Raw genomic sequence first — 144,179 nt, 5'->3', positions numbered from 1 at the left:
ATAAATTCTAATAATATTTCTGCATTTGTGATCAAATAATTACAGCCTTGGTCAGCATAAGAGACTTATTAAAAATAAAATATTACAGACCTCAAACATTTGAACTGTAGTGTATATATTTATATATAAAGTGCCTCTAAACTCTGAATATCTTCCACATGCCACTTACCTGACAAACAAGTAAATGCCATGCAAAGAGCATAACTTTGTTTAAAGAACATTTTCAGGTAGACTGAAAATGGCTTTTACAAATTGCTTAAAGCCACCCAGTCAGTTTGGAACTGACTATTTTTATCCAGTTTTCACCATATTTGTATACAATATACATGAGACGGTCAGTGAACAGATAGTGGGTGGTCTGAAGAATGAGACTAGTTGACTCCACGCATTATGGAGAGAAAGTATTAGTTAACAAGTTATAAGAGAGATTATGAAAGCAAAACTACTCAGCATTTTAATATCATATTTTGGTCACTTACTAATTTTACTGATTTTGATATCTGTAAATATGACAAATTAAATAAATTTGACAATATTACTCTCATAGACATTAGCTAATTTATATAATTACTATACTGAAAGTGAAATCGCCGAATCAGATTTCTGGGTGTGGTTGAATTCAAAGTTTTATAATGTTCATTCCTTGCTTGACTGGGTTCATATTAATTGCGCACAAAATGCATTTCTTATGTGTTTTATAGTTTTAGTTCCTTCACTGGTCATGAAACTATTACTCAGTTGTCCAATATATTCAGCTGATTTCAAATCTGCGCTCTAAAGTCCATCCGCTCTGCAGAGATGTTTATTTTATGTATGGTTCCTCTGTGCACTAATGGTATCATTTGTAAAGCGGGTTCCTGGAGCTGCTGATGTTCATTTTTTGTGAAGAAACTGAAGTGCTTCCATAAGTCACAACGGGGCTCATGCATCTCTTCACTCTCGCAGCTGTCTGGGCAATTATGTCCTGCACACCCTCACAGACATACACAGAGCGGAGATGAGATGGCAAATTTTAGCAATCAGTGACAAGTCTCCAGTATGTAATTTAGTGCTAATGTCTATTTCAGAACTGAGTCAATCGGCTGGAAGGCAAGGTCACGTCATCCAGAGATGAGAAACAGCAGATGATCACTGCAATTTGAATTATCTGATTATCATAATATGCAAAGACAACTTAAAATTAAGATCTTTCTTTTCTATGTTAACCTTTTATTTTACTTCTTTTTAGTTTTATTTATTTTTTATTTTAATTGAAAAATGGCAGTTGTGCAATTGTATCTCTATTTTAGAGAATTCAATTGCAGATATTGTTTTGCTAGCATAATTTTATACTGTAAGTAATATTCATGTTATATGTGCTTTGGCAGCTGTTTGTTCTTTGTTTAATATTTAATCTAAACTCTGTTTAGTTGTATTATGCATTGTTTATTTACCCTTATTTACTTTTTCTTGCAATAAACTGTTTTTATTTTTTATTGCCTTTCTTCAAGACCAAAATATCTTCTTGCTAGGGGATCATAATTAACACAAATCTTGTTCTTAAGTAATTTTTTATTCTTAAGTTTCTTTTTAAAATAAAATTCATACTTTTATTCAACAATATTTTTAAGTATATATATATTTAACCCTCTATGGTACACATTATGTTCTAACCATGAAATATTTTTTTAAATAAGTTTTTATTACATGAAATAGCTTCAATTATACAAATCCAAAAAAAAAATGTAAAAAATTTTTTTGGGGGGGTATTTAGGAAAACTTTGCCATATGGCAACAGTGTACCACAATGGAAAATGACCAAAAAAGTAGTTTTTCTATTAATACTGATTATCTTTTCTATTTAAATTGACATTTCTTTTAGGTATTGATAGATTTTTATACTTTGAACTCATGCAAACCAAAAGTAAGTAGGTTCTTATCATTTAACCTTCAAAATAGTACTTAAAAGTATTATTATAATGCTTGCAAACGGACAAAAAAATTCGCTTTTGTACCATATATGCATATCAAATTCATCAACTTTTTATTGTTTTACATCCACAAAGATTCCATAAACAAGTCTTTTTGAAAGTATTTTATACAAGTTAAGTAAATGTATGGTAGCATGGAACATGCACTAATACCATGTAGAACATGAAAACATAAAATTCAGGTATGACGATAGGGGGCTCCCTGAAGTAAAGTGAAAAGTGAAAGTCGTGACATTTGCCAAGTATGGTAACCCATACTCGGAATTGGTGCTCTGCATTTAACCGATCCAAGTGCACACACACAGCAGTGAGGAGTGAACACACCGTGAACACACACCCGGAGCAGTGGGCAGCTATATATCCAGCGCCCGGGGAGCAAATGGGGGTTCAGTGCCTTGCTCAAGGGCACTTCAGCCATGGGTATTGAGTGTGGAAGAGAGCACTGTTCATTCACTCTCCACCCACCGACAACTCCTACCAGCACCGAGACTCAAACCGGTGACCTTTTTGGGTAACTAGTCCAACACTCTGACTTTTAGGCCACAGCTGCCCCTCGGTGTGGGTTTTCCCAGTCCATCACTGTGCACATGTCTCAGTCCAACTCAAGTCACAATTCATGACATACCATGAAACTGCAAAAAGCAGTTCCTTTCAGCTGTGATGCAAAGGTGCAAGTCACATTTGCTGCACTTCATGCGGACGATCCCTCTGCAGCCAGGGTATTTGCACTTCCCTTTATTCTCCATGACAGGCCAACTCTGCACTCTTCCTATTGCCCTTTCCATAAAATATAGCTGTATTCATTTTCTGAAATGAAGACATAATTTTGTTATTTATACATAAATACAACTATACTACAATAAACACTTAAAATCATTAAATAACTGTGATAATTTTATTGATGCTACTATCTATAAAAAATCCCAATGGGGAAATACATTACTGCAATTCCACTGTGGTACAGTGTTGCCATATGGCAACACCACCTATTTTTCCATAGTGGTACAGAGTTGCCATATGGCAACCTTGATATTTTCTTAATTTACAGTAAAACTATGTTAGACAAAATTTATTTATGATTGAAAATATCTAATTTACTTACCAAAGATGTTGCAAAAAAATCCCCCTTGAGAAAAGATGTTTAGAAATTAGGTTAATAGAGCAATTTCTGGAGCACTTCAACAGGTGTCTTCTGTGTGTGAGGGTGACAGTGGGAAAAAGGAGTTTTGGGAGGACATTCAGTTGTCATGTGACTTAAAAACAGCACGTCATTGGCTACCTTAAGGCCTAACCTTTTAATTCCCATAATGTGATATATCGTAGTTTTTTCAGAATAACAAGGAAATGAGTATAAATTAATTGTTGCCATATGGCAACTCCGTACCATAGAGGGTTAAATGAAATTAACACTTATTTAGCAAGGAAGAATTCAACTGGTCAAAAGAGACAGTAAAGATATGTCTTTAAGAGGTCTGTTTTAATGATATTCTTGTAAAATTTTATTCCTCAAACGTTAAAAGAATTTATCACCATTTCTGCATACAATATTAACAGCACAACTATATAATAACATATTAGAATGAGTTCTAAAGGATCATGTGAAGACTGAATGATGCTGAAAATTCCGCTTTGCATCACAGGAATAAATTACATTTTAAATATATATTCAAATAGAAAACAGTTATTTTATATTATAATAATATTTCACAATATTGCTGTTTTTACTGTATTTTTAAACAAATAAATGTAGCCTTGGTGAGCTTTAGAGACTTCTTTCCTTTTGAACAGTAGTGTACATACTGTATATAATTGGCAAATTATATTAAATAATTCTTGAAAGCACAAAAAGTGGCATGCAATGATAGATAGCCATTAGATTTTCCACAGAAATGACCCTACAGATGAACCTCCTGTGCATGTGATCATTTGAAACCATGACCAGGAAGCAATTAGTTAGGGCTGGAAGTCTGGACTGCAGGTCACCCCGACAGATATTTCCACTAAAGCCGCGTCTCAGGAGTGAAGAGCTGTGGGTTTCGTGCAATAAGGTTTCCGTAGGGGGGCGAAAAACAAAAGATGCTATAAATATCCACAGAAACGGCCACACTGCCATAGATAAGCAGTGAAGGAAATCACTTAAAGCGCGATGTGTCACTGCTACTATGTAATGCCACGTTCAGCTCTGCTTCTGCGGTCCTGAATGGGCCATACATTTTTTTACACAGAAGCCTATAAATCTGTTTTGTCTTGGTAGATTTAAGACACGGAAAGCATTAAATATATTTCAGTAAGCAGAGGTCATAATGTTAAAGATGTAAACATTAAGCTGAATCTTGGGGAAAAAAATTCAGTCCGTAATTAAACGACAGAAGCAAAAACATTGTATTTTACAGGACTGAATATAACTGTCAGCATGGTGATAAAATGTGAAACATTTCCCTTCTGTTCTTCTGTCCTCACAGGACTTCACTCAGCACTGATCCAGAGGTGGTCAGACAGTTGTGAACCAGGATATGGGAAACAACAACGAGGCAGCCAGATCCAGGCCATTTAATGCTTCATCAAATAAGGTTTACTGAGCCTTATTGGGTAAACACTGCACGGAAGGGCAGTAATAATGACACAGCTCTCTACTGTGTTTTTAATTTCTTTCTAAAAATATTAACCGGTCCTCATAATGGTTCACAGGATGTGTAATGAAAGTCTAATGTGTTGAGAAAGTGCCAACTAAAATATTTTAGAGGATACCAAACATACATGGTCACCAACTGACAGACACCACTGAGAGCTGGAGTGTCTAAACATTTGGTCACATACCCTAAATCTCCAAAATTTAGGGAGCAAAATATTTTAGTGGGAATCAGATTGTTGAAAAATGTTCAACCCAGGCTGGAAAATATGTGACAGCCTTTTATATATATATATAAAAATATAGAAATATATAAAAATATTTTTTGATTACAGGTGCCTATGATCAATTTATAGACTTATTTTAGTGTGCAATACTATGTTATGTCCTTTTATCATAGTGCTTGATTTGAAAACTAAAGCATTTGGACTTTTTCACCACGTAACCAGCCCCATATTGCTTTTCTCAAATAGTAAATTTGCTCAGTAGCTCACCTGGTACAGCATTGCACTTCCGATGTGAAGTGCTTGGGTATGAGTTATGAGTTAAAACATGAGTCAAGACTGTCAATAAAATAACTCGAAGCCTCATAGAAGGAAGCTTAAATGGCATAATGCATTTTTATCTAATGTTTGCTTTTGCTCACACTGTCGGTTAGGTTTAGTGTGACATGACAGAGAATTAACCTTTTAGCGCCACTCGCTAGGCATTTTGTTTCTGAACTGCCATGATATGTGCATTCACCAGCATAATAAAATTTTGCCATGTGTGCTGTGATGTATACAGAATATTCTGGCAAATGTGATTATCAAGGCATTTCATGCATAAAGAACATTTTCATATTGTGCACAGTATACATACTGCAATATCAATAGTATACTAGTATTATACACTACATAGCCAAATGACTGAAATTGATCATACCTTTAAACTGTCTTAAAACCAGAGAGAAAACCTAGCTTAGAGTAGTGAAACAGTTATATGGTGTGTGTGTGTGTGTGTGTGTGTGTTGGATAATAAAAATGATGGGGGTTTATGGAGCTGATGTACTTATCTAAATGACCTTATAATGTCTACAATGGGTGATAAACGGGCCTTCACCCTAATTTTATCCTCTCTACAATACCATCTTATCCTCTTTTATGTTCTTTATTAACCGTGAAAGACATCATGAGAGTCTTGATTCATTGGTGTTGTGTCAGATGTTTGTGTTTGTTTGGCACTTTGTTATCGGTTCCCACTGGATACAGATCATTTCCACTTGAAGCGTTTGAATGTAGTTCAGTCTGTACAACATCCATCTAGTTAAGATAACACAAACATCCCTTTAGATATTAAGAGGATATAAGAGTGTGTTTGGCCTTTTCAAGAGTGTGTTCATCAATCTGTTCACATCTAGCCCCCTCTTCACCGATACTTAATGAAAATGATTCATAATAAGTGGAGAGCAGAGAAAACTGTAATGCAGAATAAGTGTCATAGTAATAGCTTAATGCATAATACATTGACCATATCAGGTTTCCTAGCCTCAAACTCTTCCTGACAAAAAAAGAAAAAAAGTTTGAATTCTCTTATGTTTCTTATTGAGCAAATAGAATGTAGAATTTTTCTGAATTAATAAGATGTCATGCTCTAATGAAACAGTTTGCCATTTTATGTCTCTGTAATAGACCTGTATTAATGTAGATCACCCATCATTAGTTTTTCACCTCTGCTTCGTTTCTGATGCTAACCATGCATGTGTGTTCAACTGAATGCGATGCACTGATTATAGACTGGTATCTGCTGCCTGAGGCTGAGGCCAGATGGTACAGTCTGCATTGAAAATATGTCTGTGTTCTGGCTTTGATGTCCTACCCTACCAGCTCAATACGCCAATGATTTCTCAGGAGGGCAGGAAAAGTTGGACTCTACAAATGAGAGAATCACTAAAGCAAGAACCCAGGCATGGGCAGTCATTAAAGACTACATAAGAGCTAATGTTTCCACCATATGCTTTGGATTGTAGCCCTCGGATAAATGGAAAATAATTAAAATTTCAATCTTTAATCCATATGAAATGTATCTTATTGCTTAAAAGCTTTAATGACAGATTTAAGGCCAGCCGAACCATTATAAAACCAGCTACTTCAGACAAGATGCTCAGAATTAATAGTACTTACACCATATCTACAGTAAATGGAGCTTTCATTGGGCCACAATGTCAGGAACATACGCAAGCGTCCTTTTGATATGGTGGCGTCTGCAGTCAGTCTTTGGGAAGATTTATCATCAGATGAAAAGGTTACTGCATTTTTTTTTTTTAACCAAGCTACTATGCCTCAATTCACTCAAACTGGGACAAAGAACTGCACACTTCAGTCATGCTAACAACTAACAATTGGACCGGTGATGAGCAGAATGGATAATACATCTGTTACTTTGTCAAAGTCACCTAAACTAGTCCCAGAGACCCTGAGAAGCCCATCAGAGATTTCAGAAGTTAAAGTTACAGTCTGGAAACCAGGCGAAAACATCAAAGAAGGCAATTAGTTGATGCACTGGCGAGCAATACGAGCGGACAGTAAAACCAGCTGCGGTGGATCTGCAGGGAATCTTAGTGCTTCCTAAAAAGACGAATGCGCTGTAATCTGGGAAGAACGACTCTGTGTCATACCCGATATGTTTGTTTTAAAATCATCTTTTTGTGTGTAAAAGGAAATGAGAGTTTTAGGGCGTATAACAGTACAATATGATATCAGATTAATGTATGAATGTCAAGGTTCTTCTGACAGTTTGATACTATTAATGATGCGTTTATTTTTTCCTTCAAAGAAAGTGGTATTTCTATCAGCAGGATATCCCTCGTATCAACACGAGTGCCACGGAAACTCCATTGTTTGTTCATTGCTTGTGCATAACTGGAGATTATATTGTTTTAACCTGCGTCATGTCCAGTCTCTCATATGCTTTTTTGACCTATTGTCCTTGAACGCTGGCTCTCAGCAGTCACTAGCAATTATATAACACTTCATATAGTGTTCATAAAGGGGTGGTGAATATTCTTTTTTTAGCCTGGACATTATTTGTATAGGCACTTCATGATCACTCCCTCACAGAAGTTCTCTATTCATCGTGAAGTGGTGTGGATTAGGAAGTACCCCTTGTTTCACCCCGGTCCACCCTCTGTGCCAGATAATGTTTGTCTCCATGAAATTACAGTCAATGCATGACAGTTTTATACATGTTAATCTGCAGTTATCACAAACATTATATCTTGAAAAGTCTATACCCTATTCTTATTTAGCAAGAACACATTCATTGATCATAAGTGACTGTAAAGACATTTATATTGTAGAATACATTAAAATGGAAAACAGTTATTTTTAATTGTATTAATATATCACAATATTTTTGCATTTATTGTATTTTGTAAAAAAAAAAAAAATAATCTTATCACAACCCCAAATATTTGAATGGTTGTGTAGGTATGATGTCTTATAATACTATTATTTAACAGTTTTTTTTAAATAAATGATTAAACAATAAATTAAATATTTTTTTTGAGTTGAATAAACTATAAATTTATATTTTACATTGATGTGCAAACAAATTTACTTTAAGATGTTGCAAACAGTATTTTTGACATTGAATTAATTTTTTTTTAAAATAATAATACATTATAAAATACAATAAGTTCTAAACAAAGCATCATAGCAGTAATTTTAAATCAACAACTGTGACTTATTTTTGAACTTAGAAAAATATCTGATTAATTTTGAACTTGATTTTGAATTTGAAAGTTTACTTTTTTTTTGTTTATATATATATATGTATACTGTATATAAATCCAATCAGATTCATTTTCCACCTAAATCATTTTGCATGTTTATGGTTTTTTGACTGACATATGTTAGGAGGGTGGGGTTTGGTTAGACGGTGTATGCAAGTTGGCAAAACTGATATGTTTCTCTGTAATATTAAATAATTTATAGCCTGCTTTGATGTTTTATGAGGTATTGTCAGAAAATCACTGCTGGTTGTGTCATTTACTTTTTCATCAGTGGAATGCCATTAAGAGCTCTCCACTTACATGCAAGATTACATGCATTTTACAAAACACAATGAGACTGATCACGCTAAACTCGCTTGGAAATGAACCATAGGTTATTTTCCCTGAAGCATATGTGAAAGAAATGATTATAGCCCTACTGAAAACATTTAACATCTCTGAAAATGCCACTCAGGTCCTGGTTGGGGGAAGAAACTATGAACAACAAAGCAAACAAGAGCCTCAGACTCTGCTTTTTAAGTTTACCTGTATGATAAAGAACAAATTGCTGAAGCTAGGGTAACATTTCAGTCATCACTCTAAGAGAGATACTTGCCGTCTGTCAGGTCGAGTAAGATTAAGATGAAAAGAATGACTTTGAACAAAATTACCACCCACCAACTGCTGCAGTGGTCATTAATGATAACTCCAGCACCTGTGTCAACAGCCTCTGTGCCTGGCGTAATGAGCGTCTTTAGTTCAGGCGGTCCTGTCAAGTCAAGTGCAACATGACTGCAATTACCCGCCATTGACGTTCATCTAATGGAACAGCCACCTCCCCTATTTACGTTTTTCTCCAGGAGAGGCCAGTTCAGTTTAATGAAACCCAAAAAAAAAAAAAAAAAAAAACAGATTTGGTCTCTTTCAGTCAGACAATGAGACTGCATAAGTGCCCAAGGACTGCTGAACCATCAGCATCTGTATGGCAGCTGAGCTCTGGACTATAGGTTCTGCAAAATTATATCATCCTGTGCATTAGGAGCAGATAGCCATTAGTCTAGTTTAAGTGTGAGTAAATAAGTAGATGTAAGGAAAATCTATTTCTGGAGTATGACAGAAGTGCAGTTACAGGAACAGAACAGCTGAAATTTATGCTGAGCATTGTAATCATGTTCTTGTCTATTATTAAAAGACCAACTTCAGCTAGATTCATTGGAGCACATTCAAGACCAGCAAATGGCAGAGCCATTTCTAACCATTTTGACTCCCTAGGCGAAATCCAAATTGGCACCCCTCCCAACCCCAATAAACTGTATTGCATTTGGATTTGGATACGTTTAGATATTATTAGTGACTACTTTTTGTCTTTATCCATTTTTTTGTTCTATTGTTTTGTTGTTGTTTGAAATATTGATTTAAAGTGTCAGTTTTTTTTATTATTATTTCAGTCAAATCTATAAAACCTTTTGTTACCCCAAACTACATAAAAAAGCTTGATCAGTCACATAAAAGTAATCAGAATCCAGCTACTTTTTCCTTTGTTACTCACAGACGCATGAACTTCCCCTTTAAATGACGTGATGCTCTGCTCTGCTCTCTATGTATATGATGCTGCTTTCATTAGGCACTGTTAGTAGTGAATTAATTCATTCCGTAAGGATGCGCTAAATTCAACAAAGTGGTTTAATATAGGATGTATTGATCTTGTGATTTAGCAAATTTTACTATACCAGTATTTTTTTAATTGGTCGTTAAATTTTTATATGTGAATATTACACACACCACACTGATCCTTTAACAGTGCATTGGCACAAAAAAGCACACCTTTTGGATAAATTTTGCAGCGTGATTTCTCTACTGCCTTAACAAAATACTCATTTTGTGCACTTTTTTTTACTGTATCAATATTTTAAACTGGTCTTTGAACTTAACTTTATTGCAAAGCAAAAAAAAAAAAAAAAAAAAAACATGTTACTTTGCCAAAGCACTGACAGAACCCATTGATCTAATAGTGTTGTTGAGCGCAACAAATGGGTGGCTGTTGTGAAACTTTGAGTGTGCAATTGAGTGCGATCTATTCCAGTGGCATACAGGCATCGTCAGATTGACAGTAATCTAGCCCAATGATGTTGGGGTATCCAGTGGGGGGTGCAATCATATTTCTTGTTGGCTGTGCCACTCTTTATCCAAACTCTGCCAAAATGTAATGCCAGTACCAAGCGGCAACCTTCCTTGTTGGTCTCTCTCGTGAAAGCAACATGGAAATGACTAAAACTGCAATTCATCAACTGGCTGCTAGAGGCTGGCTCCAAAAGGGAGACAGTTCCATAGACTCCTCATGTTAAAATGCCCAACTTTACAACAGAAAACAATATATGTTTACAGCCTGATACAAAAAGTGGTTTTGTTCTATATAGCTAATTTTGCCCTTCATGACAACTGTGAGGGGGTCGAATTTTTTTGATAACTCATCCATTTAAATTATATTAAGTATTAAAGTTCTGCAAAATTAAGGGCATGGCTTCAGCATCCAGCTCCTGCCTCTTTGCCCATTATCTGGGAGTGACGCGCGGTGACTCGCTGCCAAGATGGCGACGGCCGGCTTCACCCACTTTAGGCTTCAAAAACGCTCATCAGAAACCTACGGGTGATGTCACGGGCACTTTGTTCATGTTTTTATACAGTCTATGGCCAGTACGTGTGCTCATTGGCGCCCCCTCCTTCTGGTGCTGCCCTAGGCGACCGCCTAGTTTGCCTATGCCTAGAAACAGTACTGTCAGCAGGTATATCCTGAACTGAACTTGTGAACTTCTGCTGCACACAAACTGCTTTGTGTCCAAGTTTTGACACTTCTCCCTCTGCCCTGATGGTGTACCTATGATACAGCCCTTGCATTTCCTCCCTGTGTTGATTCGGGCCCCTCTCTCTTTCCTGTGCCCTCTGGGGTCCAATAAGTCACTGATTTTGAGGTAGATTCCTAATATTTTCTTACCACCCATTTCGTCTCTGCCCTAAGCTCTGTTTGGCTCTGTTGTATTCTTGCTTGGTAAAGTCGGCTCTCTTTGTGGTTAAACTGAATTAAAGATGAGGTAACCAGAGCTGCACAGTAGCACTGTTGCTGCTTAACTTTGGGAAAATTAAGTCTTTGTGTTCCATTAAAATCTCATTATGTCTTGCCCCTAAACCCCAAACGCATCCCACCCAGTTTGCCAAATGGGCCCCGTTGTGCACCACTCTGAAGGCACTGATGGAATGTGTAAATTCTTTGTTTATTGCCTTGAAAACACTTAACCCTCTTTTTGACCCAGGTTGGGTACCACATCCATCCCTGAGGACATGCTGATATTTAATGAGCCAAATACAGCAGCTTCAAGTAGAGCATCAGAGCAATTCAGAGCTGCACTGACTGCACTGTTCACCCCAATAGCGGCTTGAAATAAATAAAATTTACTTTCTCTTCACCACTGTAACAAATTGGTCAAAAATAATACACTGCGCTAACAGTGAAGTGACAGTCATTTTGTTTACTTATAAGACTCAGCTTTTCATTTTGCAATGCTGTGATGTGCAAGACAGTCGTCAGTCATCAGTTTGTCCACACCCTTAAATAAAAGGAGTGCAAAAGCCATCTGGGATGGGGAAAGTCCCTTCATATTGCCTGGTTAATCTGTTCCCTGTGTTTGGTGAAGGAATGTGATGATCCTCTTTGGTGTATGAGGATGTGAAAAAAATTGCAAGATGGGTCAGTTCAACAGTCATCTGAGAGAGTAAACAAGAGAATAACAGCTGTGCAATGTTAAAGAGACAAAAATAATGTATTTGTTACTTATTTATGCATTTATTTATTACATTATATTTTACTACAATAATTGAATATCAGTTTGTGGAAAATTGTTGGAGTACAGACAATTTATATGTGTAGAATGACCTACTTCTTAAAGGGATACTCCATCACAAAATGAAAATTTTGTCATTAATCACTTACCCCCACGTTGTTCCAAACCCATAAAAGCTCCATTCGTCTTTGGAACACAATTTAAGATATTTTGGATGAAAACCGGGAGGCCTGTGACTGTCCCATAGACTGCCAAGTAAATAACAGTGTCAAGGTTCATTAAAGGTATGAAAGTCGTCTTCAGAATACTCCATCTGCCATCAGACGTGCAATCTGGGTTATATGAAGCGACGGGAACACTTTTTGTATGCGGAAAAAAACAAAAATAACGACTTTATTCAATAATTTCCTTGTCAACAGTCTCCTCTTTGTCTCTCCATATCACCGTATGCTCTTCTGTATCATCCGTGCCACAATAATGTGCTTTTTTCTTTCAAATCAAAGCTAAATACACGTAGAAACAGCACTTCCTTGTGGTGCGGATGACACAGAAGAGCATACACAGCTTATGGTGATATGGAGATTTTCATATCTTTTATGGACCTTGACACTGTTATTTACTTGCCAGTCTATGGGACAGTCACAGGCCTCCCGGTTTTCATCCAAAATATCTTAAATTGTGTTCTAAAGATGAACAGATCTTTTATGGGTTTGGAACGACATGGGGGTAAGTGATTAATGACAAAATTTTTATTTTTCCATTTTGGGGTGGAGTATCCCTTTAAGCTATTATAATCTTTAGGCAAGATAATATTTAACAAACTGGTAACACTTTAGTTTAGAGACCAATTCTCACTATTAACTAGTTTATTATTACCATGCATATTACTAGCATATTGGCTTAATTACTAACTAAGCAGTAATCAGGATTTTATTGAGGCAAAATTTGAAGTTAATAGTTAGTTAATAGTAATGTATATATGTTTTTAGAGCTTGATTTTGTGAAATAAATGGCAATGACAGTTCATATCTCTTTAGCCTTGAATCATACAATGGATACAATTGTGAGTCCTCAGTATGTTATCAAATAGGATGCAAAGGAAGAAACATCTTAGTAAAGATACTGAAATGAACAGATTACTCAAATAAGCCTGGTCTGTTTCCCACGTTCTGGCCAATTATTTAAGTGCAAATGAAAAAAATGAATCTTTATAATACCAGAAGGGACAGAGGTAAGAGTTATAATGCACTGTAAAAAAATATTTTTTGAAGTTAAAATTATTTCATCAAAATGTGGCATTGAATTACTTACACTTGATGTGTCTTTGTAGTTTGTAATTTTGTAATTTTACTAGCAATTTGTGAATAAAAATGGTTTCAAAGTAAATCATATACATTTTTTTTTCAATGTGTCAGTCTGTGACTCTAAAATATGGAAAGATGGCTTGGCAGGAGGGTGTTTTGAGTAATTACTGGACCAGACTTTACAGCAACATCAGTATGTTGAGGAGGAACTTTATACTGAGAAACACCTCAAGAGCAGTAAAGCTCACAGCACCTGGGCTTTAATAGTGAAGCGCTGTTTGTGCTGTGAACAACACAGCAGGTTGGATTTCTCTAGGCTACAAATTTATGACATTGCCCTTGTTTTGCCTTAACACTAAATATAAACAGTGACAGCTGAGGTGGGATAGAGAGAGTGCTTCGAGGAGTTTGTGTGGAATCTGATTTATGCCACGTGAAGACTAACAAAGCCTTTAATTGGGTGTTCTGAGGGCAAAGGAAATTTATAGAGCAGCTGCCTGTTACACAACAGAATAGTGGTTTCTTTTCTGAAAGTCATGATGGCATAAAGATCAAAACAAACAATCTACACATCTGCTTCTCATTAAGCAAAATATGGATTGCAACAGAAGTGTCAGGGTATATAGCAGTGTTAGACATATAAGACTCTTTTCCACGTCAAGCCTGGTCATTGTGCGTGTTCTGTGCCAGTCGAGCCCATTTGGTACAGTTGCAGTTTATTTTTCTATTGCATTATGAAATACAGTACATACATTACCAAGCTGACGCAAGAGTTGGTGACAGTGTGATTTTTAAGGTAAACATTGGTGCAACGGAGGATAATCACATCATATAATGAGGTAAAAATTTCTACTACAAAGATACAAAGGACATTTATTGACATATTATTATGCGTACAATATTGACATATTATATGAGTTTTAATGAGATAGCTATTATAATTTAGCTTGGTGATGAAAGAGGCATGTAGAAAAATGCTATATAAAAACAATCGTTTCACTCCAGGCTAACCATGCTGAAAATTACAAGCTGTGTCATAAGCCTGATAAATAATAGTAGTCAAAAAAATCTCTCTCTCTCTCTCTCTCTCTCTCTCTTTATAGTTTATTGAGACTTTACACAAAATATTAAAAATAAAAATCTAAAAGAGCATCATATTTGATACATATGATGCTCGAGGAGGAAAAACACCCCAATTTAATTCAGAGGACCATATTGAGCAAAAAACATGCAATTTGCAGAAGTTACTGATCTTTATATAGCCAAAATGTAAGGTAAGAGGAAATTCTGATAGCTTGTGAAGTAAATCATTGAGACCTATATACCAGTACAACAGACTACTTTCATAAAATACAAATAAATATCAGTCATCATCTACAGTAAATCTCCCAATAATATGTCTTAGTAAGATGATATTTAAGTGCTGTTTATGATCAAAGTTATGTAGCTTAACCAATTAAACCTAAGTTGCTTCAGTTCTGTAAGTGTTCCTCATGAAATATTTGCATTACTAAAAGTTTCCTGTATATAAATCAACAAAGGTTTCACATTAAAAAAAAAAAAAAAAAAACCTTAAATGTGGATGTTTTTAGAATTATACTAAAAGGCCTTTTACTTCTTAAACTACCAATTAAACAACAGATGACATGTAGTTTCAAATATGAAAATTCTGTCATTATTTACTCACCCTCATTACGTTCTGAACTCATGCTGTTTTTTATGGAACACAGCGACCATTCATAGCTTCTATAAAGCTTTAAAAAGCACAAAAACACTATGAAGTATCTTAAATGTGGCTTATGCCTTATGTGCTACATTACAAGTCATAAGATAACTTTACGCAAAGAAGTTGTTATTCGTTTTACTAAAGGAACCTTTCAAAAACTTTCTTTTTGTGTTCAATAGAAGTCATACAGGTTTGGGACAACATGAGGGTGAGTAAATATTGCTTCAAATTGAATTATACCTGACGTGAAAGATGAGTTACTTTTACCCAAACATATTCATAATAGTAAGGAAAAGCCCAGTGTACTCTATAACAAATAGTTAGAACAACTCAAAGTGCTGCAGAGGATGAATGTCGTCAGGGTGAATGGCTATATGCTGGTATTTCACTGATCCTGCCAATCTAATTTGTTTCTCGGGGCATCTGATTAGCACTTGAATTGCTGTGATTACGAGAAAAGCTCTCATGTTTTCTCAGCTGACAGTCAGTCGTATCTAGCTGCAGGCTAGCAATCATCCATCCTCTGCCCTCTAATAGTAAAAACATGGCCCAGCATTCGAGGACTGCATTTAACACAAATTATCTCTCTGTAAAAGGGCATGTTTACTTTGCATTGCCAAGTAACCTTACATTATAGAGTACACTGAGTTAAACAGTGGAAAAAAATAAATAAAAAAATTCTCTAATATATTCACTTTTCACTCTCAGTGTTAAACTTTACCCTATTCTAATATATTTTTTTACTTGTATTATTTTTGCAAACATCTTTTTCATGTTAAACTTTCCTTTGTGACAACTAGCCTAGTCCTCCTCCTTCCCCAAAGTGACGAGCAAAAGCTTAGAACAGGCCATGATCTCAAAACCAGCTGGGAACAAATGTCTCCTTTGTCTTTGCTGCTACAAAAGATGGGTGAAAGTGGCCAGGACGTTTGTTTATTTTAACTGCAATAAAAATCCCCTTTCTCCTCTGGAACACAAACATTGTTGTTCAGTGCCCGTTAAGGGATGAGGTGGGTTTGCTATTTGGTTTTGAGAGAATTTAATTTATATTGCCAAAACTGAAGTGTGCACCTACATGTGTCAGTATATTGATTTGTGGACCTTTACATTTCCCTTATATATCCTCATCTGACTACAGGGTGACCTCACATTACCAAATGCAATTTGTATAACTTTGCATAAGGAAATATATTCTTCTGTGAAGATTTGTGGTGCTTTTTCATATAAATCCTTTGTGAGATCCCATTACCAGGATTAGACAGATTCTTTTTACTTTCTTTGTGCTGCTTTTGGATGAAAATCTGAGAAAAGTATTTGAACCAAATGGTACAGACTACAATCTTATTGACTGCTGAAAGAGTAACTAAAATAGCCAAAATATTAATTAACAAACTAACAAAATACCTAAATACATACATAACATGCAAGTGGTGGGGATGTGCCCTTAGCAAAGTGCACTTAGGTTTACTTTTTACAGAAACACTTTTACAGAGGTAATATACTTTAAAAAAATATAAAGTACAAACTGAAGGTGCATGCTATTTACAGTTAAATTAAATGTATTATAATTTCAATTTATATTAAATGCAATTAGAAATTATTTGACCCACTTAGCTAGGACTTAAGTACATTTTATATGTATATTTCATGTTGTCTTTAAAAAAGTGGTTATGTATATTGTCAAATGTACCGACAAGCAACAATGATTAACTAATATATACTTTAATGTAATTTCAACTTGTATGTCATGTATTTAAATATATTTGTGAACATAAGGCTGCAATTTAGTACATTTGAAATACAGTACATTTATTGTAAACCTAAAAATCAAATAACACTACAATTAAAATTACAATCAAATATTTTACATGTGCTTTTATATTAGTAAACACATCAAAATAAGCGTCATTCTAAAATATTATTAAAACATTTAGAATGCACTTTAAAATAAAACTTTTAATTTGACATTATTTCAAAGAGCACTTTTTAAAAGTCAACTTATAAGCGTGCTGTGAAAGTGAACTCTCTTTAAATACACTTATCATTAATATATTAATTTTCCATTAAATTTTTTTTAAACTATACTATTAAGATCTTAAGTGCACTACAAGTGCATTCAAAACATTTAAGCACACAAGTTTATGTGCAGATTACATGTAGCCCTTCATAATTTAACCAGCAAAACCAGTTTAGCCTATCTTTCTAGCTTCATTGTCATTTTGAAAACAGAACTATTTTTTTTTTCATAATATCAAAGAAATGCAAGGCTGAGCTGAGTGAGACAGTAAAGCATTGTTGTTTACAGTGCCATAGAGATCAAGGATCATAAATGCAAGCCGCTGAGGAAACATTCACTTGTAATAAATTGCATCGTCCTCAGAAGTACTTTTGCAGCTCTCACAGAAAATTTCCTCAAGACGGTGAGGAAAACAAAAGGGTTGTCGTCTGTGTATGAATAGATAGATAAATAGAGTTGCAGAGTTACAAAGCTTTCAGTGCCCATTCCAGCTGAACTTTGTTCAACTCACAGCTGTCAAGCACAGAGATGCAGAAAAGTCTTCACTTCAGCTTTGAAATCTATTATCACTCAAACATGTGTCAGCTCTTGTGAAAGACACGGCAGGCCCATAGTGAGCCAGCACTCCTACGCTGGAACCATCTTCTTCCTTTAATGGGGTATACGATCGGTCAGGGTCTGAGGAATGACAGGCTGTCTGCTTCAAGTATCATGGAGTTTAATGTTGGAAGTGCCGGAAGCATCCATTTCTCTGTCCTCCCCCTCTCCACACCTGTTCAGACTGCTTCCTTTCTACAGTGCCGATGATTTGAGCAGCAGCAGGTTGATGGAAAGCAGCACACATGGTCAGACACACACACACATGCACGCACAACTATGTTAGCTGGAGGTCAGCTAATACATTGCATACGGAAAGTGTACAGTGCACAGGAGAGCTTCGCAGTGTCTTCTCCCTTTTCTTGTAATCCATTCACTGATTTAAAACCAATGCATTTCACACCTGGTCATTAACATGGGTGGTGAAAAATGTGCTTGGCACACGGCTGAAGATTTTACTACAGTATGGAAGAGACAATCCAATGTTTCCATTGAAAAAATGTGTATTACAAAGTCAACTGCTGTGGGAAAGAAGCACAGAAAAGAAGAGAAGAAATGTGATGATGACTTTTCCCAGCAATGCTCAACAGTTAGACTGTCATAAAAATGTTTGGCCACAACTTTGGTCAGTTAAAATGTTTGAATGTCATTGCATTAGATATAAAATACCAGACCAGTGGCCTACGTACATCCATCTCTTCTCCGAATAAATTTTTCTGAGGTCTTCACTCTTAAAAATCAAGGTGCTTAAAAGGTTCCTCACAGCGATGCCATAGGAGAACCATTTTTGGTTCCTCAAAGAACGATTCAGTCAAAGGTTTTTGTTACCTTTGTTACCTTCTTATAATCTGAAGAACCTTCTTTTTTTGTGAAACAGAAATGTTCTTCAGATGTTAAAGGTTCTTTATGTAACCATTTAGACAAAAAAGGTTCTTCTGTGGCATCATGAAGAACCTTTATTTTTGAGAGTGTTGGATGAATGAAGCCAATTCTTCTCAACTTCACACAGGAGTCACTCACAATGTCACACACAAATGTGCTTGAGCCATTTTTCTTATTAAAAAATAAAAAAAACTAATTACAATACGGTTTAATATCCATACATTTCTAAATGTTTCATATGTTTTGGGGGGCAATTGTACTTTAAGAAATACATCTATACAAAGATTTTATCTTATTCTAGTCATCAGTTTCCTAAAATGTAATATTTTACTGCAGATCCAAAATAAGACTGTTAAAGAACCTAACCCTCATTTTAATGCATTCCTGTGTTTTTAGAGGGGTTGGATGCTATAAGCATACAAAAACAGCACAGGGATCAGGCCAAAAACTGAAGCTGATGCAGCTCTTTTCAGAGAAGTGATGACCTCACTCGCCACAGCGTTTGGCCTAAATGAAAGTAATCTGGTTTATATATGAACACTCAAATTTAAAGCTGAACTGAGTCCATCTTAATTTTCTGAAATAAACACTAGAGGCAGTAAAACAACTTTCAATCCTTTTCCCACAAATTATGATTACAGGGAAAGATTATTGACTATTAAAGTCTTATTTTCATGTGGTTCCTAGCACAATACTATTATGTTATGCAACAAAACTCTTACCATAGATCATGATTTGTAAACTAATACATTTTGACATTTACATCACATAATCCCCTCCACATGTATGGCTTTTCTGACATAGTAAACTTGCTTAGTACCTCACCTGGTAAAGCTTTGCATTTGCAACATGCCTACATTTGCTTTTGCTCATGTTCATTTCAAAAGTGATGTCCATCTAGTGGACATTTAACTTCCGAACTGTCGCATTATGTACCACAACCAACATAATAAAACATTGCCACAGTCATGGTTAACTGTTGAAAACTGAAAACATTTAACTGTGAAACATTTAACTTTTAAACTGCTTAAACTGCTAATAAAAACAGACATGTTCTTATGTCATTACACTGGTCCTGCATCTGCAGTCGAGAACAAAAAAGATATCACTTATCGCACCAATTGTGGGCATGTCATTGGAAAAGTGTGGTAATTTTTTTTTTTTTTTTTTTTACTTTTATTGTAAGAAAAATGAAGCCAGTCACATATTTCCAAAGAGCTTGGGCTGGACAGAGGAGCAAATATAATTTTACTATTGTCACACACATGCAGAAGCTATTGTTTAAGTCACTGTATAAGCGATCCACATGGTCCATATACTTCGTGGCTTTTAAAAACTCATTTAGACTTAATTTAAAGCTTTGTCAAGCCAACATTGTGTAATGGGACATATGCCAGGCACAGGTTTGGGCAAAGTCTTTAAGAGTGCCATTAAGATTGTCAGTTTTGCCAGAGCAGATGTGATGACAACTTACACTTCCTGTTCTAGAACCCAAATTACCTGAAACATAATCAATCATCAACTTCAGTTCATAACGCCTACAGTATGTGTTTAGCATTGAGTAAACTGGCAATTTAGGTCCACAATAACATCAAGAAATGGACATGGACTTATGGTGAGAACCTATGGGGTGAGAGATCGGAGGAAAAAGAATACAGCTGTGAAAATAATCCATACTGTAGATCACATGTTACCAAATAAATAAACGGAGGGATTCAAAGGATGCACTTTGACTTAATATTGAGGATACACAGTGTGAGGGATTTCAGCAGCATTGATTGTGTTCAAATGATTTGCACTCCACTGTTTATTGTTCTTTCTTCATTAAAGTAACTCCACATCTGCATGCAGGTCCTGTTTCTAATTTGTTCTTCCACACACTTTATTAAAGACAACTAGACCTAAATAGACGCAACAGCACAGGTACAAGAGGAATGGTGAGAAAACAGAACGACAATAGCTAAAAACGCTGATTTGAGGCACAAGCAAAAATTAAGAAAGATGAAAAGTTTCATTTAAATGGTCTTTAAAGTAGCACACTACAATAATATGATCTGACTGAATATGCATATGGTCATTAAAGTGCTTCAGATGAAAAGGAAGCAGTGAATGATGTGATTTTCCCCCTTCACAGTCTTTTTCTTACAGTCATTTCAACATGATAGATGTGTCAATGAGCGTTTTATCAAAACCTCCAGATGAGTTTTGAGTCCACCTATTAGTTATACTGTCAACCCTCTTTTCTATTTTGCACAAAAGATGTTGGCAAATGTTCAGAGTGCACTCATTTGTACAGTAGATTAAGAGCAGATTGTATAAGGGATCATTATTCTTGGTCAGCTTGTGCCACAGGCAGACAGGTGCATACATATAGTCAGTAAAGGGCTGAAGAAAATGAACAAAATTCTCTCTCCAGCTTCCCTTCAAAAAAAAAAAAAAAATTACCTGACCATAAGTGCTCTAAGGCCTGTAATTTATTTGATGTGGATGTCAGCAATACTTTAATATCCAAAAAGAAAAGAAGTTTGAGGGTGGAGCCGGGGCCTAATTATAGAAGTGTGAGAGAACCATACAGACCAGAAAGGTCCTGAGGCTTGAGCTAACCACTGTAACCCAGGAACAGCCATCCTTTGCACCTCTTGTCATTTAAAAAAGAGGGCAGCTCTGCGTTTTGGCCACTCTTCACTGCGGAGAGGCAGGGGGAAATGAAACGAAAGAGCTTGTGCTCATTAACATCTGCACAGGGATTAGGACACTCTTTTAACACGTGCAACCCATAACAGACCCAACATGTAATAATACAGAGCTGGAAGCCGAGGTAGTAATTTTGATATTTAAGAGCCGCAGCTGTTTGATAGGCTGGTAAGAGGCTGGTTAGCAGTCACATGAAAAAAGCAGAGCCTGGAAGATCAAGATGTTTTGCATGATGGTTACTCAGCGTCATGAGACGTTCAAAGGGGTCATAAAGAATTGAATGTTTGATGTACTATGACAATATACTGTACACATACAAAAAATAAATTAAGCTTCTAAAATGACAAAAGAAAGTACCACCAAAGTACCACAATGTGATTCAGTGTGTGAGGACAGTCGAAGAAAGCACTCAGCACTGCAGCTCATTGCTCACACAAAGGGAACATTTCTATTAATGTGCAGTTAGAGTAGCAAAATTTTACAGGAAAAAATAAAACCTATTAAACCTGTTTCTGCCATGGAATACAGGAATGAAAAAGGTAATTGTGACTTCATCTCACAGGTAAATTTTTTTTGTGCAATTCAGAAAAACTGTCAGCATTGAGAGATAAAACGATGCATTTACCTTTTTCAGCAGCTAAGTACAGTACTCACAGAAGTCACTTTCAAACCAAGCAACTTTCTGTTGATCAACTTGGGGAATCTCTAGGACCCATCACAAAATCTGTGTGGGGAAAACTTTTGCCCTCACATGAAATTGCATGGATTCCTGGACCTCAAGGGAAATTCTTTACAATTATTTAGATGAATCATAAATTAACCCTTTTATTTTTATTTGCATATTTAAGTCACATCAGTATCATCATACAGAATTAAAAATAAAAAATAATTGACAATGAAACAGATTATATAAAAAGGAAATAATAAAAAACATGCTGAGTAAAAATGTTTGATTTGAGTTGACCTAAAGAACTAATTTTTAAGGTCAACCATCTGGGCCATTAATTGTGTTTACAAAAAGCTATTCTTAACAGTGTAATAAGCGATTTCATTTTAATAAGATATCATCAAATGCATATGTGGTTACTGAGTCACTGGCCTGAATTTGAAGGCATAAAAATCTTTGAGAATCACTTCCCATAATATTTATCCTTCAGCACCACATATCTCCAAACCACACGATAAATGCACCAGTTCTGATTTCTCAATCATCACAAGGAGTGCCCTTGAAACAGACTGTTTAGCATTAAATATTAGTTTAGCATTCAAACATATCTTTAGAGAACTAGAAAACATGTCTCCCTTTAGATCTACGTCTCCCTAAGCTGCTTTTCTTGTATACGGTAATAAGGTATAGACATAATAAAATATTCAGTGCTGGAAAATTTGCTTAAATGCTGTCACTCTTAAAACATACAATACTGTATATGATAAGAAATATAAAGTTCTTTTTTTTTCATTTTTGCTAAACAAAACCTGGACTAGAACATTACAGCAGTTTGGAGCTTTGGCAGCTTTGAAGACTGGAGGTTCTAAGTCTTGTGTAGTTAAGCTTGGACTGTATGATGAGAAATTTAAAGCGATGTAGGCCTTTCTCTTTGCTATATAAGGTTCAGAGCAACTGCTAGTCAGTTGCTAGCTACGGTGTTGAAGGAGGTTGCTCCAGTGTTTCATTTTCACTGTTTCCATTCATTTCATAATATTAAAGAAATGCTGCAGAAATGAGCTGAATGCAAAACACTAAAATAATTTTCTTTAAGTGCCCGAGAAATTCTATATCATAAAGGAATACAGCTGAGAAAAGATTCACTTGTAATACATTTCATCATCCTCAGAAGTACTTTTACACCTCTCACAGACAATAAACCACATTAAGATAGTGAAGAAAACAAAAGGGTTGCTGCTTCCTTGCACAAATATCCAAACATATAAGACAGACAGACAGACAGACAGACAGACAGACAGATAGACAGATAGACAGATAGATAGATAGATAGATAGATAGATAGATAGATAGATAGATAGATAGATAGATAGATAACCTTTGTATAAAGTTGGAGTGAAGTGACCAAACTTCTGAGAATCCACTAAATTTAGAACGAGAACACACGGCATCTTTAAAGATCATTCGCTGTCAGTGACCATACAAGGACACTGAACTCACTGCATGATTAGTAAGTAGTTGACTAGAAAATTGTCCCAGATGCCCTTTTGCGTTATGGTGAACCAGATGGAATGGCTCTACTTTGAGAATGTGCTGGGATGTTCTCGAGTGAAAACAAAGAACTGGGGTTGTTTCCTCATGCGCTGATACTCTCTGAATGCTGGGAATTTGATCTGCTCCGTTAAAAGACATTTTCTAAGTTTCCACAATCTGTCACAGATGTAGCTGACAGTTTGTGTTCACATTTAGTCAGTATTTCTTCAGAACTGATGTCTTTCTTGTATATAGTCAGCAGGGTATGTATAATTGTGCAATACATTGCACAACAATATTAGATCATTCTGAAAAGGAAGTCCATCACACTCGTTTCCAGATTAATTTTTCATTTCTAAAATCAACTGGCAATTACACCGAGTTCATTCAGTTCCTTGGACGCTCTCCAGTTCGCGTGTAATGAACCTCTGTGGGGCCATCAGAGCTTCAGATGTGGTTGATAGTGGAAGGACATCTCTTAGTTTGACTAAATTCACAGCTGCACAACGTGGGCCAGGAAATTCTCTATTAGCTTTTTAAAGCTTTCTGTGGGCCTGTGGAAGACATACTATAATCTAATCCACCCGTGTGGTTTTGTAAATGTAATTAGAGCAGCCGCTGCTTGAGGTCGGACGAGCTTGATTCTGGAGGTCCAAAGCTCATCTGCTCAGCTAACCGCAGGTCTAGTTGCTACAGACAGCAAAACAGCAAACAAAGGAAGTAGTAATTATGACTGGCATGACCTTTCATTTACAGATTAATGAAAATCTATTAAAAGAGGTATTTTGAAACCAATGTAAAAGCCCTCTCACATAAATATATGGCTGGCAAAAAAAAAAAAAAAAAAAATACAAACACGCTCTGAGCTGCCAGTTTGACCGAATGACAACACTCACATCCCTGCGCTCAGGCGGTCTTTGCGTCAGGAGCAGAATTAGATATCGTTCAGTCCACTCTATCAGCCCTTTCCAATAGCCACGCTGAGCCAAATACTCCCCTGACAGCCAACTCACATGTGTTTTGTGGACAGGGGACAATTGTCCTTTTGTCCTCGTGCATGGGCTGCCTGGTTCTGGCTCCTGTTTTTTTTTAGAAACAACTATTTTGTGTTCTCTTTCTGGTTTGGCCTAGAAACTTTCTTCTTTAGAGATATTTGGTGATAAAATGCAAGTTTGCTTTGTCCTGTAGCTGCATACTTTGATTAGGCAGGACAATTTGTTGTTTGTTTTTCCAAATGAAGAGCCCCTCCTATTCACTCCAACTCACTCAACAAAGATTGCGATGAAAGGAGGGAATAATCAAAGCGTTAGTGGCGGAGGTGGTAAAGATTGACGAGGGGGAGGCTAGTTTGTTTTACCTCATGCTGATAAAATTTTCTTGAAATAGATCAGCCTGATTCATGGGAATTTATAACTGCATGAAATTGCAAGAGGAATGTTTTGAAAGCAGATGTAGTCTTACACTGTCATAAACACTAATTCATAAATTAATTTCTGATTCTATGACACCATATGTTATGTGAAGCTTATCATTTAACATATGTGCTGGCAATAAACTGACACTTTAGTTACAGTGTGTAATGTATGTGGTGTTGTGATGAGTAAAGGGGGCTGGGCAGGTTACCAAAAGTTTGTAGGTTTGAGACCCATAAGCTCAATGACCTATCACTGCTGTGTAACCCCAGGTTGTTCCAGAAGGATTGTCCCTGTAATAAGTGTACGGTAAGTCATTTCGGATAAACGGATGTCTGCTAAAATGACTACTTACTTGTATTCAAGCCATTCATTAAAAGGAGGGATGGGAAATAAGACATAACCGAAATCAGTGTGAACTTACATTGTGCTCTGGCTACAAAAGAGACCTTTAGTTCAAAACAAATAAACAAGTGTAGATTGTTGATTGACTGATTCTGTAAGAAAGAAAATGGGATCTAATATCTCATTTGCTCTCTAAGGGCGGTCCATAATCATTTTAAAGCTAAACTTTTACTATATGTGAACTGACAAAGGTTATATTAGTTTAGAGAATTGCAAGATACATAACTGACTGACTGACTGAATGAATGAATGAATGAATGAATGAATGAATGATGTTTTCAACAAACCACTTTACGATTATATATATATATATATATATATATATATTATGGCAAGCCGTTCAGGAAATAATTATATTTATAATATGAAGTCTGAATATATATGGAATGAAAGTCTGAATATATATATATAGAATGAAAGTCTGAATATATATATAGAATAAAAGTCTGAATATATAAAACGAAAGTCTGAATATATATAGAATGAAAGTCTGAATATATATAGAATGAAAGTCTGAATATATATAGAATGAAAGTCTGAATATTATATATAGAATAAAAGTCCGAATATATAAAACGGAAGTCTGAATATATATAGAATGAAAGTCTGAATATATAGAATGAAAGTCTGAATATATATAGAATAAAAGTCTGAATATATAAAACGAAAGTCTGAATATATATAGAATGAAAGTCTGAATATATATAGAATGAAAGTCCGAATATATAAAACGAAAGTCTGAATATATATAGAATGAAAGTCTGAATATATAGAATGAAAGTCTGAATATATATAGAATGAAAGTCTGAATATATATAGAATGAAAGTCCGAATATATAAAACGAAAGTCTGAATATATATAGAATGAAAGTCTGAATATATAAAACGAAAAGTCTGAATATATATAGAATGAAAGTCTGAATATATATAGAATGAAAGTCTGAATATATATAGAATGAAAGTCTGAATTATATAAAACGAAAGTCTGAATATATATAGAATGAAAGTCTGAATATATAGAATGAAAGTCTGAATATATATAGAATAAAAGTCCGAATATATAAAACGAAAGTCTGAATATATATAGAATGAAAGTCTGAATATATATAGAATGAAAGTCTGAATATATATAGAATGAAAGTCTGAATATATAAAACGAAAGTCTGAATATATATAGAATGAAAGTCTGAATATATAAAACGAAAGTCTGAATAGATATAGAATGAAAGTCTGAATAGATATAGAATGAAAGTCTGGATATATATAGAATGAAAGTCTGAATATATAAAACGAAAATCTGAATATATATAGAATGAAAGTCTGAATAAATAGAATGAAAGTCTGAATATATATAGAATAAAAGTCCGAATATATAAAACGAAAGTCTGAATATATAGAATGAAAGTCTGAATATATATAGAATGAAAGTCTGAATATATATAGAATGAAAGTCCGAATATATAAAACGAAAAAAAGTCTGAATATATATAGAATGAAAGTCTGAATATATAAAACGAAAGTCTGAATATATATAGAATGAAAGTCTGAATATATATAGAATGAAAGTCTGAATATATATAGAATGAAAGTCTGAATATATAAAACGAAAGTCTGAATATATATAGAATGAAAGTCTGAATATATAGAATGAAAGTCTGAATATATATAGAATAAAAGTCCGAATATATAAAACAAAAGTCTGAATATATATAGAATGAAAGTCTGAATATATATAGAATGAAAGTCCGAATATATAAAACGAAAGTCTGAATATATATAGAATGAAAGTCTGAATATATATAGAATGAAAGTCTGAATATATATAGAATAAAAGTCTGAATATATAAAACGAAAGTCTGAATATATAAAACGAAAGTCTGAATATATGGAATGAAAATCTGATGTTATCAGCCCCATCTTGTGGTCTACATTTTTTTTTGAGCATTTTGAGCAATGACGAGTCCGCACAAAATTTAGTAGCAGCAATTTTAAGTAACGATCATCTAATTAACACCCTGGCGAATGCGTGTACGGGCCAAAATATTGGCAACCGTACACAACATCATTCTACTGATGAAGAAATATATTCGTTATTTCATCGCGGAAGAGCGAATGCGGTGAACTTCACAGCACAGGAAGTTCCTGCTTATCAAGCAAACATTACAGACTTTCATTTTATATATATTCAGATTTCATTCTATATATTCAGACTTCCATTCTATATATATTCACACTTTCATTGTATATATTCAGACTTTCATTCCATATATATTCAGACTTTCATTCTATATATATTCAGACTTTCATTCTATATATATTCAGACTTTCATTCTATATATATTGAGACTTTCGTTCTAAATATATTTAGACTTTCGTTCTATATATATTCACACTTTCATTCTATATATTCAGATTTTCATTCTATATATATTCAGACTTTCGTTCTATATATATTCACACTTTCATTCTATATATTCAGATTTTCATTCTATATATATTCAGACTTTCGTTCTATATATATTCACACTTTCATTCTATATATATTCAGATTTTCATTCTATATATATTCAGACTTTCATTCTATATATATTCAGACTTTCATTCTATATATATTTAGACTTTCGTTCTATATATATTCACACTTTCATTACATATATTCAGATTTGCATTCTATATATATTCAGACTTTCGTTCTATATATATTCAGACTTTCATTCTATATATATTCAGACTTTCATTCTATATATATTCAGACTTTCATTCCATATATATTCAGACTTTCATTCTATATATATTCAGACATTCATTTTATATATATTCAGACTTTCGTTCTATATATATTCAGACTTTCATTCTATATATATTCAGACTTTCATTCTATATATTCAGACTTTCATTCCATATATATTCAGACTTTCATTCTATATATTCAGACATTTGTTTTATATATTAAGACTTTCATTCTATATATATTCAGACTTTCATTCTATATATTCAGACTTCATATTATAAATATATTTTTTTCCTGAACGGCTTGTGTTATTATATATATATATATATATATATATATATATATATATATATATATATATATATATATATATATATATATATATATTTAATCTTTACATATAAAGTTCTGTCTGTAAGCCATTCATTCCTCCTTGCAAGTAACTGCCAGATGTTCTGGTAGGGGACAAGTATCAAGACAAAATCAAGATGAACTTTGAATATATGCGCGGTACAGTCTTGTTTAAAGGTTAAAATAGTTTGAAGTTTGAAGGTTTTACAGAAAGCCATAGGGCCTACAGTTAAATGACGTTACAAACCAGTGGGATAACCACTTAATTTTCCATCTTGCCATTGCCCATTGCATTTCTTTCATTTTTAATTCATGAATTCCTCTTCATTCAAATTCAGTGGAGTGTGGCCAATTCAATATTTAGCACGCTGGGTTTTGACTAATTTGTAGTCTTATGTTTTGGTAACTGAAACGTTTAAAAACACCCCCTTAATTTGCACCTATGTGTGCATGACTAAACAGTTTCTCTTTACTTGTGATTGTGCACTTTACGCATTGATTCAGCGAGGCGCCTAAAAATATCGTTCTCCAGAGCCGGATCAAAGCCGGGGTCAGCTCCTCCGTGAATCCCGCCCTACCGTTTAGCCTAAATAAACCGAAAGGAGGGGCTTGTCCGCGACAGAGAGTAGCGAAGGGTCCCGTGGTGAGCGCTGCAGAGCCGTGTAGTGTGTGTCAGGACTCAGGTTTCATTCTGAGAGAGACTCAAGCGCGCAGCAGTGAGACAAACCCGTCAAATGGCACGACCGAGGCGCACAGACTCCCACTAGAGCCGGAGCCCACTCAACCATTATCTCCATGCACTTGAATGAGCAGCATGCCTCAGTTGAGGTCGTTTTGAAGATTAATATTTTCACGTGAAAAGCGGTTTAAATTGCCTGAAAGGAGAACTTTAATTGGTTTATTTGAGCACGAGCCCGTTCACTCGTAGATAAACATCATATAGCCTACACAAGTCTCACAGACATGGAGGACATGAAAATGCGAGTGTCACCTCAGTCCAGTCTGGAGAGGACCTGCGTTCAGCATCCCTGCCAAAAGCGCCTTTTGACGAACTGGAAGGACGCGTGTGCAATCTGTGTGTGTTTGATCTCGTTTGGAGTTTGTGTGTTGCTCTACCTGAGGACATCAGATCTGCAGTCCAGGGTGCTCAGTCTGGAAAAGGACAGAGACCCCCGTGTCTCCAGTTGGATCTCTGTGGAACAGGTGGAGCCTGTCCTGTGGAGTCGACTGGATCAGATATTAGAGGAGGTGAGCGGTGACTTTTATTCTCCAGACGTTTGTCTGTGGTTGTAATAATATCATACATATACAAACTATTTGCTTGAGTCATGAGTGCGTGGACAGAGTGAAAGAGAAGATGTCCATGTTGTCCCAATTTGTTGAAGTCTCAACGAGAGGTTAGAAGTGCGCTGTTCAGAAAGTTCAAAGAGCAGAGAGACTTTAGAGGTAGAAGATCATGTTTATAATAATAATAATAATATATAATGTTTTTCAAAACCTGTGTTAAAATATGAATTTGAAGGCGGATAAATTGACGACCAAAATATTTTAGTTTGTTTATTGGCCCTAGGGCGTTTGTTTACGCACTTCCACTGCGCACAGTTTGAGCTCTGTGGACTCTGCACATGGATAAGAACTTTTGATTTCTGTGACCAGTTTTCTTGGGCTTTTAGTTCTGTTTCTTAATTATTATTTGGTGTTATTTTATTTTATTCCTTTGCTCTGTTGTCTGTTAGTACTGCGTGTATTGTTCCTTTTTCTCGTTTTTATCTGTTTCTCCTTTTTAAGGATAAAACGCAAAAAATTAATTACTACTTTCTTTTTTAGTTTAACTGACAGAGTATACAAAAATAACTTTAATACTGACTTTAAATAAACTTAGGCTACTCGTTAATAATAACATTTTACCCAATAAATGTCATTCACAGTCAAACATAGGCTAAGCGATAAATAATGAAATCATGATTAACGAATTAAGTTTAGTATGTATTATAGCTCTTCAAATTCCAGATCAGACTCTTTTACATGGCTCAAATTTTTCACATCCTCTTTAGCATTGTTTGAGAATGAGTGTCTATAAATAACACAATCATATTGCCAAAATTTCCTGCTGCCATTTGACACATCCATTAGTGTAGTTGTCTTAATAAAAGTGCACATAATTGATGTGATCCAGTAGATGCCCCCCTATTATCCATATTGGACTGACCGAATTTAAAGCGAAGTCTGTTCGGCTACTGAAAGCTGTGACTGTTGTTGTTTAGCAAAACTATTATTTGCAGTATGCAAGACCTGTTGAACATATTGTGTCACCATACGACCACCTGTTTTACATCAACAATCAAGCAGTTAGGGCTCTCGCCAACTTTAGTGCTGGCCGAGCACTGTGTCTGTATAGAATAGGATTGAGATTGAAGTGGTGAGGTGGAGAAAAGCGAGATATATATACACAGTACGTTGCCTGCGGCCATGGTCCCTTCATACTGGCCTCTGGTGGTTTATCACCTAGCTGCATGTAAAATATTTGAGGTGTTAAAAGTATCTTGGGTAGAATTTTACTTAGGGAAAGGCTTCCATCTCACTATCTGCAGTTTATAAAGTAATAGAGTCTGCAGAGGATGATGGAGGTGAATATTTAGTGTGTTAATGAGAGTACGCCAACTGGAGTACAGAGGCAGCCAAGTGTGAGTCAATCTGAGGCTGAGTGTGATTAGAGTATCTGAATAATGTTTTGAGTCATTTACAGGTGGATCTCACTGAAATCTGGCAAGAGCAAATCCAGGCCATAAAAATATGAATTTGATTTGCTTATTAGAAAATAGGCATGCAAAAACCAGATAAAGAATTACAGCCTTATTGTAATGAGAATGTAATGAGAATCGTCCTTCAGAATAATGGCAATTACTAATAGTAAAATGTCCACATGCATTACAGTAATGAGAGTTTTGGGGGAAATGTGCTTAATTGTAGTGAAAACATGCTAAAATAGGTTTCAGGTTTGTTTAATACTGATGGGCATTTGAAAAGCATCTGAAATGTTTATCTCAGGGGTATTCTGTTATCAAGGGCAGATATTTCTCATAGACATATTGACAACCAACGTTTCAGCATCACCATAAAATTGCATGTATATGTCTCCATTAAAGCTGAGTAACGTATACATTAGAAGGGCCTGTTGAAGGTTAGAATGGTGCTGATTTCACAATTTATAACAGAACGTGCCTTTAGGGGTGTAATCAAGATCTGTTAAGGAGGAAAGTAGCTAAATGCGAGCGAACGAGTAAGAAAGATAGAGAGAGAGAGAGAGAGAGAGAGTGAGAGAGAATGAAAGAAAGAATTGGAAAGAGCGATAGAGTTTGGCCTGCAGGCACAAAGTCTGGGGGTCTTAGTAATAACCGGACATTGGAATTGTAAAACATTTTGTCATCCTTTCAAAATAGATTTTTAAAACCAGATCAAATACTGGGCATCGAGTTACCATTAAAGCTGGGAGGCAGAGAATGTCACCTCCCTCCCAACCTATCTCTGCAAACCCTGGGGCATCAGCTGTCTCATACCATTACCGCAACCTTACCATTTACATCATGTCATCTTAAAATCAGCATGAAACATGTTTGCAAACCATTGCAAAGCCATAGAAGAACCACTTTTGGTTCCCCAAAGAACCTTTCAGCAAACAATTCTTAAGTAAACCATTTTTCTTTTGTAGTGTAAAGAACATTTCAATGATTTAAAGACCCTTTTTCCACTATAAAGAACCTTTGGTCCAATGGAATGGTTGCATGGATGTTATAGAAGCAAATATTCCACTAAAGAAGCTTTGTTTTATCATGTATTTTATGAGAAAAAAGATTGAGGACAGGACGTGATGTAGAATTGACTGGATTGTAAAAAGTGGCTGTTGCATTCCAAAATAAAGCCAGATGGTTGAAAAAAAAAAATTCTTCGTCACATCAGCCGAAAAAGAGAGTCGTTTCAGAGGCGTCCAAGTTATTACTTTTTGATGAAGGATTACAAAAACAAAGGTTTTTTTTTTCTCTTTGGAAAAAAACGTGCACAGATGAATCGTGCACAATAAGACCAGAGGTGCATATTAAGAAAGCAAATAGGGTCATTGTTGATTTCATGTTGACTTTAAGAACACCTTTATTCGAGCATAAAGGAACACACCCTACCAGAATTAAATGCTTCAGTAACTTAATATGCTTCAAAATGAAAGCTAAGTCTTTGTTGCTTTAGATCTTGTTCAAGGTGCTTTCCATCAATGTAACCCTTCATGCTTACTTTTCATCACTGGTTATTGTTTGCTCAATGTGACACTGCATTATTGTGCCAGCTCTTAGATTTAAGTGAAATGGGGTTTTGGATGCACTTTTTCATGGTTTGATGTAAAAAAAAAAACTGAAAATGCTTAGAATATATTCAAAAGAAACATTTTATTTGGGAATGCGACACTGGAAAATCATGAGTTAAAGCTCTGGCAAACCCTGTAGCATGTGGATTATCCCTGGACATTGCTCCTGTGGAAAAGCAGTTTACGCACAGCACAGGTTCCCTCCAAATTGTAATGCATTTTCCACGGCTTCCGTGCTCGCGGAACAACCGTCTGTGGGTTAAACCTGCTGTCACACATACAGTATATTTTCATATTAGCATTTTTTAGGTTTTCCTTTCTTCTTAACCTCCATTAGCTCTTTCTGTTTTACAATATCTGTAGAGCTGCCCAGTTCAGTAGTGTGGAAAAACTTCTACAATAGCTTGTAATGTCTGAGAGCGGTTTGAGTGAAGACCTCTCCAGCTGGGAAGAGGGTTTGCCAGTAAAAAAACCAAATAAAGCCCTGGAACGATCCATGGTTAATATAAACTGGGGTAAGAAAAATCTCAGAATTATTTAGCCTCAGTGTTTCAATATTAGAGGATAGGCATGACCTGTAGTAAGACAATGCAGACGCCTGACAAACTTTACAATTCAGTCATAAATGTAGCCAGTCAATGATGGTTCTACCAGTGAAATGGCACTGCATATAGTGGGTATGTCTGTTATAGCTGCGGTTTTGTAAGCTTGGGCTAAAAATATGGTAGTAGCTCTGTTTAACGTCTCTTTTATGGAAATTTCATTTTTTTAAAGAGCACAAACTGTTCTTTAAATCCTGTTCATCTAATAGTGTTCACTTTGATGCCTTCACTACCCTGGAGTTTCTAAGATGTAACCAATTCGGTTTGTTTTGAAAAGTGACCTATACATTGTTAATCAAATAACTAACATGTCACCTGGCAGTGCCCTCACTGCAAATAGAGCGAACGGCTCCAAAGCTATGCAAAAACAATAGAAGTTGTGCCCTGGTGAAGGTCAGAGTGCCAAATATAATTAAGCTTCTTAGGTCAATTTAAAAATAACTTTACAGTGAGATTTAAAAAAAAAAAAAACTGTTTCAAATATATATATATATATATATATATATATATATATATATATATATATATATATATATATATATATATATATATATATATATATGGGGTATATTTGTAGCAATAGCCAAAAAACCTGAAAATTTACTGAAATAATACTTTTATTCAGCAAGGATACATGATTGATCAGATGTAACAGTGAAGACATTTATATTGTTACACAAGATTTTTATTTCAAATAAATGCTGCTCTTTTGAACTTTCTGTAAATAAAAATAAATAAATAAATAAATTAAGTTTTCCACAAAAACATTTAGCAGCTTTCCAGCATTAATAATAATAAGAAATGTTTCCTGAGCAGAAAATCAGCATTTTATAATGATTTCTGAAGGATCACATTGAAGATTGGAGTAATGATGCTGAAAATTCAGCTTTACCATCAAAGAAATAAATTGCATTTAAAAACATATAAAAACATTATTATTAATATTTTATTAAATATTTATAATCATGTTTTCATATGTTTTTACATTTTATTAATATTTTACAATATTATTGTTTTACTTGTGATAAATAAATGCAGCCTTGGTGAGCATAAGAAACTTCTTTCAAATGTTAGGAACCCAAACTTTTGTATATTCTTGGTTAAAACTTCAGTGAATGTGTGGGAAATGTTTGCATTAATAACAAATAAAGACTAACAAACTAACACCAACTACAGTAGATTTTTTATTATACCATACATACAATGTGGTTGATTTCTGCACGGCTGACTTCAAATGTCCTGTTTGTTTATTTTCAGAAATTAGCAGCACGTCTGCCGAAGATCCGGGCGGCTCGGGATGCACCTAACAGCTGCATCTGTCCACCAGGTACGTCTGTTAACCCCATCCATCCACAGCACACCCCTCCTCGATCTTTACACACCTGTGATACATTACATCTGAAATCGCATACTTATGTACTTTATAGTAGACGAAAAACAGTATGTGAGGTGAGTAGTATGTCCGAATTAATAGTATTCGAAAAACAGTAGATGAAAAGTCCTACTTCCTACTTCTTCCAACCACATTCGATGAACACTTTACTATATACTATAGATACGATAGTGTGCTCCGCCTCTCACGTCTGATATGCAGTTAAATGTATGTTGCGGTTAAGCCTTTTGAGCTTTCCTTCCATGAAACTGTCTTTTGTCTGCAGGTATGTGAAAATATGCTATTGTTGCCAGGATAGAGATGTGATCGACTAGATCTCATTTCCCATGTAATGTAAATGAGTGAAAAGAGCCTCCTCTCCCCGACCCATTCACTGGTGCCCTCGGACTGGCATTGCTGTGGTGACAGGTGCAGTCGTATTTTCGGGCGCTGTTGGCAGTCATAGTTTTCACTCTGTGTTGAGCGGGTCGTGATGCAAGCCAGAGTGTTGGGATGGCGTCATCTGGCCGTTCCTGAGCGCAGGGAACAGTCAACAAGGTTCACGGAGTACGACTAACAAGTCACATCCGTATGTCTGACAGGGCTTGTTAACTCTTTGGGGGTTCAATTTTTTAAAAATTATAAATTAAATATATTAAGAATTTATAGTAAGTATATAATAAAAGTAATTATACAGTTGAACAATAATATAGAATATTAATTATTAAATATTTAAACATATTTTTGAAATGTACAAATTAGATTGTGTTTGTGTGTATATATTATATTAAATAAAAGTGGTATTAATATTAAATAATGATAAATTATATAAAATAATTTATACAATGAATAATATTTTAGAATATTAAATATCTAAAAATTAGATTGTGTGTGTGTGTATGTATATATTAGTGGTGTCAAACGATTAATCGCATCCAAAATAAAAGTTTTTGTGTACATAATATATGAGTGTGTACTGTGTATATTTATTATGTATAAATGAATACAAACACATGCATGTATATATTTAAGAAAATATGTTATGTTTATATATTAAATATATTTTTATATAACATGAAATATAATAAAATAAATATATAAATATATACATGTAAATATTTTCTAAATACTTCAAAGTATTTATAAATACATAATAAATATACAAAGTACACACTCATATATTATGTACATAAAAACTTTTATTTTGGATGCGATTAATCGTGATTAAATAATTTGACAGCACTAATATATATATATATAAATATTAATATAAATTAATAATACATTATATAAAATTATTCATACAATTTAATAGTATTATAGAGTATTAAATATCTAAAAAATTTTAAATGTATAAAAATGATATATATATATGTGTGTGTGTATATATATATATATATATATATATATATATATATATATATATATATATATATATATATATATAATGCATAAAAATTGTTTAAATATTAAATAATAATAAATCACACACACACACACACACACACACATATATATATATTCAATTGGCTTCAATTCTAATGGTCTTTCACTTTTTCTACTAATAGCGAAGCTTAGCAGCTACATTTTAACTTGCTTCCCTAACATAAACTCCAGATGTCAGTCATTAGACTACCTCTTGTGTTATAGCCTGTGTGTGTGTGTGTGTGTGTGTGTGTGTGTGTGTGTGTGTGTACTGGTATATATGGTTTATGAGGACATAAATGTGTATAATGACATGGGTACTACAATGTAAACATAGTTTATGAAGACACTTCCTGTGTCCCCGTAAAACAAAAGGCTTTAAAAATATACAGAACGGTGTTTTTGAAATTCAAAAATTGCCAGTAGTTTTCTGTAAGGGGTAGGTTTAGGTTTAGGGCAATAGAAAATACAGCTTGTACAGTATAAAAACCATTGCGCCTATTGAGAGTCCCGTAAACCACAAATGCAAGTGTGTGTGTGTGTGTGTGTGTGTGTTTGTGTTTGTGTGTTTACACATCTCTGAGAACCATGCCAGATGGTACAGACATCTCCTTGTTAATTAGGCTAGTCAGTACTAGTCATTGTTGTGTTAACTGAGTGGGAAGTGACTTCAGACAGCATAGTGAAACCAGTTTAAGATGGACATGTCTTGGATAGGCACTTTTGAACCAGGTGTGGGGACCATTTAACAGCAGGCATCCCAGATAATGGCCGCGTTGGTTGTTTATTGCTGTGCCGTGGGAGAGTGTCTGATCTCGCAATACAGTCTGTTTTCAACCATCTGATGTAAACCAGGCAAAATATCAGCATAAAACATGTCCATTGACACTAGATACAGTACAGTTTGTATACATTGTGCAGGTTTTTTATTATGTTTGCATATAAATACTATGTGTATGTAAGGAAGTGTCCGCATATATGTTGTTCACCATGTCGCCAGCTGCCGCTTGTCAATCATTCCAGCACGCAGTGTTCAGATGGCTTTCATTCCATTGTTTATTTTGAGTGCTCAGCGGTGGGTAATAGTCTGTGACTCCTTCATCAAACGCACAGACTCGCTTGTATACGTATAGCATTGATTTAATGTTTGAGCTACAGTTGAAGCGTAATAACTTTTCAATCCACAAAGGTGTAGTTGTATGAACACATCAACAAAATAGTGCTTTAGCGTATTCTTCCTCTTCATAAAGAATGCTATGTGAATGTCACGTGCAGTTCAGCCCAAGGACAGTATATTATTATTCTTGGCTTGGCGTGTTTAAGTGAAGATGATGTGTGACTGTCTATGAGAGAACCTGGTGGTTTTATACACAATTTCTTTTTTAATTCTGTGTTTAGTCCAAGCCTGTTCCTCTTGCAGTGCTACTATGCTCTCAAAACAGCTGGCATATGGGCTTGGGGAATGTTTCAACACATCCAAATGAGTTTATTTTTTCTGATTTTGCAAATCCCAAGGGGCTACAGAGGTTAAGTTCACTCAACTCATGTTTAAAAACCCATTTGGCTCATTCTCATTCACTCGGAAATCCTCTAAGATTTGTTTTTATTAACAAAGTCAGCGTCGGTTCATACACGCAACTGTTTACCCTCCAGCTCTGCACATTTCAGCACTAAAGCAGTAACAGTGCCACATATTCTTACTGTGAAGAAAGCTATTCACCATCTCAGAGTCATCTTTACACTGCAGGTATGCATAAACCTGTGTGGATTATAGGGCTGCACGATATTGGAAACAACCGAAATTGTGATGTTTTGTTTTTCTGCAATATGTTGCCATAAAAAACTACAGGAATTTTTATCAGGTGATTTAAATAGCTGTTTTTTTGGGGGACAAATCAATCTAGAATAATTGGGGTGTGCAATGAGTTGGAAAATAAATAAATAAATTAAATAAAAAATCTCATTCCAACTGTTTTGACTCATTCAATATGAAAATAAATATTAAAATATGAAACAAAGTAAGAAATACATTGTAATAATACTATTGCACTGTAATATAAAAAATCAAGTATTTCATTAATTATTTTAATTTATTGTATAACTATATAGTTACATATATTAATAAAGTACATTAATATTTGTGTCTAAATTTCAAACATCAAATCATCTGGCTTTTATTTAAGCAGTTTGCTGGAAAGTAAACAAAGGTTTTCGAGTGAAATGCAGCTCTGTGTTCATTTACAAGCTTACAGCTCATGATACAGTGTTTAGTGACTGGTCATATGATCAATTATATTTTAATATATCATGCAACCTTAGCTATTAAAATATTTGTCACATTCCGATTTTTAATATCTTATACTGATAATCTTATAAAATGTTTACGCAAATTCGACTCACTTGAAATGCTGCTATAGAATAAATGCTCTAATGGTGTATGTTTTCATTAATAATTTAAACCTTGATTTTTTTCACTTGCAGCAAGGTTTAAAATGATTTATGCGACCACAGCATGTTTTGTGTGGTGATTTATTATCTGCCAAGAGCATGAAACCATTGAAAAGACATTTAGAAACCAAACACTAAAACAAACCAGCTGAAATGACCTTAATACTTTAATAAATATTTAAGTAAATTTCAAACTTTGATTTAGTTTACTTCTGTACGATAAACAGTTTTTTGGTTGTTGAGTCGCCGCTTGGTAAAACCAGTTAAGCACCACTAGTTTATAAGTGTTTTAGGTTAATTTTCAACGTGCGTGTTGTTTAGCTGTGACCTTCTGAACAGATGTGTATATATAAACATCATTATTAAAAAAAATGTCATCCGTGGCTTATCGTACTGTAGATGGTTGGATGTGTGACAGTTCTGTTAACAGCAACTGAGGCAATGTCGCTATTTAGTCATCAGAGAAAACAAGAACGTAGAGTGTATACATAACGACAATGATTTATAGCTCCAAAAAATGTTTTTGGAACGGCGTGTTTATCTGCCCAGCCTCTTCGCTGGTATCGCAGGGTCACAGTGACGTGAAAACCAAATGCATGCATTTCGATGCGTGAATGAACTGTGTAGACAATTGTGGCATACTGATGGATATGATGCTCTTTGTTCTAGTAGAGATTTGTAAAAATGATCCCGGAGGCGCTTACTGCCAACAGCTTTGTCAGTGTACAGAAAAACTCCCATGACAGTTAGATTGAATCCAGGCTCAAGCACCCAGAACGCTCTTGAATCCACACATTGTTTCCCGAGAAGCTGAATGGCACTTTCTTGGACCTAGTAGTAGGAAACAGAAAGAAAGAAAGAGACGGCCGCCCTCTCAGCTTCTATGTACTGCACACCCCCATTGCTCTTATTTCTGAAAAACCAAAGAGCTGATTGCCTGAAGGATTTAGCATCTTTGTGACTGGATTCCGACCGCAGACCAGCATGGCTGGCTTTAGTTGTGTCACCAGGGGTCGTAAGGGATTGAGTAAGAGTGCTATCTTTAAACGTGTGCATCACAGACACCTCTCTGTTGGTCTTCTGTTGGATTGTTTTGGGTGCCATAAAGAGCGGGACGATGGATTTCATTGCATGGGATTAATCACGAGTACAACAGGAAGGGTGAGAGGCCTCTAAAGCCCCAAGCTTCACTGCAGGAAGTGACATTTGGCAGTTTACCTGGATGCGGTCCGAAGAGAAGCCATATCTAGTGTGTGTAATCTGAGCTTGACTTTGGGAACTTAGTGTATGACGTATTTGCCATATTTAACATCCCCATCATCCCAAAATGCTCGACACAGCCAAGAGGAAAAATGTGTGTTGCTCAGAGGGTAATTGAGTTCTCAGTTACACTTCAATTAATTATCAACTCAAATATTTTCCTAATATGACTTAGTAGAAACAAAAATAGACACAAATGAGGCTATTGTTGACAAACAGCAGGAGTATTATAAAATGCAGATGTCCATTATAGCCAGAATTTGGTGAGAAATATTTGGGATCTTTTGATTGCGCACCTTAGTATCTCGGCAAGTCTGAGCACAGTTTGAGACCTTGTTCTGATATCTTCTGAAATTCTCAAGACCCTAGTGAGATGACTAGACTAATTTCTCTTTAGGGTCAGCCAAAAGTCTCTACATTTTAATCTCATTGAAATTAAGGAGATATTAAAGCAATAGAATTTGTGGGAAAGACGGTTCACAACTCACTGAGGGATGTACTGTACATAACCCAAAACAAACCTTAAATAGACTGGTTAAGTACGTATTTCCATGTTTAATTGCTAATTTTTCTTATCTTCTCCACTGCTAATATTATAATTAGCTCTGATTCCATTACTCTTCAAATTGCACAAATTGAAAATACGGCCAATGGAAACGTCAAAAGTTTTTATGCTCGCATGAGGTGGTTTTTCAGGCCATTTAAAAAAGGAATATATCGCAAAACTGCAATGAAAACAGTCTTTTCCCCCACAATTACAGTTCACCTGGTGTATATAAAAGTCACATGATCAGTCTTTAACATACTATAACCTCCAAGAAACACCTTATATTGTATGTGGCCACTCTCAAGTACAAGGGGCTTCCTTGCCATTAATGCTTGGATAACACTTATTTACACTGCACACATCTGTGGTGCATTACTACTCCGACGCGGATCTGATCGCAGCCACTCTAGTCAATGCTTGGCACTTTTCAGAAGTAGCTCTTTGCACTGCTTCGCTAAGGATAAGAGATATAGGCGTGTAGCCTTCAATTAAAAATAATGTTTATTGCTGTGGCTGCGATATACGTAAACCTGTGAACATCCGTCACAAGACTTATCACGAGAAGAAAAAATTAAGTTTTAGTCACATACCATTGGTTAATGGAAACCAATTTTGCAATAGTTTCTTTTTGTCAACACTTATAAAATATCACAAAATATAGTGAAAATCTGTAATGGAAACAAGGCTATTGCCAGTCATTGACATTTAGGATTTACGTTTAGATACAGTTGTCGCTTCCAAAAATTTGCTTATGTACTTACTTATGTACCAGCATGGAAAATGTAAACTTTTATTCTTATTTTGAATGGGTCACATACAGATATATCAAGCAATAAGTGCCTCCTTTGTCATTACATAAGTTGTCAGTCACTTAAGTTAAGCATAAACTCACTCTTACAAAAACTCCTATTATAATAAATGAAGCTGTCCGCACTGCACAACAAAACTCTTGTTTACATAGTGTTTATGTTTTAATGGAAAGGGTTTGCAAGTGTTAACTTGTGCTAAACAAAAACTTTTTGAGCGTTATTGAGTTGAGTCTTAAGGGGAGACACTGCAGGCAAAAACACTGTTTTTCATGCACCTGTCAAGTTTGAGATTTTGGGCTTTTTGGTTTTTCATAAAGTGTTTTTTTCAGACTAGTGGAAAGAAAACATCCAAAAGACACTGTTATGTGTTTCTTTTATGGCACTTTATCTATTTGTGTCAACAGATTTCAATTCATACACAATACATATTTTAAAGGCAGTTTTCTCAAAATGAGTTTTTTCATCTACACTGAGCCATAAATCTCCACTTCAGTTGCACTTACACACAGCAAACATTACATTTTTATTCCTGTCTATATCCTGAAGGTTTTTACAGAGGGATTTGTTCATATATAATGATTATATACAACATTTTAATCCCCCCAAAATGAGAACATGTAGTGTTTTTTGTCCGTTCTAAGCATTTTCTGAATTATGGAGTGACAAAAACGAGATACCCAAAATTCCCTCTTTTGACTCTAATACATCAAAAAAAAAAAAAAAAAAAAAGTGTTTTTAGATTTTTGTACTAGAAATTTATGCAAATTAGTGCATATTTCATTAAAACAATAACTAATTTGCATATCTAAACCAAACATTTTAGAAAACCTGTAATACTAAAACTAAATGTTTGCAATTATCAATTTAATCAATCAGCTGGGTAAGGCGATAACCAATAGTGTTTTTTTTTTTTTTTTTTTTTTTTTATATTAGCTATTTTTTTTTCTCTGTTTAAATCCCCTCTGATTGGCCATTACATTCACATGTTCAACAGACATGTCTGTGATTGGCCAAAATGCTTAATGCTGCAAAAACAAGATGTGAGGCTACTTAAAGCATCTTTGATGCTCTTCAAAGAAATCTCACACAAATACACATGGGAGTGTTTGAAAGCAGCTGCCCATCAGCGGGTACTGCTGGTATTTTTAAATTTTTTACATTTCTGTATTGACTGGTCATAACACTAGCTAGTCTAAAGACAGAATTGTTTGTCTTGGCTGAAAGCAAAAATTGTGGACGAAGCTACCCTCACAAATAGAGAGCATAGAAAATGTTTTGCAGCTCATTGGTTTTTGTGGTTCAGAAACATTGGGATTAAATGGCTTTTTATCAGCTGTTGCTTGATTGTGTCACACTTGTTAGAATACAGTGTAATGCTCTTGCATTATGGCTGTTGCATTGCATATGGCACACAGTGTCAGAGTTGTCAGAGCGTCTCCAGAGCTCCCACAGGGATATGGTGCACACAGCACATGGCATTCTGGGCACTCAGAGAACGCCCAATGCATTGCCTGATGACAGACCAATGCAGACCCTCAGGACTGGATCAAAGAGCTCTGCGGTGTGTTGGTAAGAGAGAGAGAAATACACAGAAAGATTAGAAGCAACCTCACAGTGCTCAAATTAGCTAGTACACCATAAAACCAGTTGATACAATCTCTCGAACAGCACAAGAGAAGAAGGAAAGGAAAAAACGCTCTAGCAGTTGCAGTTAAAAATGCCTTAATGCTCTTGTAAACAAGAGGCTTCCTCTGATCCTCACAGTAGGGGTCCGGTGAAAGGGTCGTGCTGCTGGTTATTTAAGGAGTTCCAAGTTCACCTTGATGTGTCTGCTGACAGGAAGAGGGGCTTTGGATCTTGTTTCCTCGTCCGTGATTACTTTACACCACAGCTGCCAGAGAGCAGCCTTTTCTTGGGAGAGGTGTACTCTGTGAGTCATGCCCGACACAGACAGAGAGAGGATGAGACTTTGAGAGAAACAGCGTTGGGAAAACTCAGACTTGGCTTCCTTCATGAGTGTGAATCTATCTATATTGTTGATGCATATGTTAACTTGAAATGAGTTTATCTGTTTATGAGTTACATTTGAAATGATTCACAACCGGTCACAACCTGATAATTGGTTTTGTACGTGAGAGAGAGAGAGAGGGAATAATGTGCCTGTTTTTTACATAACACATGTTGTGCTGTATATTTATTCCTGAAGTCCTCACAGAAGAAATCCACATTGTATATTTGATTCTAAACAGTTTGAATCTTGTAGAAATATTTGTGGCTAGAGTCAATGATGGCATGAGGAATCTTCACTCGAAACAAAGGAAAATGCATTATGAAAATTCAGTGGTTAAATATGTTATTCTGGGAATGTTGCTGGAATAAGTAGTTTGAGGAAATGCACAGTCATTCCACTGTGGCTGGCCAAAAATGAGCAGATTCTAGAGATGCATGATAGTGAATCTGTGAAGGTGAAATTAGGTGTAATCAAAACCCAACTCCATTTAGCCATAAAAATAAAAATGTCATAAAAATACAGCTGGAATGTCTGTAATGAAAAAATGTACATTGTCTGGAAATTTTGCTATATTATTTGAGCTGTAACAATGCTATAGCCCTCAATTTAAAAATCCAGAGAGGTATGAAAATTGTTTCCTAGAGCTGGCTTTACATAATGGCTGAATAATGATGCGTAGAATTATGCACATAACTCAATGAAAAAATAAACCAAACGTGCAAATAATTTAGCAAATTGTCATATTGTCAACAGTCCCTCTCTGCTTGTATATTCTGATTCACTAAGACTCCTAAAGTAGACACTTCAGGACAAACAAACAGCAACATACAGAATGATTTTGGTTTACAAACAATTGTGTCACTGTTGGTTTGCTAGAATACACTTTAAAGTGAGCACAACATGTTGAAATCTGTGCAGACGTCATCAGTCTGCTCTTTCACATGTAATCAAATAATATTATTAAGTAAATCAAGACAATAATGTCTCCATTTACAAATGAGAGTGCATTGTTCTCAAAGAGAAGATTTCTGACAAATATTTTGAACATGGCAGAAATTCATGCAGGTTTAGATTTTCTTTGGACATGAACCAACAAACACAAACATCTTCCCACCAGGTCTTGGATTCAGAGAAATTTTAAGTACTTCTGCAGATGGTGATAAAAATTAGAAGTAAACTGAACCGATACAATCTCCCAGCTGAACATAGGAATGATATCAAATGCTGTGCAAACCTCGTTGTGGTCACTTCTACTGGTCTTTTTAAAATTGGTTAGTTTAGTCACACGCTGGAAGAATAGCTTTAGTTTGGAAACCTAAATCTTTCTGCTTTAACAGATCATGTGTATTTGTGTCCCCTGCTGAATTCCACTCGTGGAACACTCTGTACACTCAGCTTTTGGAAGAGATACCGATTCTAAAAATGTCATTTGAAAACGTATTGTAGAGAAAATTTAGAAAAAAATTCTGTGGCTATGGTCAGGCCACATAAGGTCAGGTTGGCGTTGGTCCACCTGGTCAACCTTATCAAAATGTGCACTAATAGTTTAATTAAAAGAAACAGCATTTGGTTGCACAATAATCATAGCTTACAAATATATAGATAGATAGATAGATAGATAGATAGATAGATAGATAGATATTAGTTTATTAGGAAAAGAATATGCTTTATATTCACTAATAATGTTCACATTTCACAAAGGTTTGAAACTCATTTAAAGACTGAAATGATTCATTATTATACACATTATTAATAATATGTTCATTCACTATAAAATTTATATTTGTAAAATTGCATGTAAAATGATGACCAAAAATCCCTTTATTTGGTGCAAGTCAGAATTGTTGGCAAGGTACAGTACAGATCTTGGAAATTGTGGTTACTGCCACAATGTCCCTTACGATAGATGTTACTGTACATTGAAACTTTATTGAATAGGACTCTTAGCAAAGCCAACAATGCAAAATCAAAACCTAAAGTGTATTTACATTATGTTCCAGATCATTGAAGCACTGGAAAGCAGTACATTTCATTGTAGACAGACACAGGATCTGCATTTACTCCAGGAGTCTGATAGTCTGATATCATAAACCAGTGCGGTTTGTGTGCATATATGTGTGTGTGTGTGTGTGTGTGTGTGTGTGTGTGTGCGTGCGTGTGATTCATGGTCCTACTCCCCTGAGGTTGAGTGTGTGCTGGCATCATGAGTTGAGGCCCCGCGACTCGCTGCAGATTTCCTGTGGGCATCAAGGTGCATTCCACTCACAGGGAGCTCGCTCACTTCTTATGTTAACAGCTCTGGGCAGACGTCCAAAAACAACACTTTTTATTGAATTTGAAAGAAGAAAAAAATCCCCTATTGGACTATTTTGTTCCTCAGGCTATTGCTTTAACGGTAGTTGAAATTGTAGTAGCACATTTCTAAAGGTCGTGTGTCACCTTTTAGAGTCTAAGACTAATTAAGTGCTTGAAAGTCTTAGCAGAAGAGGATGTCGCCAACATGGCCCCCCGCTCAGAGGCAAATCTAACTCCTTCAAATATAGCTAGGTTTGTTTTACATGGGATTCAGAAAGTATTGACCCCTCCATACAATATTTATCACTTTGCTGTGCTCAAGTCAAATGATAGGCCAACCATTAATTTGAACAAAGTCATGCTAATTATTGCACTGCATTTTTAGTTCTTCACTACTAATTTAATCAACTCATATTTGTCATTCATGTAACAATTAATTTACATGAATGATAAATATGAGTTGATTAAATTAGTAGTAAAGTACTAAAAATGCAGTGCAATAATTAGCATGACTTTGTGCAAATTAATGGTGCATCATATAGGATAATATAATGCTTTCATATGTTTGCATAGTGAATTAATTTCATTACTCCTTTAAACGTTAAATTATTTTTATTGACTTTTCGCAATTGCAGAATTACTGGGCATTTGCAAATATTAATGAATAGTAATATAAGTAATGGTTATTTGGTTACAGTAGGTATTCTAAATAAGATTTTTACATGCCCCCAATCTTATTTCAGATTACTAGAAAATGTAATTGTAGATTAGTCTGGTTAAGAATTATATATGACCAAATTGCAGTTAATATCAGAATATTCTTTTGCATCTACATTTGAATTGTGCTGAGTTAAGTTTGAAGAGGTTAATGGTTCCTGAAGGCATGTAAATATGGTATAAATGTGATCTGTTCAATTCTGTATATTACTAAACATTAAAAGGAATGAATTGGTGGTCATGACCCAGAATTGGCAGGAAAGTGGCCTGCTTTATATCAACATTTCATTTGGTACGGAAGCACAGGTTTAGTTATAGTGTTTTGTAGAGAGACATAGTGAGCATAAAACTATACGCAGACTCATAAAACATGGCTTTTTTGGATTTGTCAGTAATTATAGTCACCTTCAGAAGAGTATATACTGTAACACGCAAAGTACAGGTTTTATTTTCTCCTGTGCTGTGGATCGAATCAGACAAGTGTTTGCTGGACAAGTCAGATACAAATCTGATATCACTAACAGAATCAGCAGTGACAGAGTGAACCGTCTAATTGAAAGATTGTTGTTGCTAGATTTTAATCTCTGTTATATGGTCTCTGGATTTCGAACAGTTTGAAAAAAGGTAATTTCATAATGATAAAAAGCAGTCTTCATGCGTAATCCTCCAGTTTTTCAAGGATGCTTGGTCCCAAATAATGAAGAAATCAGTCCTCTTCTGACTAAACCCTTGGCATCTACACTGCTTTTAGGCTAATAAGGACTAAAACAGATGGCCCAGTATGAAAAGACTCACGTAAATGACTTACCTCTCTCTTTTATGTCCACATCAGGCACTTATTTGGTAAATCGTCCTTGGAGCCATGCTTATGTCATTTCCTCTGAAGTTCAGTCACCTCTTCATATGAGACCAGAACTCATTAGATCAGTGACGTGCACGTTATTATTAAGAGGCATTTAAAAAGGATTAGATCACTTGAAGGCAGTAATTATTAGATATTAATTTAAGGGCATGTCATAATATGAGGTTAATATGACTTTTACTACTAGTGAATGTATTCCACATGATTCATAAATTTAATTTAGTCTACGTGTGTATTTTGTTGAAAGGACATAGTGTTGCTCAGTTGAACTATTCAGTAAGTCCAATAGTGTTTTTTTGTGAATTATTTTCTAATATTGTGAACAGTTTTTACAATTTAAAATCCTGTTCTATTTTAACATATTTAAAAATTAATGTAAAATTCATTCCTGTGATGGTACAGCTGAATTTTCAGCATCATTACTCCAGTCTTCAGTGTCACATGATCCTTCAGAATTCATTCTGATATGCTGATTTGCTGCTCAAGAAACATTTCTTATTATTATCAGTGTTTAAAATGCTTGTGCTGCTTAATATTGTACAAAATAGATACAAATAGATTTAGTCTTTACTGTCATTTTTGATCAATTCAGATGATAAATTCTGCTAAATAAAAGTATTGATTTCTTTTAAAAAAATCACACTGACCCCAAACTTTTGATTGATAGTGTACACTGTAAATAGTATGGTTTTTCTACTTGATCTAACCCATTGACAAATTTAACAAAAGTAACGAAGAATATAAATATACCTTAAAGGTTTGCAATTGTTTTTGAGTCTTTCCAGCTCTGCATATTTTGGAAGTCTCCAGACATTGTATTGACTCCTTTTCCACAAAGTGACAGGTTTAAAGTTGCATTGGTTTAAGATGGTTGATAACCACAAAAGACTGCTGCTAATTCAGCAGAACAATATCTGTTTCAGGCTAAAGGAACTCCTGGAGGCTCACACTGAGCTCTGACCTCTCACCCCCTACAGTCAGGGCTGATTACCTATAATCCTGTGACGTACTTATTAGAATGGACACTGGAGCCTTTTGATTGTCACCACTACCCAAATCCAACAGACCTGTTTTTGTACTTCTTTTGATTACATGAACTTTATGTGCCCTACTGTTCCACTGTGTTCCACTTCAGTGTTCCCAATGTCCAGGCTCCATAATCCCCAACTTTCTCCCCCCATCCGTGTAAAGCACTTAAGAACTAATTTGGCCCATTAAACAGATAGGCAGCATTTCCTTTCCTTTGTTTGTCCTGTCAAGTCTTAGAGCTTTGTCACCTTCTATCTCTCTATGGTCTTTTTTTTACCTAAATCAGCCATTTTCTCTATCCCTCTTCTCCTCTGTGCTTTCATCCCCCTCTCTCCTCCACTCATTTTTTTTCCAGCATTTGCAAAGACATATTAAAAAATACTTCTACCCTCAAGTTAAAACGAGAACAGGATCATAAAAGAAAAACTTTTGGGTTCAATTCATGTGATTTGCTAAAAGTTATGAAGTTAAGAGGGTCTTTGATGTTTTCATCAGCATATCCTTAGGACATTACCAATTTATAATATGAAATTGCCTACATATTTTTATTTGTAACACAACCAGTTAGTAATGGCATTTCAGACATTTCATTTTTAATAAAGTTCAAACACATTTATAGACTCTGTGAAACACTCTGTGAAGCACATATGGGGAGCACATAGGTATTTTACCTATTTATTTTTACACATTTTTTCATTACTTTAACATATTAGAATTGTTGTCTTTTTAAAATGTTTTAAAAATGATAAAATGTTTTATTAAAATGTTTTATTTATTATAAGGTAGCAAAACTATATTGGGTGATTTAAACTTTCCCTATTTAATCAATGTGTAAAGTGTACAGTAATTTTAAACCTTTAGGCCAGATAGTCTACGTATGCAGACACTTTTGCTTTTCATTCTTGAACTCCGTTCAAAGCCTCAGCACTCGATGCGACAGCCTTCAAATATCTGTGCCATTACCAGATGTGTCATTATTCAGGTTGCTAACTAAAAACATGTTTACACTAGATTCTCTTGTTGCTTCCCAATGATGGGTATTGACCTAGTGCCCCTTGTGGCAACACTGAGAATACAACACACATGTCACATACAGTAGGAATATCTGACACTTTTCAGAAGGCTACAGTGTATGAAACTGCTAGAAATTTTCATTTACACTTCAGAGGATGAGGACATTATTTATCTCTCTCTGCCAGAATGTATTGCCCTCAAACAAGCAAAAACATTCTCAAGATGAAGATGAGCATTGGGTTTCCTGAGCTCAAGGTTTATTGGATTACCAAATTCATTCAATTGTAAAGTAGCAAGTCATTTAGCCTTGGTGGAGGTTCATCGGTTATATGGAACTACAAGAATTTTCTTTTATGTGAGTTTTATTCAAGAAGGAATTCAAATACTCCCACAAAGAAATTTCTTTCTGCTTTTTTTCTTGGATAGCCATTTCACAAATGAGGTCTATGTGTTTAACAGGGACACTGGACACTGACTTAACTTCCACTCTAACGTCAAGAAGCTCAAGACCTCTGGTTGACTTCCTGGTTAGGGTGATGGGGAAAAGGCGAAGAAATCATGGGGAAAAAGAAAATGGGAGAGACTGAGGGGAAAAGTTGCCTCAGATGTTTTGGGTTCCAATTACCTTCAATCAAAGCATTGAGAGACCTGTGACTGCCACGTGACCATCCAGTATGGATACTTATGAATGTGTCTGTTTGAGAGTGAACACACCAGACCTCAATTAACAGTTAAACTGCCAGAGAAGCAAAACAGATGCAACCTCAGCAGAGGGTCGAAATGTGGCCTGAGTGTGATCGTTTCACACACCCCTGTTGTTTCTCTTCCTCACTGTGAAAATGACTGACACTTATCAATTGCAATATCCCAGACAAGGATGGCATTCACAGGGCTGCGGAGTCAGACGAGCCTCCTGTGCTGTCAACATGCTTCAGGCTTCCCAGAAATCTGCCCGTTTACTCATTTTATAAGACCTTTGGATCTTGCCAACCAGCATGAATTTTAAGAGACTCTGTGGGAAATTACGTAAAATACTCAAGAAGGAAAATAAGACAGCTGCCAAATTGTACAGAAGTTTACAAAATCTATTTGTTAATGCTAAACTTAGGTATGTAATTTGTCAAAGGGCATTTTAATGGACTCGTTTACGAAATATTTACTTTAGACAAATGAGCTTTTCAACTTATTGCACAGCCAACAGATGGTTTACCAGTTGCATTGGAATTGAGAAACTTAAAGGTGCTGTACATTTATGTTGTTTATGTATCACAGACTCTTTTCTTAAACAACCAGTATGATGGTGATGTTGGAGTTTATACTGCAACCTATTGGTGTGGAGGCTGCATTGTGGAAAAGCAAAAGTTATCAGATATCATTGTAGAATACCCTAGGAAAAAAGTAATATACAGTACAGGTCAAAAGTTTGGAAACATTACTATTTTTAATGTTTTTGAAAGAAGTTTCTTCTGCTCATCAAGCCTGCATTTATTTGATCAAAAATACAGAAAAAAAATGTAATATTGTGAAATATTATTACAATTTAAAATAATTGTTTTTAAATTTATTATACTTTAAATTATTATTTATTTCTGTGATGCAAAGCTGAAAATTTTTTTTAGGATCATTATCACATGATCCTTTAGAAATCATTCTAATATGATGATTAATTACCAAAGTTGGAAACAGTTCTGCTGCTTAATATTTTTTCAGAACATGTGATACTTTTTTAGGATACTTTGATTAATAAGACAGTAAAAAAAAAAGAAAAAAAAAAAAAGAAGCTATGTTTTTAAAATATAAATATTTTGTAATAACAATATACACTACTGGGGTGCGTTTCCCAAAACCATAGTTTCTAACCTGTTAGCAGCTTAGTTGGTTGGCAATGGGAAATTGCATTGCAACCAACAAAGTTGCTTACTTAGTTAGCAACTATGGTTTTGGGAAACGCACCCCTGGTCAGTAATTTGGGGTCAGTAATTTTTTTTTCTTTCTTTTTTAAAAAAAATAAAATCAATACTTTTATTCAGCAAGGATGTGTTAAATTGATAAAAAGTGATAGTAAAGAAAATATATTATTAGAATATATATTATTAGAATTTTTTTTATTTTTAATAAATGCAGTTCTTTTTAACCTTTTATTCATCAAATATATTAGACAGCAGAACTGTTTCCAACACTCATAATAAATCAGAATATTAGAATGATTTCTAAATGATCATGTGAAAGACTGGATGTTACATGTGACACTGAAGGGTGGAGTAATGATGCTGAAAATTCAGCTTTGCATCACAGGAATAAATTATTTTTTTTAAAGTATATTCACATAGAAAACTATTATTTTAAGTTGTAATAATATTTCACAATATTACTGTTTTTTTCTGTATTTTTGATCAAATAAATGCAGGCTTGATGAGCAGAAGAGACTTCTTTCAAAAACATTAAAAATAGTAATGTTTCCAAACTTTTGACCTGTACTGTATATATATATATAATACATTTATTTCATACTAAGTATAGTTCAAATCTATCATTTTGCTTTAGACTTACTGATATAAAAATTAAACTTTAGTTGGAGTACCACTTGTGCACAATGCACATTTCTTAGTATTAAACCTAAAATGTGTTTCAGTGTCACTATTGATGTGGATTATATGCAAGACATTTAAAGTGTACGTGAAGTATACTTGCAATAGTTCCACTTCAGCACAATCAAATATACTTCAGTATTTCTTTAGTTGGACCTCAGCACTACTTCCACACAATGAAAGTGCATTAATTACACAATTAATTGTCCCAATGTAATTTTATTGAGCACATAAAGATGTAAATGTATTTGTAGTATACTTACCGTGAAATAATTCCTGTATTTCAGTTACATTTTAGTATATTTACTAATTGATCTATCTAATTAGATAGATCAATTAGTCTAATTGATGTTCTGGTTATGGTAAGGGCCATTTAGTCTGAGAAGACTCTGGTTGTGTTTACTCCAGATTTATTTGCAGGTGTATCTGTGATTGCATGCTGTACCTGAGGTCAAAGTTCAGCTGCAGCTCTTAATCAAGCCACTGTTGTTAAGACATATCTGATGATGGCCTACGGGCCCTAGGGAATGACTTTCCCATCTGTGAAACAGGAGTGCGAGTGGCCTCTTAGTTTGTGTGTTGGGGGAACCGGTAGGAGCGATCAAACATGTAGAAGCCAGAGGAACGAGGGGGTTGTAAGCGTCTACAACTCCTTAACTATCTTACCTTCCCCCAGCAGAGCCCCAGTTGGTTTGCTCATCTTGCTGTGAAGCATCCGTTTGATGTCCTCAAGATAAACAGGGTTATTTACAGTGCCGAGGACTTTTATTCAGGGGCCCCTTTCTGGGCTGTCAGGCAGAGGTGTGTGTGTAAGCGTGGGACAGTGTCAGAACCTTGTTCTCGATTGCTGTGGTCAGAGTAGTCATATATACACATGATCCATCAACGCTGACCTTAACCTGCCCTGTTGACCACTAGACACTTTGTACACTACATTTTCTTTTCATTTATAGAATAATGAAAGGGCGGCATAATGACTGGATAGTATTTAGCATGACCTTCCCTTTAATCAGGATGCTCAGCAAATTAGAGCAGACCTCAAATAAGCACCATAACGCAACCACACAATGAGTAACCCATGTGACAATAAAGTGTAATCAGACTATGGATAATAAAATTTTTAAAGACAGCATGTAAATATTCAGTCTTTAGTCTTTAGCTTAGTTTAACATTCAGAGTTGTTCAAAGATCTTGAGCTTTTTGCCTTGTCTTTGACACCCTGTTTCCTTTCTGTGGCTGGTGCCAAAGGCATTTCCACCAAAGGGTGGTTCTGGGCTGGAAAAATAGACTCACCTTTAAAACCGACTGGAATTTTAACCTGGAACCATTAACGGCGGAGGCCAGAAGAGGGGACGGATATTGTCCTCACCAAGGACAGTGATGTTGTACAGCTAAAGCTAATTGTAAATCAAACAGACAAATCAAAACTAAACAGTACATAATTTACAGTGCATTTAGTAGCAACTAAAACAAACAAACAAAAAAAAAAACATGATTTTAAGAGTAGTCATAATGTTATGAGAATAAAGTTGTGATGCTTCAAGAATAATGTCTTAAGCAGACTTCTGCAAGAAAAAATTCAATACTTTTAAGAATTCTTTCAAGAATATAGTGCAATATTACAAAAAATTGTAATAAACACAAACATATTTAATAAAATACAAAAATAATAAAATATTTTTTTTTATTCTTTAGGATATATATATATAAAATTACAATATATATATATATATATATATATATATATATATATATATATATATATATATATATATATACCGGTATATATTGTAAGGTTTTTTTTTTTTTTTTTTATTTACAGTTATTTGCACTAAAATAGCATTGTAAAAACAAAATCAACCCCATTATAATAAATGAAGTGCCAGATTAGAATTAATTAACAAACACCAAATTTAGGAATTTTGTGCCTATGCCAGTTACTTCCATCTCATCTGAGCTCAAAAAACTGTGTTGCTGTATGTTTATTTGTGGTAAGTTAGTTAAGTCTGTTATATCATCATTGACTCCCCAGACTTTATCAGGGGCCAGTGGTTGTAACAGTGAGTGCTTGGAGATAAAATCAAGCATGTTTGCAGTCTCCAACCCTATATCTACTGTACCCCAGCCCAACCAATGCCGCAGGGGAAGAGAGTGGGGTTTAAGCTTGGTCTTTCACAGTCACAGGTGAGCTAGTGTGGGGATTGTGTTATCAACTAACCAAAGTGCACTATAGTAATCCAGGATTAGAGCACAAAGTGACTGTGTGCATGTGTGTTGCGGCTTTCTTTTTATGTGCCAACCCACTAGATCCCCATGTTTGCCTTCTCTCAGTAACGCCTCTTACTGCGGCAGGAACCTGGTAATTGATCTTAATCCACAACTGAAGTTAAAGATGGAAAATTTGAGACTTTGCTGCACAGTGTACACAGATAATGAAAAAATATATATTTGTTTTGTTGGCGATAGGTTACCAAATGGAAGTGATGGCAACTCTTTCCCTGTTAATCTTGATCCCAGGTACAGGTTGAGTTGGTGTTTGTTACTCACCCTATTAAACATGATATAAATCATTTATAGCAGTGTCTCATTATAATACTCATCTGTTCGTGGAAGACAGAGATTCAGCTCAGCACCTTTGTCTTTTGGCACCTGATGCCATAAGTTACAGACTGTCGAAAATGTTTGGCTAGGGTTCATGGGTATCTGTGACATGGGAATGGAATGAACGTAAGAGAAGAGACATGAAAGATACACAAACACCTGCAGTTTTACTTCCATCACACACATGAATAAACTCTCATGCACACTTGCAAGCCAATGTCAACAGTTGCTAATGACCTTGTGTTTTTCTATTCTGATGGACAAAGTGATCTTCAAGGGGCTTAAATGAATAGTTTAAGAATTTATTTATTCACCCTCATGTTCCAAACTCGAATGCTGTTATTTTCATTGAACACAAAAGTAGAAATGTGTTGAATGAATGTTACACGTTGGTTGCAAGCTATTAAAATAAAGTAAAATGGTTACATTTTATACATCTTTAGGACTTTATAATAGAATGACTTTAATCTCATAATGCTATTACATGCATAATTTAGATTTAATTCTCAAAATATTACTAACATAATCTCAATATTTTGCATCATTATTCTTGTAAAAGGCCTATTATAAGATTATTCTCAAAACATCATGACTTTATACTTTCATTATTAGTGTTTTTTTTTTACTTGTTTGCACTACTAACAGCATTGTACTACTATTATAATCAGCAATGCACCATGTTACAGTTATTTGACAAACACCAAATTCCTATTTTTGTGGCGATGCCAGTCACTTTATTTTCCCCTTTTGTTTGAGTTTAAAACATTCATGCATATATTAATACATACTTATATATTCATACTTAATATTAAAGGAATTAAATGAATAGTTGCCCCCAAATACTCTATTTTTTATTCACCTTCGTGTTCCAAATTATTACTGCTACTGTATTTTATAATTGAAACACAAAGTAGAAATTTGTTAAAGGAATATTATTATTTTTTTTGGTTGTCAAGTACAAAAACACACCAAATTAATCACAAAAGTGCATGCAATGCTGTTTTGGTGTTAACTGATGGGCAATTGAAGGAATAAAAACTTAAATTTGAGTTGGTCTTTTTTAGAGATTAGCAACCTTTGATCAATATGAACTGTAATCTACTCTCAAGTTCTACTAAGGAAACAACAGCATACGGTTTTAACAGCATGAGGAATTTTAATTTTTAGAGTCCTTTTAAAACACCAATCGCATTTACTCACTCTGCCAAAATGATAGTGTCAACAGACTGCCTGTTTAACTCTCTTACCTCCTCCATGCATCAGGCTGTTGTGTTTATAGTAAAGTGACTTCCGAGAGTCTGGCCGCTCACATGAACTCTTACTCCTGAAGACTAAACATTGCTGTCTTTGTTAGAGGTTGGTGATTTTGCCGTCATGGCTGACACCTCCACCTCTCGCTGTCTCTGTGTGATTAGTGGTGTGTGTTAAGAAGGATTTCCCCACGTGTGAGGCCCAGACGATGGATTGGGGAGGACTCCACTGAGCACCAGCGGTGGGCCCGTGTGCTTGAGCAGAATATATTGGCATCCCACATCTAACCTGCATTGTGCATGTGAGGTGCTGTAGGTAGAGGGTTCAGAGCAGCCGGTCAGCAGTCGAGGTATTTGGTTCAAAGTTCTGCATGGCTGATCAGAGGGACGGAGAAAAAGAATAGGCCACGATGTGAACAGGGGCCCACATTGTTCTGTGCATAACAGGCCAACAGCAGATGGTGGATGAGCCAATATGGCTTACATACACACACACACACATTGACATGAGTATGCCGGATGTCATATATATCCAGTATACTGTCTGTCATGCAGCCTGCAGGAATTCAGAACCGGCAATTGAGCAAGACTTGCTGGGAGCCTTTTGCAGTTAGATGTTTTTATTGGATTACGAGATTCACACTGAACACTTTCAATGTTTTGAAGTTTGATTTTTCCTGGACTTCATGTACTAGAGCTTAAAATAGCACCATTCATGCTCAGGATGTTGTATTTGAATAAAATGTCAATTCCCATCTGCTGCTCAGTGATGGATTTTAAGAAACAAAAAAATGAAAATTATGTCATTATTTGTTCACCCTCATGTTGTTCCAAACCTCTAAGATGTACTTTTTTTTCTATGAACCACAAAAGGAACGTTTACACCACTCTTTTCCAAACAATGGAATTAAATAGGGACTTTGATGGCCAAAAAAAGCACCAGTAGTCTGTTTAACTTTTTATTTTTTTTCCAGTGTTATCAAATCTTAGTAAGACATATGATAGCTGTGTAATTCAGAATTAGAATCCACATCTCTGGATATTGATGAGACATGCAAGAACCAACTGATTCTTAAATTAATCTTTAAAAAGACTAGTTTAAAGGAATAGTTCATCCAAAAGTGACAGATTTGTCATCATTTACTCACCCTCTTGCTCTTTCCAAACCTGTGTGAGTTTCTTTCTTATGTTGAACATATAAGAAGATATTTTGAAGATTGCTGGTAATCAAACAGTTGATGGTCCCCATTGACATCCAAAGTACTTCTTTCCCTACTATGGAAGTCAATGGGAACCAAAAACTGTTTGGTTCTTCAAAATTCCTCAGAATATCTTCTTGTGTGTTCAACATAAGAAAGAAACGTATAAAGGTTTAGAACGACATGAGGGTGAGTAAATGATGACAAAATGTTCTTTTTTTTGGGGGGGGGGGGGTAAACTGTTCCTTTAATAAGTTTAATAGTTGAATAAATGTGATCTAAAGCTTTTGCAAATCTCAAAATGGATGTCCATTTTTCATGTTGTACTGTTATAATGTTGTGATATCTTATATTTTTAATTAATTTATTTTTTTATGATTTTTTTTTGTTATATTTTTAATTTATGTAAACATTATTAGTAGTATAGAAATGTTATACAATACATGCCATTTTTCATTTATCATCCATAACATCAAAATCTGTGCATCCCTAATGTCTGGAGCTCTCCTTCTGTGTTTCACTGAAGAAGAAAGAAAGAAATATAGCTTAGAAACAGCATTTAACTATTCCTTAAGTTTAATGCCAACACTGATCTCTAACAATAGTAACTAATATATGTAGCAGCCTGAACAAATATGAATGCAAGAGAACTGTTGTGTTTTTATGTGCTGATCTTTCAGTTACAAACTGAACAAAATGGAAATGCAGAAAATGCAGGTGTGCATATCACAAATCATGTGGCCAAAAATACAGGGACAGTTTAGCCATTAGAATTGTTGGGAGGCAGCAGGTTACTTGTTTTCTCTGACAAGCTTTCTGACATTCTGCTGGTGAAATGCCTGGAGGGCATGTAGAGGCCCCTCACAAACTGGCCTGTTCCTCTCCATCGAATGTGAGAGCCTCAATATGCTAATCTCTGAGAGGCTCTAGACAAACAAGGCCTGTTCCCTGTTTATTTATGTTGTGTAATAGTTTTTTGAGTGTGTGCTTACACATTGTATATGCAGAAGAGTTCACAGCTCGGTGCGAATAAGATTTTCACCCTCTTCCCTTGAGAAATATTCAAAAAGCATATTTAAAATATTTAAAATCACCAGTAGTGTGAAGCGTAACACATGGAACTTGATTGGCTCTTTTGGAATGTTGAATTTCATTCCATCATCTTTACACCCACTACATACTGACGCTGATGTCTGCAGTAGCGCTTGGCACCCGCTCCAGGTCTGGTGGAGAGAGGGCGTCCTGGCCAGTTGTGCTGGCCGGGATGGTTTATGCCTTCGGTGAGACAGCGTGTTTAGATTCCAGGGTCCGGGTGGCACGCAGTGGTGTAGGGTGTCCCGCTCGGCCGGCTGAGAGCTGAGTAGTGTCTGGACATTGCCAGAGCTTCCAGTGGATCTGATGAGCAGATGGACAGAGCAGTCTTGAAAGATCAACACTGATCCTTAGACATGCAAGGAGAGGAAGATAAACTAGAATGAAAAAAGAAAAAGATGGGGTTCATGGGGTTGAGGTGTGTTTGTGTGTTTTGTTGGAATGTGTTCTGGGAAATGGCAGTGTGTGTGTTCTTGCAGCATGTGACAGGAACTGAGCTGAATCAAACCTCTCCAAAGCACAGAACATCTCAGGATAAGTACTTCCCCTGCTTGAGATCTCCATGGCAATGTAACATTTGTAAGTCAAATAAACACACATGAGTTCTCAGTATTATGTTTGCATTAAATACTACAGTACATTCATCATTTCAATTGGGTTTGGTGTCTTTTAGCATAAAATCGTATAGGAAGCTTTCATCCAAAAATGAGTCTGTCATAATTTCTCTTCCCTAATGTTGTTCCAAACCTGTATCACGTTTTTTTTTTTTTTTTTTTAATTCTTCTGTATGACTTTTTTCATGCAGTTACAATTCCAAAAGTAGCTTGAAAAAAGCACACCAAAGACTATAATAACTATTAACAACACACAGGAACACTATCGCTGGAATCTCTTTCAGAACTTTTCCAGCGAGTTTTTCGTAATAATACAAATACTGACAGCCAATCAGAATCCACCGAACTTGATTTTAAATTAACATTTAAAGTGACAGATGACACAACTGCAGTGTGTGCTTTTAATATACAATATTATTGTCATAGGTGTGGATGCTAATATGATTTGAAAGTATAACTAACATGAGAAAGAGTAAATGATGACAAATGTTTTATTTTTCAATAACAAAGCAGGATTTTAAAAAAGAGGTGGGTCAACTTGTGATTTCAAAAATCCAAGATGGCTGCTTTTTCCACTGAATTTCTAGTATCCATCAAATACTCCATCACAGCTTTCTCTAGTTCAGTCAAATCAGGTGTAAGTGATGCAAAACTGTTATTCATATACTGTAAATATATTTACCCTGGTATAAAAGAGTAAAAACAGTAGAAGTAGAACCTTCAATTAAAGTTTGTGATGTTTGTGACTCTCTGACTATTTGGTTTTGTGCCACTGAATATTATTTTGAGGTGTAATAGAGAAGGGTGTTGAAAAGTTCTCTGTCCTCGTCAACAGGCCATAACTTTGGAACTTTGGCGTAAAGATCCGAGTGCGCCGCAGCAGCAATTTACAAGAACATTACACGTGCCTCATGTTTGACTATTTGGGTTTTGCTTCAGTTTAGTCTCACTTCACTTTAGTTCCCAAATGTAAATATTAGATGAATAGGAGTTAAAACACCATATTTACCAGCTTTGGGTTTGGGGAACAGAGGAATGTTGGTATTTCAGTCACTCTTGACTCGCTGGATGCTGTTCTGTGTTTGTGGCTGAGCCTGTTTCTCTCATTTGAGTTCGTAACATATAACAGAAACACAATCCTTTGTGTTTTCTCCCTTTTATTCCGATTTACTCTTTGTTTGGGCATGTCATCCCTCATCAAGACTAGGTTTATTATAATGTCCTGTTTTGGTTTATAGATTTGTACATGCTGCTGATTGGGGAACAAACTTGAGGTTTCCGTAAGGGGTGAAGTGGTGTACAATTGCCCCAAACCTTTATAGGTTTTTTACATCTGCTGAGTGCTGACTGTTTTATTTTTTGTAAAACTTTAAAGTACACATACATTCCACAATTTGGAAAGTACTCTACTTCCTTTGTGGCACACATGGAATTCAGATCAGGGGAAAAAAAACGTAAATTGCGGGAACTTAGCTTATCATAAAAATGCATTTTACCATGGAAAGATATGTTTAGTTCTTGTTTTTCTTTGCAGGATATACTCTTTCATTAGGGTTGCAGACATACTTTTCTCATTAGATAAGATTTGAGTTGCTCTACTAATTTTTTTGTTGTTGAACCAATTTCTGTTCCAGTGGTGTTAACTGATTTTAACTGCCCATCTATGATGAAATGAAGACAACTTGGAAATGTTGTAAGTGCCACCCTAGTGAAAAAAATATACTAAAATGTATTTGAAAATTATTTTGTGCTAAGCATACTACAAATACATATTTATGTGCTTACTAAAATACCCTGCAATTGTACTTTTGGTAAACTGGTAAACTTTGTGCTTAATGCACTTTAATTGTGTGTAAGAAGTGCTGAGGTCCAACTAAAGATGTACTTAAGTATATTTGATTGTGTTAAAGTGGAACTATTGCAAGTATACTCAAGATACACTTGAAATATCTTGCATTTAAAGACCATGATATTATACAGAGATCATACAATCCTTTTTAATAGTGAAATTTAAACACATTTTAAAGAAATGAAATACATAAAGAAATACTCCAAATAAAGTTTAATTATAATTTTATCAGTAAGTGATGGTCAGTGTTTTTGAATTATACTTAGTATGAAATCAATGTATTTTAAATAAATATGTTTTTCTTTTTTTCTTTTCTCTTTTACTAGGGCAGTAATATGCACTTACCAGTAATTTACCAGTAATTGCTTATTTACCAATAAAAATTCTAGACATATTCACAGAAAAAAAAAAAAGAATTTGAAGAAAATCAAAATGATTCAATCTAGTTGCTGTGAAAACCACCTTTTGGAATTTTTAAGAGTGAACTTCCAAATTTTGTTTCCGCCATAAACGCATGACGAGTCTAAATAATGACTGACCAATTTGTACAGTAGGTAGGAGTTTTTTTGGGTGTACTTGAAAGCAGCATAGTTCCACGTTTACTGACCACAAAATTGTTGCACTCACCAATTCTGTCACTTTTTCTAAGTCCTCATTACCACCATTTTTGTGTATTGCTATATGCAGTGTTTTTTTTTTTTTTTTTTTTTTTTTTTTTATATACCATGCATAATATGTCCCTGATTGCAGCTTTATTTCAGGTATGGTAGAAATATACAAAGCAGCCCTTAAATATAATCGTCTGCCTAGTAACCCAACATTAGTCCTGTTAACAATGCCGGCGCATGGCTATCCTAATGTGTTTTTAGCTGTGTAATGTTTATTTCAATAGTTCTGCTTTTGTAATCAGCCGACAAGCTGCATTTATTTGATGGCCACTTTTGACACACTAGCCACGGTGTGTGTTGAGAAGCGCTGGCCAAACGCCAGCCCTGTAACACACATGGTAAAGATATTGAGCTGCTGCCTGTTTATTTCAGCAATGCCACTGAAATCTCCTTTTCAGGCTTCTGTTTTAATAACTCTTGGCATGGCATGCCTTTTTACCCTCAGTAACCCAATATCAGCGGACGACGGCTCTCTGAGCTCTCATCGCACTTCATTTTTTCGCTCTTGGCCACAGCGTGAATGGGAGCGGTAAAACCCTCAGCGTGGAGGTCCTATGGGAGCTCAGCAGTCTGCAGTTTTTTGCTTAACCAATGTGACAAAGCTCAATAACGGATTTGTCTGCCTCGAGTCTTGTGAGAAAATTGACGCCATGTTGGGGAAACCTCCCCTTTTTAAGTCCGTCTTTAAATTTATTTTTAAGAATGTGTGGTAAGTAGCAAAGCTATACAGATTGATTGGTATTTATGAAAGGAAATTTTGCTGTCCGTTTGCAATTATGATGTCAGCATTAATAAACGTGTCATTTCATCATTCTGATAAACTGTGTTTTTTCCTTTTAAGCGAGTGTACTTTAGGTCAGATCTTTTTTCAAAACAGACACACTAATCTTGCCCTTTTAACACCGTGTTCATATACAGTTGTTGTATTCAGCACTCTCAAAGGTCAAAGGTGGGCTCACAAGCGTATGCATCGCAATTACAATTGTCAAGGCAAAAGCATAAAACATCCCTTAGGCTTCCTCTAAAGTGTCAGATTTTCTGTTCTCCAGTAGTGAAGGTGTTGGTTTAACCTTTCCCTGACGGCCTTTTTTCTTGCGTAAGTAATATGTTTGTTGCTTTGGAGGTTAGGAGGTGCAAGGAAACAAATTTTTAAATCATGCTGCAGTTAATATAAGTAGGTAAATGGTATTTAATACCTTGTACACACTTTTTGAAAGTTTTAAGTTTTTTTTTTTTTTTTCATTTTATTATGTTTGGAGGGGCTGTCTAAGGTACAAATAAAAAATGGTAGCACTGTAAAACAACAATTTTAAGTTATTTTTAGTTGTGCTGAATAAGCCCAGACCAGGCTTTCTCCACTGTTACTACCCACACAACCTGTCTTCTGACACTCATCCTGCTTATTGGGCAGAGATCCAAATTCACACCGGATATCTTCACACCATAAAGGCTGTTTGATGCTTTCTCACGGTTACAGTGAGCATCTGACACTCTGCAAACAGCTCCGAGGTTACCGGGGACATTCAGCATTCCCCTGGTTAGTTCATTGTGGGTCAAAATTTATCATAAATTTAAATAATTGCTTTATAAAGTGGCATATGTAAATGTTTAAATGTCTTTTTTCACATTTCTTCACGGTTTCTTCTAGACCTGACTGTAACATATGCATGTCCAGACACACGCACACATATTCTCTTTATTTCATAGCACTTTTGCTACTGAAGTATTCTGTAATGACTTCAGCATCTGTGAGGGCTGGCAGGTGTTAATGCAATTCTTTCTTTATAATCTGCATTTTATTTGTCGTAGATAAGATGACCTCAGGGCCAGTAACAGAGGATTTTTCCGATGGGTGTGGATAAAAAAATAGAATTCAGTCACTCTCAATGGCCCTATTGAGATTCCTGATGCTTCAAATCCCTCCTGTTTCTGGTAATGAAGTCAAACGCATGTCCTCCTGGCTTTGCCTCCCTGATTCATTGAGCATGGTCCAACAAAGGTTCAGAGAAAATAAAAGCCAACCATGTCAGCCTAAGTGAAATGTCAGTGGATCTCAATTCAGACCAGCAAATTGGCCAATTAAAGAGGAAATAAGGCAAACTCTATTTAAACCAAATGCCCCTTGCACTTCCTGACCACACTTTTACTGTACATCATGGCCCAGAGAACTTCAGGCCTCGATGAATCATCTAACACTCCTACTTTGTTTATTTTAATCTGGTAATTCAAATAAATAGATATGTAAGTGTGGTGTTTGCAGGATAGTTAATAAATATTTACAGCTTGACCTTAATAGAAGACGAAGAATGCCAATTAAACAAATATATTAAAATAAAATAAATCAATGATCAGCCTATTATTTTAATATAAAACTGTAAATAGATAAAGTACTAAAACACTTAAAATTCTTAGTTTATCAGTTGATCCCGTGTGTGAACGCTCCACTTTTATTAACAAAGCAATTGCTTTTAACAAGCAAATTTTTAATTCTTAATTTTAATTACTTTATTGCTTTGCGATTAACTGAAATTAAGTTTCTCTTTTGGCAAATTAAATAAAGTTTCAAATATGTTTCTTGTCAATTTTGAAAGTGATTTATATGCTTAATTATTCATTTAAGTGCCACTCTAAGTCCTCCATAAAGTTATAAGTTGTTCAAAAAATGGTTGTTCTGTTGAAAAGACCAGCATTGATCATCAGCAACATACTGTATGTTATATTTTGCACACTTGTCTCTAGCAAGGGATGCTGGTGTGCTGGTGTCCCCACTTAACAAGCTTAACCAGTAAGACTTCCTTGGTTATGCCAACATTGCTGACCAGTTTGAACCAGAATACACAAGCCCGGAAATTTATGATGTCCCACATTGGTCTTTTCAGCAGACCAGTCAATGGTAATGGCTCCTTTGGGCGTTTCTCAGATTCCTAATCATGAATGAATTTCTTTAGGGCCAAATTTCAATCGATGACTATCTAAATCACCCATTTAGATGGAAAAACAGCCAAAGAAAATTCACGGAAAGATTTATATGGCACTCCAATTCTCCACTTCACCACCCGGTAGGAAAGCTTTCTTCTACCTAGAATGAAGGAGATTTTTTGATGTATATTTTTTCCTCCTGGGAGCAATTTGGGAGAATAATGGTGAAGTCAGGGTAATAGTGGTTTTTCTGGCATCATCACAAAAGCGTCTTTGTAGTGATCTCCTGTAAGTGGCTCACCGTAATTATTTAATCCTGGACGTAATGGCACACTTTTTCTGCTCCAAGGATTGTTGGGGAAAATATTTCTCCACCTAGCCACATCTTGGCATACGAATGAATAAGAGCTCTGCCCAATTCAGGCTTTCTGGGAATGCTGCAATTGGTCAGAAGTACAGTACACAGGGTGAGGCATATGTTGACTTGGCTTACAACCGTGTGCCCTTATGAAAACTCTCAAGTTATTTTCTCAGCCTCCTAATGTTGTATGTCTCCTTTCTTATTTTTATAAGCAAAATACTGTGTTGCTTTTGAGCCTATTGTATGCGCGTCACATGTTTTTTATTGACCGGTAGGTGCAAGTGTAGTCAAGCATTTGCCAAACTCTTTCAGCAGAGAACTGGCTGGTGTGCTTCTGAATCGCCGTTCCTCGTGGTATGAGGTTAGCACAGCAGCGGCCAAGAGCAAGAATGAAAAATGACTTGTGCTATGATCCTTTTTCAAACTGTGACTGCAGTTTAACGAGGCAACAAAGCGGCGAGGGATCGTCGTGAATGGGTCAACTGTCATCAGTGGGCAGATGAGAACAGACGCATCGCCGTTCGGCTCCTGTAACCGGGCCTGCGCTCTCTTTGGAGTGGGAGACGTCAGTCATCTGGATTCCACTGGGTTCAGCACGGGTTGGGGTGTGTGATGGACTGTACGTTTCTCTAGGTTTGAAACTTTTGTGGACCTATTGGAACTTGATAGGGCCTTTGTTTAAGGTTTATTGGTTCCCTTAGGATACTGGAGGTGCATGGAGCACCACATCCCTTTTTTAAAGAAGTCAACTAATCTTCTCGGCCTTCTGGAATTGCCACATAACCGTATTTTTATTAAGAGACCAAGAGAACTTACATTTGACAAGGTTATATATAACAGTTGTGAAAAGTCATGAAATGTGTGCAGTGATTTTTCCAGATTTCAAAAGGTGTGGGGAAGACTTTGTTCAGCTTAATAGACAAAAGTGCAAAAGTTCATTTCTTTTCTTTTGACCACCACACAGCCCAAGGCAGAACTAGTTTACTGTTGCTAAAATTGTTGATCACAGTTGATGAATTGCTGCAACCAGAATCATAATTTTTCATAACCAATCGTGTATATTTTTTGTGACATGGCACATAAAAATTGTTAAAATTCTTAAGTATTGTTAATCCAAAGTATATTTGAATGCTGAACATCAAACTATAGTTTATTTCAGTTTAGGGCAGAATTTTTTTTGTTTAAGATGACTTTTTTATGCCTAATTTGCACTTGTGTGTCATCCATATAGGCTACTAAACACTAAAAGGCATAGCGCAACCAAAAATGAAAAATCTGTCATCATTTACTTATTTTCATGCTGTTCCGAATCTGTATGACTACTTTTGTGTTCTGAAGAAGAAGAAGAAAAAATATATATTTATATAAAATTGATAAAAATAATCTAAATCAAGTGTTGGTAACAACCATTTGACTTTAACTGCATGGGGGGAAAAAAAACACTGAGACATTTCTTAAAATATCTTTCATGTTCACCATAATAAAGTCAGGTATGGGACTACTTGAGAGACAACAAATAATGACTGAATTTTAATTTATGGGGGAACTATCTTTTTTAGAACATCATAACGCATCACAGAAGTAGTGCTGTGTTCTTGCACTAAAGTTGTCCGTATCTGAAAGGCAGTCCATGCTTTGTTAGCCCAACATTTCCTGTTTTATTCATATCCCTATCTCATCCTTTGCTTGGACTTTTGCCATGCTGCGCTTGCAGTTTGGAGGTCTGGAAGCTGAAACATTCATTCTTGGGCACTATGGCATGTGCTCAGGGCAATCAGAGGACAGAGCGTTTGGAGAAATTGGCAGATGATAAGGGGAGTGGAGTTGGCAATGGATGGGTATTTTGGGCTGTGTGGTATTCTTGAGGTTATTCCTGGATCTACGTATATAACAGAGCTGAGATCCTAGGATAGTATCCTGGCTGACTTGAGTAAGTGTGCCTAGAAATGGTTGAAATGATAAAATGTGTTAAGTTAAGTTAAGTTAAGTTAAGTTAAGTTAAGTTAAGTTAAGTTAAGTTAAGTTAAGTTAAGTTAAGTTTTGGGTTCAGTGTGATCCTTTTTGTGATAAAAAAATACCAAAATATTACCATTGGATGCTATCATTGCACCATTGTGCTGCCACAAGGTCTATCCTGTACTGGAAATTTTTTTGAAGGGAAAATTATACCAAGAATTATTAAATCTATTTGGATCATCATAGTTCAATATTCAGGGTGCAATACTATGAAACGAGGTGGGGCGGGTGGCTCGGGTGCCTTCGTGTCAGCATGCAACAGAAGATCTCCATTTCCTATCACTTTCCAGTCCTCTTGCATAAGGCCGGTAACAGGTGGTTGTGATATGTGGCTTGACATTAATACTTTAACTGACATAGCACTGCCTAAATATTTAATGGAAGCATTAAATGTTCCTTGTGTTTATAGTTCAGTGTTGTTGTTGTGTGTAGCACCACACACTCTCTCACACAAACATACCCTTCTAGACACGCATAGTTTTACACCTAGAGTCCTCTAGGCATCATCACATGGGGTATTTTTGACGCCCCGGCTCAGTTCGCCTTTGGATGAAGGTTGTCTGCAGAGCAGGAAGTGGACGCAAGTCCAGAATGCGTCAGGAATCAGAACACATGCTTCCACGTATCTGTGTGCTTGGTTTCGGCTTTCACTTCTGGGCTTTAAGGCTCTCCACACCCAGTCTACCAAAGTGTCCACTCATCCTACTGCTGGCTGCGCTGTTGCAGTTTTTGACACGTTATCTGCTTCTTGCTGCCGCTGCTTGCCGTGACTCTGTAGTGATGTATTTTTAGCCCCGTTTTTGCCTTTAATTATTGCAGCCACAGGGAGCTTGGTCCAAAGAACTGTCATGAAATTATTATACAACTGTGTTGCTTAGCAATAAAGCATTATAATACACTTCTTGAATAGCTCTGCTAGTATAAATCTTAGCAGGGAAAGGCTTTACTGTGGTGTGGTGCTATTGTTTGGGTCACTCAATACATAAATTTAACTGTGGGACTAACTGTAGGTTGTTTTTCAATTAGGACCTCCTGGTTTGAGGGCAAAGAAAGGCCGCGATGGGGCTCCAGGTAGGTCTACAGTACGCATATGCCTGTGCCTGCAACGCCACAGACTGCTGTTGTGCATAAGCTGTTATGTATGTGCACACCCAAAGCTTTTAATAGCAAGAGAAGCATGAAAACACTATCCTCCATTGAGATTTCAAAGCATTCAGAGATGCTTGGACTTTACAGAATATATCCTAGGGCAGAATTAGTGGTATTAATACAAAATTTTGGACACAACATTGAAAGGTGTTTGGGGTCACATCCATCAAGATTTATTTTTAAAAGAGTTTCTAGACTTGAAACATGAAGTAAAGAACCGCCCACTTAGACAGGAAGCGTCTGTCTGACTGACATAAAAGTGGATAATCACAGTTTGTTTAGCTTTTATTTATCATTTAGGGTATAGGTGTACCTAAAATGGATTATTAATGGATAATCACAATACTAATTGTGCCATGAATTCAAATAGTAGTTCAGAACTCTACAAACCTGTCAGAAAAATATGAAACAACATATTGTACCCTTGAGGTACTACTATGAACCGTTAAGGTGTAAATGACTTTTGAGGTACTGTACCAGATGTACCCATAAATGTAAAGTTTCTGCACATTTGTTTTTTCAGACAGAAAATTAGGGTGATTCCAGCAATTTTTGCTTCATTCATATTGGATATTAAATGGCCCTTAAATGGACTGTAAGCAGTCTGTAGGTGATTTGAGGCTACTACTATACAACCTATAGATTCCTCTATATTCTGTGCGTATGAAGTGGTTTCATGTAAAGAGTTATGGATCACATGGATAAAATGAGAGCGTTTATGATGACAAAGATTGATCTGGAATGTTCAGAGAGCAATTATTGTGTGACCACACATATTTTGTGTGTGTTGTTCACTCGTTCTTTGACATTATTCCTGATTTATGTCTAAAATAGGGCTTGCTGTCTCAGCAGCAGCTTTGATAAATGCCGGTTCTGATTTCTAAGAAAATACAGGCTTCTCAAAACAGGAAAGGAAAGAATAATGATGGACCCATAGGAAAGCTTTGTCACCAGTGTGACTGCGCCATTACTTAAGGCTGCCATATTTAATGCACCAGTTTGACTGCAGAGCTCAGTCGAAATGTAGCTCTTCTGCTTGTTGAAGAATTCAAGCTCATGTTTGCTCGAAACATTTTTCCTGCAGTAAACAATGGTTTTATTGGGACTTTTGTTCTCCCTTCCATCCATTACATAGTAATTTTTTTAAGTCAAAGGTTCATACTGTTACACCCCCAAGTTTCTGGCTTTGAAACAGAGAGGTGTTGCCTTTTCATACTCTTTAGAGGACAAAAAAAAAAAGGTTTCTGGATGAAAGGACTGGAAAGAAACCTTATGATTCTAAGCAGATTGTTCAATAGTTCTGTAACAAATTGCTTCGACGGACTGGTTTTGTTCTTGCAGTTGTCCAGATATAATAAGTTATAGAAGAGGTGATTTTAAGTGACATAAGCGGAAAAGATTTGTCATCAGCAATTTTGAGTTTGTTCTTCATTGATAAAGCTTGAGATCCTGAAGCTATGATCTCAGTTCTGCTTGATTGCTGTGTCTTGTTTAAAGGATGAAAAAGAGGCTGTGCATCCTAATAATGCATGTGCTTATAATTTGAAATACTTTGCTTTTTGTAATACTTAAAATGGATACTTAACTCATTTTAGATCAAGTTGCATAGTTCGTTTAAATTGGAAATCCTTGCCACATTAAAATATTAAAGGACGAAACGTTTCAATGCAACTAACCTGACCAGGTCCACATGGAATCTGCACCCTTGCATGTTCGTTTATTAAATAATAAAGCATATTTGCATTATACTTTCAGCAACCAATAAGAGTGTAGAAATCTCAATTCCATTTAACATATTTTCCTCAGGGTTTTAATCTATCCTGCATTTTCCACCAGAATCACTGTGAAAAACTTTTAACCTTTCTTGACTAACGATGTTAGTGAAATCTGTTTCCACTGTTTATTACGCTGCTAGTGTATGATTTAGCATTAGCTATGAAGGAGATGAACAGTTTGTGATGTCTGGGTGGGGTTCGCGTGCTCAGAAGGGGTGTGATTTATCTGTGCAGGCAGTCTTCCAGTGATGTGGCTCAATCTCCCACTCAGTTCTCAGTGGTCTGTTGCCTGGTGGGCTGACTGCTCATCCGTGGATCAGAGACAAGCAACACTTTCCCACAAAAAAGCTTTTCAATCCTGTCATCAGTTAAATTATAAACATATTTTAACACTGTATTTACATGCCGAACCGATGCTGTGACGCACTTCATTAAACTACCTGCGTGTGAACTCTAATCTTCCTTAGAGCTAATGTTACGGTAAGAGAAATTGGAGGCGGCGTTCATCAGTTCAGTCTGGGCTGGACAGCCAGGAAATTCACTTCGGATTCTGGTTGGACTACGCCAATTCAGACTTGCGTGACGTTTTTTTTTTTTTCTCTGTTCTTGTGGAAATTAAATCCATCAGGGTCAAATGTTTGATGTAATGTGCACATGGTCCAAACAAGATGATTTTTTCTAAATGACTAATCTGTCTTTCTCTCTGTTTTTATTGCAGGTCCTCCTGTAAGTAGATGTTGGTCCCTTTGTTGACTGGATTGTGGTAATGTGACCCAAACTCTGTGGCTTTCTGCGTATTTGTGTGTGTTTTGAGAGTGTGAATTTATCTTTCATGTGTTTCCTTATTGTCACTACTGATGGAGTGCTGATTACACGATTTCATTCACACAATGGAAACTGTTAGTTTAGTTTCCTTCTGCCACACATATAAACACCCACACTGTCATCTGTCAGAAAAAGAGCATGTGTTTTGTTCTAAAGGTGAAGTGTGCACATTTTCGATGTTGAGCTACTTTAGAAAATCCAGTTTAATGCGAAGAGATTCTGTGGCTCTCATCAAGCAATGCTCTTTTAAGCATTCTGAGCAGTCCAACTTGGCAACACTGACTCAACCAATAATGTGAATTTAGAGCGGGACTATCCATTTGGGCAACCAATGACATACATTCTGGAGACTTGGATCATTAATTTTCCAATTTTGTTTGGTGGCACAAAAATGACACACGTTACCTAAAATCGCATGCCATTATCTTGGACATAGCAATGTATTCTTCTTGGAATTTGGCCACGGATATAGAAGACGACAGCATTGGCAGACACAGCCTGTTCAACTTTATATATCTTTTGAGGGCTAATGTTACAGAATGAGGTTATAATGAGAAAGAAGGTCAAGAGAAACATATAGTAAAGGAGAAAAGAGAGTCGAGCAGTATAAAATTAGGTGCGGTTGGACAGCTGCGTCCCTGCAGTTAGAGGGAGAAGGTCGAGCTTAAGTGATTAATGAAATACCAGCAGCCACAGATAAACAGTGGCCACAGAAAAGACAAATCTCAAATGAGATATCTTAACCTTTTTACTAAAAAGCAGTAAGATTAAATGAAGAGAAAATTGAGTCTTCTGCTGAAACCTACTGTGAAAGTGATCCCAGTAATCACATGTTTCTCCTCTTAACATTTTAAAAGGCATCACTGTTTCAGACTGAATTGCCAATATACCAAAGTCTGCAGTCATTAGACTGTCTATAAATCTATGATAGGTTCATTGTAAAAATATTCATGCTAGTCACAATAATTTTATAGTACTGTACTTTTACTGTATGACATCAGTTGTCTCTTTATTTTTATGAAATTTTAAGATATGAATAATTAAGATAAATACTAAATTAAATCCATTAAAGGGATAGTTCACCAAAATAAGAAAATCTCTGTCATTTATTCATTGTTATAAAATATTCAGTAATCATTGATGTTTATTATCATTTAACCTCAAATCTGGCATGACATGTCTTCATGAATGGACCACTTATTTGACTTTTTAAGTTGTGTATTATGTGATTGTTGGAGCTCAGATGAGTCTGTCCACTCTCCATTTAATTCCCTTTTATTCTGTTTTTTTTTTTTTTTTTTTTTTTTTTTACTGTTCCTTTAAGTCTCTGAGCTATGAACGTGAAACTTATGAGCAATAAAATATCCCCGTGGGTGAGCAGGTTCCACAGCCCAAAAACTCACATACGTATACGAACATTCCAACACCTGCTCATATAACCCATAAATTGAAGGCAAATTGAGGAGAACTGAAAGACAGGCGAGGGAACTGTCAAACAATGCGCATAGTCTGTTAACCAACTTAAACATTAAGTTGATATTTCTACTGTTGTCAGCTAAGAATGTTTAGAGATAGTTAGTGAATTCTTTTAATCAAGTCAGTCTTCTTTAAACAGGTTCAGTGATCTATTGGCAGTCAGTGTCAGTAAGTCTTTAACTACAGTGTTTGTTTTCAGTAGAAGGAGTTTGACAAGCCCGGTGCCTGATCAATGGTCCTAGAGGGTCGTCCCATCACACTGATGGTAACTCTTAGAAGAGTGTATACTGTAGATTATCCAGCAAGAACACTAAGACAACACTCTTACTGATGTGATGGCAACTGTAAAACTTCACCAAATTGGCCTTTTCCTGTGTGTTGAAAGTGAATACTTCGAGAAGTTTAAATGCATAATAGTCTGTGGTTCTTCACAGGTCACCTCACAGGAGCATAGCCTTTTGCCTGCTTTTGAGGCATGGCTGGCCTAACCCAGCCTTAAACAATCAGAAGTGACAGGAAACATTTTACATTGACAGAAGGCACTTCAGTTAGTGTGTTGAAAACTCCTGAGGAGCATTGGACTGGTCAGTCGCAACTCTCTTGATCATAAGGATTGAAACACTTTACAATTAGGGGAGGGAATCAGCAGGGACTTGTTGATAGAGTAATATACAATTTATGTTTAGTTTAAATAGTGAATCTTTTACACTTTTCTTTCTTGTTTATTTCTTAATTATCTGGAACGGACTTTGTGCTTTGAGAGTTAATATTTATACAGTGGGTCAGTCTGAGGTTGTGTTTAGATAAAGAGAAAGAATTAAGGATGCATGACCTCCACAATATATTTTATCTTTTAACAGACTTAAGGTACAGTCAAATTAGCACATTTTCAGAAAAAAATGTAATAATGTACGAATCACAGCTCACAAAGAAGTCACTTTCAAACCAAGCAGATCTGCGTGATCTCCAACTTGAACCCATTGTGAAATCTGTTTATTCCTATGGAAGTGATTGGATTTAGTCTTTGAACATTTGCAGATGTTAAATTTACGGTAAATTTACACTACTTTACACTGTGGCCAAAATTGCATACTTTCTGAGTAGGTACTTCTTTTGAATAAGTAATTACTTAACAACATTCTATATAGTATGAATGTGTGAAGTGCGAATGAAATCTGGACATACTACATGGTCATGTGACCAACCAGCGTCACTTAGGTCCCTTCACCTTGGCCTCATGGGAAAGTAAAGCATACGTTGGATGCACATTTCAGAAGTAGTAAGTCATCCGGTTATTTTTGGCCTTTTTTAAAGAATACTATGCATGCTACTCTTTTCACATACTAGGAAGTAGGCATATTTAGGGTTAGTAAATTCTCCAAAAATATTAAGGCACAACTAAAAATAAAAAGCCTTGGCATTGTAAGAATGACATAGTATTGTGAGGTAAAATATCATAATACTTTATGTTTTGCTTAGCATAAAGAACAGCATAATTAAATAGTTTTTCCCAAGTGATATACTTGCTGAATTCAGCATTTTTCAGTATTTTTTCTGCATGTGATCTGTAAGTGCCCTGTGTCCGCTGAATATATCTTATCCGTGCAATGTTGGACTCTAGGGAAGCATTCACCCCCATTTCCCCCTGGGGAGCCCCTTCATTTACCCAGCAGCGCTGTGGGCTAAATGAGAGCCACATGTACCCTGCTACCGTGGATCACAAATGAAGTGTTCTTCCGGTGGGTGACCTCTGACCTCGCCAGACGCTCCTTTGGGCCAGCACTCACTGGCCTGTTCCCACTCAGCACCTGGGCCTGCACCTTAGACCTGCTTCACATACTTCAACACGCTCATATACACGGGCACATGTAGACCAGCTCACTAGTACACACTTATAATCTCAGCAACATCCAGCGGGGATCTGTTCCTCTCTCTACACACCGCCGCTTATAAACACCCAGTCCAGCTGTGTCCAGCTCTCATATACGTTACACCACTGCTGTCCCACATATGTGCCTTCTGAACCTAAAGATCCTAGTAAAGGTCTTTCATTGTTTCCCACACACTTCAACAGTCTGCATTCAGTGACACACACATTAGATTTAAAGGAGTAGGCATGTTGTGATTGCCTGGTTACAGAAATGCAAAATCTTGTTTTTTGGACTCTTTATTGCAGTAAAGATTGCAATAAATTATGACTGTATTAACAATTGTTTACTGGTTATTTACTTTTAACAATAATGCTGTTTTATGTATACACTACTGTTCAAAAGTTTGGAGTGTGTATGATTTTGAAAATGTTTTTGAAAAAAAGTATCTTCTGCTCTCCAAGGCTGCATTTATTTGATCAAAAATGCGGTAAAACATTGTGAAATATTATTACAATTTAAAAAAAAAATAGGAGTATGTTTAAAAAAATTTAATTTATTCCTGTGGTGCATAGCTGAAATTTCAGCATCAGTCCTCCATTCTTCAGTGTCATATGATCCTTCAGAAATCAGTCTAAAATGCTGATTTGCTGCCCAAGAAACATTTCTTATGATTGCAACAGTTGTGCTTCTTAATAAACAGCATTTCTTTGAAATACAAATCTTTCGTAACATTATAAATGTCTGTAATGCCACGTTTGATCAATTTAATGCATCCTTGCTGAATAAAAGTATTAATTTCTAAATAAATAAATAAATAAAATCATACTCCAAATAACTCAGGGTAATGATATTATAGCCCAACAATATTATCTACACCTAAACATAAACCTCAAGCAAATCTGTGTAAAAATCAGTGTTCAACAAGTTTCACTATATTACAGTAGTAAGGACACTTTGGACCTCACAAGTACAGTTGAAACTTTACACAGCACACACATTTTGGGAAATATTCAATGTACATAATAAATAATAATAAAAAATATATACATTTGATTGATTGATTGATTGATTGATTAATTCTTCCTGCACTGATGAAAAAACACAAATTAATTTTTTTTCATTGTTTCATTGGATTGATTTTTTATTTTTTGTTATTGAATGGTGTATGGTCATATCAAAGCTTACAGACAGAAGAGTGCCATGGATGTTTTTGTCCGTCTGCAATAGTTTCCTCCCCTGGGCTAAGGCTTGATAAATTGCTTCCCTCTCCGCACTGTAGTCCAAGAGGAAAGCCAACACACACAAACAGTAGTATGCACTTCCACAGGCTCATGAAATGAACTGTAAATGCATCATCAGATAATGAAGAGTGTCACGGCAGTCTTAACAGAAAGGATCTTTCTTTGAATGATCAAGCAGCTGTCAGGTTTTTACCACTAATCCTCTGCAATGAAAAATGTACACAGTTTTTATTTTTTCACAGCGGAATGGTGCTCTGTGAAGGAAGTGAACTTGTTATTTGATTTGATTTAAACCAGAGCGATCTCCACAATTGACTCTGAAGTCAAGCATGAGATAAGGATTTTCAGCCAGCACCTTCATCTGTGAAATTGTTTCATGCATGCGTGGGCCTCTTAATGAACATATTTTTTTAATCAGACATGTGGTACTATTTAGTGTTCATGCTGGCACTAAATGCTTAGTATTAAATGCACTGAAATGATCTTACTGAAATACAAGTCATGATTAGTAATGACATGAACTGAATTGACTTTCACACTGGAAAAAACTAAACAAAAAAAAAAAAAAAAACTTGTATATAAACACCCTTAATAAAGATTAAGAAAAAAGAAAAATTGTGTAAGATGACCAGACTATTGTAAAATATTAATGTAATTAAGTTTTTTTGTTATTCTTTTAGGGTTATAAATAAGGTTATAAAGTTAACTTAATTTGAGATATACTTTCTGAAAAACTTTATTAACTATATTTCTTCTGGAGTAAATGTGTCTTGTTTTAAGGGTGTTTATATTGTTTTTTTTTTTTTTTTTTTTTTACTGGGAAAATATACATTAAAATGATTTTCAGTGAAAAATTGAAAGCTATTAAATAAAAGAAACATGTCAGCATATTAAAAAAAGATTTTCTGAGGTCCAGAGAATATTCTGTTGTGAAAGCATTTGATGGTGTTTGCGTTTATGGAATGCTTCTTTGGAGTGTTTTCCTGCTGCTACCTTTGAGCCTTGCCACAATGAAATTTAATGCTGGAACACAAAGTTCCTCAGTTAAATTGTTTTCACTATTCAATATTGAAATTGTAAAAGCAGGCTAAATTTCATTATGGCTTGGCAGGGTGTTGTGTTCTTCTTAATCAGTATTGTTGACTGGTTCTTTCTTTATTCTGTACCCACATTTCTCTCACCCCTTTTTCAGGGTCCACCTGGACGAGCAGGCTTTCCGGTAACTGTCTCATAACGTATCCTGTCTGTCCATCTGTCTGTTTGGTTTTCTTGCACTTTGCCTTTCTTAAGTAGTGTCTTTAAGAAGCTGTATCCAAACAATTCATCCTGAAACTTCAATATGAAAAATACTTAATCATGTATTTTGCAGTATGTCATATATACAGCTTCTTTATTTGGACACACTGAGACCTCCTTTTAACCAAAGAACTGAGGATATACAACCAATGTATGTACAATAGTATATGTAGCTTTATTTTCTAGTTAAATTTTAGCTAAATTTTCATTGAAATTTTAATTTGGGAATTAAGAACAAACAAACAAGAAAAGTTATGATGTAGAATGGAGAAGTGTTTCAGAGGTTTTTTATGACAGTGTTCTTGTAAACTCAAATGAGCTCAATATGCTCTTTAGATCCAAAGAACATGGTCATCAGGTTTCAGTCTATATTATGCTTGTAATATGATTTGTAATGGAAAAAGCATTAAATGAGGAAGGAATCCAAAGTGGCTTCAGACTTTTAGACCCCACTGAACATCCCCCTAAACCAGATAACCTAAGCTAGGTTTATTGTAACAAGTCTTTTAGCTAGGCTCAGTGGACGAGTCTCTATTTCCGTCAAGTTAACACATTGTATTTTTATACTTGATTGTATTCTCTCAGGCCCTTTGGTCTCTATCTGGATCAACTCTTCCGAATTTCTCCTATAATTCTAATATTACTGACCAAAACTCAAACACATGTGTCTTTCATCATAGCATGCTAGAAGAATCCCATCTAATGTGAACTCTAGTCCTATCTGCCAATTATACCCTACAAAGCCCCATCACTCATGACAGCTATTCTTGTGAAACTTTGCCATAAAATCATTTTTGCATACTTTTTGTTTTATATTGTTGACAGGTCTGGTCAAAATGTGGATGTGATTCCTGCCAAAGCTTTTGATTGATTGCATCGTCAGGAAATGAAATGAAATTTTATATTTTCTTAGGATAGGGAAGGGTGGCAAGCATTTTACACAAAATGTGTCCATTAGATTAGTTCTTCAAAAAATATTAATATTGGCGCTCACGCTCCATTGAACTTTTAAGGGATACTTGTGGTTTGTATATTTAAGCTTTACTGCTCATTCACATGTATGTATGACTATATAACACTTCTGATTTGTAGTTAAGTACTTTAGGGCTCATTTGGAGAAGTCTGGAGTTTTTAGTGTACTTCATCAAGCTATTTCTAAACTAAAGCTCTAGATGATTTTTCATTCTTTCTATAATAGAATATTCTCTTTCACAACGACTCCTTTGAATACTGGCAGTACTGTATGACTTATAGTGTGTGGCTTATACTGTGTATCATACTTAATTTGAGGATAACAATGATATTACATAAATTATTTAAAACGATTTATTTTATATATAATATAATGCATAAAATCATTAAATATCAGCATCGTTTTTAAACAGTGTACAGTATAAGCCATATTGTGGTAACTAATTAATGCCTTAAAGCAGTATTAAGTTATCTGAAATCAGCACCTTGGACAGAGCCAAGAGAATTCAGATTCAGACTTTCCTCTTGGGACATTCAGCAGCAGGCAGTGAATTAACTCTAAAGGTCAAACTAAATGAACACTTCTAATATGGGAACCTTTATCTTAATAGCTTTAGAGCTTAGTAAAACAACTACGCACCAGAAAAGCTACAGTTCAGTACAGCACATTCATTGTTTTAGCAAATGTTTTGTTGACTTCTGATGAGTTATGGGGGCTTAGCCAACCCACCCCTTCACCCGCCCCCCCTTTTCCATTACGTGTTACTCGAGTGAGTCATCAGCGAGCTGTCAACGCTCCCAGACCTTCTAATACACTGACCTGCAACGTTAGGAATGCAAATAAAAACAGCTGTAGGAATGGACGGCCTTGCATAATAAGTCACTTCAGCGTCGCAGGAGTTTATAGCCGTGTTAAATAGCGCAAAATGTTTGGAAAAGCATAGGTCCAGGAGAATAAATGGTGAATCCTCAAGACCAATTGTTGTATCAAGATCTCAGGTTTCTACCCACGTATTTCCATATGTTCAGATTTTCACCTTAATTGAAAAAAATTGGTCTCACTTAAAGTAGGGATAGTATAGCTATTATTATGATAGAATGGGATTCATAGTTTTTAAAGGGATAGTTCACCAGAATATGAAAATTCTGCTGTTTTTAAGACTTTAAGGCTTTCTAAACCTTTCCATGGAACTTAAAAGGAGAACATTCCATTGTTAATCCGAATGTTCATTATATGTGTTTGGTGCTTTTCTGACATTTTTCAAGTTTGAAGGTTTCAGCTTCTGTCCATTATAACTGCATGGAAAGCAGCATGGAAAATAAAATCATCAAATGTTTCCCTTCCAGAAGGAGAAAGGGAGTCGTGTGTTTAAAAGACTGGATTTTCATTTTTTTTAGTGAACTATTCCTTTAAACCCTTCCAATAGGAAACAAACTGTCATGCTTCCACACTGCTGTCTCTTTCAGTCACTTCATCATCTGTCATATGGTCAGCTAGCAAACATCATCTTATGCAAGAACCTTGATTATAAAATTGGCCTCATACAAAATATGCAGCATTAACCCCATGCTTTCATTGGCATCATGTAACCTCTGTTGATGCCTGCTGTCTGACAACTGTACATTCATCTTCAGATTCTTGAGTAGCTGACTCCAAGCCAGTATTTGGCATGTCTGCATCGATACCCTTTAATTTAACAGTACAGTAGGTGAATGCTTAGTAATATAGACATTTAGTTAGAATCACATTGGTCAGCTTAACTTTACTAACTCTTCATAGCCATACCATGTGAATATGCGTCTGAATGTTACTTAGTCACTAGCAGTAATAACTCTAGACTGTAGAGATTCAGTCTGTCAGATTTATTGTTCCTGATTTTCCTTCTTGACTTTGCATTGACCACTAGGGAGACAAAGGATCAATGGGCATTCCTGGAAGAATGGTGAGTGATTTGATGATATGCACTAAGCCCAACCAGCTAGTCTGTAGTCTTGAATAATTGGTCATCAATGCTTAGTGTCATGCCATTGACAACATTTATAACTGGACATGTCTAGCTGTAACTCTACGTCACCTTTATATTTATTGCCAAAGGTCACATTGATAACATAAGGTCAGATTGAACTAAAGAATAATGTTTTCTTTATATACAGAATCCAGTATCTGTGGTTAGTATAATTTCCTATTTCATTTTGACATAGCATTCACAAGCTTTCATATGCATTTCTTTCACAAGTTTAATGTAGCATTTCAGCTTTTTAGTGCAACTATATAATATAAACCAAAAACTAAGCTAGAAAATGTTTCCCATTTCATCACTGCCATTGATAGTTAACAAAATGTCTGACTGTGAAGTCTGAAATATGTCATGGCCCCCCTGCCACATTTGAACAAGGGCTGAAGACCAGAGTTCTTTCTGGCTGCATTTGATGAGAACCCCTCTCTCCTTATTTCTCAATTTGTCTTGGCTGCTCAGTCATGTGAAAATACTTTTCTTGTTGAACTTTAAATAGAAAATAGACCTCAAAGAAGCCCTTTTGCTTATCAGTTACATTCTACATGCTGAGAAGTCAAAATGTGCAGCCAAACCTCAAGGAGATCTTGGAAGAAACATTTTGGATGTATAACTACAGAGAGACAATACGTACATATTCAAAATGAGAGAAACAGATTGGAAAACCACAGACAGTTGTGAGCTCTGTTTTACCTCCTCATTCGTAAGATTTGTGTATTTGGAACTGCCCATTTTTCAGATTAGCACAATGCATGATATGTCATGAAAGTAAACGGGATCGACCAAAATCTGCATATTCTTGTAGATCTCCCGCTGGAGCGTAGCAGTTACTCCTCATTAAACATTTTCAGCAAGAAACCGATAAAACTGCATTGTCCTCAAAGGAGACGTTCCAGACTCTTGACCCTTGTATGGTTGCATACTCTAAGCTCACCCTAATGCTTTTTCTTGAAAAACAATCCCTACCTAAAAGCAGGTTTCAGCAGTGTTCAGCTCAAACTGTGAGCCCTAAGCAGAGCTTTCCATATTTCACCCAATGTAAAGCTACATTGTGCTCCTTTAGATTCTCACAGGAAGCGTTTTTTCACCTTTCATGGCTTATCCTACCCCCTCCAACCTCTTACATTGAAAAGTTTGTCTCAACATGATTATCTGTGCCCCCTCATCTACTATCCATTACTCCCCACAGACTAGCAGTGTAACACTCCAGTGCTTCCGATCCCCTGTAGCCTCCACCCCTCAACAACCCAAAATGCTCCAGTACATCAGTGTGTCCCATTCTCCCGACCTCCAAACTCTCCGTCTCAGGCTGCTGCATGCCCTTGTCCTCTCAGAACCTCGCTAACCCAGGTTCCTCTCTCTGTCTCTCTCCTTCTCACTGTGCATGTGACTGTGTCTGCTGTGACTGACCAGGGCTTAAAGGGAAACCTGGGGGAGAAGGTAAGTGCAGGATGTCGGCCTGCATGTGCAGAATTGAGACTCTCTCTCTCTCACTGTGGGTGGCTGTGTTGATGCAGGTCGGGGGGGGGACTTGAACCTATTGCAAAAAGTGCGCAGGTATCGTGATTTATATCAGGAAGGCTTTGGGGTTTATTTTGTAAGGCCTTGGGGGTCACATTCGGAAGACGTTTCCCACAATGCTTGGATTACCTGTGTTTATTCTTGAAGTGCTCTGAAGTTTTAAGACTCCCCACTCTAGACAAAGAGGTGTTTGGAATGTAGTAGCTTATGAAACCGTACCACTTCAAGATGTGTCCAAAACTATCTAAAAGTTGTGTAGTCACTGGATGTGTCCTTGAGCTTGTATTTGGTATGAGTGAGCACTCTATCCTGGATTTAGTGCATTGTGCTTTAGTTCCTGTTGTGGCAAATGTGGTTTGAGCCGTTCTTAAACCAGTCCCTTTTGGCAGCTGCGCTCAGTGTTTGTACAAGCCAGCAGTTCTGTGGCCTCCCTTCATCAAGCTGGAATGATATGTAATGCCTGAGGCCGAACAGGCAGCGTGAGGAGAAACATGTCCCTCATCCTTCACCATCACAGAAAAGTAGTGAAACTTCTCGATGGTTACCCTCACTTGCCAGCAAAACACTGGGGCTCTTAAGAACTTGGAAAGGAAATAAATAGCGATGTGACCACCGAGCTGACAAGTAGAGAAGCAGACGATATACGACCTTGGAAAGACCCACCAGATTCTCGTCCAGAATAATCAGTGGGCTTCCCTCATTTCAGGGGTTTACTTTTTATCCCCTCTTTTTAAATGTGGTCATGTTTTACCTTCCATCAAGGGCTTCAAGTCTTGACCCAAAAAATTTTGGGTGAAGAACTTCACTTCATTAGATATCATAACAACCCCCCCCCCCCCCAAGATGAATGGGCACGCAAGCCCTGAAACTGGCAGCCTTAGCGCTTCAGTTCTCGAGCAAATAAATACAGTTGAATCGTAATTGGTTGCGTTGGAAGGCTCAAGCCGAAAATCAGGCGAATTGGTGATTGATTGGTTGAACTTTGCAAGAACTGCAGAACTTGAGACTGTGTATTCTTTACAAAGAAAGGATTACTTGCTGAACGAAATGAAATCTGTGAAGATCGTATCATTCATTAGTTAGTCCAATCCTTAAATATCAGTAGAATTTGCTCCTGCTTTGGCTGATTGTATTTGGACTCTTTGTCCTGTACCCGTTTCAAGCTGCCAAATGCTTGTAATGTAAGCCTGTTCAAAGGGAAATTTCTAGATCTTCGGTTGTCCTGTTGCACAGATCTCTGCACGATTCTGTGGGTAACCATAAACCTTGGGGGCAAAGCTTAGGAGTCCTTTCCTTCTCCACAGCCTGAAAATCAGTTTCGTACATCACTTCTTTCACGCCCCAGAAACTTTTGTAGCCGATTCTAAAAAGTGCTAAAACAAATACATCTCTATCCTGTGATAAAGTGGGCATTAAAGCAGAATAATTAAAAATTGTCCACAATTTAATGGATGGCTGGGTCATCAAAGGTGTCTTCCTGATAGGGTTTCACATGAGAGAGCTAATTAGGGAAAGTGCTGGAAACCCGAGAGCTTTCCTGTCTGACCATAGAGCATTGCGGGATTGTGCTTGGATATTTGGTGCAGTGCTGCGGACAGGCCGACACCATGCAAATCACCTAGTTTGCGCCAGATAACCAGCCCGCTGGGCCGAATGCTGTTTACTCAGCAGTGCTCCCTGACCCTCTCAACTCGCTGTCAAGAGGTAAACTACGACCCTGAAATGAGAACCAGGGTCTGTTGACATTTTACTTACAGATCGAAATACTGTGTTCACCTCTGAGCCACATGCAAGCGCTCTCCGTGAGGCGGCTTAGCAAAAGAGTTATGTTAAACAGATGTTACAGGGTGTTTCAGAAAAGGTTTTTTCTATTCTGCAGATAAAATATATTCACTTAAACGTTTGGCTTTGTGTACTAGGTGTAGTTTAGTGGATATCATTCTGTCTCTTTTCTATCAGTTCCTCTCCTCACTGTCTTTCTACCTCTCTATCTATCCGTAGGGAGCGCCAGGAGAGCCAGGTCTGTCTATCATTGGCCCACGAGGACCTCCTGTAAGTGTTTGCTCTGTCACTGCTAAAATCTTCATCATCTCCTTCTAATGTCAGGTCTCCAGAGTAGGTACAGGTCATAGTGTAGAGTTTAGCAGATTTTGGCCTCAATATTTTTATGAGTCTAGGGGTTCTAGGCAAAGGTTTCTTCTATTGTTTTTCTCCAGCACTTAACTTACAGACCACCCCAAAATGAGCGTGGCATAAGATAGATAAGCAGGATCAGCGTCATCCAGCACACTACTATATGTGGAGCAAATCCAACAAATCTCTGCTAATCAAGACCCAATCTCTAATATGCACAAACAGGACGGGAATCCCGCCGCAGCTTGTATGGAAGCACTTACACTTCATCAGAGTATTTCGGGGCTTCGACTCCCACGTAATGACGCCCATTTTGGAATCTCATCTTCATTAGCTAGAAGGAAAGAAAACATCCCAGCCCTTGTCATTATAATCCAGACATTAGACGTGCAGATTGCGCTGTATCTGTTAATGAGTGGTCAGCCATCAGGCGAAATGGGGCTTGTCCCCAAACTGGCACTCTTTCCCTTTCCACGCATTCCACTCAGTAAGACAAAAATGCAATGTTACGCCATCAGAAGTGCAATTTCCTTGCTGATTATGCCATGCATAGCCTGTGTTTTCCCCAATTATCCCAACACACTCTTATGGGAGGGCCGTCAGACTGTATAGACATCTGTTTTTCTGCTTGCTGATTATACACTTCTCTATACCTCTGACCCATCACCTCTAATAAGCTGTCAGGAGTGGACATGAGGCATAGAGAACTTGTGACAGGGTGAAGTTTCATTGAAGGGAATCTCTTCAGCAGCTGAGCTGAGAGCATAGGCTTTGTCCTCACCTCCAAAAGGGTCGCAGAGGTTGATTTGAGGCAGAAGTGTGGAGAGGCCAGCGGAAATGACCAGTTTCTTTCTCACACATAAGTGAGGCAGTTAGGGAATAGACAAGAGGGATCATTAGATGATGTATTGAGTTGTCATTAGATCTACAGTTACTGTCCTGGCTGATCAGGCGGGGGGCATGGTTTCATATCTTAAAACTGAAAGTACAACAAAATACTATGTAGTTTGACAGGTCTAAAAAAATACATTTCGTTAAATCCACAATTTTATTTTCTTTGGATCGATTAGCATTCCTGGTTTGAAAACCCCTGTCTTAGGTTGTCAAGTATCTGTCTTTTGTTGAATTTGTCATATTTTGTTCAAGATACAGTACACTTTGAAAAACCGTGTCTGTGTCTGAAAAAAACTGAAAAGCAATATTTAATATGGGTTTAATTTCCAAGATCAGACTGCTGTCAGGAAATTCTCCTGAAGAATGAAGAATGTATTGCGGCCATAGTGGATTTTTGGTTTAGAGGAGTTCTTTTAAGTAGACTGGCTTGATTTCTATTACTTTTTATTGCACTTTCATGCCAACAAAATGAATGTTGTCAGGTCTGTTTCGGGTGATTCTGAGGGGGCACATGCTGCTACTTCCATTACTCCAGACCTTTAGGTTCCCAAGGCAGAGAAAATCAACCATGTTCCAGTAACTACCTGAGACCCAGACACACAATCCCCTTCATTAGCTCAGTTCACCTCTTCCTTGTAATTTTCTCTCAGGTCGCTCCAACACAGTCCTTTTTTTTTTGCCAGGCATATTGAATGACTTCCTCTTTTCCCAAGGGCTGCAAAAGTTTTTTCAGCAAAGCAAACTTGGTATTGTTCACTGGAGAATGTAGCACTAATCATTACTGACATTTACTTATTTAATTTGTCTCATTGGCTCTCACGTACTGAATAAGGACAACTATTTAATGTTTTTCAGTTTGTTCTTTCCCGTGTTGAATTTCAGTCGGTGTCCCACAGTTTTTAGAGCTTTATTTGTCTTTGTCTCCTCATCCCACACAAAGTGCTTCCTACAGAGCAGGAAGGCTCCTGTCCTTCATCCTCAATTACGACACAACTGAGTTTGGAGGAACAATACTGCGTCTCTCAACACAGACCTCCTTTCATCGAGTTCACATAATCCTCATGTTTTTCGTATAGAAAATAACTCCTCTTCTTTTTTCTTTCTGTCTCCCCTCAGGGACAACCCGGTACTAGAGGATTTCCAGGCTTTCCGGTGAGTGACTTTTGTCTGAAGCCAATTGGACAAACTTGTGTAGAGTTTATGTGTGAGTTTATAAAAGCCATCAATTAGCCACTGCTTCTGTGGCCCGTATTTAATTGATGCATGTGGAAATGACTCAAGATAATGTGAGATTTGGCACTGGTTTAAAAAATAGTTTAAAAAATGTCCTAGGACCCTTTCTATGGGCATTCTACAGGATGTTAAAGTCCTTTAAGGTGTTTATTACCATGCATGATCACTGATCTTTCTGGACACATTTGGTACAGAGTGTTTCTAGTGAGTCAGTGTGCTTCACCATGCTTTGGCCTGACCTTCAAGGAAATACATTTTTTCCATAAACATTGCCATTTTAGCTAGTCTAGACAGGAGAATTGGAGCTGTTTTGTGCCTTCACAGTGTCGCCAATCTGTTCTTCCACTTTTTTTTTTCCAGGGCCCCATTGGCTTGGACGGGAAACCTGTGAGTCTTGCTTCATTCCTTACGAATGTTTGAGTAATTGACACTTGCACAGGTTTGGAACCTCCGAACCCTTGTACCAAATTATTTGGCAGTAATTGATAACTGATGGTCATTTTGGCAATGAAGAGGATAATTATGGTAATAATAATTATGCTAATTATTGTAATAAATTCACTATCGTTGCCATCATGACATAATATAAGAATATAAAGAATGGAGTGATTTGTACTACCTAAAAAGATTAAAGAGAATGGATTTTTTCCTTTGCCAAACTTTTTTCTTTTTTTCTTTTTTTTTTTCTTTTCAGGGACAGAATGGTCCAAAAGGTGATATGGTAAGCAATTTCATTAACATTTTAAAATTTTTAGCCATTGTTAACTGGCTTTAGAGGTGCAGTGCAAAAACAATTTCCAGTGAATGTGATCTTAAGAAAATACATAACCTTGGCTGGAATTAATTGAAGTGTTAAAATACAAATCTAAATACTTTTAGTTTAAAAGGACACACATAATGAGATCTGTCATGTAGGCTTTCGCTAATGAAATACTGTTGGAATAAAAACCATCTGTCATAAAGAGAAATATGTAAAAAAGTAATACATATTATAAAGAGAAATTTGTCAGTGTCTATAAAACTCACCAGTTGAGCCATTTGTTCTCAAGATGGCTTGTTACAGTGATGTTTATCTAGGCTATAAGCATGGCCATATAAATAAATTTGATTTATAGGTAGAGTGTCTAAACGGCAGTATGTGTGTGTGTGTGTGTGTGTGTGTGTGTGTGTGTGTGTGTGTGTGTGTGTGTGTGAGAGAGAGAGAGAGAGAGTAGAGAGGCTACTTACCCATTTCATTCAGTGGGGTTTGTCAAAAGTGACTTTATGTCAATATCTGTATGACTTTGGCTGCCTGTGGTATTAAAACAAGGCCATTGAGTTGGCTCTGTCCTCTTAAACTGCAATTTGAAAAATGTAGTCCACAGCTTTCTTTTATGTGATGAAAGACAATGGGCAGAGACGTTATGCTTCCAGGCTGTGTACTTTAAACCATTCCTTGTGAAATATAGTACAACCTCTGTGTTCTTTCTTTTATAGCATCGTGAGAAACGGCAAGCTTAGAAACTATAAAAGAGAAGCACTTTTTGAATTGACACCTTTATAAGACAGCATCAGAGCTGAACGGCCCCTGCTGAGCTTTTGAGCATGCCACATTGAGCTTTTAAAGTACTACATAGCTTACCCAAATACAACCTAAGCTGGATTTTTCATGTTTTATTGACAAGTTTCTCCACATTTGCTTTTGTTCGTATATGGTAGTATTACAGAAATTGATTTGTTAGTATTTCTGGATGAATATTATGGCTCCTCTGAAGTCATTCCATCAATCTGTCTGTCAGCTCTAAGGCAGTGAGCTACAGTACATGTTTTTATAGGGCATGATGCATTGTGGGACATTGTTTTATCAAAAGCGGCCTCTGATGCCCTCCATACAAGCACACAGCGACACTTGTAACCTACTAAAGCTTCCTCAAGCAAAATTTAGTTTCAGCCTTAGAACTTAGCACTTTTCCTTTTCTATCAAAATTAAATAATTTATAAGGAATTGTTGTGCTTGTTATGGCAGAGAGGCTTTGTAAACAGGAAAAGTTAATCATGGACAATCCAGTAACACCTCCATATTATTATTCTGATTATTTTCCCAGGGTCCTCGTGGTCCTAAAGGAGTACCAGTAAGCATTTGCTTTAATATGTATTATTATACAGTCATTATTTCACAGGAGTTTTCACATGGCAGTGGAATGGAACATTTTGGATGGGCTTTAAGTTTTTGTTCAAATCTTATTTTTCAGGGTGAACCTGGTCCAAAAGGAGAGAAGGTAAAATCATGCATGAAATGCATTAAAATAGCAACTAATTTTCTTATGATTTGTGAAATGGCCTTAGAGGACTGTGTGTGATGGATTTTTGTTATTTTTTATAGGGTGTATGTGGCGACTACACTCACAGGGTGAGTCAATGTTTTGTTGAACTTATTGAGTTGATATTGTGATATCATAAACACTGTTCATTTATGTTTTAAAATAAGCTATCAAATAGGTTATCTGGTGTTGAGTGCTGGAAAATCCTAAGCACATGTTTTCATTCCAGTTTCCGTGATATTCTTCTATTAGTCAAAGTGATTGGTCATGTTTACCCTTAAAAAGACATTTACAATGTGTTTGTGGTTAAATTAGAGACATTAAAATAAGGGGAAATAAGGCAGGAACAGTAGATTGACAGCTTGGATGTTGTCTCAGATAGGTAGCACATGAGCACATGCCAAGGCAGGGCCTCAAAGTTGATCAGCCAAATCACAGTTTCGTGTAAACAAGGCAATTTTACCAACAGCCTGCTGAATTGGATTTGATAAGGCTCTCTGTAAAAGGCGGCCAAGTTTCTTATGTGGTGGATAGGGGTTTTGGTAACAGCCCTGGCCTATTTAAAAGTAATTTTAGCCTTTTGAAGCTATTTTATCAATTATGTAATCTCAAAAACAGCACGCGATTTAAAAGCAGAAAAATAGCCTTGGCAGTAGATGTTTCTACTGAATCTGTGTTTGGCTTGAAAAAGAAAGAACTGTAATAGCAGCAGGACACAAGCTGATAGTCTTATTTCTAAGTATATAATCACTGTTTTTATTGTGTATAAGTAAGTGTATGAAGTATATCATACAGCTATATCACATCAAAACAGAGCTGTTTTTCATGCATGTCGGCCAGGCCACATGGAAGGCAGTAGACTATTTAGAAAGCTGCTCATAAAGGTGGTCTTTTTGGCTGGTTGTGTACTATAGGTTCTTTGCAGTTAGGGTTAAACCCAAAGGTCACTGTGCTAGACTGAAAGGATACACCCTGCAGTGGTGGAACAAAAATGGGAATTATCACTAGAGTGTGTGTGTGTGTATGTGTGTATGTGTGTATGTGTGTGTGTTTATGTATCTGTATCTGTATCCATGTCCGTGTATTTGTATGTTGGGCCATTTTAAGCAGGGGCTCCCAGTGAAAACGTTGGCAGCTTTGCGCTCCAGTCAGGCTCTAATGTTGAAGGTTTGTGGGCTGTTCGCTGTCCCTTATCCCTAATACCGTGATATGTGTGTTACAGTCCTGCTGCAAAGAGAGACATAGCTGAGAACTGTGTTCTAGTTTATCCACGTGCACTGTTGGAGGTGCAGAGAGGTGCCTGTTATTACAACTGATTGAAAACACTGCAGGAATTTATAATGGCACATCTTAACATGCAGCTGTTCTGCTGCTTTTTCTTTGGCTTTCTCAGGGAACTTTTATGGTTGTGGTATATCATTTTAAGGTACACTACGCAACTGTAACTTTTTACAGCATCAAAAATGCATCCAATTTTTAAAGACATAAATAACATGTGTTTTTCTTATTTTGATTGGCCTCCTTATGCATAGAGTACCTTAACATAATGTAACTTTCTGGTAAAATTGGTGAAAAACCTTCTGCAGGGTGATAAGCTTGAAAAGCACTTGCCTTCATGATTTGCTTGTATTTTCCTCTTATGCTAAAATTCAGCGAGCCAGTATGTTATATTTGAATTATTGAATGTTATATATACACTACTTTTCACGAGTTTGGGGTTAGTAAGATTTTTTTATGAGGATGTATTAAATTGATCAAAAGTGACACTAAAGACATTTATTATGTTATGAAGATTTGTATTTTAAATAAATTCTGTTCTTTTGAACATTCTATCCTTTAAAGAACCCTGAAAATAAATTCATAATTGTTTCCACAAAAAGCTCAGCTGTTTTCAACATTATTAATAATAAGAAATGTTTCTTGAGCAGCATCTTAGACTGATTTCTGAAGGATCATGTGACACTGAAGACTGGAGTAATGATGCTGAAAATTCAGTTTTGCATCACAGGAATAAATTACATTTTAAAATATATTGCAGACGACAACAGCTATTTTACATTGTAATAATATTTCACAATATTACTGTAAGAGACAAATAAAGTAAAACATTCTAACCAACCCCAAACCTTTGAATGGTAGTGTATTTGTTATGCACAGTATGGTCCAAAGATCTGAAACCCCATTAAAAATATGTAAAATTTCAACCAACAAAACTGAAGCATTTCCAGTAGTCTATAGTCCTTTTGAATGCATTTTTATGTGCAGTCTATTGCATAGAGGTACGAAATACAGGCACCCCCCAAGAAGGCAAGTTGTATTTAAGGTAACATCAATTATTAGTGGTGTATCTATGGGTCAATAACTCTTCAATCTGTACTTTGCAATGCTGCTGATCTCAACAGAAACGCCGTATTGTCAACGCCTGTGCTGGAGGACAGGCCACAGTAAGTCTGTTGCGAAACTCTCTTTGTAGCAAGACTGAATCCAGCCTGATCTACACAGCATTGCTGCAGAGTCACAGGTGCCGTCACAGTGGAAATGAAGACAGAAACATTATCACAGATAATGATAATGTTTCATATGTAAATGTTTTAATAGGACTGTCAGTTGATTATCAGTATTAATTCAATGGCATTGCATAGAATTTACAAAAAGGGGATTAGGAAGTCAATACAGTTCAAATTTTATCTATGTATTATTGAACATAAATCTTTTACCAATTTTGCATATTAATTTATGATTAATTAAATAATTTAAACTAACAAACCTACAGAACTCCATTCTGATGAACCTGTGACTCTGTTCAGTGATGCTGAATCCTTTTGGTTCTCTCGTTCCCTTCTTCTACTTCATCTCTCTCTCTCTCTCTATGCCCTTGCCTTGCTTTTTCCTCACTGTTCACTCTCTTTTTCACTTGTTTTTCTGTTTTTTCCCTTCCCCTCCTCTCCTCTTTCTGGCCCGTTTCCTTCCTTTGGCCTCCTGGTGAACTTGTTGGCCTGGTGGGTTTGTGCACCGTGGCCCACCTGTGCTTTGTGACCTCGGCAGATGTTGCCCATCACCGTCCGCAACATGCCCTCAATAAGCCCTCTAATCCTAAAGCGCCTCAAGGTACATCTCTCTCTGCCACCCTCGCACTCCTTCCCTATGGATGCCAACCTTCGTCCACCCACTGCCAGCATTCACTGAGGCCATTAACAGCTACTGAGCTCTAGACAAACATCATAGCCAGTAGTTTCATTGTCATGATATGACATACTGTAATACACTTGAAATGCACTTATTTCATAAAATAATTTCAATTCACAAAATTTATAGGCATATAAACTATACCCCACAGGAAGAACTTCTGTCAGGCCTTTTCTGGCTTTTCAGACTGTCCGTCAGCTCAATAAATGTCACTAATACATAATGGATTGTCCTTTTATAAAATTAGTAAAATTTGATTTAAATCATATATATATATATATATATATATATATATATATATATATAAACTTGAGGATTGTTCAGGTATTTTTAAGCTGTCATCTGATTTATACCAGAAATCGACTATGTTTAGAGATTATTTTGTAAATAAAGCACTTAAAATACAACTACTAGAAAATTTTGGATGTGAGAAATATTTTAAAGATCCCATGAAATCATAGTTTTAAGGTAATGTCTATTAACTTAGGCTAAATTAACAAGTAACATTTACAAACCAGTACAATTTGTTAATATTAGATAATGCATGAACTTCAATTTTTACTGCATTTTATAATATAGGATAATATTAATTTAGAAGCTTGCTGTTGTTTATTGTCAATTCATGCTTGTTGATATAATATTAGCAGACACACGTTATTTTAATTCATCCTGGTTACAGTGTAATTACACAAATAAGTACTGAGTAATATTAATTAACTGCATATACCTGGGTTTGGTTTAGTGATTCTTGTAATTATGCATAATTTACTGTTATTACTTATAACAAATTTGACCTGTAACAAGGACACATTAAAAATGTCCCCAGATTAACTGATGTTAGTTCATACAACATGCTAAAAAGTTATTCATATATATATATATATATATATTACCAATATTAATAAATACAGTCAAGTATTTTTAATAAAATTTTTAATTTAATATTGCATTCATATAGAACCTTGCTGTAAAGTGATACAAATATACAGGGTCCAAAAATCTTGATGACATAATCTTCATCGTCATGTCCTTTTTCTCTCTCTCTTTTTTGTAGTCCAGTCAGCTGCTCTCTAAAATGAAAACTAAACTAAATTTGTTAAGCCGTTTCTTGGGGTGTTTATAAGCTCACAATGTACATTTATATCCTTTGTCAGTCTACAGTTACATATCAAATCCCTTAAGAACAGTGAGCAAGACTCCTGCCATATTAATAAAACAAAACAGAAGTTTCAAAATCTGATTCTATAATCCTCACAGTCGAAAGATAACATAAGAATGAGAGAGCTTATTTGGCAGCAAAGTTGAGTCTTGCCTAAAGGGAGATGTCAGCCCTCCACTTCAGCCTCTTTATTAAAAGCTCTCGGCCTTCACTGTCTGCTCCATGAAGTGGACCACGGTTGGCACCCGTCCTCTATCTTTATTTCTACAGGTGTGTAGTCTGTGTACAACAGATTTAGAGTACCATGTTTGGAGACAATGGTATAGACTGTCAAAGACCACAGTGTTAGGGAAAGAACTTATAGCAGCTGATTGGCTGGGTCTTCATGTTGGGTCGGGTCTGTGCATTGGATGGAGATCAGGGAATATCTCCATTTAATGGATCTACATCTGGCCTCATAAATCAAATCTAGACAAGTCCTGTCAAGAAATAAATGGATAAAATATGGATCTAAATCTGATGGATGTGTTCCGGATTTCTATGAGCTTCAGACTGCTACTGAACAGAGACGGCATTAAAGAAAGGCTTTTCTTTGTCACGGTATCTGCGCTATTTGTGGTTAATCAGTCTCGTACACGGTTGCCAGCATTTAGGAGGTCTTAATTTTCTTTCTATAGTAGCAGACTTGAAATGAATGCTGTTAATGGAAGGAAAATAGACCGAGTTCTTGGAGTGCAAACTAAGCCTCTTTAATGTTGAAAACAGACTTTTTAAAAAATAATTGCACAGTAGAAATCTTAAATAATCAGTTCTCCTCATGGTCTCTTCTCAGGAATAGCAGGATATTGTTTAGTCCAGTCTTATTTCCTATTTTCACATCCCTCTTGCTGTGTAAATACCGGACCCTTTCCTGTAGATGATTTTGTTTAGTCTTCTTCTGTGCTGAAGGTCTCATCTTGCTGAGAAGTACCCGAGATAGTTTTAAAACAGGCCATGAGTGGATCATGTAGAGCGGTGGTTTTCAACTGGTGGATCAAAAAAGTGGGTCAGCGGATAAGCATAAAGTAAATAATAAAATGCAACTGTCTAAAAAAGCTAAATAAATAGACTTATTAACCATTAAAAGTGAGAAAAATCTTCTTATATATTTTGTTGTTCATGTCGAAGGCCGGACGTCTAATCAAACTCGCCCATAAAAAAAAACATGACCTAGACTACATGGAATTTGAGTTCACTTACAATGAGGATAAACATGGTTTGTGCTGACAACAGTGTGCTTTGTTGTTGTTGGCTCCCGAGAGAACAAAACGATCAGAATTCAGTTTTGTACAGTAAAAAATTTCCGGTCGCCATTTGATTTCCAATTTTAAATTGGGTGTTGAGAGCCACTGATGCAGACCTTACTGAAGAAGAGTCCACACGCAATATTATTGGGCTTGCAAAGCTGAAGCCTTAAAAGCATTAAGTGTAAATGTGTAATTTCTACAAACTTTTCCCCAAATTTATAAAAAAAAATCTTTTTTTTCCAAACATGGTACTTTATAAACTAGATTAACCACATCAATCATCTCATCCTGACTTTCAACTCAACCTTCAGGCCTGGGTTCCTCTCAGCTTCAAATCCACTGTTTCATCAGTAAATAAGTATTCATATTTTTTAGTATTTTTCTAAATATAAATGTATAAAGGATTTTGAGTATAATAATCATAATCATATCTAATTATTGTAAATTACTGGATTTGAATCAGATTGGACCCTGCCTCTGATGTTATGAATTGTACCTTATATCCAAATGACTTCTTTATCTCAGATGTTAACTTCCTGTCTCTCAGCAGGGCGAGCCCGGAGCGCAAGGACCACCAGGGCCTCCTGGCCCCCCAGGGCCTCCTGGGACTCCTGGCCTAACTGGTGCTAGTGGACCCCCGGTAAGTCACTGAAAATAATTTGCATCAGGAAATGTTTTCTACAAAACTCATGCTCGTTGTTAATCATATATGGTTTTCTGGAATAAATAACTCAAGTCAAATGCAGTCAAATATTTTTGGAATAATAACCATTATACTGTATAATTGTATAAGTCATTTTCCCAGGCCATCGTCTCAGGCTATAATATTGTGGCCTCTTGTTTTCTCACATTATAAAATGTATGTATGTATTTATTTACCCTTTTGTGTCATCTGTGATTATGGCTGCAGTGCACATTCCTGCATTTTTAACATTTGCACTTTTGCATTTGTTGTTAGTGGTTTTTGTGTGTGTTTTAACAATCTACCTTCTCATTTTGGGCATAGGGTAAACCTGGAGAACCTGGAAAACCCGGAAAAGACCCAAGAGTGAGTGTTTGAACACATGTGTTTTCTTCTTTACGTTTCTAATACGGGGCTCTAGATTAAGTAAAATAAACTCGGAAGTCTGATATGTTCCATATGACAATGTCCATTTCAAGCTCCATATGACAGTTTAAGCTTCGAACTGAAAGCGTGTTTCTATTTCTTTCATTTGTAGATGCTACCAGGACTGAAGGTAAGCTTGAAAAGCACACAGCTGTCCAGCTGCTCTGCAATGATAGTATTTTCCACAGGCGAGTCATAAACAGGCTCACATGAAGTTCACACACAGTTCAACAGCCTACAGGGTGGGTCTGCTCTGTCATTGCCAGTACCGAAGGGGTGGATACGCCATAATTGATTATCCGTGTTGCTGTTGGATAAGTATGTATTTCCCCTGATGTGTTAATTGCCACTGAATTTAGACTGGGGAATTTTAATTGTACTCTGTTTAGAAGCACTAGTCTCTTATAGAAGCACATTTCAGCACTCTATAAAGACTGTCTGCCAGTCTATATAACAGCTGTAACTAGAGGCTTTCTCCTTTGGACACAAAGTTCCCAATAAAGGAATACCGATCTGCTTATTACCCGTTTTACTACTGGATAGCTCCAAGTATATGAAAGTATTCTTGATAAAAGCCAAAGAGGTCTTTGATTGTTTTTGCTTTTTTTTATAGGGTGAACCCGGTGTACCTGGACAAAAGGTGAGTGTGTCCGTCATAGTACGTGAGCAGACGTTTGTTTTATCTTTAAAGGCCGTTCCTCAAATCCCACATTTTAGGACCAGAAATTTGGCACTGCTGTTGATTGCTTAAACAAAATGGTTAGAATCGAATCCTTCTTCTCAGAGGAACCTTAAGGAATTAAGCTGAACTGTGAGGGAGTGATGTATCAATTAATCATTCAACAGAGTGACTGAAAACCACTAAACTGCAGGGCCCTGAATGTGAGTCTCATCAGTCGCCGTGCTAGCTGAAGAGTTTCAAAGTGGAAAAAGAAACCAGACACATCACTTTAAAGTCATGCATGAGCACAGACAAAATATTAGTGGATTAGAGAGAACACAATTGATTGGGTCAAACTCTCAAAATTTTTCTTTCTGCATGGCCAGTTTTCTTTAACCGATTTTGTCCTTATCTCTCAGGGTGATCGCGGTGAAGCTGGTCCAAGTGGACCTGAAGGCCCCGAGGTAGGAATCTGTAACCTTTGACTGGTTTAAGCATCTTAAATAATTAACCTGCTCCAAAGGTCACCCATCACTTCTGGGTCAACTCATTACATAATCCCAACACAGAGGGTAACTTCAGATTGACAGCACCCTTTGAGTCAGATTCACAGATTACTACCTTTCTACAGTGTGTTATTGTGTCAGTCATTTACATTTACATTTACATTTAATCATTTAGCAGACGCTTTTATCCAAAGCGACTTACAAATGAGAACAGTCAAAGTCTTTATGAAGGATGTAGGAACAGGAGAGATGCGTTACATACTCGCTTCAGTCTTTAATCAGGCCTTCACCAGAAGAGGGTGTTATCTGAAACAGTCTGTAGGTGACATCAGATACTCAAATCATATAGTTTTGATTAAGCCGGTGGGGCGGACTAAATACCATTGGAGCACTGGAGGAATTGCTCAAAGTACCGGGGGTTGCTGATAACAGCATCTGTTTGGGGTTTTACTGTCTTCCCCTTGAGCAATGTGCTTAACTCTAAAGTCATTGAGTGCATTACCCCTGAGGTAATGCAAGATTGAATTAAGATAGTACATGGGGCTTAGTGTAATGCTATGAAAAGCATAAAATACGCTACAATAAGTTTTTTTTTTTTTTTATGCCTTTGAAAGAAGTCTCTTATCTTCACCAAGGCTGTATCTATTTGATCAAAAATACTGTGTGAAATACTGTTACAATTTAAAATAACTGTTTTTATTTGTATATGTTTTAAAATGTAATCCTTAAATTATAACTGTATTCCTGTGTTGCCAAAGCAAATCATTACTCCATTCTTTAGTGTCACATGGTCCTTCAGAAATAATTTTAATATGTTGATTGCTTTATTATTTATCAATATTTCTGTGGAAACAATGATACCTTCTTTCTTTTTAAAACTTTTAAAAACTTTCTTTATAACTGCCTTTACTGTCACTTTTGATTGATTTAATGCACCCTTTCTGAATAAAAATACACATTTCTTATATATATATATATATATATATATATATATATATATATATATATATATATATATATATAAAACCTGCATTTCTTATATATATATATATATATATATATATATATATATATATATATATATATATATATATATATATATATATATATATATATATATATGTATTTATATGTATGTACTTATATGTATGTATTTATATGTATATAAAATATAACTTGAACTGAACTGTTAGAATTGTATTTTTGCTTCTTGCACACAACAATCTGTCCACCCCATTCCACTCTTGTTTCCAGAATAGCACAGAACAGTGGGTCAAACAGCTTAGCCTATGTGCAGTTACAAGTGTGTTGATTGACACTTTGTGAGGGATACATGTTGGCACAAAAACCACATGTAATCTTTTCCATGTGAAATTGAATTTGCTTTGCTTTGATACAACCTATATAGTTCGCAATCTTGGATTTGTGTTACGCTTTTACACATGTGAACTCTGGAACAACCTGAATATCCATTCCCTTCCAAATCTACCTATGTGAACTTGAGCTTTCTTCCATCAGCCACGTAGTTCAGGTCCAACACACGCACCCAGTCAATAGCTAGAGCTAGATTGATAGTAAGCATGTCATACAGCGAGCTTATGGAAAATTCCTCTATAGGAGAGACTGAAGTAGCATTGGGTTTGTTTCGTTTACATTCAGTCTCATATTAGGGCAGGTGAAATCTTTTGTGCTAAAGCAGAGAAACAGTTATTTTGCACAACTGCACCACCTTCTGGATATTGACAGGTGCTGCGCTCACGAATGCTCACAAAACTGGAGATTTATGGAGGGAGGCTAAAATGTGTTCTCCCCTGTGAACTGAGTTTGTCTCCTGTCTGGCTTACCATTTCTACTCGGAAAAGAGACATCTTTACATTCACCTGTGAGAGAGGCAAAGGGCCAAGTCAATGGATTTACAATTAAAAGGTTCAAATCAGAGGAGACACCTTATTCGGCACATTACCAACACAATTAATCAACGGCTGACTTTGCCTTCCTCCCATGACAGTTTATTTCTGAAAAATTACTGTCTGTCCACTTCATGGATGTTTAGCTATTTACTCAGCACTGCCAAGCCATACGGCATTGAATATGACAGAACAGCAATTTTTGCTTTAACAATTTAAAAAATGGGAGACTGAATTGGTTGTTTAGATAAATGATGTTGTGAACTGAAACTCTGCTGACTTTAATGTTGCCCTGTTGCTATGATAGATGTAAATTAGTTGTTTTAGACCAAGGAAAAGCATGTCAACAGTACCTTTTGATTTATTAGAAGCTTTCATTTGGCATTTCAGAGCACATTGATCACTTTGTTTGTTGTGTTTCTCTTTAGGGAATTAAAGGAGATGAAGGAATGAAGGTAAGGAGCACATTTGGTTTTTGTTATTGCTGTTTTTACTGTTTTTTTAAATAATGTTTGAAAGTTTAAAAGCAATGTGAGTTATTTTGTTGATGTTAAAATGCTTTCATCTGTAAGTAGCCTGTTTGTAGATTGACTGCCCCGTCTTTATGGTGCTATCAGAACATTGATGTGTTTGTTTGATCTTGACCAGCTCAACATAGCAACATTGACTCAACCAATAGCATGAGTTTGGGGGGCGGGGTTATCTGTTTGATCGGCCAATGGCCAGTTGCGTGTGGTGACGCATAAATTGCACACTTCACCTTTACATTTATTGTTATTCTGTGTATGGAAATCTCAGATTTGCATTCAGCTTTGATTATCATGTCATTTGGATTTATTAAAATCAGGCAAAGATTTTTTTGTGTTTTGTTAGATTCCAACCTGTATCTTGAAGGAGCAGTTTTCTATAGAGAGTAAATCTGAACATCTGAAGATTTATGTTTGTATGACTGTATCACATGTCTGAGGCATTGCTCCTAGTAAAGATAGGCATCTGCTGGAGTGCTTACACTGTTTCTCACTGGGGTGACTTTTGCCCTGTAAACAGGAGTGGGACGCACGTAAAGTTTACACCTGCTGATGCACAAATAGTCCCTATAGGATACCGCTATTCCGACTGTCTAACTGCTTAATGCTGAGTGTTGTCCTGTAAAGCCAGCAGCGATAGATGAGCAGAGCCTGAATGAACTCATCTGTGTGGACTGGCCAGGGAAAACACAGGGTGTGATATCTTAAAAGGGTCATATCAGGAGGAAGCCAATTTTCCTTGATAATTTACAATAAAAATTAAGTCCAATGTATTATGAAAATATACTGTATCTTACAGAACTCAAAACTTCCTTCTTAGTCCCAAAAAACTTAAATTACTAAAACTTAAAATTTAATTAAAAAATGAACAAATGGATTCATAATAAAATACTGTAATACTGTAGTAGTTTATACATCACATATACTATATATACTATATACATATACTATAACCAGCTGCCTTTGTCTAGCAAATAGCAAATCATGCTGTGGCTGTGATGTACTGTAGCTAAAGACTTTTTTTTTAATATATACTGTATGTCCTGCCCAAACCTGTTTCAGTAGAAACTACAAGAACACAGGAAAGAAAACTGTGCTTGCCAAACAATTTCATGGGGTGTTTAATAAACCCTGTGTTCAGACAAGAGAGGAAGCAGAGGCTTGAGTCCATGGGCCAGACAACTTATGTGTCTGTGTCTCATAATTTTCATTTCCTCTGCACAAACCTCCCCCTTCCCCTCGACCACCCTGTATAGTGAACCATCCTGATGCTTACAGGATCAGAGGATTACTTTATATCATCATCTTTATCGATTTATTGTTTCTGAGTGTGCCAGAAGTCTTTCTCGTCTCATGACTTTGTTTGGGATCATGTGTCATGTCTGTGTATGTGCTACCGGCTGGTTTCCAGCAGTTTGTGTGTATTTGTGGTGTGTGTGTGTTGCTCTGCTGAGGATCTCCCCATCTGTGCATTTGTGTAGGGTGAACCAGGGATGGATGGGCAAAGAGGAGAGAAGGGGGAGAAGGTACTTTGCCTGAGAAATGTAGTTTGTTATGCATTAACTTTGAGTGGTTTGTTTGTATGTGTGTGTAAAAAAGCTCAAATATAACTATCGTAATATTTTTGCATGATCAGCAAAGTTCTGATACTTCTTGGATACACTACCAAAAGTTTGGAATGATTTTGTTTTTTTTATGTTTTTGAAAGAAGTCTCTTATGCTATACAAGAGCCTTGAGGTTGAGACCTGCAGTGGCCAGTAAGATTTGGTCCGTTCATCACACAGAATTTTCATTTTCGTGTGAAAGGTTCCTTTAAGTCGGTCCTAAATGTACATTCCTATAACTCATCCACCCTCATTGACTTGGCACCACTGGCAGACACCTGCTTACGTTACCAAAGCAAGGCCTCGCAAGGGCTAAGGGCAGGACAAATGCTTTGCAACTGAATCCAGGATGTGCACAAAGACATATGACTCAGTCCCGGAGTCATGCTGAGAGATCAGAGGGATTGCACGCTAAGAGAAAAACAGGCCGCAAGCTCAAGACATTCCCTACTTCCTTCATCTGAGCACCTGTGCGTCTGATTTACAGGCCTCTAACCCTGCTGTTTGTGGAGAGTCCCCTGTTACACGCTGCTTGATGGACTTAGCACACTTATTTTTGCTACCTGCCGTTGTCCCTGCCAAACATGTGCTGCCATACTCTTCAATTGTTAGGTCTGTTGTCATGACAGTGCTTTGTGTTGCCGCATTCGAGTTCTGTTTAAATATATGAATGTTTTCATCAGCAGACTCAGCAGACATACCATCTGGGGAGCTGACAGATGAATAAGCACATCTGCAGCAGTGCTATATTTAGGATTTTTTATACATTTATATATATACAACTTCACTGCCTCTAATTGAATGCAGAAATATTTTTGCATGGGTTTGAGGTTGAAGGATGGTTTGTTTGAAGATTGGGCTATTGCTTGTTTTAATATATTGGAATGTGAATAACATGATACACTATTATTCAAATGTTTGGGATGAGTAAGATATTTTGTGAGGATTTTGGATTTTATTACTATTATCAATTAACATTTTAGAATAATATTAAAGTCATGAAATAATGGAATTTATATAGTGACCAAAAATGTTAAACAAAACTCTAGTCTAGTGACTAAATTTGAGCTTTGTCTACGTTTCAGCTCTGCTCAACTGACTTAATAAGGTGCATCCTGGGATACATTTTAAACAGTATTAAAGTTCACATTCTGCACTATGATGCACACTTGCTTTCGCATCTCTGTTTGTTCTAATCCATGCATTAAAAGACTGAAATTTTTAAATTTGTTACATTTTAAGCATTATAGCCTAATGATGTATATAATGTACAGTACAATACATTTTTAAGATTATGAGAAACAGATTGAGTCCAAACATTTAACTGGTATTGTATACCCACAATATTTAACAATGTACTGTATGTCATCACTTTACTATAGTATCACCACGGTAACTTTTATTTGGGGAAACTGCTGTCTTCCCTCGGTCACATCTGTCACGTCATTACTTGTCAATATTAGGTTTTGTGTAGTGAAAGCCAGTGAAAATTTATGAGATAAAAAGGAGATAAGCAAATGCTAAATTAACTTCTTTTACTCCTGCAGCCAACAGCGGGTGAGCCTCATCTGTATTCAGTGAGACTGTTAAAGACTGTCTGCGTTTCTCTCCAATGGGAAACAAATGTAACACACATTTACAATAAAAATCAGGCGTGCACAAACACAGTGAAAGACATTCACTCATGTAACACATGTGATTCCTCTGCCATTAGACTCTTATGTCAAGTAGGAACGAGAGATGATGGCGTGACATGAATTTAAAGTGCAGCACCTCAGAGATCAAATGAGAGCCGCTTTGTTTCGTTCTCTTTGACACTGGCTCTCAAAACTTCTCAGTTACACACTCCCCTCCAGACCAGGATTGATAAAACAGAGAACCCAAGGGCTATTAAAGCAATAAGTCAGGAGAAGCCATGCATTACAATGATTTTACAGTGAGATTTTATGTGCTACATGTGGCCGCAACAGAATAAATGACTGCAAAAAGAATTTTTCTTCACATCCTAAAAATACATTAATTTGAAGTAAAAGTATTGAAGTACAGTATTAAGGCATGTTGTCAGAATATACTACTGTATTTCAGTCAGTAAGATTAAATTGCATTAAATTCATAAATGTTAACAGTCATTCAAAGACATTCAAAGACATTTAAACAAGTGCCATTTTAAATAAATCAAAGAATACCCAAAAATTATATTATTGTAAAAAATGACACACTGCGTCTTTAAGACCCAGAACTACATTTTTTTATAGTTGTTTTTCTCTTCATACAAGGACCCTTTGTGCAGTATGTGATGCATGTTGATGTATATAAATGGAACTTATTAGGTTTAGTTTGGAAATTCCATTCATCCGTTTTCTCTTTATACCTCGTGCCAAGCACGTATACCATGCTCTCGTATTTCATAGGAGCCAAAGTAAGTCATTACTTATTACGAACTGTCCTGAAGGAATCAAGTTTGTCAGCAAAGAACACAGCCACTTCTCCTCAGTGCTGATGACGGTTCTCTTCACCTTCCCAGAGTTCCCCTCAACTCCAAAGGCTCCGTCCTCCTCGTTTTTAGCCTGAAGATTAGCACTCCCATAAATCACTTGCAGCCTCTGTCAGTCCACAACTATAGCCTCTGCCTCACCAAGTGCTATTCGCTCTAAAATAGAAGCGGATGGAGTTAAAGGAGACATGACGATGGGCAGAAGGGCCTATAATGGAATGGTGTGAGTTGATTGGAAATGAAGAAGATCAAAGAGGCTTCCTGTTTTCAGCATGTGTCCATGAAGTCTCTCTTTCATGATTAAAGTGATCAACAATCATTGCATCGTTCCATTCCCTTAACGGGACAGTAACATGAAGTCGGGCTCTTTCATCTACTGGGAACATGAATAAACTCACTTACGACTCTCTGCCTTGTCCAAAGCCTGCCGTCCGTTCTAGTGCCTGATTGGACAGAGTTTATGAAGGCAGCTGAGTATGACAAGCAGTCTTGTCTCAGGCCCAAAAGCACACTAGAGTGCCTTGGATCATTAATACCCTCTCAAACCACACACATGCGTATGGCGTCTGGCTCTCTTGATAACCTGCAGCTCTCGTCTGACCGCTGCACCTGTCAAAGTGGGTTATGCCACGCCAGGCTCTGCCACCTGCCCCCTGCTCAGACTCACTGGAGTCTTCATGCCATCTTTGACCTCTGCCCTCAACTGCCTGCTGTCTGGCCGCCGGTCTCCAAATGGCATGCGTTGTTTTCTGTAGAGGCTTTCTGGACATGTTGTAAAACGCTTCTCTTGTGGCACTACCATGTAATGTAGTGATTGAGTGCTGGCTAATATACCTGTTTGTTTGTGTGTTTGATAACCCTACTAAAGAGACAAGCTTAAACTTGCGTTTCCATACTGCTATATGCTGATTAGATGTGGTTTGCTGCTTGTCTAGTGATGGTTTTCTAGTGAAGCTGGTTGCTTCTTGGAAGATTTTTATTTTTTAATTTTTTCATCAGGCTATAAATATTTGTTAAAATGCTTTTTTCTATGAAAAGTGATGTGTTAAGTTAGTATTGCACTACTTATTCTCACTGAAGCTAAATGAAACTTTCTTTCCTCCATTGGAATTGCTATGCTTGGCTTGCAGCCATTTCGTACATTAGAAATGCATTAGAAATGTATATTTTATTTGTAATTGCTGAATTCCAATGAAACAGCATTTTGACATTTGTAATAAAATATAAATTTTAGGGTGTTCACACATACTCTATTAGACTTGTACACCCTTATTTCTTCCAGCACTGGGAAAGGAGAGCTTTAAAATAAATCAAAAATTAGATATAGATATTAGATATGCAGAAAAGGCACATGCATTACTTATTTGGAAAAGTAACTGATATTTTGGTGTAAGTTTAAAGTGTTCAATTAAATGGTATTCTTTTACTTTGCTAATTGCTTAAAAAGTACATTAATCTGTTTACCTAATACATATTATAAGTCCTAGCACTGCTGGTTAAGATAGTTAAAGGTGTAGTTCACCCAAAAATGAACTTTGTCATCATTTCTTGACTTTCTTTCTTCTTCTGAACATAAAAGAAGAGTTTTCAATGGAAACCAAAACTGTTTGGTTACCAACTTTCTTCAAAATATCTTATCTTGTGTTCAACAAAAGAAAATAAGCTTTAAAAAAAAATGACATGAGGATTGAATTTTAATTTCGGGAGAACTGTAGCTTTAAGAATCTAGCATCCAAAGCTCAACATACAGTCCAGTCCAGTGGTGAGCAGATGTGCTGGGAAATACTTGTTTGTCATCATGTATAACAATCTGCTCAAGTGAAAGTCTTTCAGTGGTGTTTTGCTTGCGTTATGAGTGTGATCTTTGGTTTTGGCTCGTGAATATGACCGTTTAAGTATTGAAAAGTATGAGTAATTAATGCTGATTTTGCAGGGTGAGCTAGGGATGCCTGGAATGCCTGGGAAACAAGGAGTGAAGGTAGTTCACTTCTACTGCAGCCTCTATCCATCCCCATTTATTTATAATGAACTATCCTTTTTTCCCAGAACCCTGCATGCTGTTCCAGAAGCATTCCACTGCTAAAACACTCAGTCTTATATGTTATGATTGTATGTAAATCTGCTTTCACACCAGAGCGTGACTGATTGCTCATTATACAGGCTCCTCACATATAAGCGTCTCACCTTCTGACACTGTAAAGTGGCGTCTGAGACTTGAGGAATGAGATGGCAGGAGAAAGACGGATGGTGCACTAGCAGTCAGACCCCCAGCCACCCTCGACCTCGATGGGTCGAGTGTCCGCATGCAGCCGCAGCTGTGTCTGTAGATCACTGCCTTCATGTCTGCTCATTAGTCTGAGATAACAGACATGAATTAAATAGCTGTCATGTGCTCTTTACTATTAATAACAATCCAACTGTGGGCCGGCTCATTGAAGCACTGCTAGTGATCAGCTATTTGCGTGCCTGGAGAGCAAAACTTTGACATACCAATCTAAATATTGATACCAGCACGTGCTGTCTAATCGCTTCAATAGAAATTATGACATCTGATAGACCCTTGGGGGTTAAACTGTAAACGACGTAAACAGTTTTTTGTCTAAATGATTACTGAGAATAATCTTCAGTTGAAATTACGAATGACTTTTTCAGCCCAAATATATGATGCTTATTCCTTTGTTGATTTTCAAAGGTCATGGTTTGAGGACGTGTTTAGGTCTGTTCTCATAGTTTTTCTTTTCTCTCTTTTTGTTTTCCTAATGTTGATGCCTTGCAACCTTCAGGGAGAGCCTGGTTTCCCAGGTGTCCCTGGACGAAAGGTAAAGGCCTGGTTTGGTGTAGTTGTATCTTTAACACATTTTGTTGATCATTCTTAAAGTAATGAAGATTTTTCTGTTGCTATGAAGGGTCAGGCAGGTGTTTCTGGTATCCCTGGAAAACGGGGCTACAAGGTACGCCCAAATGTGTGCTGTGGCTGTTTCTCGCATAAGTGCTTGTTCTGATACTGGCTTAAACCCTCAGGAAGTTTTTTTAGATGTGGATTTTACTCACCCGTTTGCAATTTCAAACATGTATGGCTTTCTTCCGTGCAACACAGTAATTAATTTTTGAAGGATTTTTGGCAATTCTTTGAAATTTAATGATATTTTCAAGCTTCAAAATGAGAAAATAAAGTGCATTTAAAGGGGGTCCATACAAATCATGCACCTTATTTAACCAACTGAATTGTTATTTTAGAATGTATTTATGTAATATTATATTATTTATTGATATTATGTTTTACTGTAAATTTAAATATAAGTTTTAGTAAGTGTGCTTTTGTTATTTTTATTTTTAAATATATTTAAGTGTAGTGTGAATGTATTCTTATGGTTTAGTTTTAGTCATTTTAATATTTCAGCCGTGTTCTTTTTTTTTTTTTTTTTTTTTTCTTAGGCAACATTTCTAATTTAAGTTTTTTATCTAATAGTAAAAGAATGGCTGAGTTTTTTTATTTATTTTTTTATCACCTTTAATGTTCCACATAACAAGGAAAGGGTTTAGAATAAAAAGAGGCTGAATAAAAAGAACCATATTTTAATTTGGTAAATTGCATTGATTTGACTTTAATTGCATATGCATGTTTAAAAGACTTCTATGAAGTGGTAACCTGACTGTCTGCACTCAATTCTGTTTGTTTTTGATGTCAAAATGTATCTGTTTCATGTCATTTTCAGATATTATTTTGTCTGTACTGAAACTTAACAACGTGGATTTATTACGTTGCGGTTTCACTAGACTTTGTGTTCCATTGATTTTTATATGCACATGCAAGTGAGCATTAAATCTGCATGACCTGCAGTGCTTTAGGCAATGGAAGAAGACAGTCTGTTTTAACATTTTTAATGTGGTAATTGTTATGAATTTATTAGTGTTTCTGCAAAACAGAAGCCCTAGAAGGTGACCTCATATTCTGCGGCCCATATTTGTTGTATTTCAGTGACCACACCTTTATTCTCACTCCCTGTGTTTAAGTACCGCAGCTGTGGTGAATTAAAGACTTCTGTAATGCATCAAAAGCTAATGGGAACAAAATGAGCACAGTAGAATGTGTTATACGCCTTCGGTATATAGAGATGCAGCTTTGAATGTCAACTCCTATATTGTTATTTATTGCTAGGGAGAAAAAGGCGAGCCTAGTGCTGCAGGAACTGGCATCAAAGGAGAACCAGGTGCCCCGGGACAGCCCGGACAAGCTGGACCCAAGGTATCTACCCCTCAATCTCCACCTTATATCCACTGCTGAATATCTTTCTTGATGTGGTGTGACATGCACAGTCTGACAAAATAAGCTCATTGTTTATTCAGAATTGATTTTCGACTTTCACTGTTGCTTGTCTTTTCATAGGGTGACAAAGGTGATCAAGGCATAAAGGTGAGCAATTGACTTTAAAAATAAAATAAAAATAGTCCTAGTTGATTGCAACTCTGCATGACCTTGTATGATTGCTATATTTTAAATATGTCCTTGGGAAAAAAAAAATAGCACAATTAATGTTTTTGACTTGTAGGGTGACCCTGGCCAGGAAGGCCCATCTGGACCAAGGGTGAGTAGAGGCCATGTGTCACTGACAGGAAAAATAATGCAAACAGGTCACCAGATTTGAATGTTATGTGAATGGCTGATATCAGAAATAATGATATATATTATTGATTGTTTCCCCATTGCTCAACAGGGTCCACCAGGTCCAACCGGGGAGCCAGGAAAATCTTTAATCAACAACAATGAAAATGTATGTCTTTATTTCTGATGTATATAAATGTCTTCAATTTGATTATTATTTAGTTATAGTGCATATTCACTTCTCTGCCTCATATAACAGATTCAACAGATTAATTTGTATTATGTGAAGGCACTAATTTTATTTTATTTTTCAGGATATACGCAATGTGCATTTAATGGTAAGTATCATTCTTTGTTGTGAAAACAGTATTTATTGGGAAACTGGATAACTTTATATTTTTTGTGTATTTAAGCACATAAATAGATGAATAGACAAATACTTTCAGATGTTTGAGTATATATTGTTTTTATTTTAGGGCCCTCCTGGTCTGCCTGGGCCTCCAGGGCTTCCTGGGACCCCCGGTTTGAAGGTAGCTGACCAACTTTTCTCATTCTTACTCTTTCTATCCTTAGTGTATAACTTTAGGAGAATTTTAGATTATAATCATATACAATTCTGGTGAGATCTGAGGAAGTTTTTCAGCAGCATGCATGCTGTAGTTTAAGACATGTCACAGTAGGCTACTGTACCTTGTTCTTTTGCATTAAACATAACATTTTTATTTTTCTCAGGGTGATGTTGGACTTCCAGGTCCCCCTGGTCTTGATGGGGAAAAGGTAAATAATAATTAACATTTATTTACTATAAATGAAACACATTTTATCCACTAATCTGCCGTTAGTCCACTGGTGGATGCATTTACCCAACTCTCGAAACTTCATAATGCTGAGTGATTGTACCTGTTTGCTTCTTAGGGTCCAAGAGGAAAGTCAGGAGAACAGGGACCCATCGGCCCTCCTGGACCAGAGGGTCCACGGGGAGAAGGAGGACTCATAGGCTTACCTGGGCCTAAAGGAGACAAGGGAGACATGGGCCCCTCAGGATCACCTGTAAGTGACCATAACATCATATATAGTCTGTCTAACTACACCTGAATTGTTAAATAACCCCAAAAGTTCTTGTGTCCTTTACCGTTTGCATGAAAGAATATTCTGATATCAAAATATCATAATATTCAAATTATGTACACATCATGTAAATACATTAACCCAATGGCCAAGTTAACCAAATTAAGCCAATATTTCAGTTTCTAGAAATTAATAATATATTTGGTATTTGTAAGGAAAAGTTTGGATCCATGTAACCCTCGTTTGAAATATTGACTGTAACTGAATAAAAAAGAAAGCATGCCCAGGATTTCCAGAGGACAGTGCATTTGTATTTGCCTTTTTGTTGGGTAAAATTTGGTTAAAAGAGCATATTGCAATAACTGTGGAATGAACATGTAAAAATCTTTTTCAGATTAAATGCTTAACCAGAATATAGACCTTAATCAAAAATAAGTTGCATGTAAATGTGGTCATTGTTATTTGTGCAAGTGGGATCATGCTGAGTGCTTTGATGAATTTTGAAAGCATTTGTGGTGGGTGGGCAACATTGCGTCTTGAAAGCCTACAGTTTACTAATCATTAACCCTACATGTTGGATGCTATGAATTCAAATGCCTCTTGGTTGTGGGATTTGTTTACAAGGCTGTCAAGTCATGTTCATCAACCCCCCCCCCCCCTCCTCAATTGACTTTTCTGCCAATTTTAATGTCTATTTCCTTATTCTTTCCTCATTCTGTAGGGTTTAGATGGCCCTACTGGAGAAAAGGGGGTTTCAGGGCCCCCTGGCCATATTGGATTGCCAGGCCTAATGGTACGCAATGGTGCCCCTCAAGCAAACAGATTGTTGTCATTGTTGAAAAGACATGGCATGACTTTGAGATGCATTGTATTTCATCATGCCAGTTTGATTTCTTTTGAATGGATGGAAGAATTCAGTATTTCCTATCCTTTTGCTTTTTCATAATGTCTTCAGGGTCAGAAAGGTGAACCTGGGGAGAAAGGAGATAAAGCAGAACTGGTATGTTCCACACTTTTTAGCTGCTGATTGCACATGTTAGAGGGTTTTATAGATAATAGAGCCCTTATGTGTTTCTTAAGTTGGGAAATATATTGAATGAAATGTCTTAATGGTGACTCCCTTATCTGATCTCTCTCAGGTCTATGGGCCTGCTGGACCTCCAGGACCCGCAGGGCCAGTTGGGCCATTGGTGAGGACAATGTCTACTTCATAAAAGCTTATGATAACAGCAGAGATATTACATGCATATCTGTGGAGCATCAGTGCATTTTTTTTTTTCACATTTGATGGTGCATTTATTAAGAGAAACTAATTTCAAAATGTTACTGATTTCTAATATTTATTTATTTTTGCTTATCAGGGACCTCCAGGTTTGTCAGGACCAAAGGTAAGTATTCCAACCTAATGTAAAATGAAGTGCTATTTGTCTTCTGCCATGTGCTAAACAAGGCATTAAATCTCATATGTTCTTTTTAGGGAGAGCCAGGAATAGGCCTGAGAGGAGAGAAGGGATCACCTGGACAGAAAGGAGAGAAAGGAGACAGGGGCCATCTTGGTCTCCCTGTAAGTACATTTCTGATTCTTATAATCCAGTTTTTGATACTTGATAAACATGCATTGCATTTAAAGTCAGTACAATGTAAGATAAAAAGCTGTCCGATCCATCAAATCACTCATTATGAAAAACTGAGTACTTCATACCTGTGATACCAGTGCATAATTTATTTGATAGTTTTCATACAGTCTTGTTAACTGAATCAAGATGTTTTTGTCTTTCCTGAGTGCAGCGTTAGTGGAAAAGCATGTTTTGTGTAAGGTTTGTGCTTTAGCCCCCCCTTAATGCAAATATCAATGTGCTGCTGTTTCATGTGTCTTTGTATCTAGGCGTCATGGTTCATGGCTAAGTGTCGTCACATTGCATGAATCAGTGAATATCCACATTTGGCAATCATATATACAAGTGTTATCATGTAATCATCCTGTCACATTGTTTTTTACACATTTTAATAGATTACCAACAAGTTCCTGATGGTTTCAGATTACTGTGACTGACGTTCATGCTATTATTACAAAATACTGTATGTGGTTGTTTATAAAATGTTTTCTCTCTCTTCTGTAAATAGCATGCTATAGGTTTTGTTACTATGAATTTCAGGGGTCTTTTCCTGACTACTGTATATCTTTGGTGTCAAAGTCATTGATTAACTTATCCTAGTCACATCATCAATGGCACAGTAACTCCTTGACTTTTGTTTTGAATCTGAGATCTGAGATATTGAGAAATTTTCTTAATCAGCATTTTTTCTTGATTTTCAGTATAAAAAAAAGTGAATAAAAAAGTAAAAAAACCTCACAACATTGTGTTACACGTTTAAAGCAAAAACAGTTAAAGCGGAAAAAACTAATAGGAAAAAGAAGTGCATTATGCAATTTTAAGTAAATATGGAGTAAAATAAAATTTGTTTATTGATTTTTACTAAAAACAAGATTAAAATGCTGCTAAAGAGAATGCAACATGGATGGGTAATGTTACTTTTTCCATAACCTAGTGAGCTGCCATAAAGCACAACGGCTGTTTGTTTTGTTAGCTTAGCAACATGCTAGCATCAAATATAACTTAGCGGCATGCTAAATCAAGTCTCCTGTGCGCTTCCCGTGAAGAGAGCTAGCCTATTTGTGTGGCACGCAAAGTCGCTTCCTCAGTATAGTGTTCCAGCTCAGTCACTTACGAGGTTGCGTTTCAGTCAGCATGCTGTCTTAGAAGGCAGCAGACGGCAATGTAGCTCACTAGGTTTTGGAACCGAACAACTATTTACAAGTATTATTTTTAGTTTTTGCATCACTTCTGGAATTTATATGCCACCTGTTGTTATTTTATCATCACCATCTATACGATTGAATGGACCACTTTAGGTCCTGATCACTAGCAGTCTAGACAATAAGATGCTAAAGTCACGTTATAAGGAGTAACTGCTTGTCTCTCACATGTCATCTTCAACACGTCACCCCTCCATCAAAACTAGTGTTGTGTTTATGTGGCACACGAGTCACTGCTTCACTCACCTCCCCCCACACTTCTCCCCTTCTCCCTTCCTCTCCTCTCGCTCTGTAACTTTACACACTGTCCAGGGGGCTCATGGTTTAGACGGCAGGCCTGGTCCAGTGGTGAGTGGCGTTCCCATCATCCACCCCTCTATTTCCATCCATCCCTCTCTCGTTTCCCCCTCCGCCTGCTTCTCTTTCTGTCTTTCTCTTGAGCTGTTGCTTGCTTGCTTCTGTGTTTTGTGTCTTTTCTGTGTTGTCTAATGTTCAAGGCCTTGTTTAGATCTCTATTGAGGTTACATCGGCATGAGTATGACTTTAATTTGACTTTGTCCCTAAGCCTGTTTGGCTGTTGCCTCTTGCTGTTTCCAGAGGTACCACGCTCGGTTGATTTCTCAACCTGTCAACACACGAGTGACTGAAGGGGAGCATGCCCAAACACTTATAAACATTTCTCTCTCTCTCTCTGAAACGCAATTTCTCCTTCTTTGAAAAGTATGCACATCGTGCTCGACAAAAGTGAATAATCCTTTTGCATTTCATGCCGTCGCAGCCCTCTGTACCTTTATAAAAAAAAAATTCAGACATGCTTAACCTCTGACCTTTCGAAGGCTTAATTCCCTCCAAGCTTCAGAGCTTTATTTCATTCCATGACAAGCTTTGATCTTGTAATGTCATACCAGGAGAGAGCATGATGGGAAGCGGCTGCATGAACAATGATTTCATGGCATACAACTGTACAAATGGCTGAGAAGCAAGACTTCTGAAAAAGCAAGATGTCTAACAGCCCTTCTGTTGAATCCTCTCCAAGTCATGGGAGGAAAATGGAAGATGGATTCGCTGTTATATTTACTTGTGTGTCTGTTTATTTCCACTTAGATCAACAAACTTTGGAGTTTTGTGGAATTCCTTTTGCAGATTGGTCCTCGGATAGCTCTTTTTAAACATATATAAGGAGTTTAAATTGCTCTTATTCGGCTCAGAAAAGTTTGTTGATCTATTGGTGCTCAACACTGATTCGTTTCTCTCCCTCTCTAAATTCTTAACCCACCGCCGTGCCCTCTTTTGAAGCTCATGCTTGTCGTTTTCTTTGTTCAAAGGGTCTGATAGGACCAGCTGGAGTGCCTGGGCCTGCAGGACCAAAAGGAGAAATGGTTAGTGCTGTAAAAACAATTTAGAAACAAATGCATGAGGCTTCAGAAATGGGTGTTTCTAGTATATGAAGTAAATGAAGTATAGTTTGAATTACAAATAATTACATTTAGTGTTGGGGAAAGTTACTTTTAAAAGTAATGCATTACAATATTGCATCACAATTAGAGTAACTAATTGCAGTACTTAGTTACGTTTTATGGAAAGTAATGCATTACGTCACTTTTGTGTTATTTTTTGTCACCTGGGAAATGCATTACTTTACTAGTGGAAAAAAAAATAATCTGATAATTTGTAATGCTTTACCCCCAACACTGATTACAATATCGCTTAGGTGATAAATAACTTGATCAGTCGTTGAATTATTAGATGATTAATACATATGCAGATTAGTAATGCAACTAGTTGCTCTGTGAGTGTCGTCAATATTTTAATGGTCTGTTGTCAACTAGTTAAAATAAAATATTCACTGATTGTGTGAGGAGTAAAGTCCAGTGTAATAAAGGTTCAGTTTAATGCCAGTATAATGTATAATGTCTTTTTTACTATACAGGGGGAAAAGGGTGATATGGGAGTAGCTGGACCAATTGGGCCTCAAGGCATCCCTGTAAGTGCTGAACCAGAGCACACTTTAACATTTCAAATACTGTAATATTTCCAAACCACATATAAGTGCATTCAAATGAAAAATGGACCATCAGTAACTTTTCTCCCTATTCATTCAGGGTTTAGTAGGACCACCGGGATTAAAAGGAAACCGGGTAAGATTATAAAAGCGTTCTTGATCGTAGTTTGTTTTGTAGAATATGTTATTGTGACTTTAAGGGACAATAACATGAGTCCACTTTCTTAAAATAAAGGGATGGATGATATTTCTAAACCAGCATGAATCTGCCAGACTTCAAGCATAGCTACTGTCCATTATTTAAAAAAAAAAGCCTGTGGTTATTTAATTTGTAAAATAAAATTTTTTGCAATGTTAGTTGTAATTGTTATGATTTTTTTTTATTTATTAATGAGACAAGCAGAAGCATGCTGGGTATAAGAAATTAGAATGGCTACTGCTTACTGCTAGAACATATGTGTACATATACAGTGAGGTCTAAAGGTCTGAAAATAATAAAATTAAACCTGAAAAACACAAATGTTATGCCATAAATATTGAGTAAAATGTCATTTCTGTACTATTTAATTATCATTAAATAGTCATTAATTAGATAAGAAAATGTGTGTGATCATGTGACTTTTTGTACAGATTGAAGCATGCCCTTTCATTCTCAAATCATGATGAATGGAGCATCAGGATTTACACATACACAAATGAAATTCGAGTTCAATTTATTAAATTAGTGAATTTATATTTAAAAAGTATTAGATTTAAAAAAATGCCACTGTATATGTTCATTGATCAAGATTTAAACCTATATTCTTATTTCAGAACAATATATTTCTTATTCCTTATATACATATATTTATTTGCATTTATTCTCTTTGTTTTTGCAGTTCTTATTTTGTTAGTATATAGACACATTTAGAATATGTAGACTAAAAAAATATATTTTTGCATGATTAACACAAAAGCTGACGTATGATATAAATGGTTAAAGTTAAAATGTTTTGCAAAAGAGCTATTATAATAAAAATAATATGAATAGCCCATTGCTTTTCTATGCTTTTCCTATGCTTTCATCCTCCTAGACTGAATGCCTCGATCCTATTAACACTAATTTCCTCAGTTAATGACTGAATGTTTCCCACCTTGAATGTCAGGACATGTCAGTGCTCCTCCCAGCATCCTCCACTGGCCATGCAGTAGTAAACAGGACCAAAAAACTCAATCAAGTCTTGGATAATTGTGCTCAGTGGAAGGTGCTGTGGAGGACCTTTGGACACGGTGCTGTTTTTACTCTTGTCCTTTCCTTGTCTTCCTCTCTTTTTTTCCACAGGTCTTCCTATCCCCTTATCCTCCCCCCGCACCCTGGCCTGTGTCCGTGGCTCTTTTTGCTGAGTCGGGCCGGGTCGTCCTCTCTGTCCCCTTCTCACTCGCTGGCCTCCTCCTGCTCCTCCTGCATCCTAATGTTGTAGCCTGGGTTAATACTCCTCCTCTTCCTCACCTCCTACTTTTGTTCATATCCTTCACTGACCTCCCTACCAACCTGTATTCATTTTCTCCCAATTATTCTAATGCACAGAGTTCTTATTGTTCCACAAAACCCTCATCTGGATCTATTTTGAAAAGGCACAAAACCAAGCAATGTGGGAAAAGGCATTATGTCAGTGCGGAGCTCATTTTGACATCCTGATGAGAGAGTATTTAAAAAGTTGGGAGCCAAAAGTTCAGAAAAAGTCTTCTAGAATCAGCATTTGTCAAACAGGGTTAGAAAATGAGCTCCATGTTGGTTCATAATGTAATTCCACTTTGATTTTTTTCTTCTTTCTCCATTAAGTGTTAGAATAACAGTCATGATGAGGGCTGTGCAGAATGTTAGAACTCTGTATCCTAGCCTGGATAGATCCCACTTTGGAAGACTTACTGTATAAAGCTTAAATGTAATAGTTTCCTCTGAAGAACCCTTCAATTCGCGTGCAGACTTGTGGATAAATCATGAAACACTCTAAAAGCAGATCTGGTTTTAATTATTAATAAAGCATAGGGAAGTTGATTAAACTGTTTTAGTGCCTCTTCAGTTTTGTAAATTAGCCTTTGTAATTATATTTCATTGACTCAAGAGTTCTATATGGAATCAATCACAGATTGTCTATTTATTGGAGCCAACCATTTGATGTAAAGATCGGGAATAGAGATATAGAGTTCGTTCCATTCAAAAGTGATCACCCAATACGCTATTGACTTTAAAGGTTTAGACATAGGGCTACTTTTCAGGTACTTCTAGTTGGAATGACCCTACAAAATAGAAGCCATGAAGGCATTTATCATTTATCTGTTAAAAAGTTTGGGGTCAGTAGTTTTGTTTCTTTTGAAAGAAATTAATACTTTTATTCAGCAAGGACACATTAAATAAAATAATTATAGTAAAGTAACATTTATAATGTTACAAAATATTTCTGTTTTTATTCATATTTAACTTTATTTAATTTTAACTTTCTATTCATCAAAGCATCCTGAAAATAATAATAATCATAAATCATAAAGAAATCATATTGGAATTATTTCTGAAGGATCTAGAAACACTCAAGAATGATGCTGAATTACATCAGTTTTGCATCACAGGAACCAATTATATTTTAAATATATATTAAAACAGAAACTTATTATAAATAGTAATAATTTTTCAAAATATTGCTGTTTTACTGTTTTTAATCCAATTAATTTAGCCTTGAGACAAAACTTTCAAAAACTTTTGAACTGTAATGTATATGTACTAGAGACAAATAAAACTAAATAAATAAATAAATACATAGACTCCCAAGGACATGACCTTTACATAAGTCAATCAACTTTAATCTTATTTATTCATTTTTGAACAGTTATTACGTTTAATTAATGTGCTTTTAGTATTTTTCTCTCATTTAGACTTTTTGCAAATAAAAAAGTCAAAGTGATATTAAAATTGTGTCACTTATATGGGTTATAATAATAATAATAATAATAATAATAATAATAATAATAATAATAATTGTAATGTAGAAATATGTATTAAAGGTGTCATAGAATGCATTGATACAATATTTTAAATTGTTCTCTGTTGTCCCCAGAGTGTGTATGTGAAGTTTTATCTCAAAATATCCCACAGAAAATGTTTTATAGCTTGTCGAAATTGCCACTTTTAGGGTATGAGCCAAAACGCGTTGTTTTTAGTGTTTGTCCCCTTTAAATGCAAATGAGCTGGTGCTCCCACTTCCCTTTTCAGAAAAGAGTGCGGAGCTTCAAGAGCTCATGCTTGCAGGCAGACCACCGGGGTTACGGTTTAACTGGTGGGGACCATGTTACCAACTTCACATTGCTTCCAAATGCAATTTTTAACTACCACATTCCAATTTACAATCATTCTGATAGCACGTGAAGGCAGCATTAGTGAAAACATGCAGAGACAATGCTAGCTTTAGCAGCATTAGCCTTACAGAACAAAATATGAGGCGTGATGCTTACTTTGTCTTGAACCTGGACATTTGCGCACAAAGCGTTGGTATCGATTCCTCTTTCAGAAGCAATTTTTGCACAGCTCCAGTGCTGAACTGACCCTCGTTTCTGAGGCAGTCCAGCGTAAATTGATTAGCTCAAACATATAGGACTTTTGCCATTTTTTTCCGGGACACGCCCTTCAATAATGAAATTTAACCAGCGTGTCCTCAGCAGTCTATGGAGACTACTTTGTTCGTTGGTGCATCCCAACACACAACACTTTTAATGGCTTTTTGGCGCTGACATTAGCCGCATTTCCACTGTCGGGCCAGTGCGAGCCAGGGCTTAAAACGGGCCGGGCGGGGCTAATAGCCTCGGGCCAGTAGCACGAGGCCAGAATAGTGCAGCGTTTCCACCGTCGGGCCTGAAGCTCCGCTGCGCGTCACTAAAACCCGCCCTTTACATGCCTCTAAGGAACAACATCATGCAACCCCATCATTTCACCAACAAACAGAAGTTTTCAGAAAACTAATGAGAAATAAGTCACTGGAACTAGCACGATCACAAAACGAACATGATAACAGCGGCCTTTTGTTTGCATGCTTTGTTAAATATTCAAATTCAAAAGCATCGATGTTTTACTATAAGTGATACATAGAGCATAATGAATCAATTTATCAGGGCTCAAAATTAATCACACAGAAATAAATGTATTTCTATTTTATTTATTTCTAACGCTTATGAAAATAGCCTGCTTATTCAGTCGAGTCTGTTTCTGTTTATTTGTAGTCACAGTAGCCTATATACGTCACATTTAGAATGAATGATAATAACTCTATTTTTATAAAAGCTCCCGAACAAAAAACATTATTATATTTTGATGACATGCTACGCGGAGCTAAACTCTCGAGACGAGACTTATGACAGATAAAATATGGTACTAAATAAATACACAATTGTGATAGAGAATAAGAAGCTGTCGTCTGATTTCTCCAAGTGGTTGCATTTACCATGTTTATTATGGTAAAGTTAATGTTTAGCGTGCATAGTCTTTTACATCGCTTATAAATATTTCTGCCTTTTATGATGATTATAATCCACATCGGATCGCGTTATTTCAAACACTCGCTGCTGACTGAAAGTGAGTTTTGAGCTGAGCTTATTTTTAAAAGTTTTTAATGTTGATGTTATAGCTGTTACCTTTCTGAAATGAACGGCGCTGACACTCTCCAGACGCGGAGAAACTCCGCCTTTGTTCATAACCACTCCTCTAGCCCCAGCTGGCCCGCTTTGGCCCAAGGTTTTCATCGGGCCAAAAAACCCTGGCCGTTGGCCCCGAGGAAGCCCCGACGAGGCACGATCAAGCCCCGGAACTGACAGTGGAAACGCCACTGGCCCTGGCACGCACTAGCACGCCCGCTTTAAGCCCGACAGTGGAAACGCGGCTATTGTATCTCCAGCTACAGCAATAAAACAGTAATGGTGGACTGCTGCTTCTCACTCAGGGCTGTGTATATGCTAATAGAGCAGAGAGAATCACAAATGGGTGGGACTTTCCCCCAGTATGATATCATAGTAGTGAGAAATCTGGAACGGCTCGTGTAGAGAGATTGTTTATGATTTATTGGGATTATAAAACAATGAGTTGGTGGATTTTTACCTTTATAGGTTGGTTGTTTTCACACACTGCGGCAACACAACTGTGTTCAAACACCTTATAAAAGTGATTTTTGCATTCTATGGCACCTTTAAATATGTATTGTGAAAAGCTCTTTACATTGTCCAAATAAATGTGCATTAAATCAATCAAGTAAATGAAAGTCTGCACACTAACCACACTGGCTGATCTCCTTCTCCTTAACCCCTTCACTTACCCTCCTATGATCCCACTACTCATCATAGCTCCATTCAGAAACAGCTACTCTCAGAATGTCTAGTAGAGCATCTAAAGTCTCTTACAGTTATTCATAGTGACGGTGCTTTTCTTACTAGTACTGCTATAGTAGACTAGGAGGACTAAAGTCTGACTTTTTTGAATGCACTGTTGTTTGCAGGGGGAGAGGGGCAAGAAAGGCAACAGGGGGGCCAAAGGGGATAAGGGAGACCAAGGAGCCCCTGGATTAGATGCTCCGTGTCCGTTGGTATGTCTTTCGTTCAACGTGCAGCACTAAGGCAAAAGGAGACTTCCCGAAAGCCACATCTCCTTATGTCTTTGTGTAATAAACACTAACAGATTCCCAGAAGAGTTCTGGTCGAAGTCTGAGAATTACAACGTATATACAATATAGAGACTTATATGTTACTCATGCATTATATTAGAACTATTATAGATGGGGATTTATTGAATTCAAAATGACTAGCACCAGAACTCTCAATGGGATGTTTGCTTTTCAGGAGTAAGACTGACAGGAATATGGTTCTGCTGAACACAGTGGGATGGAACCACTATTTCAGTAACTAAACAATGTGAGTTTCCAGCCCTGTGGATGCAGCAGGTCTCTTCCTGTCGGTCTCGGGTCCAGAGTGCTCTGGTCCGATCAGACGCTGGAACAGAGTGGCCAGTGTAGCTGGACAACAGGATGTTTATATGATTGATTTCATGAACAGGGTTTCCGAGGCTTTAAAGGAGAGAAAGGTGAACCGGGGCTGCCAGGCCTGGACGGGCTAGATGCCCCGTGTCCCGTGGTATGCTGCTGTCTATCCCTTTCCTTATTCTGCATGCTTCCTGCCTTCCTGAACCAGTAATGCTTTCTAATTGCATAAAGCTTTAGCATAGCCTGTTTAAGGAATGGAGTGAGAAGAGTTAAAGAATAGGACGGAAAATTCTTGCATGCATCAGTATCAATATCAATAATCAACTCTATCTATATATTTTAAAGGAATAGTTCACCTTAATATTTAAATTTACTCACACTTCATCCAAGGTCATCCAAGATGTAGATAAGTTTGTTTTTTCAAGGGAACAGGTTTGGAGAAATGTAGCATTGTATCACTTGTTCACCAATGGATCCTCTGCAGTGAATGGGTGCCGTCAGAATGAGAGGCCAGACAGCTGATAAAAACATAACAATAATTCACAAGTAATCCACACCACTCCAGTTCATCAAATAATGTCTTATGAAGTGAAAAGCATTTTTTTTTTTTTTTACTTTTTTACTTTAAACAATCGCTTCGGGTTATAATAATAGTCTACAGTAATCTATAATAATACTCCCTCCAGTGAAAAAGTCCATTCACTGTTGTCCTCTCACATCAAAATCCACAGGCATATTTGTTTAGAACTGCTTTGCAATGTTTTTTTTTTTCTTGTAAACGATTCTTGGTCTGTACATATTTCTCTCCTGATTCAGACAAGACAACTTTTTCACTGGCGAAAGCAATATTATGGATAGAGGACTCATATTGTAGTTAAAAAATCTTAATGATGAATTTGTTTCTTACAAACACTCAGATTTCACTTCATAAGATATTTATTAATGAACTGGAGTCGTGTGGATTACTTGTGGATTATTGTGATGTTTTTATCAGTTGTTTGGACTCTCATTCTGATGGCACCCATTCACTGCAGAGCATCCATTGGTGAGCAAGTGATGCAATGCTGAATTTCTGCAAATCTGCTTTGACGAGACAAACTCTACATTTTGGATGGCCAGAGGGTGAAATAACGATTCCCTTAATTTTTAGCCATTTTAAAAATGTTTCAAACCAACTAATTGATTTATATAATAAAATAATAAAAATCTAACCGTTTGTTTTCACCAATACATAAGGTTTAACTTTCTAGATTTCTGATGATTATGGATAAAATATTTAGACTACTTAATCTACTAAACTCGTTAACTTATTTAATGTTTAACATGACTGCATGCGTTCCATTTTCCTTTCACTTAACTTTGTATTCAATATTCTTTCACTAACCCACATTTTGTCTAAATAATCCTCAACTAAATTTCACAACATCTGTTTCAGTCCAGTAAATTGGAGCATCCTGGGTCACCACAGATAGCTGCATGAGAGAAAGTGTTTACCGGAAATACATTGTTGCAAAAAGCAGGCATCTTGACTGGTCATTGTTGAATGAAAACACTTTGAATTGAATGAAATATCCAAGTGTGTACTGTAGATAGATAGATAGAATAGTATAATTATTATAAAATTATAATTTAAGTTGCCATTTCGTGTTTAAATTTGTGTGCACAGACAGTCATCTATTGACTGATTGACTGATTGACTGCAGGGGGGAAATGGAAATGTATGTTTCAAAAGTGACTTTTGAAAGGATTATACAGTATATACTATATATGCACAGATACGGTTATGTCTCCCTTCTCAAGGAAATAACTAAATTTTACCGTTCTTCACCACTCCTCTTTGTTGTTTTAGGGCGATGATGGTTTGCCAGTACCAGGGTGTTGGAATAAAGTGAGTTCTATTGACTGATCATATCAATATTTTGGTTTTTAAATAATTGTGGTCATACCATCCTAAATATGATAACTCTTGTCATATGGAGGTATAGATTTAAAGTGAATATATTAACAGTCATCTATAATAAGTTTAATCATACTGTAATACAAATTGGTTTAAAAATGATTTTGAGCATTACTCAATATAGAACTAAACATTTTCGGTCCGCTAATATCATAATTTATGATCAGTTATTTAGCATATGATTTGAGATTTACTGTCGATTCAACATTTTAAGAATAACTCTATACCTCCATTTGATCGTAAGGTGTGTGCTTGAAAATAACTCAGTCTTTTTGCCTCTTGTTTTGCAGTGACATTAATTCCTGAGTGCCATGTGTGATTGTAAATAGAATATTTATTTTTGTACTTTTTTGCCATTGACTTTTTATATTGATGGAAAATACAGCAAACCATAAAAATACTGGCAGGACTTTTGTACAGACGTTTATTTTTATTACTGGTAATGTTGTTTATGTAATGGACTTTATACTGTACCTATGCATTATGTCAAGATGTTTTTTTTTTTTTTTTTTGTTTTTTTTGATGGAGGAAGAAATATACTGTGGCAGCATATGCATGATATTTGTGCATTATGTTAACTGATAAGTGCCTATTAACTTATTGTATCATGGTGTTTTAATGTGATGTGTCGGACCACACTGCACTGATTAGTGGGGCTGGAGTTACAAATTGGCCTTGTGTGTAAGAGGAAACCCTTTGCTCTGAGATTAACATGTTCACACCACACCTAATGAGCGTACACTGAAAATGCATATGTTTACTGAACATTAAAATGACTTATTTCAAAGTCCATACTACATGCAGTATAATATCAAGTCAGATGTTTTATGTGAGTTTCAGTGCATAAATTATGAACATTTGCAATGCATGGTTTGTTAAGTGAGTTTTCTCCATATTCACCTGCCATTGTTTGCCAAATATATTATTGCAAAAACTGAATTAGTGAACGGCTTAATGTAAAGAAACGAATGGCTAAAGTCCACACGCAGTGCTTTGCCTTGGTGGGTTTCATGTAAATATGCCTATAAACCTTGCCCTTTGAGCAGCTATTTTTTTCTCTATCTTTATTCTTATTTCTGGCAATTTAATAGCATAGTCGATAAATGTAATTTACGTACTTGGGCAATGAATTTAGCCTTAAATTATCTCGTACATATTGCTGCTCACTGTCAAGCACATATTTGTGTTTTTTAATAAGCATCAACACAACCATTCAAAAGTTTGGGGTCAGTCTTTTTTTATTATTATTATTATTAAGCAAGGATGCATTCAACTGATCAAAAGTGTAACTTTTTAAGCAGCAAATCGGCAAATTAGAATGATTTCTGAAGGATCATGTGACCGTGAAAACTGGAGTGATGATGCTATTTTAAATTGTAAAAATATTTCACAATATCACTGTTTTTTTATTGTATTTTGACTAATAAATGCAGCCTTGGTGAACATACAGTAAGTGACTCCTTTCAAAAATCTTACAGACCTCAAACTTTCGAATGGTAGTGTATGTCCCATTTTACCTCATCCATAAGTAAAAATGAAGAATCACATGACATGCCATTTACATCATAATATGTTTATTCCCAATAATAATTTAGTTTTATGTTCATTCAGTGTTGAAGTGGATTGTGTAGGATTGCTGCTGCTTACATTGACAAGCTATTCAGGCTCCATTTTGCCACTTAATATCAAGTTAAGCATGGTTTGTAATCAAGTGTCTATAAACATTTTATCTGTCTGTAATACCTCATACTAACATGTGCCTTAATGCTTTTACTCTGCCAAAGTAGTCAACAACAATGTCAAAGAAGCTATGCTGTCAACATGAGGAATATAAGATAATAAATGGCTGTAAAAAGCCCAAACGTTTTCAAACATGTCTTATTTATTAATATGTTCCTTCTTTGATTTGATATCCTAAGAAGATTCTCATTTTTTAACTCTTTGTTTGCATGGCTATGACATGACGTTTACACAGAGACTAAGAAAAATTAACACCCTCTGGATGTTTACATGCTGAAGTTGTGCTTGTTATTGTGATACGCATCTGACTAAAGTGTGAAAACTGCATCAGTGGGTTTCAGAATTGTGTTATGCTGTGTGAGGCCTTCTCCGTACGTCATTGCTGCAGATGTCCACTACAAATATGTATGTTTCTTTTATTAAAAGGGTCAGAATCCGTTCCAGCTCGCCAAGAAGTAACCCTGCCGTGAGATCCATGAGCTTCTGATTCGATTTCCTTCATAAGCAACACAAAAACTTGAATAGATTTCGGGAGATCTTCGAGTTTGGCCTGCTCTTTGGTGGTTGTTTGAAGGGTTTAGTGTCCTGTATAAGCGTCCTGTAGTACTGAAGGGCTCCAGAGGGTGGCAGATGTGAGACTGGACTACAGAAAAGAAGTAGCCTGTCGTTTCTCCAAGTTTTACACCTCTTTCTTTCTCTTTTATATTGTTCACTATGTGAAAGAAACATTTTAGCACATTTCGTTCCTTGTTGATGACGATGTTAAATAATGTTTGTGATCAGAGGATCCAGCGCAGCTCATTGAACATGCAGATGTGGTCTTGTGTTTCCAGACAAACCAAAGAAAGACAAAATCTTTGATGATTCCTGATTCAAACTATCACTGCCTTTTGTCGAGAGTTGCAGGTTGAATGTAACCTCACACTCATACTCACGTTTATTAGTAGTATTTAACATGGATGTGCATAACCGTCCTGCTTTGCATTATGCATACATGCATTACAGTACATTCATACAATATAATGTTGTGCTTGTACATAGCATAATGTTATAGTCCACCTTTAAAAAGTGAGAATAGAATAAGTTGTACAGCTGAAAAACAAAGTAAACATGAAATCACCGTAACTACTTCGAAACGCTCAATGTACCAGCTAAATGTTACTTCACAAAAACAGTTTTCAAAAATTGCAACATGGGCATTTGATGGTGTTGCAACATTTCACTGCTGTAAACATAGATGTCAATGCTGACTCCATCTGTATATTTTGCCAACTCTTTGAAATGCAAATAACTGCTTGCAGTTTGTTTGGGTTAATCTACTCGTACAGAATGGCTGTACTTTTCAGAATGTATTGGGGCAGCTAAAGCAACCAATTTAAACCAGCAGTGACACATTGGGCGTTTAATTTATCATTGGTTCAGCACACGTTTGAACTTCAGATAAACTATCTGTTTATATGAAGTGTTTTATGCCTACAGCTGAGTAGAGTAAACCTGTTTTTTGACACGAAAGCTAATTTTGGTTGTTATTATTACCAGAATCACAGAATATACAGTACTGCTATGGGATGACAACACCACATCAACCATAACAGGGTTTGTGAAGGAAAATAATATTTAATTACTTTTAAAATTGTAACCTGGATTTAAAAAACAAACAAACAAACAAACAAACAAACAAACAAACAAAAAAATGATGTGGTGTCATATGTACCAGCAGCTATGTTTTTTTTTAACCTAATGCAAGCATTCCTTATATTATACTTTGACTGTTTCAGAAAAGATTGGTTGTATATAAACCCACTGTAAATGTAGAGTTTCATTAAATCTTCCATCATGTCAATTTTAATAGATTAAGGTGTTATCCAGATTATTTAAATTAAATGAGTTTGCGTTCAACTCATTAAAGCCTCCTATTCTCTCATGAGTATAGGCTGTTTTCACGGTAATCTGAATTAAATACTAAAAAATGAAAGATAATGTATATTTATCTGAAACTTTGATTATTGTATTATAAATGACTGAAAATCTACTTTTATTTGTTTTGAAGACTTAAAGTTGAATGATATGTGTAAAAAATTAGCATTTCGTAGTGATACACTCTTAAAAATAAAGGTTCTTCAGTGGGTTATTGGGGTGCATTTTCACTGTTTAGAGGTCTTGACTATATGATATTCTGGAGATTTAGAAACCTCTTGATTGATTTCTAGGATCTGTAAATCACAAATCATCAGTGCATAAATTGTTTTTTAAAGAATTGGCATTAGGCAGTAAGTCATGCTGATTTATGGTGTCAGGCTGTAAAGCCCTTTAACTGTTACCTTTATTTTTAAGTGTGTTGAGATCTGTACATTTACAGACATGCATTATTTTATGCCAGTAGGTACAGAATAATTAATATTTGCAACAAATTTCAGATTATAATAATTTTTAGTTGTTATATTCTCAAATTGGTTGCACGTATCACTCATTCTGGACCCACTCACATAATGCTAAATTTACAATGCTAAAAAAAAAAAAAAAAAAAAAAAAAAAAAAAAAAAACAGGATGAATCTGATCTAATGCATTCTGTATTATATTAGCATTGGGTGATTTTTTGACTTTAGGGCATGTTGTAAAGTGTTTTTCGTTTTATTGTACACAAGGCATCATTTCTTTTTTCTCAGTATAATTTTGCACATTGAAGTGTGTGTGACTTTTTCCATGTTTTGAACAAGAATATAATATTTGTACTGTACATCATGCGTTTTCTACACATTTCCCTTTTGACAAACATTGTGATCTTGTATTGTCCTTTGTACAGTGTACTCTTCAAATAATGTGCCACTCCAATATAAATATCCTGACAAGATTCAAATCAGCGACACAGCATTTAAAGGAATACAGTAGTTCACCCAAAAAAATGAATGTTTCCAAGATATAGACGAGTTTGTTACGTCATCATAATAACAGATTTGGAGAAATGTAGCATTACATGACTTGCTCAGCAATAGATCCTCTGCAGTGAATGGGTGCCGTCGGAATGAGAGTCCAAACAGCTGATAAAAACATCACAATCATTACTCCATTAGACTTCAGTCCATCAATTAACATCCTGTAAAGAGAAAAGCTGCGTGTTTGTAACAAAAAATACATCAAGACTTTTTTTACTTGCTACCAGCTAAAATATCCATAATAATCCATAATTATTGCTATTGTTATGTTTTATCATCTTTTTGGGCTCTCATTCTGATGGCAGCCATTCACTGCAGAGGATACATTGCTGGGCAAGTGATAAAATGCTACTAAATTTCAAAACTCATCTACATCTTGGATGGCCTAAGAGTGAGTAAATTGTTTTTTAGAAAACTCTCATTTTTGGGTGAACTACTCCTTTAAATATTCACCTCTCCAGATAATCTTTTGATCCAGCTTTTTTCTTTTGTAAGATATTTATGTAATGTATATATATGTTTGAATAGTCAGTTAGAAAATTGACCTTTAATGAGGAGTACACGTTCAAAGCAGCTGTCAAGTTCAGCTAGGAACATTAACCAAACTTGTCAGTTGTAGATTTTGATGCCAGTTTATTCTTGGATCATTCTGATCGCTGCATCACACACTGCCTACGTGAGCACTGCTGTCTTTTAGAAGAAGTTCAGACTTTGTTCACCTGCTGCTCACAAGCACATTTTTCTTTACATTTTTCATCAAGTGTGTTTCATACCGAGAACAAACATATTATCAAACATTTTGTGTGATATCTTTAATACTGTTGTTGTATGTAATTGAAAACAGGGCATTTATTTCTGTGCTTGTACAGGAAGTGCAAATGTAAGATAAATTGCAACCACTTGCATGGTTATTATGCACCTACTTGTAGTCTGACTAACATGTTACAGTCTGTTTGACTAAAGGTTGACTTTAGGGTTATGTTTATCTTTTCCTTCCATTTGCCTTCTTTAAAATGTTCAAAATCAAGCATTGAATAAATATGTCAAAGTTCATTAAATTGTTGATTCAATATATGCTTCTAGAGAAACTAACATTATAATTTAACGTTTTGTTAAGGTCTCTCCTTTTTCATAATGGAACAAACTTTTTATTTATTTAGTTTATTTATTTTTAGCTTTTTGTTTGTTTGTTTTAAAAAACGACATCAAACCTGTATTAGCCAGTGAAATAAATGAAATGGAATAATGAAAATGCGCGGACTGAACTGTTCTGTTTGACAATCAAATTGTGATTTTAAATAAATACAATAAATCAGAATTTAGGCAGATGACTGCAGAGAGTCTTGACACAATTGTTATATGGAATATTAGATAGTCTGGAAAACATGAAAAATAATTCCAGAGACATAAAAAAAAATCAAAAGATGTTTGTGATGTATTCATAAAACAAAATATGTATCATATTGTGAGACGGTGTTTATCTGTTATGACGGGTACCTGTGTAATGCTGCTCTGCCTCCGCTCGATGTCAGTAGAATGAATGGTGAGTGAGCGCTCGAGCTCTCAGCCTGTGGTGATGATGAGATCACAGACGGAGCGATCGCTCGCTCAGATGCGGAGCAGCGGGCTTCGGAATTATGCACAAATAAACAGCAGTGGAAACTGCATTACACACTGAAAGGTGGTAAGTAGCCTGCAAATCAACATTTTGCTTGTCTGCTGCGTTTAATTTCGTTTAATATCAAAATTGCAGATAATTTACGCCATTGTATGCAATTAAGAGGCTACAGAGTTCACAGTCTTAAATGACAATCTAGTTGTTAATCAAATGCTGATGCTCGAAGTCTCGGTGAATTGGATTTTGAATGAGTATTTCAGTTACTCGGGTCAAAGAGTTATTTATCTGCTTATTCATAGTCAATAATGTTGCTGGTCTTTTTTCGTTAATATCACATTTTTATTGTCAGATGTGTTTTAAGTGTTACAATTTATTAATTATAACATTAATTAAACTATCTTTACTAAAAACTGTAGCTATACTTTCCTGGACAATAATAGTGTAAACATTGTATTATTATTATTGTTATTAATAATAATAATTAATAATTCCACAAAATTCAGTAGTCTGAACTGTCTTGCAGTATGTGATAAGGTCTTAAAATGTGTTTATTGGCCATGTGTGTGTGTGTCTATATATATGCAGTCAAACCAAAAATTATTCAGGCATCAGATATAACTTTTGATATATATGTACTGTATATATACATATATATTTTTTAAAAGTGGGTGCAGGACACTATAATTCATTTATGTAGCATATGCTGTGTATGCTCTTCTGTATCATCCGCACCACAAGGATGCACTGTTTTATCTTAAATAAAAATAACTTAAATTGTGTTCCGAAGATAAAAGGAGCTTTTAGGGGTTTGGTGATTAATGACAAAATTTTCATTTTGGGGTGGAGTATCCCTTTAAATTTAACAGCTGACAGCTATTCAACCTAATTCATTACATACCTTTCTATCAAAGTTACTGTATCTGACATCGCCAAGATGAATTTGTTAGTTATTGTTGTATCTTATTACCATTTTCTAAACTATAGCGAATAAACTGTGATAATGTGAGAAAGGTGTCTGAATACATTTTGGTTTGACTGTATATATATACACTTCTAAATGATATTTTTACGTATTTATAATTTTCTTTTTTTTATGATTTTAAATGTTATTTAGTAATGTTTCTTTTTTCAAATACATTTTATACAATTTTAACTAGAAGCATGATTAAAACAATTTTTGAAAATAACATATCTATCGTTCATAATAAGACTGAATGGACATTCCCTGTCTAGATATTTCATCTTCTGATTGCAGTGGCCAACCAGTGAACACATATAAAAGCCCAAAGGCCTCTCTATGGTTCCTAGTCACTCTCTGATCATGGGGAACGGTTCGATCAAAGCCCCTCGGCTAGAGGAGACCTGCCTGGCCTCCGGTATAAAAGAGGCCCCTGTATGGGAGTCTGTGGAGCCCCTGAAGATGAGGATCGCCCATCTGGAGGAGGAGCTGGCACGGAGGGACCAGGAGCTCTGTGCACAGGAAAAGCGCTTACAGAGCCTTCAAAGGGAACTAGAGACAAAAGTGTCCCAGATCGATAAGCTCCAGGATGCCATCGGGTATAACAGTCTCAGACGCTCGCCGCCAGCACCACTGAGGCACAGCCGCAGACTGCTGAGCGTCATCAACCAGGGCTCCACGCGCTTCCACAGAGTGGCTGTGGAGGTGCATCGACGCCTTAAGGCCAAGGAGGGTGTTTCAGCAGAACCCACATCAAGGCACTTCTGTCGTGACCACCATCACATCTCCACAGAGAGACAACGCATCCGCAAAGACTCCGGGTGAGTGCACTGACACTGATTGCACCACTGGATTGTTTGTTTTATTATGGAGTCACTGGAGTACTGACTCTCCTGGAAGGAGGAGACAGGAGTAAGGTTTAGCCAAGCCTTTGTAGTGTCTCCAAGCCCAGAGCAGGCATGAAAGCCTGGATTACCATAACACACTCCGGAGGGGATGGAGTGGCTCAAGAGAACACAAAGGGTGGGCCATTTGTATGCATGGACAGGAATCATTACTGTTTTAATTAAACACGCTCTTGATGGCAGTCTACAAATCTCCAGCACTAATTCATTCATAAGATCCATTTTAGGTCAGGGACAAGACTGTCCTGTTTCAGATGTGATAATGAGAATCAGCTGTAGTATAGTACAGAAGACGAAAAATAGTCTGAAACGGACATGCAAAATGTAAAAGTGTCGCCAGTGAGGATTTTTAGACCTCCAAAAGAAAGAATGAAAAATGTATGCTTTGTTATAAATTCATGACACGTTTGCACATTTATTCATTATACATATCATTTCAAACTTGTGGAACACGAAAGAAGAATTTGTGAAAATGTACATTTTATGTACATGCTATTCTTTTTCAGTTCATTGTGATTACTCAAAAAAACTCTAGTAATATTGCAAAAGTAGCCAATATGAATTGTCCAATTAATGGTAACACTGGTAACACTTTACAATAAGGTCCATTAATTAACTACATTAGTTAACATTAACTAAGAATGAACAATACTTCTACAGCATGTACTAATCTTAATGTTAATTTCAGCATTTACTAATGCATTATTAAAATCACAAGTTAGTTAATGCACTATGAACTAACATGAAAAAACAATGAACAACTGTATTTTTATTATCTAACATTAACAAAGCTTAATAAATAGTTTAATAAATGAATTGTTCATTGTTTGTTTATGTTAGTTAATACATTCATTTCAGGTCTGAATTATTTTATTTAAACTGATTTCAGTTTCAGTCTGTTCCTCACACAGAACTTCAGAACACTTGAAAGGTGAAGCATCATATCAACTATTTTATGTAGATTTTTTTGTCACTTTTAGAGCTTGACAGCTGTGGTTACCATTAACTGTCATTATATAAAAAGAGGAGCGTACATTCTTCAAGAATTCCTTCTTTTGTGTTACATAGGGAAAATAACAGCTTGATTAAGTAGTGAAATCAATTTTTGAATGAACCATTTATTTAACTTGGTACTGTATATTAACTTTTATTGCGTTTTACAATGCCTGCTTTGAAGAGCGTACCATAAAGATGATTTGGTATCTTTAATTCAGCAGTGTATTAAAGGCAGTCTGAAGTGTTGTGAGAGGAGAATTATTCATTATTCACCACCTCCACTTAACTCAGCACTGATGAACCATGCCTTGAAGAAAGCCTCGTCTAATTAAAGTGTGTCTTTGTGTCTTATAAAAGGAGATTTTAAGAGTAAACTCAGTTGCGCAAACACTCATGACCTTATTCCAACAAAATGTTAATATAAATAGCAACCAAACAAGCATTTCCATATATATTTCTAAAATATATACATACAATCTTTTAAACTAGACTTCATGAAAGCCACATGTCGTGCTTCAGTTCTTTTGAAGTGTTGGGGTTTTGCATTCTCCAAACTGTTTTCCTCCTCTTCCTGTAGCACTAAGAAACTGATCAATGAAGCCATCATGAACAATGACTTTCTGAAGAAGCTGGAGCCTCAGCACACCCGAGAGATGGTGGACTGCATGTACGAGAAAATCTACGCTGCTGAGCAGCTGGTTATTCAGGAGGGAGAGCCGGGGAACTACCTCTACGTGCTTGCTGGTAAACTCCAGATGTTATTGTTACTTGCACCTCACACGTTCATATTTTTACAAATCTAGATATTTCAGTGATATCATTGAAATGATGTTCTGGACTCTGCTCTGATCTGCCCATTGGAGCTCATTTGATTCTCTGTGTCCAGAGGGTTTATTAGAGGTCATCCAAAATGGAAAGCTCCTGGGTCAGATGCGTCCTGGGACTGCTTTTGGAGAGTTGGCCATTCTCTATAACTGTAAAAGAACAGCCACAGTCAAAGGTGTGTGTGTGTGTGTGTTCCTGTGCTCAGTGTTGGGGAAAGTTACTTTCAAATGTAATGCATTACAATAACATGTTACTCCATAAAAAAGTAACTAATTGTGTTACTTAGTTTTTATGGAAAGTACTGCATTATGTTACTTTCCATTACTTTTTGTCAACTGAGCTGAGCTTGCTTAGTTATTTTTAAGATCAAAAAACACAAAAGTTATATTTTTTTTTGCCAACTGTAAAGGCTTAATAAGCCTCAGGCTGAAGGAAGTGCCTCTGGCTCTGCAAAGGTGTCAGTGAATAAATGGGAAAACAAACAAATTTGAAAAAGTGACTCAGATTGTAAATTTAAGTAATGCATTACTTTACTAGTTACTTGGAAAAGTAATCTGATTACATAACTGGCATTACTTGTAATGTGGCTGGTGTATTTCTGTGTTTTAACAAAATGTGTTTTTTGTCATCTTTTACTCACCTTCATGTCATTCCAAACCTGATTCTATATTTATTTTAGCAAACAAACAATTTCACTGTATGGACACTGTATCTTATTTTGTGATTTTAATGATTGCTTTGGTAAAACTCTGCTTTGAAAGCCAGGCTAAATATGAAAGAAGTGTAGTTTATAATATTTAAAACATGATATAGATGTGCCATGTAGACTGTTTGTGTCACAATGCTGCTGTGATACTGGATAACAAGCTGCTGTAGATAATGATGCTGATAAAATGCAATGTGATTGGAATATGGTGACTTCAGGTAAATTTTGAATTTTTTTGCCATTGAGATGACAGGGAAACAAATGGCCCCATTATCCTGAATGAACCATAATTAAATCTGCATTTATTACTTTTCAGTGAGCTGGTTTTGCTTCTGTTAAATAAAAACTGTTGGGTGCATTTTTTAAAAATAGCATTCTCCTGTTTACTTTATATAAGCACTGCAAGTCCAACGCATTACATTTGGATGCAGTCTGCAACATATTGGGTTATAGCCAACATGACCTTTTTTATTCTGTTATTGTTGACCCACTTTTATTCTAGATATTTGATTAGTGTCATAGTCATAGATTTGTGAAGTGGAACTGATGGTGATTGTGTTTCATTAGCTGTGACTCAGTCCCACATCTGGGCTCTGGACCGGCAAACGTTTCAGACTATCATGATGAGATCCACTCAGGCCAGACATGAGGAGTACTTCAGCTTCCTGCGCAGGTACATTCATGTCACTAACATTTGTGCATGTTTATCAGTCATCAGGCTTCACACACACACACACACACACACACATGAATACACAAGTCTCTTCTTGACTGTTTCAATGCACATTCCTTTCTGAAAGCATTGGATTAGATTGAGGTGGATTCAGCATCGTGTTTTTCAATGGGTATTGTGGATCTGTCACTAATGTCTATCAGTGCAGCATAAATTGATGTCGTGACTCAACTGTTAAAATAATATCGGTTGGTTCAAGGGTTGAATGTGTTGATTTGTGAACACCTGTTTGCATGCTGTTTTCCTTTAATGCTAATTAAACACTGTTACACTGTTCTTTAGTGTGTCCTTATTGAAAGATTTGCCAGAGGAGAAACTTGCCAAAATCATTGACTGTCTTGAAGTTGTAAGTTTGCAGCATTTTAACTGTGTCTACAGTGTTGTCATTTATTGGTAATGCATGTTTATTTATAATATGAAATATAACTAGATCATATTAATGTTTCAATCATTTTATAGGAATATTTTGACAAAGGGGAGTACATTATTCGTGAGGGCGAGGAAGGCAACACTTTCTTCATCATAGCTAAAGGAGAGGTGTGTATTACTGGGTACAACAGGGCTTAAGGCACATCTTATCAGCAGCTATCAACATTATATTTTCATCATTCAAAAGGAGAAACTGAAACAAGGATATACGAAATATACAAAGAACACGAAACGTAAACAAAGCTGCGCTTGCTTACCATTTTGAATATCAGTTATGTTGATAACTTTATTTTATGCGACTTATGTTGTTATGAAAATATTCGCATAATGAAATGTTTGGGTAAGATTGGGTAAGAAAAAAATAAAAGACTTTAGACAAATTATTCTGAGTTGCTTCACTGGTAAACTGCTACTTGCATGGAAAATCCATTTTTCATTAGAAATTGAGGTGCCGATCCATACTTTTAGAAAAGCCTGGCTTTTCTATATGATGATAGGGAGCTTTCTGATGAGTGGGACAGTTACAGCTGATATGACAGTGAAACTAGTCAGTCAATAAGGATGTACAGTAATATTTTTTGTTTGTGTGTTTTTTTTGTCAGTTGTTTGTGATGTAGAGTATGGTTTTTTTTTTTTTGTTAATTTAGTTTGTGATTCTTGGTGTGGGTGATTACTTTGGGGAAAAGGCTCTCATAAGGTTTGGAGACAGTTTTGTTTCGAAGTGCTTTTAACAATAGTGAACACAACCAACAATGACTCCTTTGTGATTGTGGACTTCATGTAGGTCAGGAAAAAGATTAATTGCATATTTGTAGGCGTGGATGTGGGAGATGGAATGTCAGTCATCTGGAAAGAGGTTCATTTTCATTGTAGCATTGTTGAAGAGCACACTCAGTACTGAAATAACCACAGAGACGCTCACACACTTAGACGCAGGAGAGCCACTTGTCATATTTCCTCATTTGTAATGATTTAGATTCATTTAAAGCTCAGATGAAGTGCTCTCAATGAGGAAAGAGCAAATGAGGATGTTTTTCAGGATGTTTTCAGTTACTGTTATGTATATGTATCTCCAAAGTGGTTCGACATTATTACATATTTCTTATAATTCTATTTCAGTGAGGATGTCCGCTCAGCTAATATCATTGCAAAGGAAAATGACACACAGTGCTTGGTGGTGGATAGAGAGTAAGTGTCGTTTCTTCTAGGTTTGTGACCTTATGTGACCATGGACCACAAAACCAGTAATAAGGGTTAATTTTTTTTAAATTGATATATATACAATATATAGACAATATTTGACTAGATGCTATTTGAAAATCTGGAACCTGAGGGAGCAAAAAATCTAAATATTAAGAAAATCACCTTTAAAGTTGTCCAAATGAAGTTCTAAGCAATGCATATTACTAATCAAAAATTAAGTTTTGATGTATTTATGGTAGGAAATTTACTAAATATCTTCATGGAACATGATCTTTACTTAATATCCTAATGATTTTTGGCATGAAGAAAAATCAATAATTTTGACCCATATAATGTATTGTTGGCTATTGCTACAAATATACTCGTGCTACTTATGACTGGTTTTGTGATCCAGGGTCACATATCATAATTTCAGCTGTCAGTATCAATTCTGATTCCACAGGGGGGAAAAAAGTTTATGCTATTGAAAAATGTGTATTTTAAAATGAAATATTATTAGAAATAAAGTAAATTAAGTATTCAAAGTATTTATCAATGAAGTACATATTGTTTCAGTTTTTTTTTAATAATTATAAATTAATATTTCAATAATAAAAAAACAAATGGCAAGAAACAGAACAAATATCAGTAGAAGAGACATACAAAATTAAGTTAAAAAAATACAAAATAAATCAACTGTAAGATAAAATGACCTTTTGTGTTTTTATTTTATTTCTTTTACTATTTATTTATTTATGTAGTTTATTTGATTTAAATTATTAATTTATTTCAAAAATAATAAAAATGCTAATGTGAAGATTGGACATGCCACTAATTAACAGTTTGTGTGTATATATATAACTTAAAATTTATAAATATACATCTAGTTATTTTATGCCTGTTTACCGCATTAGTCTTCAAGAACCGTTGACCAAGGGTTATTTTTATATAGACTACTGTTACATTTGACATACAATATGCAACATACAGTACACTGAAAAAAAAATGGTGTAGGATTTACTTTGAAACAATTCTCACCCAGGAATTGTTTAATATAAATTAAACAAATAATTACAAAGAAAGGGCAAGTAACACAATAGCAAAATCCAGTAATCTGTTTTATTTCCAATTTTAAGAAATAATTTTTACAGTAAACTAATATTCTACCCAAGACCAGAAAGGTAACATCACTGTCTTCTGTTCTTCAACAGTAACTTTAATCAGATGGTGGGAACGTACGAGGAGCTGCAGGCATATCTGAGGGAGTATGTGGAGCAGCTCTCTCTGAGTGACGAGAGGAGGAACGCAGTGTAAGAACACACACGGCACAACCAACACAACTACTCCAGTGCTGTATGTGACAGTCACATAACCATTTCCCCGCAGACCTCAGTCGCCTCTTTACGAACGCTCTCCAGAGGCAGCAGAGCTCAGGAGGCTGAAGGAGAAGGCAGCTGGTTTGTCCAGTAACTCCTTCCTGAAAGAACTGCAAGCAGTGGCCACACTAGGCATGGGAGGCTTTGGACGAGTGGAGCTGGTTAGATTTCATTTTTTCAGTTTATAAACCCCCTGCTGTTCCTTCACAAACCCCAGTTTTTTCATTCTCTTTGTATTTGTATATCAATATAGTACAAGATTATATTATTTAAATCAATGTTATAAACAAGTAAGATCAAAAGTAATTTAAAAGTAAACAAAAAGTAGTCAGATTATATTTCCTAAAATGTATAATGTAATCATTTTAATTCAGTAATACAATAATGCCAATGACCACTTGAGTATGTTTTATATTGTTTATTACATGCAGGTCAAGCTTAAAAATTCAGAAGATACAGCGTTTGCTTTAAAGTGTATTAAGAAAAAGCACATTGTGGACACCAGGCAGCAGGAGCACATCTATTCAGAAAAGGACATCCTCCAACAGACCAATTCAAACTTTATTGTCAGGTCAGTCTAATGAGCATGTCTTTCCTGCCTCGTATTGACATACATTAATAGGAGAGTGCAAACAGACAGGAAAAATAATACAATTTAGATGAATCCTCAAGAGTGATAAAGGTATTATCCATTAGACTGGGCTCAACAACAATCTCAAGTTCCCCCTGAAGGCCTGTAACTTAATTAATTTGTTAATCAATATAATGGACGGAATGTAAGGCGAGCTAGACCACAGGGCTGATGGAAGAAACTATAGGTAAACAGACTGGCTCAAAATTTGCTGTTGGTTAATTATGAATGAACTTATGCCTTATTAGATTAAAGTTGTGTCAATTATGATAAGACTTTCCGGTGTTTTGGAAGATGGGATCTTTGATATTTACTTTAGTCACTGTCACTATGACTACAGACACTATTTATAGCCATCTTCATAACTGTACACAGAAAATAGCCAAACAGAAAATGGGCTTGACTTTGATTATTTGTTCATACAGGGGTCAATGACATGATGTTCATTTTTGTCTAGATTTATTAATTTATTCAAAAATTCATAAGACATGCAGTTCATACATACAATGACATAAATATACACTCAGTGTTTGGGAGTAACTAGTTGCATGTAACGTAATTTAATTACAAAATAAATGTAACTAATCTGTTATATTACAAATTATAGTCACTTATGAAAATGTTAATGATTACAAAGTAATCAAATATTTTCACACACATACAGGTTTGATTGATTTCTTTCCAAAACTGCATTGACTGCTCTAAAATATGAGACACCAATGTTTCAGGAATTTAGGACACAGGTTTAATTGATAACTTTTATTTCCTGTTTGGGTTTGTGTATGCTTTGTTTTTGTCAGAGCTATGCAAATATTAAACTATATCTTGTTAGGATTTTAAATCTGTATTTAACCTCAGATCAATCTCAAAGTAAAAAGAGGTGCTAAAGTCTGATTTTTTATTTTTATTTTTTTATTTTTTTTTGGTGGCTGTGCTTTAAAATTAAATTATTATAATCTTAATTCAAGTGAAGAAGGATTTTGAAAGTCTGACAGTAATCAGTGTTGAGTACTACTATAAGGTTAACCCTGCCTGGATTAAATGTTTGAAAATTATTAACAGTTTAGGAAGGTTTTTGAAAGTCTGACAGTATTGAAATGTAAACTTAGAAAAGTAATCAAATGTAATAGTTACACTTCATTTTAAACAGGGTAACTTGTAATCTGTAACCTATTACATTTCCAAAGTAACCTTCCCAACACTGTATACACTGTACTATGTATAAATAATTACTAATTAAAAGGATGAAATTCTGGAAACGAAAACCTTTTTTAGTAGTTTGGCATAAAACTTTATTATTATTAAGGGCAAGTGTAGTTCAGGTTGTTAAAATTTTAGCCTAATAGTACATCCATCCAAAAAGGTATTTGCCAACATTACACCACATGACTATTTTAAAACCCATAAAATAAACTTTTGTTGAAAATGGTATATGGTAAATGGTAGACCACATGTTTAAAACTCAATTTTTAAAAGGTTTGTGCTTTTCTTTATCTTGTACACATTTGTCACGGTATTGGAGCTACTGCGTGTGCTTAATGCATTAAATCTGCATTTAATCTGACTGTTGAAATGTCCACAATGAAACTGAAATTTATTGTTTAGCAGACACTTTTATTCAGAGCGACTGGACGCCACAGTGGTGTTTGAACTCAGCAACATTATACTGTAGTTTCTGCTCCATTCCTACAGACTTTAATAACTTCAGCAGCACAGTGTGGTGGAGCAGACAGAGTCATACAAGAAATCCACGAAGCACACTAGACATTTGGCTTACATCTATCACAGTGGTCCAGTGCCATTGTGCTTTTCATCTGTATCAGAGAAGGGGCTTCTGCTTTGCATGTTGCTAGGAAACTCCCCGGGGAATTTCAATCCATGCTTATATTCCTGTCTGATTGTGTGCTCTGCCTCATTTTATTGCCTCTCTGGCATTTGTGGATGAAAAGGTAGCACAGCTTTACATGTGAGCCTAGTTCTCTATGAAAGCAAGTAGTGAGAAATGCTAAGGAGATGCTCTGTTTCTCAGAATGCAAATAATCGAGTGTGTCAGGCTGTCCTTGTGTGTTTCAGGTTGTTCCGCACATTCCGGGATGATAAGTATGTTTACATGCTGCTTGAGGTTTGCCTCGGAGGAGAGCTGTGGAGCGTGTTGAGGGACATGTGAGTGTAGGTTGTTTTGACACATACTACAGCTCACTGTCTTTGATAATCATGCAGAGTTATTACTGGTTATGGCTGAATGATTCATAGCCTCTCAACTGCTAATAGAGGTAGAATACCTTAGGATGTTATGATGTTTTGGTTTCATTTAGGAGTTGTTTTGATGAGCCCACTGCCTGCTTCTGTACTGGATGTGTGCTGGAAGCTTTTGATTACCTGCACGGCAAAGGCATCGTGTACCGAGACCTGAAGCCAGAGAATCTTCTTCTGGATGGGGAAGGCTATGTCAAAATGGTCATTTTACTGTACATATACTACTAAATACCATGGTTAAAGGTCCAAACGTCTGAGGCCCAATTAAATAAATGAAATAAATGTTAGGGCAAAACAGATGAATAAGAACGTGAATAAGAGTTATTTCAGATTTTCACTATTTCTAGGCCTCAAAGCCAGTGGTTTTCAATTGTTTTTACTCTAAGGCCCCTTTGTTTTAGATGATACTTAAAGAAATAGTTTACCCACAATTTAAATTTGCTGAAAATGTACTCATCCTCTGGACATCCAAAATGTAGATGATTTTGTTTGATTATGGGAACAGATTTGGAGAAATGTAGCATTGCATCACTTGCTCACCAATGAATCCTCTGCAGTGAATGGGTGCCGTCAAAATGAGAGTCCAAACAGCTGATAAAAACATCACAATACAACATAGATTAGTAGTAAACAAATCCATCATTAATACGTTTTAACTTTAGCAAATGTTCATTTTTGGGTAAACTATTCCTTTAAAGTACCTCTGGCACTTCTGTTGTAATAAACTCAACAACATGATGTCAGTTTAATGCTGTACATAATGTTTGAGTTTTTATTATTGTTATTATTATTATTTTAAGATTATGTTGATATCACTACATTTAAATAATTTTAAGACTTATTAGGTCCCCCTGAGCTGATCTAAGCTAATTTGTAACTGATCATGTGACTCTTCGTACAGATGGTCAGATGTTTTTAGTTCTATTGAAGGACAAGATACTCAATGGATCATTCACAAATCATGCTAGAGAGCATGATCATGAAATTTTTCAAATAAACTTCTCATGCAGATATGAAAAGAATACAAAATAAAATATTTTTCTCAGGGGTTTGAGACTTTTGGACCACACTATATATATATATATATATATATATATATATATGCATGGAGTCCGATACATAGCCAATTTTTAGTCTTACACTGAGCATTCTTATTATTTGCTCTGTTTTATTTTATTTATATTGTTTTATTTATTTATTTTTTTTTTTTTTTCAGACTGATTTTGGGTTTGCCAAAAAAATCGGACTAGGTAAAAAGACTTGGACGTTCTGTGGCACTCCTGAATATGTGGCTCCTGAGGTCATCATGAATAAGGGTCATGACTTTGGAGCTGACTGCTGGCATCTTATCTTTGAGCTCCTGACTGGCAGGTAAATATTTGTGTTTCAACGCATCTGTTTCATGCTTCCACGGGTCTGCATTTGTAGGTCAAATTCCCATTCAATGGAAACATTGGCCATGTGGTGATTTTAAAGCAACTTCTGTTTCAACTAATGCAGTAAGTTTGGGACAGACTTACCATTTACACAAGAGTTTAAGACAGACTTACCATTTGTTTTGCAGTTCCGTTTGGTTGGAATGTTTTTGGAGGAATTTTTTGTTTTTCTTTTAGTGGTGAAGGATTTACAAGATTTGAATTTGAATGGAGTTCACTGTGCTTCTGCCAAAGCGCTCTGCACTACGTTCAACATCCGTTTTGTAAAAGGCAGGGCTCTCTTGACCAGAGCAAATGGTCCTCTAATGTGAGATTAGCAGTCATGTCTCTCACAGCGAACTCCATTGTCTCAAGCTTCAGACTGTATCACCATGGCAACAGAGTGTTGAGGATGGGACTACGTAATAACAAGCTGGACAAATCATCATCATGATGTAATGCCACAGGATGTTTACATCTCTTCAGTCTTACTGATGCTCTGTTAGCTGTGCTCATTTACTGCATAAATTACCATTATTATGCATGTTTGCATTATGCATTACTGTGACATTATTATTGTATGTTTTAGTAACTCCGCTTAAAATTCACCAAGTGAAATATACATGTTTATGTACTGACTGCTGTATGGTTTCATTTTCAAATAAATTGATGGTGTTTGAAATATAACATGTCCCACACGACTGTCAGCCCTCCATTCACAGGCTCTGATCCAATCAGGATCTACACCATGGTTCTTCGCGGGATAGAGAAGGTGGACTTTCCCAAGAGGATCAGCAAGCGTCCAGAGGATCTCATACGGAGACTTTGCAAGCATGTTTCTCATATTCTAAACCTATTTTTTTAAACTCATCACAAATATACAGCAGTTAAACAATAACAACTAAAACTAAATTAAGCATTAAAATAATCATAAAATACATGTAAAATACATACAAGTTATAATTCATTAAAACTTTTGCAATATTTAAGTTAATATTATTATTATTAATATATAGCATAACTTGTGGAAAAAGAAGTACACTTCAGCATACTTTTTTGTACTTATAGAGGAAACAATATATTTTTAAAGAATATATCATTTAATTTGAACCGATTATACAGTATATATTTTTTTCTGAAACACTTTTCTTGCATGTTATTTACAATTTAATGAAATTATAGTGCAGTTTTAACTTAAGAAGGACTTAAGTGCATTTTTATGTCGTTTCATATTTACTTCTGTTGTATTTAAAATATGGTTAAAATGTTGTTGAATGCAATAATCAAGTACTTTATATGTGTTGTTGTGTGTTAGTCACTAGTGTACTTTAAAGCTTGACAAAATATTAAAAAACAAATTGATTTGATATGACATTTTTACGAAGTACACTTTTAAAAAGTATACTTAAGTGTGTTAAGAAAGAGTCATGAAAGAGTCTCTCTTTAATAGCATTTTACAGGCCTTTTGTTTAATTAATATTATATTATCTGCAAATACATTTTTTTTTTTATTTTACATTTAAGATTTGAAGTACAATGCAAGTGCACTTTCAATATAATTAAGCACACTTTCGTTTTCACAAAGGTATTTATAATACACATCACAGATTGTGCTTTAAATTGATTAAATACTTTCTGTTGTTTGTCACACTGTATTTTAGGACTGTCATCTTATAGAATGCATATGATGCTGCCTTAGAATTTTGCCAAAAGATGATGTATTTTAAACAGTATTCTTGTTTGGAGTGTGCTGCCTATATAGGTTTTGGAGCAAAGTCTCTGTCATCCTTGTGTACCTGTGAATATATGTTTATACATTTATTGATGTGACTTTTTCTTGGCCTGTATAAGAAGAGTCAGATACTCACTCATTTCTCTCACTGTCTCCAGGCTCAATCCAGCAGAACGGCTTGGGAATAAAAAGAATGGCATCATTGACATCAAGAAACACAAGTAGGTCAACAAATATCAATTGCTTGAAAATCATTTATTCACCCTATTCATCATGTATTTGTTCTTGACATGACCCTTGTAAAGTTCACTTTTAAAAAAGTGTCTCTCTCTCTTAATTGCAGGTTAATGACAATCAAATAAATGTGTATTATAGTTTAAATTTATATAAAATGCAGAGTGCTTATTTGGACCAACTTAAAAAGATTTAAGTACACCTTAAGTACACCTTTATATATGTACTATATCCAGCAATCCTGCCCATAAATCTTGTTAATATAATCCTTTTATTTGTCTCACTGTACGCTGCAGACCATATACTGTCATATTCTCATGTAAGTGTTTCATTTATGTGCATTAATGAACATTAGACCCACCTGAGAGTAAACTGAAGCGCTGATCCATGTGTCTGATCACGGGTAGTGTATTGTTGAGTCTGTTTTGCTGCAGGCCTGTCTGTCCCCTCCTTTGTATGTCACAGCACAATGGGTAGCTGAGCCAGCCTGCCAAATTAGCCGCACTGCATTCACAGGGGGAGCAATTAGTGGCCAAAATGAGAGGCACAGCTGTTGCCATCTTCCATAGTGCAGTGAAGCCACAGACAGCAAGGTGAAGCGCTGGGCCCATCCTTTAACAGTCACGGGAGTGATAGAGCCTAAAATGCATGTGATGATGCCCACTGTTCAAATTACAATCAACTGGGAGTTATCACACTTATTATTTTACTAGAGTTCTGTGTGTTTGCACTGAGATGCTGTTGTTTTTATATTCATTATGCTTGAGTATTCTTATCACGCAGGGTAAGTGATTCAGGTAACATATGCACAAAGCGCACAAGAGCTCAACATCATTTGTATTATGTCACTAAATTATGTTCAGAGCATTATGCAAATGAAGGCGCATGCTCTTGATACAGGCATGAATATGCATGTTCAGGGAACAATGTGTCGTCAGATGAGTGAGATCTGAGATGTACACTATCGTAAGTTTGGGGTCAGAATTTTTTTTTAATATTAATACTTTTAGTCATCAAGGTTGCATGAAATTAATCAAAAGTGTCAGTAGATATAATATTAGAAAAGACCAAAAAGATTGAAATATGGAGAATACTAAAATGAAAAGAATACTGAAAAATATGTTTCATGATTTCCTCAGAAACATAACGCAGCACGTCTGTTTTCAATATTGGTAATAATAAGATTTTTTCTTGATCAGAAAAACAGCATATTAGAATGATTTCTGACGGCTCATGTGACACTAAAGACTGATGCTGAAAATTCAGCTTTGCATCACAGGAATAAATTCTATTTTAAAATATATTCAAATAGAAAACAGTTGTTTTAAATTGTCATAATATTTCACAATATTACTGTTTTTACTGTATTTTTGATCAAATAAGTGCAGCACTGGTGAGCATAAGAGACTTCTTTCAAAAACAATAACAATCTTAACGATTCCAAATGTTAAAAATGATCATAATATGAGTAAGGAAACGTTCTTGATTTTTAAGCTAAAATAATTATGTCCATGAAAACATAAAGTACCTTATAACGCAAAACTTCCTTCCCAGTCCAAAAAGCCCATTAAACTGCAACACTTTCTCAGTTTGTACTTTTGCAAAGAGGCTATTATTGAAGTCAAAGACTAGTTGAAAACTGAGTAAAACTGCAAAGCCTTCAGCTCGTGAATAAGTGCTCATCTCATTTCACATGTGAAGAGAGCGCTTACATATGTGAGCAGTAGCATTAAAGTGTTCGGTTCAGTTCTAAAGGTCAGAGAGATGGTGGAAATCGCCAAAAATTGAATTTTCTAATGATAAAAGTGGACAATGTGCAATATGTACCCTTGAAACATTTTCTCACTGGAAGGAAAGTGATGGATGAAGCTGAAGACACGAGTGGATGTTGAGTCACTGTACTCTGGAGGTTTACTTTGTTCCTCTGTTTTCTCACAGATGGTTTCAAGGCTTTAACTGGGAAGGACTGAGACGGCGGAAGCTGATGTCTCCTCTGAAGAGAGAGGTGAAGCATAGATTCAGCGGATTTTACAATGTTTTTACGTTTGTCACATTGTGTAAGAAACTTAAGCCTGTTCTCCTACACTTGTGGGTTTCTCCTCTGTTCATTTTTGCAGCTCAAAGGACCTCTGGATCACAGTCATTTCGACATGTTTCCCCCTGAGCTTGAAGAACCCCCAGATGAATTCTCTGGCTGGGATAAAGATTTCTGAAAATGAGCTGTTTCCAAGAAGAAGCTGTTTTCTCAAAGAAGACCTGATATAAAGTGATGGAGGACAGTGTCTGGAGGACAAGTCTCAGTATTACCTCAGTGTGCTTTCTGAAGCATTGTGCAACTGACTGACTTGTTCAGATGGACAGGAATCAGGTTTAAAAGCCACGGTTTTAAGTTAAAGAAGACAAAGTGAAAGGTTATTTCAGTGATACAGTATTTCTTTATAAGTGGATCAATAAATCACTGATGCCTTAAATCTGTCTATTAAACCTTAACTATGTCTAAGTCTCTGACATATCAAATTCATCTTGTACTCATTCAGGTGTTCCAGCTCACACTTTTTTAAAGCTGCATTTATACTCACTCAAGTATTTCTGAGTGTTTTGTCTTTGGTTATGCTATATATTCAGCCTGAGTTGTCTTTTCTGTCTTTTTCATCTTGGTCATTTGGTTAAGAGTTGGACATTGCTTAAAATATGATTTCAAGAGAGAGAGAGTGAAATTGCCACAATCATGAAGACCATTTATTTAGCTAAAGTTGCTAATGTTCTTAATCTCTGTTTTTGCTGGTGTCGAGCACAGCCACAATAACAATATGGAGAAAAATAAATCAGACAATAAACAAAGCTGATGGGAAATTCATGTTTATAATGCTAATTTAATAACAACATTTAATGAACATATGTATATATTATGTATATAATTTTTTTTTTTTTTTTTGTTGCAGCCTACGTTTTATAGTCAATCTATTCAGGATTTTGTATCGGATTCTAGATATTTCTGAGATTCACTAATGTATGAAACAACAAGGTCCTCTACTGGGGAAAATCTGCAATCACAAGCACAGGTTTCTAGTAGCTTGCGAAATAATTGGTTAATAAACATCACGCAGGATTTAGTACACTAAGATTTGTGTATGAGCGCTTTATGCTTGTCCTCCACAAGCAAACACGTTCTGTAGCGTGTACTTTGAAGAGGAGCTTCATCTGCAGACTTTCCACAGATGGTAGTGTTCATCTCAACATAGGGCTCACAGGAAAACAAGAAAACAATTGTCTCACCTCAAAATAAATGGGTGTTAAATGGATTAATAGAGCTGATATTAATTAATAGAGCAGATATTAAGAGCACCACAGGGTGGCGACACAGAGTAACATTTATCCTAACTGAGTATTTTACGTTTAGAGATATTATGCATGTATGGTTTTCTTTCTAAACTGTAAGAGTGTGAGTTCGCTTTCTTCTATTACACTGAAACCAATGCAAATCAACACTTCTTCCCCTGCTGACTACTACAACGAGTCAGTAT

General features: G+C 36.0%; 2 protein-coding genes across 32 annotated transcripts; both read left to right on the top strand.

Moving 5' to 3' along the window:
- Positions 1-29,114: 29,114 nt before the first annotated feature.
- Positions 29,115-124,232, top strand: col13a1 (collagen, type XIII, alpha 1). Of its 31 annotated transcripts, none has more exons than XM_042736396.1 (44): positions 29,115-29,750; positions 34,716-34,785; positions 70,047-70,054; positions 75,934-75,960; positions 78,917-78,952; positions 79,164-79,178; positions 80,438-80,464; positions 82,547-82,597; positions 84,689-84,724; positions 85,166-85,192; positions 85,500-85,526; positions 86,890-86,916; positions 87,037-87,063; positions 87,168-87,194; positions 88,213-88,272; positions 90,151-90,213; positions 93,284-93,376; positions 93,743-93,784; positions 93,957-93,974; positions 94,458-94,484; positions 94,925-94,969; positions 97,347-97,373; positions 98,927-98,971; positions 103,478-103,522; positions 104,328-104,363; positions 104,451-104,495; positions 105,704-105,790; positions 105,932-105,958; positions 106,095-106,130; positions 106,260-106,316; positions 106,462-106,485; positions 106,624-106,677; positions 106,880-106,924; positions 107,063-107,197; positions 107,937-108,008; positions 108,171-108,215; positions 108,355-108,405; positions 108,577-108,603; positions 108,693-108,779; positions 110,346-110,381; positions 111,359-111,412; positions 111,964-112,017; positions 112,136-112,171; positions 113,357-114,286. In XM_042736396.1, exons 1-44 carry the CDS (start codon positions 29,466-29,468, stop codon positions 113,711-113,713), a joined length of 2,520 nt encoding a protein of 839 aa, XP_042592330.1. In that variant the 5' UTR covers positions 29,115-29,465; the 3' UTR covers positions 113,714-114,286. The 31 variants fall into 31 exon arrangements, with proteins under 31 accessions (XP_042592330.1, XP_042592327.1, XP_042592333.1 ...); XM_042736393.1 differs by lacking the exon at positions 79,164-79,178 and adding an exon at positions 67,431-67,475; XM_042736399.1 differs by lacking the exon at positions 88,213-88,272 and adding an exon at positions 67,431-67,475 and having other exon boundaries at positions 93,287-93,376.
- A 1,581-nt stretch (positions 124,233-125,813) lies between these two features.
- On the top strand, positions 125,814-143,484 carry LOC109062532 (cGMP-dependent protein kinase 2). Its single transcript, XM_042736424.1, has 19 exons — positions 125,814-126,343; positions 127,533-128,056; positions 129,714-129,880; positions 130,023-130,136; positions 131,235-131,340; positions 131,683-131,746; positions 131,860-131,961; positions 132,477-132,526; positions 132,949-133,017; positions 134,223-134,321; positions 134,398-134,548; positions 134,819-134,958; positions 137,092-137,181; positions 137,334-137,475; positions 138,491-138,645; positions 139,398-139,520; positions 140,580-140,642; positions 142,594-142,660; positions 142,773-143,484. Exons 2-19 carry the CDS (start codon positions 127,575-127,577, stop codon positions 142,866-142,868), a joined length of 2,280 nt encoding a protein of 759 aa, XP_042592358.1. The 5' UTR covers positions 125,814-126,343; positions 127,533-127,574; the 3' UTR covers positions 142,869-143,484.
- Positions 143,485-144,179: the final 695 nt, after the last annotated feature.

Source organism: Cyprinus carpio, chromosome B13 (genome assembly GCF_018340385.1).
Source record: "Cyprinus carpio isolate SPL01 chromosome B13, ASM1834038v1, whole genome shotgun sequence".
In the NCBI taxonomy this organism is placed as follows: domain Eukaryota; kingdom Metazoa; phylum Chordata; class Actinopteri; order Cypriniformes; family Cyprinidae; genus Cyprinus; species Cyprinus carpio.
Note: the sequence above shows the minus strand (reverse complement) of the source record. Positions and strands in the feature narration are given on the sequence as shown.

Bases quoted from the DNA above. Each gene is read 5' to 3' on its own strand.
- col13a1 (XM_042736393.1), top strand. From the start codon at position 29,466: ATGGAGGACATGAAAATGCGAGTGTCACCTCAGTCCAGTCTGGAGAGG. The intron at 87,195-88,212 runs GTGAGTCAATGT...GGCCATTTTAAG, and splicing joins GTGGCGACTACACTCACAGG to CAGGGGCTCCCAGTGAAAAC. The intron at 104,364-104,450 runs GTAAAGGCCTGG...GTTGCTATGAAG, and splicing joins CAGGTGTCCCTGGACGAAAG to GGTCAGGCAGGTGTTTCTGG.
- LOC109062532 (XM_042736424.1), top strand. From the start codon at position 127,575: ATGGTTCCTAGTCACTCTCTGATCATGGGGAACGGTTCGATCAAAGCC. The intron at 128,057-129,713 runs GTGAGTGCACTG...CTCTTCCTGTAG, and splicing joins CGCATCCGCAAAGACTCCGG to CACTAAGAAACTGATCAATG. The intron at 134,322-134,397 runs GTAAGAACACAC...ATTTCCCCGCAG, and splicing joins GACGAGAGGAGGAACGCAGT to ACCTCAGTCGCCTCTTTACG.